The following is a 144,179-nucleotide window of genomic DNA, read 5'->3' on the forward strand; positions in this document are numbered from 1 at the left end:
GAAATGATGTCATATTGTAGCCAGAATAGGAAAAAAAAGTCAGAAACAGAGCCTGAGGTTTTTGCTGGCAGAGATTATTTTTACACACATTTAACTCATTATTTGAAACTTTGGCCATGTTTGATATGAACCTATGAATGTTTACATGCACACTAATATTCCACTATTTTTCAAAATATGCCAATATTCTGATTTAATGCGGGTCATGTAAACAACACATTCTGTTTGGATTTCCCACATTAGGCCTTTTTCCAAATGTAGCATTTTTCCAATTAGGACGTGGCGTATATCGATATTTGCTGGGTTGTACGAGAATTCTTTAAACATGTTTACAGCGCATTCAGAATATGTGCCTCACTTGGGGTTTTTACTGCAGTTTGCGACACAGAGCCTCTTATCTGTTTATGTCTGTCGGCTCTGTGCTTTGTCATGGATACGTTGTACACAAACTCCCCAACAGTTTGCAGAGCTGTGGGTTAGAGATGCGTGCCCAAAAGAAAAGCATTTTTGGTCTTAAGGTGAAACACACAAAAGACTTGGATATGAACAGATTTTTTGATATATGCAAATATTGTAACACCAACATTTTCAAGAAGGTGGGTGACAGAATGAAAAAGGGAGGCTGTGTTTGCATGGTCAACCAAGTCTGCCACCGGTAGGAAACTTTGAAAATATCCTGTTTTATTTTCAGTAGCAAACAACTTAGCACAATTATTGTCTTTTTTCAGAATAAGGGCAAAAAAAGAGTATTTTGTGCATGTACACGTGACCACTGTGACATTACATATATGACACAAAATATGGAAATGCATAAGAGGTCCTCTTTAATACAAAGACTTTAACACACAGTATTGAGGGCAGTAATATACAGGGCAATTGTTAGGCAACTTGGATGAGCGGCAATGAGTTGGCTCAGAGTTGTCGCTTTAATCCCAGAGGAACATCCTGTTACCAGGAAACAAGTGAACAAACCCTGTGGCTCATTTTCGCTTGTCATTATTGCCCAAGTGACTTTATTTAACTAAAAGATTTAAAATTGTTTACATGTGAAAATGTTATTTCCATCACAGGGCTGTTGAATAATAACTGCTGCAGGTCTCACTGCCTGAATTCATACTGTGTTTACAGTGAGACCTTCACACTGTGCCAATGTGTGACCTTCACTGTGAGCTAACAGTGCAGCTTAGTGAGGACAACAAAAACACAAAAAACACACTGTACACAGCATCCTTTATGGTGCAATCCTTTTGGCTAATAAGTGACACAATCACATTGCTAATTTAATCAGACTGTAGATCATCTTGTGTCCAGGAAACAGTCAAATACATTTTTGACCCCACGTCTCACTGTGATTCCCGCTGCCAGGAGCATTGCCCAACTGTGTTTCCCAAAGCTCTGCTGAGTGTATCATCATTTTAAGAGTGTGGGAGGGGGTTGAGGGTGGTCTCGCTGTCACAAACCCACACATTTTTGTCGTCTGCCATCCCGTATGTGGCCACTGCCAAACTTAGTGAACGCTCTGCCCGGTATGACGTGGTTTGGCCACGGCGAGGTGGAAAAGACCTCAACTCGCTTTTCTTTCCACAGTTCTAACCCTCAGAATCCAGTGCCTGGCTTTATTTGTGTCTGAACAAAAACACGACGGAACATTGGACAGCGTTGTAAGTTATTCATAAACTAAGAAACAACCCAAAATGCTGGCTTTCCTACTGCTGAATCACCTGTTTGTTTTGGAAAAATGAATTGGAAGGAAACTGAAAAAATTATTACTGTACTTCTTTGTGTTTCGGAGCCTGCTTGCACACCCCCCCTTCACCATATGTGCTCTCATAACTGCTGTTTTATAAAGTGTTTCTTGATGTAGAATAATAAAACGTTATAAATAGTCTCTATGACCATGAGTTCAGACTGTGCCCAGAAAACTGGTTTCAGGGGACTTAAGTAATCTGCAACCTCTATTGCTGACCAAAAAAAGGTGCATAAGCCTCAAAGCATCTTTGGCACAGTGTCCAGTGACCTGAAAAGACAGGAGAGATGAAAAGAAAGGTAGTTAGAGCTGAGATCAAACAGAAAAGTGAAGTATTACGTATCGCAGTGCAAAAAAGTACATGAAAGCTGCTTTTGTCGCTGCTTTGGACGCCAGAAATCTCACCACCTGGTGATGTAATCATTGAGTCGCTGGTATTTATTAACCTTGTATTTATGTTCTGGTCAGTTTGAGCCATTAGGGAGTGAATGACTTTCTTTTTGCACTTTTAAAAATGCCAGTGTTTCTCTCTGTTTGGGTACTCTGGATATTTTGGTAATATTTGGCCTGTCAGAGGAGTTGTGACCCCTCACCACACCACACCCCACCACTATCCCCGCTCTTTCTTACAGTCAGACTTCCTGTCTCCCATCAATGTTCTCCTTTTTTTCTCAGCCGCTGTGACGGAATCCCCTGCTCTGTTTCCTGTTGTGAAGGCCCGTTGCTTGGTTACAGCCGAGGGAGGAGTTTTCATAGCTGAGGGAGCGTTTGCAGAAGGCCGGGAGGTTAATTTTCTCTCCCTAACAGGCCCAACGCCAGCGTTAACTTGGGCACAACACAGAGCAACAGCCCCGCGAGACACACAGCACTTTACTATCTCTCAGCTGTGGGTCGTGGCTGCACTGGCTCCACATGCCCGAGGTCGTTTACATAAATCAAGAATGGAGCTAGTGTAACTGCAGGGAAGTGTGGTTACCATAAACCAGTTTGTAACTGTGGTACACACTGACTCTGTTGACATGGGGAAGTTTGTACCAACACATAATCTGGTCTTTTATTGATTGTAATAAGCATAATAAGTGTTAAAACACATGTAGGTTTAACATGGCTCTTCTGCAGTCTTAGTGGAACTGACAAAATTATGGAAGCCCATTTCTACCAGTGTAATAAAAACTCTTTTTTCATTATTTTGAGATATTAAGTCATAAATTTGACCTAAGTAAGACATTATTTTGGGAAAGTTTCTCAACTGAAGATACAAACACATAGTTTTAAGATATTAACCTCTGATTTTGAGAGTTCCTCACTATTTTTGAGATACTTTGTCATTATTTTGAGAAAGTTTCTTAACTGAAATACAAACTCATTGTTTTAAGAAAGTTTCTTATTATTTTGAGATACTAATTTAATATTTTGAGATAAGTGAGTCATTATTTTGAGATTTTTTTCTTTCAACTTGAGACACTAACTCATTACTATGAGAAGTTGCTCATTACTTTGAGATATTAAATCAATATTTTAAGTTAAGTAGGTCATGGTTTTTTAATAGAATCTCACTATTTTTGAGGTATTAACCCAAAATTTTAAGAAAGTTTGACGTACTAATTTAATATTTTCAGAAAAGGCGGTCATTATTTTAATAAAGTTTTTTTTTTTTCCATTTTGAGCTACTAACTCATCATTATGAAAACATTTCTTATTATTTTGAGATAGTAATTCAAGATTTTGAGAAAAGTAAGTCATTGTTTTGAGAATGTTTTTTTTATTTTGAGATACCAATAAATTTTTTGAGACCCTAACTTATTTTTTTGAGAAAGCGTTTTATTGTATTTGAGATACTAACTCATTATTTTGAAGAAGTTTCTCATTATATTGAGATACTAATTCAGTATTTAAGTATTATTTATTTAGTATTTAATTACTAACTCTTTCTTTTGCGTTACTAAAGCTTTACTTTGCTAAAAAGTAAAAATCAGTTAAAAAAATATCGGGTAACACTTTACAATAAGGTACACAAAATTCAAGTAGTTACTGAGGAACTAATGAGGAACTAATGAGTAACTAATGAGGAACTAATGAGGAACTAATGAGTAGTTACTGAGGAACTATGGTACGCAAAATTAGAGTAGTTACTGATGAACTAATGAGGAACTAATGAGTAGTTACTGAGGAACTAATGAGGAACGAATGAGTAACTAATGAGGAACTAATGAGGAACAAATGAGTAGTTACTGAGGAACTATGGTACGCAAAATTAGAGTAGTTACTGATGAACTAATGAGGAACTAATGAGTAACTAATGAAGAACGAATGAGTAACTAATGAGGAACTAATGAGGAACTAATGAGTAGTTACTGAGGAACTACGGAACACAAAATTAGAGTAGTTACTGATGAACTAATGATGAACTAATGAGTAGTTACTGAGGAACTAATGAGGAACTAATGAGTAGTTACTGAGGAACTATGGTACGCAAAATTAGAGTAGTTACTGATGAACTAATGAGGAACTAATGAGTAGTTACTGAGGAACTAATGAGGAACAAATGAGTAACTAATGAGGAACTAATGAGGAACAAATGAGTAGTTACTGAAGAACTAAGCTACACAAAATTAGAGTAGTTACTAGGGAACTAGTGAGGAACGAATGAGGAACGAAAGAGTAGTTACTGAGGAACTAAGCTACACAAAATAAGAGTTGTTACTGAGGAACTAATGATGAACTAACTATTAGTTAATGGTCAGTTCTTCATTAACTCATGATCAAATTTCACAGAGGGGTTAATCACGACTTAATAATTAGTGAACTAGTTACTAACCCGTCCATTAGTTAACCTTTTTATGTCGTAAAGTAAAGTGACACATAATAAGTAGTCTTTCATTACTTCATCATCATCTTTACAATTAGTTCCTTAACAAATAAAATCACAGACAGCAGGATTCTTGAGAAGAGTTTAATTCATTATTTTCAGACCACATACACATTAATATGACCATCCATGTTATTCTGTAGAAGGTGCTGACACACCAAACCGACATCAAAGAACTAGCGGCAACGAAAGCCAACTGTTGCATCATCTACGTCGCCTCACGTCACCCTGTGTCAGTTGCATTTGAACACACCACAAAGACTACACCCAACGCTTGAAACTGTTACTCATTTATTTTGGGACTGCCCCATTGTCAAAAGACTCTGGAGTGATATTTGTAATTTTACTGTGCTGTGTTTCTTGTAAACTCTTATTCCCCCTGGCATATGTGATATATGACATATATGTATAATGTTGAAGATCTGCATTCTGTAAACTTCCTGTCTTAAATAAAGTTGTGGGGGAAAAAAAGAAGACTACATCCGACGGCCAAGTAGCACGTACGTTCTGCGCCTGCGTGAAAGGAAATAACGCAAAAAGGGAAACCAGAAGTCCGTTGAATGCATGAGATCAACAAAGTAGCGCGGAGTGACAGAGTGATACATCCTGTCAGCCGAGGGGTTTCCTATCTGTGCAGCCGAGCACCGCAGCACCTCCACGGACTATTACATCCAGACGGTCCCGGTGTTTCTTCCCACGTTAACCTGAATAACAGGTTGGATCCAAACGGAGAGCCGGGGCTAACGTTAGCTGGGAAGCTAGCGGAGGCTAACTGGCTGCTTCCCTCTGGTCATGCTGCGGTTAACGCTTCGCTAGCTGCTCCCAGCTAGCTCCGGTTTGTTATTCAGGTTAAAGTGGGAAGAAGCAGCGGATCTGTCGGGCAGCTGAGTGAAGTGGAGCCTGAGGAGGAAGCACCGGTTAGCTCCGGTTTCACTACAGGCAGATTCACTCGCTACAGGGAAGAGGATATAACACCTGAACAGCCAATCAGAGTGATCTCTCTCACCGACAAGCTCCGCTGCCGACTCAACGTGCTCAATCAGCCGAAAATTTGGAATGACTGATGAACTAACTATTAGTTCTTCAGTAAGCCCTGATCAAATTTCAGAGGAGTAGTTACTGAGGAACTAATGAGGAACTAACTGTTACTTAATCATTACCTACCTTTTTTGTGTACCCCAAAGTAAAGTGAGACATCAAAATGATTAGGCAATGATTCAGTAATCATTACCTAATCATTTTGATGTCTCACTTTACTTTAGGATACACAAAAAGAGTAACTAATGATTAGGTAATGATTAAGTAATAGTTAGTTCCTCATTAGTTCCTCAGTAACAACTCTAATTTTGTGTAGCTTAGTTCCTCAGTAACTACTCATTAGTTCCTCATTAGTTCCTCAGTAACTACTCTAATTTTGTGTACCTTATTGTAAAGTGTTACCAAATATCGGCTGAAGTGTGAGGGCTGAAAGCAAGGAAGAAATGAAAGCTTTATTTCTTGTGAGTAGTGTCACTGAACTCTTCGCTGTTTCACCGTCGACTCCTCAAACTCATCATCACAAAAGAATGAAAAGTTGTCTTGAGTGTTTTTCTGTCAAAGATTCAGTGCTGTTTGCAGTTTGGAAACTACAGTAGCTGATATTCTATGTATTTTTGTGTATGTATAAATAATTGAATATTTTCCCAACTGGACCCCTGGAATGAGGAATAGCCTGGTCTTCCTCAATATATCCTAACTCTTCTCCCCCATCAAGCCAGTCAGGGAATATCATTACCAGTAACTTTATCTCTACTGGTTGTTGATTCCTAATTCAAACAGGGTGCTGTGGAATTTTATAACAACCTCAGTCAGATGGAATATGGCTACAGAAGCCACTTAGCCGCTTAGTAACAAGATAGCATAATGGCATAATGGCAGGTCTCCCTCCAGAGCATAAAAAAGCAGCAAAAATGTAAAAAAAATAAATAAATACTAATTTACGAATGTTCCTGCATCTGAATTTTCTGCTGCGTAAGTGTTTTGTATCCGGGGTTGGATAAAATCTAGTTTATGCTGAGATGGGTTTTTCAAAGAGGCCTCATCCTGTAGGGCTTTAAATTAAGTTATGGACAGCAATTTGTTGTACAGGAGATGAAACACTAGATTATAAACTTCCATTTGACATGGCAAGAGCCCCACTGTTGTGTTTCTGCACTTAATCAGAGCGTGCAGTCTCTTCTATAGAATAAAGGCTCAGAGCTGTTGGCTTTGCAGTCGCTCTCATCTGTGTAGGTTTTACATAGTATGCACTGAATGTATGTAAACACATTTGTCAAAGTGCTGCAAAAGAAGAAAACCTGACTGAGATATAAGAGCTCTGGCAAATTAAACCTAAAGCTAAGGAATACACATAAATTTGTACTTTTATGGTGAAAGAGAGGCTTTATAATATAAACTCAAAATAATGCTACAACCAAATGTCTCGCATTGTCTGTCCGTTATTACAATCTAGTAAAGCTTGTTTGTAATCATGTGATTATTATGACTCTCAAAGTTCAGATGGAGGGCAGGAAGTGATAAATCCATATATGTGAATCATGGCGTGAGTTGGATATAGAGCAAAGTGACTACATAAAAGGGTTGGATGAATGTGCAGGCAGGAGGTATCCTCAGAAAACTGAAACTCATGTTGGATGTGATCCATTCAAAACAACGAAAAGTGATTTTTCCCACAACTCAAATGATTTGCCTGGTGTCTACATGATCATGGTTACAAATGACCTCATCCTCCAGGCCTCCTAACATTATCAGCGTTACACAGCAAGGCAAAGACTTTTTTTTGGCTGGGAGAGTAAATGTGCTTGAGTACAACTGACTTACATTTCAACTCTATACTCAGATACTTTAGCTACTTTCTACCTACTGGGTCAACCGTTTCCATAGCTCTGGTGAAAAGCTATTAAAAATGTGGGTCATGACTAATACATGGAGAAGTTGTAACAGCACAACCTCATCCTCCAGGCCTCCTAACGTTATCAACATTACGCAGCGAGGCAAAAACTTGTTTTGACCGGGAGAGTATATGTGCTTGAGTGCAACTGTCTTTTATATTTCAGCTCTCTACATGGATACGACGCTGTCAGGCTAACAATACTAGCTAACGTTAGCAAACTTTAGCTACTTTCTACCTACTGGGTCAACCGTTTCTGGTCTGGTGAAACGCCATTAAAAATGTGGGTCATGGCTAATGGGGACAGCCCTCCATTCCGAAACACCGCCGTTCCGAAACACCTCCACTCCGAAACTGATTTTCAAGTCTATATCGAGTTTCTTGCATCGAACACTGCCGCCCGCTCTCTGGCCGCACTCGCACAATTCTGAAATTCACTGTAACAAAAGCTTGAAATGAATGTTCAACTCATTGTTTTTTATTGAAAATATGTCACTGTCTTCATTTATTATGTATAATTTCGCTAGCAGCAGACACATTTAAAAGGAGACGCTTGTCAAGTCTTTTTATGTGCGCTGTCCATGGTGCTGAAATACCCATTCCCGGCCACACTCCCAGCTGCACTCGCACAACACGTATGCCTGGGCGGGATACGTGTTGTCCCCCCCCCCCCTCTGGTCAGACAGACTAGTGATAATCTGGCTTCTGGTCAGAGTAAATATATTAAATGCAATATTCGGAATAGTGGGGCCTTTAGAAAAAATGGGAAACCCCGCCATTATGAAGAATGGAGGTCTATTTAGGAAAGGCGGGGTTTCGGAAAGGCGAGGTGTAACCGTGGCTATTGCATGGAGAAGTTGTGCCAGCACAACCTCATCCTCCAGGCCTCCTAACGTTATCAACGTTACACAGCGAGGCAAAGACAGCTGGGAGAGTAAATGTGGCTGCGTACTGTCTTTTATATTTCAACTCTGTACATGGATGCACCGCTGTCAGGCTAATGTTACTAGCTAACGTTAGCTAACTTTAGCTACTTTCTACCTACTGGGTCAACCGTTTCCATAGGTCTGGTGAAACGCTATTGTGTGCCGTGGATAATACATGGAGAAGTTGTCACAGCATAACCTCATCCTACAGGCCTCCTAACGTTATCAACATCACGCAGCGAGGCAAAGACTTGTTTAGACCAGGAGAGTAAAAGTGCTTGAGTGCAACTGTCTTTTATATTTCAACTCTGTACATGGATACACCACTGTCAAGCTAATGTTACAAGATAATGTTAGCTAACTTAAGCTACATTCTATCTACTGGGTCAATCGTTTCCATGTAGAGTGTGCCAGGGCTGACGTCAAAACCCGGAAGTTTAGCATCCTGCTGGTTCCCGGAAGAGAAAGTGAATGTGATTTTTGCATTGCGTTTTGGATTATGTCAGAAAATAAGCTCTGTGGCTAACACAAGTTTATGATACTTACAGGTTTTGTTCAGCAAGACAAAAACATAGAATGGGAGATTTGGTGGTTCTCCGCCAGAATATTTTGAGCATTAACGTTACATACTCATTTCCTGCGTTCTGGTGAATTTTTATGGACTAATTTGTGCCCTTTCTGCATCAATGCTTTTGTTATTGTGTGGTTGGGTAGAAACACAAAAACCACTTGGTTAGGAAAAGGTTGTTTTGGCCTAAAATACCCTGTTTAGGGGACACAATCCTGGCAGGAAAAGCATTAATGTCTCTGTAAAAAAATAAATTAAAAAAATTAAAAAAAAAAAAAAAAAAAAACCCACTCAACTGCTTTTCAGGACACTATCCTGAGAGGAATATGTCAGTAGGAAACAGCTACTTTCTGGGCCTAATAAGCCACTGGTAAAACAGTGACAGGTTGCAACAAAACACCCACATTTGGTGCTTAAAAGTTGCTGGGAACACAGAGATGGTTCTCTAAATCATAGCTTCAAGCAGTTGTCTGCAGCTTGACAGGCCATCCACCATCCCCTCCACCTCCTGATGACAAAGTCACATTATATCTTACGTCATTTACCAACGTTGATATAATATGTATAAAACAAAATATTCTTGGTTTGCAGGAACGTACAATGCCAACCACAGAAATAAAATGACAGTGGAACAGACATTCCTATTCGAATCAATGGCAGGGTGGTCAGACCTGTGACCATTTCTATACGCTGTTGCCACTGCAGTCGTCGTAGGGGGCTAACTTCTGTATAAACTTCCCTAAACAATCTGACCTGCGACAAGTCACTAACTCACTGTCTGTTACTTTTAAAACACCACTGTAACTTTTTGACTCACTTCAACTTGATGAATGAAAGATTTATTTTGACCATACCAGAGCTGGTGATTGTTGGAACAATGAGCAAACTAACAGCTAACAAGACTAACTAAGACAGTTTTGATGAGATTTATTTTGTTTCTAACAGTGGTGCAGTGGTTGATATTGTTACCTCACAGCAAGAAGGTTCCTTGGGGAGGGGGGTTCTCCCCTTGTCACCATGGGTTTTGTCTGGGTACTCCAGCTTCCTCCCACAGTCCAAAGACATCCAGGTTAATTGGGGACTCTAAATTGCCCGTAGGTGTGAATGTGAGTGTGAATGGTTGTCTGTCTCTATGTGTCAACCCTGTGATAGTCTGGTGACCTTTCCAGGGTGTACCCTGCCTCTTCCCAATGTCAGCTGGGATAGGCTCCAGCCCCCCTGTGAATCTCAAGAGGATAAGCAATAATGGAAAATGAATGGAAGAATAAATCTGACTGACATGTGTTTTACGATGAGTTAACAAGGCAGTGAAACTAAAATTAGTCTCAGCTCGGTGAAAGAGAGAAACTTTGATATGTGCATGGTTGTATTTTTCTGTGTAATAAGAGAATCAGTTGTAAGTAGGCCAAAACAGATTTCTTTAACTAGTGAGTGTGCTACACTTACAGCCTCACTAACGTGTGTTGTCACCATAACAACTAGCAACATCCGACTTTTTTTTTGTACTAGTGAAATGACCAAAACAAACAGTTCAATGTCCTTTCTATTCATTATGATGCCAACAGTTTCTACTGGTGACTGGGGTTTAAAAGTACATTTCTGGAGTTTCTCTGACTCATAAACATTTATCTTTTTACGCTCGACTCTATGAGCAACTTCAGGTCATCAGAGCAGTCTAATCCAGATGTTCCTGTAGGCTTAACTAAATGATCAGGAAATGCCAATTAGTGCCTATGTGCTAAATTATGGACTAGAGAGCTCAAATGTGTTAAATCTGTTTTACATTTTAAATGTTGTTTGTTATTTTAGAGGCTTTTAATGAGAGTCGTATTCATTAATCTTCTTGGCTGTAGTATTGAGAGTATTTTACATATTTTATAAACCACTTTGAAAGAGTTTGTTTCTAATTATCCTTTTTTTTCCTTTAAATTTTACAATATATATAAAGAGGAGACCCAGCCTGATCTCAGCACTTTACCATTTAATGAAAAAAACATAACTTGACACACAAAAACTGCACAAAAAGAACATCGCTCCAACAAAGACAAACTGTTCTCTGTTAGTACAATAAATCATTAGTCACATGAACATTATCCGGTCCATCAAAGCTCCTCATGCAGCACATTAGCTGCAGCTGCTTTGGAAAACACACCACAATGATCTTCCATAGACGCACACACTGTAGGAACAGTTAAATACAACCTATGGTGCGGCACTTCTCTCCCATGGATGCACAGCTACAAAGTTAACATGAGGAGATGAAAGAGAACATTTCTTAACATGTTAAAGCCAGCAGACCATCACATTCATCACTGGGTCACTCCTCCATCCACAAAGTACTTCCTGCTCTGCGGGGAGAAATTGATAACACATTGTCTCTTTGCTCCACGACTGCCTTAGATTACATAGTAAAACATATCTTTTCTTTGAGTGTATACATTAAATCTTCCTCCATAGTTTTTGCATTTAAAAGCACAATCTGTAATTACTATATAGGCATGTCTGTTTTTAAGCTCTCTTCACATACAGTAAGGTTCCATTATTTAAAGATCCCCTACAGATAGGTATTAGGACACAAACTCTACTTTGACTTGTGTTTCTCATGTTTTTTTGTTTTTTTTACATAAATATGTTGTTTTTTTATTAGACCTACTCCTTCTCCCTTACATTTGTTTTATAGAGCCCATTCAGATATTCTTTATTTAAACATATCAAAATATTTTGAGTTGAATAAAATGTTAAAATTAGCTTGTTTTTTTTAATGATGTGAATATTATGCCGTGATACTGAGGGCAGAAAGTGATCAATCCAGAGTGGTGCCAGAATGTGTCGTGAAACTCAGAAATGAGTAGTTCCCAATTATTCAAAATGACAATGGAAAAATCCCACTGGCTTTTTGAAGAGGAGACCAGGGTGACACTAACTTCCAGGTTGGTTTACAAAAAGTGCTCTACTGGAAATAGAGGAAAGTGATTGAATAAAATGGTTGGATGAATCTAAAGATAGCAGGTATCGTCAGATAATTTTAAACTCATGTTGGATGTGATTTATCAAAAATGTACAAAAGCATTTTTTCCCACAACTTGACCGATTAACCTGACGTGGACACAACCGATCGATGTCCTCCAGACCTCCTACTGCTCGGCAAGCCATATGATAGCGCACAGTCTAGAAGACTAGGACCATCTTGTGTGCAGCTGGGTCAAAGAACTCCGAGCAAAAGTAACACTGAACTACTGCCATTTTGTTTTTGGCTGGGTGAGTAAATGTGCTGGAGAGTAATTGTCTTTCTACATTTCAGTTCAAATATATACATGGATGCACTGCTGGCATCAGGTCAGCTAGCTAACTTTAGCTACTACTTTTAGCTGTTCCTAGAGGTCTTGTGAAATGCCGTTAAAACCTGGGTTGTCACTAAAAAACACAAAGTTGTCACAGCATGTTGTAACTGCAGGGCAATATCAAGTCAAAACATGTTTGATGCAACACTTAAACTTAACATGAGTTGACTCCACTCCTCCAGACTTAAGATAGAGGTTTTTGATCCACATTTGCTTTAACTGTTGTTTTTTTGTTGTTGTCTTTTAACACTTCACCCTGTTATGTACTAATGTTTTCAAGTGGCTTTTATTTTTCCCAATTTATTCAATTGGAGCAGCTGTATATAGCACAAATAATAGGCATCTGTGCAGCATTGGTCATCTTTACCTCAAAAGCTGCCTCCAGTCGCGTGCCCTTCAGCTGTAAAGTGCACCAATGTGTGCCGTCACATGTCGACACCTACTCCTTATCCTTCTTTGACAAATCCACAAATCTAGAATCTATCAATTTGCAAATATTTTCTGTGTTAAAAGTTTAACTGCCAGACACAAGATGTCTCAGGTTTCAAGTTTCAATCATACCTGTGCAAGTTGCAGACTGGCTCATGATTGGCTTCCAATCTTATGATGTCACAGAAGTCAGCTGGTGCTTCCAGGTGTTAACTGAAGATTTAAGGTGAGCATGGAGAAAGTGAAAACAGCCTTCTAATGTCAAACTCTGCACATACATCATTCTGCACAGTGAAGCTCAAACATCCAAGGGACGTAACAATAAGAACAACAGATTTTTGAGCAGAGGCAGGACTTTAAGGTATCACTCAGATAACCGACAGTTGGCTATGTAACAGTTGTGACTGTGTGTAACAAGTAGAGCTGTGTGTTGGCAAGAATCTGGCAATAGGATACGCATCACAATACAGGGGTTACAGGTCTGTACAATATATTGCAATACTGTAAGATGATACATTGCCCTTTTTAAAATCTAATTTTAGAGAATAAAAAAGTGTATGAAAAACACAACACCATGGGCGTATTATTTATGCAATAAGAACAGTGAAATCTGCATTTGTAGCTGTCACTCAATAATATCCAACATCTTAGAACTACTTTTTGTGCAATCTCAGCAAAGGATTACCATTTGTTATCAGTAATAAAATAAAATAAAAGCGCTTGAAGGTTTCTTTGGGTAACAAATAAGGAAAACCAAAAAAAAGTAAACATTTAAAAATCAATACAATGTTTTTGAGAATCAATACAGTATCACAAAACATAATGCAATACTCTAGTGTATCAATATTATTTTGCACAAGTACTTTGAGGGCTTAAAATGTGCTAAAAGCAGTATTTGATAAAACTGAATACATAATGTTTTTTTCTGGGTAAAAAATGTTGCATCTACAAAGTACCCAAACTATTTCTTGTTAAATTGCCTTAGAAACATGTTAATTTAGAGTGTTGAGAACTTGGGTCACAGCGATTTGTTGAGTTTATTAATGTACATTTGTTAAATCATATTACTGCACTGAAAAGCACTGGTCATTGTGGATGTTAAAATCTCATATTCCATATGAGCCCCTTATATGTGGTATTTATATTCTCAGCAGAGCAGCATTTTCATGAGTAAACTGAGTTATATCTCTAAATGGTCAATAATATTACAGTGATCCTTTACCTTCAACCACATCTTCCTCAGTCAAGTTTAATCTCTATCCCCATCTAGTGGCCACATAATGAGCTTCATGCTGAATAAAAGCAACTGTCTTGAGTTTCTGATTGTTTCAACATTATGAGAAGAGAAAAAAAAAAGCACTTTTGGCATCTGTCGTCTCTTTATTATTTATTAATCAATAACAATATTATAAATAACAAGACATACTGTTAGAAATCGCAGTGTAGGACATGGAAAGCAAGTTGCTGAGACAGAAAAAGTTTTTACAACATCACATAGAGCACAGAGCAAAGATCTCAACATAAAACACGGGAATCAACATTTGGAACTGCTCTTCACAAGAATGTAAATCAGAAATTTAAAACCTAAATGCAATTTGCATCAAAGTGTCACAGTCGCACCCAAATAGCTATTTCCTGTATTTGCCTTTTTTCCTGTAGTGTAGCTACATTTTATAGTGCGGTTGCCGACAGCTATATTAAGTCGACCTGAGTTAAACTCAATTTAGTAAGAAATGACAACCTGACTAATAAACATAGCTAGACTACACCCTGTTTAATGAACTGTACATTTAAAGGATCAGTTTCACTTTCTTCGACTGTGCTCAAAACATACTCAGCACTAGGAGTACATGGAGTGAATGATAAAACTCATTCCTCCTTAAAAAGAGCTGAATGTCAACGTCCACTACAGGCCAAAGTCACACTGAAGCCCAGGGGATTCATATTGTCAATAAAGGCCTAAAAATAAATACAGCCGTCAGTGTTTCAGGGTCCTTCATTGTGACTTTTAAAGTAGTTTTACCATCAGAAAAATGTTCTCCATGTAGAGCAGCAGGATTCAGGCTCCTGGAAGTTCAGATCAAACATCCAATGCTATGAGACGCAGCTTCGGTACATTGACATACATGATAATGAGGCACAAAGCGAGCTGCCATGTCCCGACAAGAGGACTGGTGGCCACTGACAGACATCATAAATGTTAAGTTATGCAGTATAATCAAGGCCAAATATGCTGATGATGCAACATTTACTGATGCTATGGAGTGCTGGTTTTATACTACGAAGATGATGATTGATGATGTCATTCACTGTCTTGTATAATGGACAGGACGTAAAGCAGCAAACACATGGAAATTCAGTTTGAAGCAAGTCCCAGCATTCTTTTCGTGAATGTCATCGTAAATGTTATTTGAAGAGTAAAAAGGACAGTTCACTTCAAAATCAAAATATTTCTCCTCTTACTTGTAGTTCTATTTGTAAGACTGTTTAGTTGTGAGTTGCAGAGCGTTGGGAGATATCTGCCCTAGGAACTACTGTCTTTCATTACCCACCAACCGTAACCTCACACAGAAGGAAGCATGCATCTACTGCTAGCTCACCTAGCATCACTAAGCCAGCTAATGCTACAGCTCAACCAAAGAGGATGCCAATAGTACCCCCCTTTACACTGCCTGTTCAAGGTGGAAATCTTGCGCCTCAACATTCTGTATAAACGGTATGATTGTGGAATGGGGGGGACAGAGCTGTCTTGCTTTTAAGCCAGCAGCGTAGGCAGTAACAGCGCTCAATTGACATCCGTGTAAAAGGGACAGCTGACAAGACGGAACCATGGAAGAGACAAGTGTGATGTTTTGGATAACAGCTAACTTGAAAAAGAAGTACAGCAGTTGCAAATATCAGCAAACTGGGAATTCAGTGAGGTCTGGGAGCTCCTTCCGCTCTGAGCACAGGATGAGGTCAACCTCCATATTAGCAACAGAGGATGATTGTTATTGCCATGTTAATGCCATTCTTATTGTTTATAAATTTGCTGCCCATGTGTGTCATACATCACACTAGAGACTGATGCTGTTAATTTACATGTCACGCCTCTCATACTGTTTAAAATCACACACTATGCCGCCATAGTTTTCCATGAGTAGATGCACACTTCCTTCTGTGCAGTGATTCAGTAGGTCGGTGTAGTTTGGTAGAAAGAAAATAGTTCCTACAAGAAACTGCTCACAACAAGGTCTGTGGATTATCTTGAGTAACCAGGTCATTATTTCTGGAAAGAGACATCACTGTTGAGTTTTTTTATATGTATTGTTTTGACACTAAGAGCACCACAAGCTGAGTGCCATCTAGTTCTATTATTTTGGAGAGAAGGCAGACATCTCTACGGCTGATATCTGCAACACTCTGCAGTCCTCACCAATACAATATGGATTAATAAAGAGCAGGTGACAGGTAAGAGGGGAAAACGTGCATTTTTTAAAAAATGTATTTTGGGGTGAACTGTCTCTTTAAATGCAGTGAGGTTTCACATTGACAGCAGCAGTGATCAAAGCTGCATGTAAAGGCTTTATTTACAGTAACGTACAAAAACATTAAAATAAAAGATCTTTTTTTTAATTTTTTAAATCCCTTACAGCAACTCAACACTGTTGAAAGATGCAGGCCAGCGACTGTAATTAATACCTGGAATAAAAAATAACACTTAAAAAAATTCTGAACTCCACATATAAAAATTTAAACATTTAAAGAAACGCATCAGAACTGTATAAAATGACATTTGAAGCTGATTTGTTGTAAATGCTTAAAAACAAAAGAAGGCATATTGACCCTTTTTGAGTCAAGTTTGAAGTGCAGTCACTTACACCATTTTGCCCTTCTTTTGGTGACTCTGTCCTTTTAGTCTTTTTTTTTATGTGCTCCGTTTTTTTTTCAAGTAATCCAAAATCTCAGTGACATAATCCAAAGAACAGTTTCGATTGTTCCAGTGGTTTCTTACCTGTCCGTCACTGAGGATCAGTGAGTAAGGAAAAAGTGCTGAAAAAAGAAAGCTCAGAGAAGCACGAAAACTACGAAACAAACACGAGTAATCCAAGTTTGGCTCATGAGGATAGTTTGGAGTAGCTCGGTGGGGAAAACTTGCGCTTCAGGTATTTGATTATGTAGAGAGGAAGACAGCTGACCAGCGTGATGGCAGACACCTTCCACAGGAAAGGCCAAGTCGTGATGAACGACAAGTCTGAGAGAAGAAGCAGAAGAAAAACAGCTTTAATACACATCTTAACGTTGGAAAATTGGCATTAAATCAAGTGATGAAAGAGTCACTTGAAGAGATAAAAGCAGCATGAACAGTTGAGAAACAGCTTAGAAAGTCATCATCAGATGTTGGTCTTGATGTGCTGGATCCAATCACAACATGTTGGAGTTTGTGTATTTGTCACAGCACTAATAATGAAAACATAACAGTGGAATGACACAAAAAACAAAAGATAACAAACATCTGCAGTGCACATGACGTAAAGAAACCTTGATTCAAATCAAACAAAAAGATGACAGAGTACAACATCACTGGAACATACAGACATAAATGTAGAGAGGCGGATGAGGGAGATGAGGAGATGAGTTCACAGGCTGCACACCTACCAAGGAAAGCTCCAAAGGACACCCTGCCTATGCCTGTTGCCAACATACAGAAGCAAAAGAAACGCAGCAGAAATAAAGTGAGTGCAGGACAAAGGTTAGCAGTGAACAGAGAAACAGAGAGAGACAAAGTGAGAGAGGAGAGGGGGAGCAGTTACAGCACAGAGCTGAGGGCTGAACTACTGCACAACACTTGGGTGTCAGGTAGTGTTACATCAAAATCAGCACAAAGCATGTGCAGTAAAGAAGACTGTGGCCCCTACAAGTGCTAAGTCCACTCAATACTGGACTTACCAAACCAGAAAGTAAAGTTATTCTTCTCCTGTACAGACAGCTCACTGGAAGTGAGTCATAGATGTGTTCTTTACAGAATAATATCTGAAACGATTAGTCTTTAAAGTCGATTAAGTATTTTGGCTTTTCAAATGTGAGAATTTGCTTCTTTTCTTTGTCACATGATAGGAAACTCCACTTTTTGGGGTTTTTAGATGGCTTGTTAGACAGAACAAGAAATCTGACTGCTGCAGCTTGGGTCCTGGGACATTAAAATGAGTATTTCACTCTATTTTGTGACATTTCAGACAAAAAAACAACACAGAATTGATTATTTCAGAAAATAATCAGGAGATTTAACAGTAACAAAACATAGGTTAACTGCTGTTGTGCCAAATACCTCATATTTATTTCTGATTTAAAGGTATACTATGGAGAATTTTCCTTAAAGAGCAATGTATAGACAGTAGCTCACTCACTTGGGGGAGTGAGTGACTGCTTTTTCAAGTTTTTGTTCACAAGTAAGGGTAAAATGGAGTGTCAGAATGGATAGGCAGTTTGGCATGGCATCTACAGTGATGCGGGCACTGCACTGAAAGAAGGTAAGGAGCGAGACGGAAGCAAAGATCTCATATTATCGGTCAATCTACGTTCTGACTCTCACCTATGGTCATGGGCTTTGGGTAGTGACCAAAACAATGATATTGCAGATACAAGCAACCGAAAGAGTTTCCTCCTGAGGGTGTCTGGGCCTTAGAGATAGGGTGAGGAGCTCAGACATACGGAGGGAGCTCGCAGTAGAGCCGCTGCTCCTTCATTATGAAAGGGGCCAATTGAGGTGGTTCTGGCATCTGATCAGGATGCCTCCTGGGTACCTCCTGTCAGAGGATTTTACAGGCTCATCTAACTGGTAGGAGAACACCCTACAGGGATAATATATCTAATCTGGCCTTGGAACGCCTCCGGAGAAGGAGCTGGAAAATGCGCTAGGCAAAGAGACGTCTGAAATAATTTGCTTGGCCTGCTGCCCCACGACCCGGCCCCAAATAAGTGGATGAAAATGGATGGACAATGAATATATTCTTACAAAGCTAATGCCTCTTCATCAACACTTATGACCTATGGTGTATTTATCTGCCCTCTGTCTGTATTTTCTGCCTGTGTTTGGGACATTTGTGGGCACAGCACTCTGGTGAGGTCAGGACTTTATCAAAAGGTAGTGACCATAAAAAGGGTGTATTCAACAGGAAACCACAAAAATCATGGACGCAGCACAAAAAATGCAAATATAGCAAAGAGAGATGCCAAATACAGTTAATCTGGGGTAGGCTTTCACTTTTGCTGGCAATACTGTAACTGGCAATTCCTGCATAGTATACCTTTAAGTTTTCATCAAACTTGGGCACATAAAACTTTGCTAAACTAATTTCATAAAAGCATCTTTGCATCAAAAAATTAAGCTTTTCTTTTAATTTCTGAAGTTTCCAAAGACACAAGCTCAATATAAAATAACCAGATAAATGGATACCTACCAAAGTATTCGTTGAGGAAGGCGAGCGAGGCCAGGTAGCAGCCCAGGCTGAAGAACTCGGCCACCACCATGAGCCAGTGCCAGGTGCGAATCGTCAGCGCCACCATCAGCAGCTCGGTCAGGATGAGCGCTGTGAAGGAGATGGCGACCACGTGCACAAACTCCGACTCAAACAGCACCAGCGCGCCGTACATGAGGATGCCACCTGGTGGCACCAAAGGAAACAAATCAACTGCATGACATCACAGTTGTTTAAAGAGATGATAAAAAGTGGGTTGTATACTTGTTTGAATTCTTTCCTGCAGGACCATTTTTCTTCATGCATTCTTTCTTTCTTAACATTTTTTCAAAGGTCTGCTCCACAATCATCTGACTGGGACACCAAGTTAAGGATTAATGTGTCTGGAGATGAGGACTGATTTGATATTGTTATTTAAGAGAGTAAAATGTGCTCCAGTGTGTCTCCGTCTGATTAACATCTTTATGTGTCCAGACACTCACTCATCTTAGGGCGCCTACTGTATCTTGATAGCCCTTCATTTTATCATAACACAACACAAATTGAACTTAATAGCCTATAACTGCACACCTAATTGCTTTTTCATGCAGTCTTTATACAGCACACATTCCAGCGAGTCAAACTCTGTAATAAATTAAGAAAGATTGGTGCCGAATATTTTCCCCCTCTGCTGTCATGCTCTCATATCGTCTTCACGTTTCTTTTCTTTTCTTTTTTTTTTCTCCACAGACCTGCTATTGGCCTTTAATTAAAAACCTCGAGCTGTCAGGAAGTCACGCTCGAGCAGGAACATAGATCTTTCTCACACGCTGCATGGCTTAGCGATTACAGAAATATCGATTTACTGGACAGACAAAAGCCTGCATGTAAAAGCGGATGGCGGTTGGAAACCTAAGATACTGAGAAACTGACTGTCCGAGAGTTTGAAGGGGCCCAGAGATCCTGGTATTAAGACACAGTAGCAAAGATGAAATGGTGGTTTAAGAGTTGCTTTGACAGTCTACAATACCAGTCTGGTCAATCTTTAGAGACACTGTCATGTCTCAGGTAGTTCTGTTAAACGTCTTTTTTTTTTTTTTTTTATGAAGCTAATGTATTCATCTGCCAGATTGTGAGTGATAGTAGAATGTAACTTTAAGAATGAGCCTGGGCACCTTACCCTGATACACACTGATCAAAACCCAGATGAGGAAAGTCTTGAAAGATAATGAACGCCCCTGAAAGAAATAAACATCACCCATGAGTGCAACTGTATGTTCACATGATACTGACATCCTAATAAAAGTTCTTAAGGGAAGGAAATGCAGATAAAGTTAATTTATTTTGTCAAATTTGTACATTTTCAAAATGGGCACCGTACCTTGGTGAGGTCTTTATACAGCTCTGGGTAGAGAAGAGCCATCTCTGGCTTCACATCTTGGTCCAGAACCAAAGAGAACACTGGGAACATGGTGTAGATGGTGGCATAGCTGCACAGAACAAAGTGGTGTTTTAATGGAGTGGATGGGCACCAAACTACATGTTCACTTTATCAAATAAACCCTCAATTCTGTGCTATGTTGCTGCTGCTAGCCTTTTTTTAAATATCTCAGTTGTCCAAAGGATCTTGTAGTGGCGATCTCAAAGATTTTGTTTCTGGTTGAATTGGGGTACCCAGGAGCTACTGGCAGTAATAAATGCAGTTTAATACTACAGGTGACAGAGTTCTGGAGGCAGCAAAACAAACTATTGTTTGAATAAAGAAGTCAGACAATGATTGGCCTTGTTCCATCATTCTGTGAGCAAAGTGAGGTGGTGGATACAATTAGAACAATAAATCATTTTTTAACCACATAAACACATTTGGAACAGGTACTTACCCAACCATGAGGAAACCCTGATACAATGGCACAGAGGCAAAGTAAAATACAGAAGAGAAGACAGCCTGAGGACAGAAAACAAACAAAAAACAAACATATTAAAAACAAAACTATTCATTTTAAACAGACATTAAGAACAAAGCATTAACAAACATGACAATGAAAGCCATAAAAAGTCATTTAAAATTCCCCAATCTTGAGGTGACACACAGGCCACAGCAGAACTACATGCATTTCTATATTCTTATTTTTGTTTGGTTGTTTTATCCCCACTATTTTTTTTCTCCTTTTTTCATTTCCCCTAATTCTTAGCCCTTTTTCCACTTCTCCTTTTCCCTGCCTTCACAAAGCTGCCTCCAGACCTGTAGGAGGAAGGCCTGTTGCGGATCACACTTCCTTCAGGACAGTCCCCAGCCATTCAGGAGGGGTCTGCTCAACTGCAACTAAGGAGCAGCTTTCTACTAGGAGATGGGCCTAACAGGGACTAGGCCTTCTGTGTCCACGCTGTCTCACACTAGTCAAATCTCCCCGAGCCCCTCCCGTCCTGAGGGCCCAGTATTCTGTCAGTGATTTAATGATTTTTATACCTGCATGGTGGAGATGATCATGCCTCTGTGCATGACAAACTGACCCAACGCTGCAGAGCGCTTGTAGCTGTTCCTGCCGTGAACCATGAGCAGACGACCGATGTGCTTAAACTGAGTGATGGAGAAGTCTGCAGCCAGAGACGCCTGCTTCCCCTCCTGTTTACACACAACAATGAAGATGCCATTGCTGAGTTGAATTTAAGTACATCAGTAACGTCTTCTTCTACAAAACCTGATACAATCCACAAAACTGAAAATAAAGGCAGATACAGTATGTAGAAGCATGAGCGCTGTAAGTTATCACAAGACACTTCTCTTAATGCTGTGAACTGTTGTTTGTGTGCCGCTAAAGTTCTAGAGTTTAGTAAGAGGTACGGCCTTCAGGGAAAGATATCACCACTGAAAATGTAGACCTATGAATACTGATAGTTTTACTACTTAACAGAATACTTCATCACGCCTAATGACCATTATCAATTATTCATCCCAGGCTATGTTGAATTCATCATGTGTTATTATGGTTTTTTAAAGGGTTAGTTTGGATTCACCAAAGTCACACAATAACACAAACAAACTACTGATCGGACAGTAGTAGACCAGTTTAGGTTAACCTGCTGTTTTTGTCAGTGGCTTTGAAGGGACCATAGATACATTTAATTTCATTGTACCTCACAGCACCCAGGAGTTGCTAGTCTACCGCTGACTCCAAATTGGAACCAAATTAACGTGGCATCTGTAGCAGCACATACTGTAGGTTTATATGTAACAACTTCACTGTGCAGAAACCAATGTTGGATTATGTGCAAAAAAGTTTTAAGAAGGGCTTGGGAAAATAGTATTTTGAGGCTGTAACACATTGTTTGACCAAATTTTGAAGTTTCGGATTTGAATACATCAGGAACACTACTGGAACGCTACAGAGTGATTTAAAACTTCAAAAAAGAGCTTTTAACATGTTTATTCAAGATTATCAGAAAAATCTCTCACTGAATTCTAAAAGTCTTTATGAAATGTTCTGTTGTTACTGTTAATGTAATATATGGAGGACATTACCTTTCCTTCAATCCCAATACCACAGTCTGCAGCCTGGATCATACTGACATCATTTCCTCCATCACCTGACACAAAATAGAAAGATATACACATTCTAAAATAAGCTTTACATTTTTTACATTGTATGATTGGGGTTAGAAACATAGCAGACTTTGCTGGGTGCCTCTCTAGGTGAGCTTTGCCTGCCATCTGGTGGATAAAAAGAGCAATATTTAATATTACTGTCTATCTATCTATCTACAATATCTATCTACAATCCACTGGCCTGCTAGCGTAATTCATCTTTCCAACAGATTGCTTTACACACTGTTTAACATTTTTCTCCCCTTAAATGTAGCTAAATCTACACAGACACCCCTCCCCTGTCTGTCAGCACTCACCTATGGCACAGGTTCTGTTGGCTGTGTGCTGCTGGAGGAGCGTGACTATCTGGGCCTTCTGAGTTGGGGAGCAGCGACAACAGACCACCGCTGGACACTGACATGCCAGCTCTACAAACTCATGCTCGTAATACCGCAAGCACACCTGCAACACAACAGAAATGGAGATACACAAGTTTACTAGACACTAAAAGCTCCAGATCTATTTACATGATTTCTTTCATTACATTAATCAAATTATCTTGTATGCCATGCAGGTGAAAACACTGATGTGTTTCTCTTCCAACAAGCTGTTAGTTGTTACAAATTTTCAGTAAAAGTTTCAATTGTTTTGCCTCCTAAAAAAAGTGACCAATATGTTTTAGTGTTTTGTTTTCCTCTTCAAATCCTCAAGGCTTTGTTTGAACTCCAAAGTATTAGTCTTGGCTGAGAAGTACTTTTTATTCTCTCATCGCCTGTTTTGGCTGCATCCTAAGCATCATCTGCTGCGCAATGAAATGTCACTGTGTGCTGCACTGTGCTGTAGTACCTCTAAGGAGTCTCCAGAGATGACCAGAGCACAGTCATGTTTCCTTCTGAAGGCGTTGAGCTCCAGATGGGCCTCTCCTCTGCTTGAGACCTGCTCGAGAGCCACACAATACAATTAGCTTTGAGGCAGTTAGGCTCCCATTACGTAGGCACATTATGATTGTTGCAAAGCACGGGAAAGAGGGTAAGGTAAAACAGCATACCGGTCTAAAAACATGAATGTCCTGGTTTCTGGACACTAAGTGGGAGCTTTTCGCGATGCATGTAGCTGTCTCAAGCTTGTCCCCTGTCAGCATCCAGATCTGAGGAGAGAATATGATCACTGTAAGTGTGGAGTGAAGATGTCTAATTAAAAGGCAAAACATCATCACTATGAAGTACATGATACTCCGTCAAATTAATTTTAATTTACTCAAGAAAATGTACAAATTATGCCTAATATATACAAGAAGACTTTGAAACAACTTGAAAACTCTCACACACTTTCTAACATCTAATATCAATGTGAGTTTTTAGTCACACTCTGTAAGACTTTACAAAGACTGGAGATCTCACAGTCTGGTTTAAATGGATGCATAGAAGATAGTAGATAGTAGCTTTTTGTGTATCTTATTACAACCCTGACAGACTGCTGAGGTGAGTACTTTATCAGCATTAACCTGGCAGTAATGCTTTTTTTCCTTGCTCACCTTGATGCCAGCGTTCCTGAGCAGCTCCAGTGTGGGCCTGACATCTGCTTGTAGCTGGTCTTCTACACCAGTCAGGCACAGAAGCTCCATCTCCCTCTCTAAGCTCTCTACCACTGCTGCAACCTTCAGGCCTCGGTCATGGATGCTCAGCTTCGCCTGGTTGTAGCGGCTCTGCACATACAGGGAGGTGGCAGGGGGAGACAAAAGGAGGAGGAAATATTAGGGTAAACGGGCTGCAACAGACCAGGCAAGTGAGATGTAAACCAGTCAAAGAGTAAATACTGAATAGAGTTGTTCAACCTTTAAAAGACAGTAGTGTCCATCCATACCTCAAAGTCCTGATACTGCTCCTCAGACAGAGACTTCTTGGCCACCACCAGTGTCCTCAGGCCTTCTCTGGCCATGTTCCCACACTGACAGGAAGGAGAGGAGGATGTTAATCAACAGATATACACACAGTTTTTCCACTGCGGCTCTAAAGATTTATTTCTATGGTTGAATTTAGAGATTGTGGTTATTCAAAATAAATGTTTGTGAATGTTCAGTTATGTCATTTCTTGAAGATAAGTATATATCAAACATAGGGCAGATCATCTGTTCTATCAGAACAGCTGCTGTATAAGTACACCATGTACAGTACCGTCAATAGCAGCATATTGTTACCAACACCAAAGAAATCAATAGTGAATAACATAGCCTCTGGTGAAGTTCAGAGGACACAGTAAAACAAAGGGATGGATGGCGGTTTATTTTTGATATGAAACACCAATGGGGCAAATCTGTCCTGTTGATTGGTTATTGACAAGCAGAGTAACCGCAGCGCCGGCTGCTTTGACAGCGGGATATTACAGCCAACAGGACATCATTAGCACCATTGTTCAAGAATATGACATACTGTAATTACTTCAACTTTATGTAGGTCACTAATTAAATCAAACGCTGCCCCCAGTGCTAAATGACTCAATAATGCCAATATAATTATGAACATATGCACACAAGACCTTCGACCACCACACTGGTGTAGGCACGGCCCGTTGGTCTCTCCATGAATGTCCTGATTATGAGAGGGTGCTGGACATTAACAGCACACACAGAAATCTGGGTTTTTAATATGCACATTGTCTGGTTTGAGTATACTTTATTTTGTCACATTTCCTACCTCGTTTACGTCACATCATAATTACGCTACATGATTACAAGTGACCGAGTGACCAATATTGGCATTGTAATTCAGTCTGAGATAAAGAATTTCTGACAGTAACAATCAGCGTTGCCAGATGCAAATTGTCAAACATCAGGTTTAAAATGATCATATTTTGAGAAAAATGAGTGTATGCACATCATTTTTTGTTTTCTTTTTAAAGCAAGCTGATGTAGATATCATGTGGAAGGGGGTATGTGTCCGTAAGTCCTGTCATGCTCATCACACTCTATATGAAGCGTCATTGTCTTGAAATGGGTCACAGGGGAAGAGATGCTTAAAAACAGACATAGGATCCATATTTTGCTCTCTTGATCATTTCAGGAACTGACTTAAAATGAGACAGTGTAGTCCGAAACCAGGTAATAACTACTGTTACTGTTGCTGCTGTGCATCTCTGTGTCTCTGTCCCCTCTCTCACTTTGAACCAAACTGGCCACCCGCTTAGAATCTGGTTCTGTTTGAGGTTTCTGCATCTTAAAAGAAAGTTTTTCTTTGCCACTGTAGCCAGTGTGCTTGCTCTTGGTGACAATTTTTGGGGTCTCTATAAATCAAGAGTACAGTCCAGAATTGCTCTATATGAAAGGTATCCTGAGATAACTTTTGTAATAATTCGCCACTCTCTATATATAAAACTGACGTGACAAACTTTAAGTGTCAAAAATGGTCGAGTTTCTATCTGTGTCCCTTTTAAACAAACCACTCCACATATGTAACGCAGCATAGGTAGCTAATTTAGGCTTTTTAAATGATGTGACTTCAGTGCTAGTTGTGAAAATAACCAATGTTCAAACACTTCCAAGTGAGTACAACCTAAAGTCTTGAGAAGAATGCACCATTAGTATGAAGTATGGATTTGCATCATTGCTAAAGCCTTTACCTCTTCTTCCAACCAGTCATTATACTGGACGATGCTCGCCATGGCAACATCAGCACCCTTCATGTAGAAAGTTATGTCACCTGTGGACTCCTCCTGAATCAAATTACAAATGACAATTAGTACACTCTCAGTGTACAACTAAAACAGCAGAACTATATCTCTATCCCAATTCAGCTGCAAGTTTCTGTGCAGTTCAAAAGATGCAAGAGGACACACAAAAAAACAAAAGACCTACAATATAGAAGTCTGGTTTCTCTAAGGCATTTAAGGTAAAACCTCGAATGTGAACAACATGTAAGTCCTGTAAATCTAATGTCTGAAGATACAGACACAAACAGACGTAAAACACATGATTTAGAAACAAAAACACCCCACAGGAAGGAGCATCCACACATCATATTGTTATGAGTCCCACACCCTCACGATGATGCCCATCCTTTTGCTCTCGGAGGTGAAGGGGAAGATCTGCAGGATGTGGAAGGAGAGAATCTGTCCAGAAGGAGTCTTCAGCTGCAGTGAGTTCAGGTCTCTGTTCACCAGGGTCAGGCCAACACTCTCTGTCCACCGCACCAGCTCAACCTTGGGAAAACATATGAAAATAACTGCTCAGACCATACAGCTCGACATTTTGCCCCCCTGAAGAATTACATTTATACTCCAACTTTAATACAAACTAGCAGGGTGATGAATTTTGCCAATTTTACACTGACTAGATTGGTGAAGAGCATGTACATGTAACAACAACAAAACTCTGTCACAACTTCAATTTACAAACTTTCACATAACTTGTGCAGTATAGTCCAAGTTTCATTTATCCAGCTGCAAGAGTCTGTAAACTGATGTTTTGATATAGTTTTAATGTTAAAGGCAATTGCTTATGACTTCAATTCATCAAAAAGTTTCCCAGTTTTTGAATTCTTTGCTCACCATGGAGGCATGGGAAAGTTTTCTTTATGCATTAAACATAACATGGTGTGAGTAACTGATATTCAAATGATTATTTGGGGTGTTGAGTATTCCTTTAAGGTCCCAGTGAAACTTCAAAGGCCTGAGTACTACAATACAAGCATATAGGAGGGAGGTGTAGTGCATTTAACCCACAGATTGCACAGTATTCTGGCATTTACTCAATTACTTTATACTGAAAAAATGAACAAGCAAGAAATGTGGGAGGATTTCGGAAAAATACATTAATGAATTACAAGTGAATATAAATTTTATATCTATATTTATGTTAATGTTTAGGAAAATCACTCTCTCTACCAAGTATAAATCAAGAAAATGACCTTTTATATATAAATAAAAATCCAAACCGAATGTAGACCCTAAAGCTGACCAAATGTAATTTCACTTGAGGTTGAGAGATTGAGAGGCATGAGAGAGTTACGGTATCTCCAGAGCTGCTGAGCTCTTCTCATTCAGCTCCAGATAAGTGTTTTTCTGTTTCTCTTTCCTCTTTTTCTCCTCAGCAGGAACTGCGGCCCCCGAGTGAGTGTTCAGCTGCACACGACTCAATTCTCAATGGGTTCATTTTCAATTTGCTCACTCAAAGGTTGTTATTATACTCTGACCTGCAAATTGGAACTTCCTGTTAATACCCCATCATTTCTCCTGCTCCCCCTTTGAGCTCCGTAAAAAGGAGCTGCCTATATTTACTTAACACACATCTGTGCGTCATTATCCTAGTGTGTGTGTGTGTGTGTGTATGTATGTGTAGTTACACACACACACACACACACACACACACACACAAATGGACACATACACTATGTGTTGAGGATGCTAAACGGAGCCCTTCAATCTACCTTATCAGCTCTACAGACACTATTTAAAGCTTTGTCAACTTTGATAAAAAACTTCACGTCAATCACGTGTTACAACAGTAATAGATAAGACTACTTTATGACAGCGGCGGACTGGCTTAAACAACCCGATCAATCACTTCAACTGTGTTCACAATGTTCTAGTGATCATGTAAATCAAGCATGTCAGGATGAAAACAGACCAGCAACAGTTAAATTCTTCTCCTGTAATGTCACTGGTAATATAAAGGGTGCACATTCAAGAACTGAATTCATAAAGGGATAGTTCGACACAGTCTTATTATAGATTTTGAAGGAGTAATACTATGAATCTCCAATACATCTCTATATAGTATTTCTACTGTGAAGTTCAGGGCTCAACAGGCAGCACATAAATGGGTGAGTATCACCCGCTCTGTGTGGTGTAACTGCTGCTACTCATGCCTTGTGTTAGTGTTGTCTAAAGTATCGATTTATCAATACATAACAACTCTGGATATTTAAAATGGTTACCACGCTTTTTTTCCCCACACTATCAATACACTGGTCCCAGCTGTGCGTTCTTGCTCTCTTTGAGTTAGCATCACAAATAACCTACGTGACAATACTTAAAAGAGGAGTTTTTGAAAGACAAACCATGTTCAATACACAGTACTTTCATCTGTGACAAACACATTTACTTATTCTTAGGAGTACATTATATAGTGTACGCTACATCTACCTGTGGTTTTATTGTATGGGTATTCATTTTGTCAGTAAGTAGTGCTGGTTAATTAAGATAGAAGCCTTGTAATTCAGTGCTTTTATCAGGGTTCCCACACCTTCTTAAGTATCAAATTCAAGGACTTTTCACGGTTTTTCCAGGCCCAATTCTCTCAAGTTCAAGGACCCAACATGCCATAGTTTGAGAACAGGCTTTACAAAAACTCACTGAAAACTATTTATAAGAGAGAGATGCTTAAATGTGTGAACACGAAACATCGCCTTTACGAGCGTTAGCAAAAAAATATATGAACTTCACACTCTATTTCTGTATGAAGTATATAAATTCAAGCACTCTCAATGACCCATGTCTATTTATGCCTATTTTTGAAAACTTGAAGGCCTTGTTTTTTTTTAAAAACCAAATTCACAAACCTTTACGGATTTCAAGGACCCGTAGGAACCCTCTTTCATAGATAAATAAACAGAGCCTTTGATCTGTTTTAGGATTTAGCTCATGGGCTGCATCTCAAGATCACAAATGACTCATATTTGGGACAACTGACAAAATTGTCATTATTTCCTCTACTGTGATTATCCATGTTAAATATGTTTATTACACATTTATATCTTTAAAGGGGCTCTGTGCAAATTCAGAGAGTGTGAGTTGTCTGCACACAGTTCTCAACATGTAGATTGTGGAGCCGGTAGCTAGCAGCTAACAATGCAAACTCCATAAATAGTGCTTAACAACAGCAGCAGGGCTGACAGAGCTAATGGTGTTAACCCAGGGGGAACAGGAGGGCAACACCATCCCAGCATCATTGGTAAACCCCATATGACCACACTGCGAAGTGGTGGCGGTGAGCTAGGCAGTAGGATACACACATGCACTAACATCCATGTGCAGCTGGACCGGCTTGCCACAACAAACCACAGAGAAGCTTAGATTAATACACAGAGGTAACGTGACTTCATTCTCTGCTCAGGACACCATCACTCTACTATATCTTTACATAGCAAATAGTGATTTATTGCTGTATTAATGCTCTGAATGTCCCACACAGGACCTTAAAATGTAAATGTTTAAAACATGGCACTGATCATTTGCTGATGCCTGGCTGCTAGCCTTGCAAGCACTTTGAAAAGTAATTGCCTGGCCTGAAGAACTTATACTTTATTGGCATATTTAAGATGCTGTCTTCCTCCCTTACGGTACATTTGCCTCCATACACTCACTGAAACTGACAGTTACATCCAATTGGAAATGATAAAGCACCCACTTCCTGGACACAGCAGTCATTAAAGGCTACAGTCAAATGCTCTTGTCCGTTATTACAAGGGTCAAAGGTCCAAGAGGACTCTGTTCACAGCATGGCTGACCAGCAGGTCAGATGACCCCTGTTTTGACCTTGGTGGCCGGCCCACTTCATCTCCTTAATGATGGCTCATTACATTAGAGAGGCTGAGCAGAGAGCGAGGGCCAAACAAACTATCACTGACAGAGGAGCGGAGGCCAAGATCTGATGCTGCAGTCAATGAGAGTGAGGAGACAAGGAGGGAGAGAGGGGTGGAAATGAAAGGACAGAGAAAGAACAAAGAATGTAGTAGAAGGGGAAGGGAGAGCTCCACCAACAATCACAGACCTCCACCTCTCATCGTCTCTGGGAGAAAATTAAATATTGATCAATCCAAGCAGTGTGAGACAATGGAGAGAGGGGAGATAGAGCAGAGTGGGCAGGGATATAAATAAATATATACATCAACTCAGTGGGGGAGCACAGATGGGCAAAATGGAAAACTGAGATTTATCTTTCACCACCTTTTTATCTTCATTTTGATTACTAGACTTCTAGACTGGGGGTTTGACGCAAAGTATGCAAGCCTTACAAAGGCTTTACAAAGCCTCACATCATGGGTGATAAACATGCCAACAGTCTTGAAAAGGGTGTGTATGGGAAGATTAACTACCCTTCAATATGCATTAAACATCTCTTTAAATAAATACTGACTATAACTTTTCCTGATCAAAAATCTTGCCCTGTCTTCCCAGTATTCAATTACCATCAGCATTCAATTTCTCTATTGATAAAGTCTTAAGTATGATTAGGAGAGGCTGTATATAAAAAGGCTTAGTAGCACCGTCAGCAATAAAAGCTCAGACTCTTAGGTTACACGGAGAGACAGCCAGAGGAAAGAACCTATAGGGATGCCTTTGGGGATCGTTTTTGCGCTGCATTCTTCTTCAGTTGGAGCAGTAAATTCTCAGGGAGCAAATACAGACGATTAAATAGCTTAACCTCTACGAGGAGTTCATGACCTCTGACTTTAGGTTCATGAGATGACGATTATGACAAACAAGGGTTATTTAGGATCACCAATAAAACAAAGACAGAGAGGAAACTGTGGAGAGGGACTTAAAGGGTTTGCTCCTGATAATGCCCTCTGTTTGTTCTTAACAGAAATGTGTATAAAACACAACTGCATTTAATCCAGATATGAGACACTTTAAATGATAAGTGTAAATATGGCCTTAGAAAGCAAAACCATTTGCAAAGAAGCTACACATTCTAAAACATGGATGCTTCATACACATCTCCTGGCAGCTCAGAAGATCTGAACAATCAACAGTTTCAAGATGGACAAGATTAGTGTCACTAATTCAGTATCTGACCCAATTTCCCCCCTTCTGTTCCTGAGTAGACACAGAGTAGGCATTTTCAGACCAAATAGTTGTGGGGACTCCCTGAGAGGCACTGCCCACTGGGGAGCTCCCCCAAGAACTACATACCCTCTTGGGTCCAGTTTGCATTTGCATCGCTAATGGAAACCCTGAAATCATAGTGTAAGCTGTCTAGCGGTTGTTAAAGCGACTTCACTTTGACTTTGACAATTCAAAATCAATTGTATTTCCATTACATTTATGCTCAGTAAAGCCTGGACTTCACTATCAGTCTATTTGTCTGTGTTTTCTTCCTTTTGTTTTCATTACGAGCAGCTATTATTTGTGTTTTGGGTTGTCTGTTGTTCACATGGCAAACAGGTTTTTACAAATGCCATGAAAGAGAGGGGATGACATGCAGCAACGGGCCACAGGCTGGAATTGAACCCACAGCTGCTGTGGACAAAGCCTTTGTACATGGGATGCCCTCTCTACCCAATGAGCTATTGCGTGCCCCTTTATGTGTATATCTATATATATCTATATATCTATATGTATATGCACTTACATGTTGCCCTAAAAATATTTTAAAACAGATTTGATTAAGTGCAACACAAGGGCAGTGAACCCATTAAACTCACTAAACCCATTGGACACCATTCAACCCGTTAATTTTGAGTTGCAAGTTCAATGATAGTCTAATATCTCTCAATCATTAGCGACTCCCTCTATGTCTAAACCAACATCACCACTTTTTAGTTAGTCCATTTTTCTTTCTTTCTATTCAAGCTGGAGGTGGTAAAACTCTTCACTGCATCTTGTCCTTACCTCATCAGGGCTGGAGGCCTGGTAGATGCGATTGTCATCACTGAAGTCCTGGTCAGCTTCAGCAGACTCCGTCTCTCCATTCACAATGGCATGTGATTCGTAGACGGGCGTGACATTGTGGCACAAGGCAATTGCCTTCACAGCCTCGTGGATGCGACTGCTGACGCTCTTACGGACTTTCGGGCCAGACGGCTGGGTCTTCCGCGATGGAGTGGAGCCACTGGCGCTGCCGGTGGAGGGCTGGGAGGTCACCTGATATCACGATAAATAACGTGAACCATGGAGTCAATAAATGAATGACTTACTGAAATCATACCATTTCACTGACATCTATGGATGACACATGTAGCTGAATAGTAGTAAAATAGTTGACCTTAGATCGCCCAAATAGACAAATGTTGCAATGTTTGCAATCATTTTCATTTGAAGTGGTAGTTTTAGCATGATATTAAAGCTAGAATATGTGGGTTTTGTACCAACATTTGGAAGCATCTAATTACATTTAATTGTTGGCTCATGACTAATTTTGATAGTCTATTACTACAAAAGCTATGCAGAGAAACTACTATAAAACCAAATTTTATGAAATAAGCTGCCTAATGATTAATAATGATTACCAAATAATACACACATCAGATGAAAAACTGCATTTTCTCAGACCTGTAAGTTGTACTTCAACTGTTACAACTCTGAATTTATTTCCTAACTGCAGGATCCCTGCACATGGCGGCCAGATCTAATCCAACACTCGCAGCCAATTCACTCTGACATCTCTTTTCAGGCTAAATGACACAGCGAGGGGAAGTGGTGTATCACCGTCTTTATCGTGTCATATCTGATTTGACGACCTTTTATGTGTTCCGTTGTTTTGACATCAGCCATCAGTTTAACTGGGTGGTGACTAGCGAGCAGACAGACAGCCCGCTGTGCCAGCTGCATTTGACGGGTGCGATGCACTCTACTGAAGCATTTGATTTTGGCTTATTATTAACCTTCAATCCTGCCAGGCAGGAAAGGAGGGGTGATGGGGAGTACAGTAGGGATGCAAGATGACAACCTTCATCATGAGTGACTAAAAGATCAATGGAGAGATCATTAGATCATGTTGTCAGACAGGTTTAGTGTCTGAGCTACATGCAGAGGATGCTACTGAAAGCACAGCAGTTATTCAACAGCAAATCTGTGTACAACAAGCTTGGTTAATAATGCTTGCTGGATTTGGTAATATTAGTTAATCAACAAGTTCAGCAACACTCGCAACACCCTTGTTTTATTATAAAACTAGAATTACTGTCTCACAGGTGCATGTTTCCATGAACCAGTCAAGATGCAGTTACAGTTTACAGTCATATCCGTCCAGACTCATATGTAATCATGACAGTGACAATGCTTGAAATATGGATGCTGCTGCTAAGTTGCTATCAATCCTAAAAGTGGATCCTTCACACAAGCAGCACAGAAGATCCATACAATCAGCACAGTTTCAAGGTGGACGACCAAAAATAGCATCATTAATTCATTCTCCTCTTCTTTTCCTGAATTACGGCAGCAAATAATGGCCAGATTAAAGTTTTTAATAGAATAATAAAGATTAATAAAGAATAGGATGGACAGAAACCCAAAAACATAATGTCTCTGGCCACAGCTGTCACCAGCGCAGAGGCATAACAAGAAGTTAAACTTTTAAAATAGTTCTTACGGAATTTCCATTACAATGTGTATGTAGAAAACGTGTACAAAAAGCATGATTAAATGGGGCTACTGTTGCTATTTGGTTGTAACTTTATCACAAAAATTACAGCTGATTCCTATTCCAATTGTAACATATCCTAGAAAGTTGATCGATGATTAAAGATGCCCTCAAGTAGCATAGATCTGAAACAATTCATCAATTAGTTTACTCACAGAAAATTAATCTGCAACTGTCAATTACTTACTTGCATCACTTAATACAAATTTGCTGGTTCCAGCTTCTTAAACGAAAGGAGCTGCTTCTTTTGTCATATGTGATAGTAACTAAAAATTATGATGAGTATTTCTGATTTATAGAGCAAACAGTAAATTAATTTGTTGAGGAAATTATATAAATGACAATAACTGTAAGTTGCTGCCCTAGTCTGGATCCAATATTGTTTAAAATGACAACAGTTTTTAAAACCATGCTTGTGTCTTGTAAGTGTGTCACTGTGACAGTAAAGAAAAAGCAGCATAGTAAAAATCAGCTGGACTGAGGCATCGCTGCTCTGCTCTGCGCTGCTTCAGCTGCGCAGCTCTAAAAAGACTAGTCATTTTTCATTAGCTGAGATTACACATAAGGGTGTGGGGCAGATGGTTTTAGTGTCGACCAGCTGTTTGGAGCTGGCTGAGAACGAACAATATCATTCTGTCAAGACTGCAGCCAGATCTGAGCCACCCAGTGAGGAAAACACTTGCTTACAGTATGCGGAGTCGCTCAGGGACACTGAGTGATGAATGAACAATATGGGCTTATTTCCTGGAAAACATATCCTTAGCTAAATATAAAAATTGATTAAACTGATCTACAGGGAGAGGCGGGAATAAGAAGGAAAAACATGGATGGAGTGGACATATTTATATTTCAGTGTATCCTCTCCCAAACTGGAAACACATTTTAATATTGGAAGTGACAAATTTTGCTTTCTTTTGGTTGGTTTTGTCTGGTGTTACATATGGGATCATGTAGATCTAACATCATTTAATGGGAATTAAAAACTTTGCATTGTTAAAGGGAACAAAAAGGAGCAGGATGTGCCACTCCCAAATTAGCGCTGAAACCTTACGCTATGACACAATGCAACAGCAGCGGGGACTACAGCATCATAAAGTGCTCATAAATTTGAATTAACACCTCTTTAAAACAATTTTAACAAAACCAGAGCCTTATGACCTTCGTGTAGGTAGGATTTATTGCAAGACTGCATTCGTTTTAGCAAAGTATACCAAATAAAACTGGCAATGGATCATATATGTTACACTACATCATTGTAAACTGAATGTTTACAGTTCGATTTTGGACCATTGGTCATGAGAAAACAGGACATTTTGAGACATCATCTTAACATCTGGGAAATATAAATGGACTTTTATTCGTTATTCCCTTGCATTTCATTATCATAACAATTAAGTGAGGACATGTTCGATAGATTAATCAATAACGGGTAGTAATAAATCTTACCTGTGCATATGACTGGATTATGTGGCTCTGTATCTCATCCATGGTGTCAGTGCCATAAGATACTGTTCCCAGGTGCAGCCGCTTGAAGACCATTTCGTTCTGTGTCAGAGTCCCTGCAGTTCAGAGGACCAGTTTAGATGTTACAAGCCAACCGGAAATGAAGAAATGACACAACACTACTCCTCCATTACTGTTTTTCACCCAATGATCGCTGCTATTTCGGTTATTATTTCAGAGCTTAAAAGTCCAGTATGTAAGATCAGAAATGGTGTATAATATTCATGACTATGTTTTCATTAGTTTATAATCTCTTGAACTAGAAATTATCGTGTTTTCGTTACCGTATAACGAGCCTTTTATAATGGAGTCCGCCATGTTTTTCAACACTAGCCCAGAGCAGGAAAAATCAAACACTAGCTCTAGATAGGGCAGTTGTGTTTTCACATTGGCTGCAGTAGTTCTTCTACATGCTTGACACACAGGAAAAGTTTCTGTTTTGTAAGCTCATTGCTAGATGCAATTAAAGCCTAAAAATTCTAATTGCAGAAGCAAAAGTATAGTCACACTTATACTGGATTTTTTAAGCCGAAACTGGTATCAATGTTTTTTAAAAAAAATCTTATTACTGTTTTGTACACAAACACAATGTAAAAAATTTGGGAGGAACCACTTTTTTTATATATATATAGCATTGTGATGGGATACATACTAAATGAGAAACTTACTCAGTGTTATCTGGTGGACAAACTAGGTCAGCATCTCTGTACTGCTATTTCTTATTACTTATCATCCAACATATACATGATATGGTATCTGCAGTAAGCTAGTTTCAATATGTACAGTATATAGGCAGTCTACCACACTTTAATTCTCATACAATAACATCTGAATTCCCAATTCAGCTATTTTTGTTTGCCTTGAAGCTCTTTCTGACAATAAAAAAATAAAATCAAAGTAAAAACAAACATAGCATCTTCTGTTCTGTAAACACAAAGCTTGTGGAATAAGATAAAGTAGTTATATAAGAAATGTCAGCTGCTTACTGACTGTCAGAGGTAAAAATAAATCAGGTGTCTTATCACACCACCTCTCTTTCATAGAAAAAATAAAACATATTCCAGATACTCAACACCACTTAACACACACACACACACACACACACACACACACACACACACACACACACACACACACAGAAAGCACAGCATTTGTTCCCAGAGGACTGCCTACAATGCATCATGGGACCTGCAGGGTGGTGTGACTGCCTTCTCACTGACCTAATCTCATTACCAATATGGACTGCATGTCCTCTCTGACTAACAGACAAGACACAACACTGCATACAAAAAGACTGAGTGAATGTTCAGACACTAAAAGAAAAAAAGAAAAACTTTGAAAACGAGGGCAATGGCCTTGTTTAATGGATGTCGGTTGCCAGAATGTGTGCCGATAGAGCATAAAGCTGATTAGAGGGCATCTAACTTCCAAAAACATTAGAGCCACGGGGTTAACCAATTCTGTTGGATTGATTGTTTGTTCTTCTTTCCATGTGCTTTAACTATCAACCTGGATAAATAGGCTCTACAGCTAATCTATTCCTACCTAGATCAGCGTGGTAAGACAAAGAAGCATGTTAGGGTCCCAGCAGGAGTTTATCACTCTGGCACACTGTCTAGCATTAGTAAAGAGCAGCTATTTGTTATTAGAGGATCAGGCCATGATTGTAAAATGAGAGAAACTGAATGAGGCTTAAATAACTCCAATTCAGAAGATTTGTTGAAACTTTTGTCCTCAGCTATTTTTTTTATCTTGCATAAGCTGCTATTATGTCAACAATTTCTTCAATCTGATTGAAATTATTCTAAATTAGAGATTCCAACGTAACTGTTTACATGGACACAAAATAAAGTAAGGTAAAGTTTGCATGGCCCAAAGCATTTCATCAGAATATGACTTTTTGGACTGGCGCACTGTGGTTCTGCATGCAGTTAAACGTCTATCTGTCAGAAATATAACAAAATAAGTCATTTATTTAATGAAATTTTGGGAGAATATTAAATTAATTCATATATAAATAAATATATAAAGTATAGAAGGAGAAGAAGTGGATCCACCTGTTACTATAATTTAGTTGTAAGAAATCTAAATTTAACCCAGATAACTTCCTTTAGCTGCAAATTACGGCTGTCCCCTACACAGCTTACATGCAGACTATCAGTATACTCTACATTTAACCAGTGTTCCCTTACTTCTAATATGCAGGTTGCCACTACTAATAATAGACAACTGTTAGGGCCAATGACTCCACAATTCAGCCTGAAACAACAATGTAACATAAGGCTACTGTTTCAAAATCAGAGAATACATGTATTAATCAGAGTACTCACATATGAACATAGATCTAACGGTGCACTAAATAACTATAAAAACAATAAACAGTTCTGTCAAAATCAGCAGAGGGAGGCACACAGAAATAGCTCCTGTAAATGTAATCTTCAGTACTTTTGGACACTCACCCGTCTTATCGGTCAGCAGATAGACTAGCCGGCCCAGTTCTTCTGGAATGGTGCTGGTTCTCACAACAGTGCCAGGGATGTTTTCATCTTTCATGATCATCCAGCCATAGGCTGACTTCCCCATGTCCAGGTTTACACGCAAACTACACATGGGAAAAACAAAGCTGTAATCTATCACAGAACAAATAATAAAACAACAGCAACAGAAACTGAATTAAAAGATCTGGTATGTTCTGAAAAATGTCTTCTGAAAAAGAAGCAGATGGGCAGCCTGGGTTTCAAAGCAGGGATACAAGATTTTCAAATTTAATTTATGCATTAATTTTTCCCATTTTGAGACCAAATGTTCTGCTTGGAAAAAAACATATTACTGTTAAGCCATGTTTATTTGGCTGTGGTCCCAAAATGACAAACACATAACAACAGCAGTTCAAAGAATGGAGAGAATCACAAAGTACCTGATGGGGATGATGTAAGAGAAAAGCACGACAAAACGGAAAAGGTTGCGGAACCAAGGACCCACAAACCCCTGAAGCGCTACCATGACAACGGACAGAACCACCTGGGCCAGGAACAGGGCCTTTGTGAGGCGGTTCAGCTCTAGGTCCAGTAAGCCAACCTTTGGGGATAAGAGGTCAGAGGTCAAAACAGCAAATATTACAGATTCACTATTGTAACTATTTCTTCTAAGCAGGTTGGAGCATGGAAATAATTATAAAGATAATCTTGTGTGTATTAGGTTTGGTCCTCTCTACACTCCATCGCTTAAGGACAGTGATGTTTTCCTTCAGTGGGAGTTTTAGAGTAAACATCTTATTTGTTTTTTGACAACTTATACTGAGACCCTTTGGAACTTTCCCATCTGCTCCTAAAGCCTTACAATATGCTACACAGGGAGAAAAAACAAAGCCGATGAAAGACATTCTTAGCTGCAGGCTTTTATCATGCAAACCATGTGTACAACATAAATAAGTTTATTGGTGGCACTATTTTGTGGTAATCTACAAGCTGCATTATTGTCACACTGAAGTATTGTCCTTGAATGCAACGGAAGGTTAAAAGGGCTCAAAAATAGATAAAGTTCCCATATTGAGATGGCTTTCTGAAGGAAAAAACACAACAAAAAAGGGGTCAGAGTTGTCTTTTATTTTTCGAGTGTATCTCCCAGCCAATGGAGCATGTGGGAAAAAGATGTCAAATAAAGAAGTGCCCTTCCCCTTTCTGGCAGAGCTCACAGCAAAGCCCTGTACACAGAGGGCTTTCTTCTGACGCACCACGCTTACAAAAACAGCAGAACATAACATCTCTCCTCCCTCAAATAAAGGAACTGCTCTGAAAAGGAGGGGAGGGGGCAAGCACATATAAAAAGCAGCAAAATTCCTCCACTGGCGAAACCCCCACCAAGCCCATTCCCCTGAGGACTGGGAGAGCTGGGAGACCAGTGTGACTGATTTATCAGTTGCTGTTAAACTCCCAGTAGCAGAGTGCGGAGGAAGGGAAGGGTAAGGGGAGCGAGCGGGCGGGTGGGTATCTCCCCACCCCACTGCCTCACTACATGGTTCATGGTTGAGCTATTGAGAAAAATAGGGGGTTTGGGTGGATTAAAATGAAGAAAAATTAAGACAGAGAGCACAGTGCATGCCTGAAAAGCAAAGGATCCCCTTCTGCTTGAACAATGGCTAGTCTAAATTTTCCAAGCCTTGCCGGGGATCAGATGAAGTCATTATTCATTCAGTCAAGGGGGGAAAAAGGACTCAATTACCTCAACCTAAAGATGCTATCAATGAATAAAAAAAAGTGCATATTTTACTCCATTCATCTCCAAGCCATTAAAAGTGAAAGGAATGATTCGATCTGCCTGTGTGGCTTGTATTTTAGCATGTGTGTGAAATGTGATGAAGAATTGCAGCCCCAGGACATGAATATTCATTGAGTTAAAACTAAAGAATATCAGGACTTCAGTCACTAAGTAGTGCATTGTTTGGTGCTTGTGACACCGACAAATTAAGGAAGTCAGGAAAATAAACTGAAATTGATTCTTGGGATCTTAGTAAACAACTTTAAGTGTAATTATTTGCGGAGTAACACAGTTTGAGGCACACGTAGAGTATTGGGACTTACGTATTTCAAATAGAACAATCTTTATTGAAGAGCAGCCTCTTGTCAAATGACATTGTTCTGCCTCTTTACTCAGACAGAGGTCTGTCTAACAATACTGAGACAAAGAGTGAATCTATGTTTGATGTCCTGTCAGATTGATCAAGTGCCGGCATTGTCCTGGCCCGTGTCACAACAGATTATATGAGGCCAAAACGTTCTTGTGACTTTAGCCACACTGTATCGACTTTCTCCCCCAATCTCCAGTCTCCATATTGGCACTTCTGACATCATCTCCTTGAAATATTGAATTCCTCTCAACTGTCGAGCTCACACAAAACAGTGGCCCCCGCCGTTCGACCGGCCACATCAGCGTTCTCAATAAAAGACACTGGTATCAAAACTGTGCTGCAGTAGGAAGAGGCTATGCTGTGCCACAGAGAGCTTCAGTGGTGCGAACTGCTGTAGGTGATAACTTTGTGTGTAAAAGTCATTGCATGGTGTATGCGCTGTAGCCAAAACACCGCCTCTTGAGATCCCACTGATGCCCGCCTCTATCAGTCGACCCGTGTCTATCTAGCTCAACTATCTTCCAGGTAAAATCTTATATTTAGAATCAGATTTTCATTAATCTCCTCAATCTGGGGACAAAACACTCGATGGGGATTCTGTGGGATTAACTTTCTGCTGAAAATGTCATTTAAATCCTCGGTTAGTTAATTTCCCTTTTGGTTAATTAGCAACTGGCGCTGACCTTTCGCATTGACAGGTCCAACTTTATCTAGAAAGTCAAGGTTAAAAAACCACCTCGACATAGTGATTGATTAGTGATTAGAGGCAGGGGAAAAAACAATGGCATGAGGGGAACTTGGAACAGATGTTACTTTGTGTGAGGCATTTCACCCTCTGCAGCTTTAATAAACTGTTTATGTATTTACTGGCATCACCTGGCAGGATCTTTATATTTTTGAGTTTCTTAAAGCTTTGGGGAAATGCCTGGAAAATACCTGAATGTCTCAGGCATGCCGGAATATAAACCCAAGATATACTCATTAACATTTTTAATCAATCTCTTTCCCAAAATCAGTAAGTGTATTTTAGTGTTGTCAGCAATGTAATTTAGTGATTTAGTTATGATTACCACATTTTATGTTACATATTTATATATTCTTTATATGGTCTTCTGCTTCAGGCACACTACTGCAAGTGTTAACATTACGTAGCATACACTGCTACATGTAGCTACATGCTAACATCAGAGAAGCATTCAAACTACATTGCAAATGCAGACTGCTGCTGAATGTGTTTGGTTGTGTTTAGAAACTTTTATTGATGATGCTTTTTAATGGTTAATGTGTTGCTACCCACATTACAGTCATTCCCTGGCTTTAAGTACACAGCTAACGTACATATAGCTACATGCTAACATCAGGGAAACATGTAACCTTGGTTGGTGATGTTGTCAATTCCTCTATGGATCATATTCCTGCTGGAACATGCCCGGTCGTGTTTAGATGCTATAATTGGTGAATTTTCACGCTAAAAAATGCTGTTATCCTACGTTACAGTCATTCCCTGGTTGCAATGACAATGCAGAGACGCCGAGGTACAGAAGACTTGGAAACGCTGACCAATCAAAGCAGACTGGGCTTTTTCGGGACAGGGGGCTTAAAGAGACAGGTGCTCCACGGAGTGTTTTAGACCGAGGGTGAGTACCGTTGTTCAAGCACAGACAGATTGAGGAAAATAAACAGTTTTTAACCATTAAAGCATGTAAACATGTTCTAGCAGAGACCTTAAATACAAGTATGAAACTGAAAATGAGCGTAATAGGTCCTTTTTACATATAGCCAAAATGATTAGGGTATTTGAAATTATCAACACCACTTATCAATTAATGTGTGTATATATACAAAAAATACCTTGTACCAGCTTCTAAACTATATAATTTGGTGATTTCCTTTGTCTAAGGTGATAGTAAATAGAATATAATTGGATTTTTAGACTGTTGAAGAAAAAATACATTTGCATGTCATCTTGGGATTTAGTGAATCGTCGTGGGCTTTTTCTGCAACTTTCTGACAGTGTATACACCAAACTACTTATTACATCATTTGTTATTTAAAAACAAAAGGGGGAAAATACTATTACAATTAAAGCATCTACGTCCCAAAACTGTCAAACAAATCACAGGACTTGCCTTCCCTGCACAAATACTAAAAAAACTAAAAAAGTATTCACCTTGTTCTTGGCGTAGGACGTGTTCAGTACACTTCTGGTCTCTTTGCCTGTGTAGATCACCACCCCTATCACTGTGCCTGCCAAGGAGAAAGACAAGGAAAGTAATGCTGCTCATTAACTGCACCCCACCCCCACCATCTCCCACACCACACACATACACACACAAACATACATGCACACACTCGTCTTGGTCAAGTAAGATGAACAGCATGAGAGGAAACACAATAAGGCTGAGCTGAGGCAGTTTTGTCTCATTGCCACTCAGGCCAACAGACAGGAGTTTAATACGCTTAGACTCTCAGGGCCTTCAGCCACCCTATGGAAGCTCATAAAACCTGATCAATACACTGCCATCTTTATTTGCCAATTCATTACGGTGGCCTTATTACAAAGGATTAATGAGTCATTAATATTAAATGAGCTTAATGGGTGAGCAAAGGCAATAATAAACCTAAATACAGCCCCTGAAATCCCCAACCATAAAAATGGCAAGAAAGTTAAAAATGGGCAGAAAACAAAATGTGGAAAGTGAAGTGCAGGCAGGGAGAGGAAGAGAAAAGAGACAGAGAGCTGCAGGAGCTGTGGAGAAAGGTGATGAATTGCTCTCGTTGACTTCTAACTTCAGAAATATTGAGGGATGTGACAAATGGTTTGAGGCTCAGCATGCACAGGGGCTTCAATTTGAATATGCGAACAACTAATTCTCTTGTCACAGCTGGACTGGGGCCTATGAGGGAGTGAATACATGGTGATCCGGGCCAGTTCAAGTGCCCAGAATGCCACTGTAGAGGCAATGAAGTGCCTGTCAAGGAGAGCCTTGTGAGGGAGAATGACATTCCCAAGCCGAGATGATGTAAGGGGTCTAAGTCAGGCTTTTTTGTGCGAGAGTGTGTGTGTGTGTTTGTTCTTCTGGTCAAGGTCAGGCCAGAGGGGAGAGCAACACCGCAAATCAATGGTGTGGCCATCGCTGGGAGCGCCGCAAACACTCTCAACTGACACAACCGTTTCTGTGGGGAATCGCTAAGTTGGAGTGAGGGAGGATTACCTCAACTGTGGGTATTCTCATAGTTCTTCAAACAAGCACACTGCAGTATCAAATCAAACGCCTTCAAGGTTTAATGCCACAAATCCTTTGTGTAACACAACTCAGACAGAATCACTTAAATTCCCCATGAAATGAAAAAATACATTTTCCCAGTTTTAATCCTGTGTCCCTGTCTTAATTGATCATTTATCTTGTTATATACCACCTATATCTCAGACAATCAGCATGAAAATATATTTACATTACATCCTGTGTCTTTTCTCTTCCTGTAAATCCAGCTGAAATGATTTCACATGTTTGATGACTCATCCTGCACTCAGGGACGTTTTCTAAAATTCATCCAATCAATGAGACTTTGGGCAGCTAGCTAACACAGCAATGTGGAGAGAAATGTGTGCTTAGATATCATCAGGCAAAACCTTTGTTTTCAAGTCCAAAACAACATGGTGGAGCTCTAATAAATTCATCTCTCCTTTGTCTTCGTCCTGATCTCAGGGCGACGAAGGTGAGTATGGAGAAAACAGTCAATCAGCTGTGACTCCACTATAGCGCTGTATTGCACTAAACTCTAAGCCTGCCCACTTTTTAGCAGTCCAACCAAATGCAACGGATTTGATTTAAATCTCTCTTATAACTGTGCACTGCTCAAATATTTAGTTTCAATGGGAAATATGTCACACTACAGAAGCTAAAGGCCCTCCAACTTTCATTTCATGGGAAGTTTAAATCATTAACTACAATGATGAGCAGGGGTTAGAACTGGTGACTGGTTTTGGTTCTATTAAAATGTCAGAGAAGTATAAAGCAAATGTCTAAAACCTCAGAAAAACTGAATCACTGTCATCAACAATTTTTATGTGAATATAAATGTGTCTCTTCTGATCCACGTTTCCCTGCTGTGTGCCACTATAGTGGGTGGAAGGGGGGGTGAAATTCAACAAGGGCCTCTGTCTGGACTTGAAACAGGGTCGTTGAGGTTGCATACACTCCCAGCACCCAGACTCATTTTATGTCTTTTTTGGTGGAGTAGTTGAATGCAATGGTGAGTCCCAGAATGACATGAAGCAGAGTACCGTGAAGTCAAGGTGTTCGATGTACCAACATTTTCACTTAAGTACATAAAATGTTTTGTGATACTGTTTTAAGATTTTAATGTGTAAGTTAAAAATGCTTATAAAAACACTGCCCCACAAAAGCTTACTGCAGTAACCATGGCAACACTAAAACTGAGAAAAGTGGCTTTTAAGTTTTTTAACCATCCAGTCAAATGCTTTATATGTAGAGAAGTGGTAATACAGTAATTAAAACGGTATTTGTAAAAGCACATTTTAAGCTTAAAAACCATGACCAGTGATTTGACCTATGACCACAAAAATGCACTAAAACTGTAGTTCCTGTACACTGCCTTTGTATTACCTTTAACAGCTATATAGTTAATGCAACGACAAATCGCAGTAACTACAATTTTAGCGTCTTATCTTTTTCAGTATTAGGGAAATTGTTATGTCTTACAAAATTCTATACATATTTGTTTCATGAACTTTTTTTAAAGTAACCCTCAAGTATCATTTTGTTGTAACTATCAAGTTTGACCTCACTGATGTTGCTGTGGTCATTAATTATTTCGACTTCGGCATCATCCTCATTCTCAAGTTCAACATTAGGTAATACGCATACTGCAAGTTTTCTTGGCCTGAAAGAATCTCAAACCTCAGGGAACCCAAGACAGAGTGCAGCGACTACATTTACTGTGGTTTGCCTTGGGTGTTTGGGTTGGATTGTGTTGTTACTGCAACTTGTACACCCTATTTTCTCTGACCAAAATTGTAGTAACCCAGATTAGCCTATGTAGGGCAGAACTGGTTGAAGGTAATGTACTATTTTGGTGCAGATATACAGTATTTTTCAATGTAATGTCAAGGTTTTAAAATTGCTTCCTGACAAACATGGAGATTCAACAGGCAGCAGACTGTACATAAAACTCTACATAAACAGTCAATGTTACTGAGAACCAACACACTGTGGCTGCAAGGCATCATCTGGAAAAATCTTTTTTCTCATTTCAAGATAAAAACGGACTTGAAATAAAAGTTGTCATTCACTTACCAGATGCAACGACTGTGCTGGCCCACAGAGTGTTTTCAATAGACAGACTCTCATGGATCTGTGGATCTGTGTCTTCCTACAGGAGAAACAAAATACTGCTTTACAATTTGTGTATGTGTGTGAGCCTGTTAATTGGCAGTATGGTACATAGTAAAGAGGAGCTGCTATGTTTCAAAAATTATCTTTATATTGAATCTATGCTGTTGTGTTGTCATACAATACCTTGAAAAACAGAGATATTAATACCATTCCCAATCAATAACACAGGGGAATTTGAAATTGAAAGGCATACAATTTAACCTTTTAACCTTTAACGTGCCCTTGACTGCCTGCATTTCTCATTTGCTTACTGCTGGCATGTTAATATTTTCATCTTATAGCTGTTTTAACCTCTCCCAAAACTAAGGCCTTTGAAATGGTTTTCCATAAAGATAATGAGCAATTACCAATGTTGGTGAGGTTGATGTCCTGAACCAGAAATATTTAAATCTGTTATTAAAAGATGAACATGACAAGGCCAAACCATGACTGTGAGTCTTGAAACTGTTATAAATATTCAGAGTTGATAAGTAGGGATAAAACAATATTTTTGACAGTAGTACCATGTTGGCACAGTGTCTCCATGTAACTGTCTAACTAACACGACAGCCAATGAATACAGGCATTGTAGTTCAATAACGGTTAACAAGGAATGTCAAATTTGTTTGCACATCCTTTAGTAGAACACCCAAATATAATTAGAAAATAAATGTCACAGGTTTGGTTGAAAGTGACAGTGTTAATTAGAATTTAACTCGTAAATGTCCCTTATTAAAACACTTTAGTGGGTAAACAAGGAAGTCAAAAGAGAGAAAACACCTACTTGAAAGAAATACCTTAACTGTGTAAATTTATTTCTGCAATTAGCAACCTCTAATCAGTTCTGTTCAGTGTGTGCGTGAGCCATGAATTTTGCCTGCAGATAGTTCATTTATGTGTTTAAGCAATAAATACTCTTCAAAAATTAAAAGAAAATTAAAGCTTAAACTGATTTACATCAAGTAAATATTGTAAAGTAGTGTGTAGTGTGATTTCTTAGGCCACATTCAAGAACACTTGTTTTTAGTGATGGACCTGTTTTACAGTATTTGTCATGATGTCTAAAAACAATTTGGCAATGGCTCACTGACTAACATTTGTAGTACAACTAACCAGTTTTATGTGTTTTATTGGAGGACAAATAGAGTCAACGCTGTTGTGGTAGTTTTGGTAGTTCTAAATCCTATTTGAAAACCAGAATTACCACAAAAATAGTACAATTGCACAGTTCTTTTTATTCTCTGTTTGGGGAAAACACTGTGTCAAGGCTAACAAATTTCCCCTGAAAATAAAAATTTCAGCTGTACAGACATGAGGAAAACAACCTCAGTTAAGCATACAGCCTGACCGGAATGACCGGGCTCTGCTGTGCCATTAATTTTCACAAGCACCTGACACAGTTGTGCAGACTGTAGCAATACAGTGGTCCCTTTATCAATACTACTAGATTTGGCATGGCGATAGAGGCTCCTTTTAAAAACAGTATAGAGAGTGCACGTAGATGAGATTTCAGTGATAAATAAGCCCCTGGAGAGCCTCTTGTTTCACGCTCCCCCACTCCCCGTTTTACCCCTCAATCTTAAATAAAGACGAAAGCTGAAAATGGCTTGAGTCAGGAGTGCAGAGTCAAGGCTCCAGTTTCGGCTCAAATTGCCTGCCTGATATGATAATTATGATACCTAAGCACCCACATCCTGTCAAACCACTCAAACATGGGAAGAGGTGCATGAAAAATAAATGGCAGGTTGCAGAGTGCTTGACCGCTCTGACATTGGCATCATACTACGGTGGTCATAACTGCGGAGGATCTCAATAAAGACCACAGAAACAAAGCCACCATATCCGTCTCGAGGAGAAAAAAAAAAAGGAAAAAAGAAAGCCTCATAAATAGGTAAGTTCATTTGCTGCGGATCTGTGGGAACCCATTTTTTTCCCATCCTGCTCAGACTAAAAGCACACGCTATGCAAAGGAAGGCCGCGGAGGATGAATGAGCGGAGGAAGTGCTCGCTCACTAAGCCTGGTGTGTGGCCAAGAGTGAAGACGGGCCACAAAGCCTCCCTTTGTACTGGAGCTCTCCTCTCTGTGGGGGCTGCGCTAATCTGCTATTAATAAAAAAAAAAAAGGGAAAAAAAAAAAAGGGAAAAAAAAAAATCACTGAGCAACAAGCAAGACGGGATGGATGGAGCTGGAGCTGCGAGAACCTGTCTGTGATGTAAGAGGTACGCCTGCTGGAGATAACAACAGGCCCGGATGGACACACAAGATGTCATTGTTGCTGCTTGTCAACACACTGCAGTGATACACATCTTCTATGTCAATCCAGTTTGTAAAGAAAAACTCTGCGTGTGTTTAACAGGTAATAAATATGTCAATGAGTTACTGTACCCTTGTGAAGTTCCCCTCGAAACTGTGGATGTCCAGCTGAGGCTTCTGGGCGTAGACATAGGCGCTGATGGAAAAGAGATCCTGAGGAAAGGAGTCACAACAGAAAGGGAGGCGATAAAAGATTCAGCATTAATAAATTAATATAAAACTCAGACACAGTCTTATTTAACTCAATTACCACAGTTAGTAATTCTTTTACTGCACAAGATGTTTTGTTCTTTTTTGACTGGGTGCTGTGTTTGATCTTTACCACTTTTAGTATGCTTTAATGTTTGCAGTCTATACATTTATACTTGTTCTAATGCTGCAATCTCTCTCACGCTAGAAGACATGTTTTATTCTCTTTAAGGGGATACTCTTGACTCTCTGAAGTGTGGTTGTATGAGGTACTTATCCAAAGTCAGTGTATCACATACAGTAGATGTCAATCAGCATGCCACCAGTTTGGAGAACCAGGCAGAAGTTACGACACAAAAGCTAAGTAATGTACTGCTGTGGATGGGGCACAGCAAAAACTATTTAAGTCGCTACTCACTACTAAAAAATTAGCATTATCGGGGCGTCGGTGGCTTAGTGGTAGAGCAGGCGCCCCATCTACAAGGCTGTTGCTGCAGCGGCCCGGGTTTGACTCCAGCCTGTGGCCCTTTGCTGCATGTCTCTCCCTCTCTCTCTCGCCCTTTCACACTTCACTATCTTATCAATTAAAGGCAAAAAATGCCCAAAAAAAATCTTAAAAAAAAAAAAAAAAAGCATTATTATGATTATATTTTTGTGTTACTGTGAGACTTTTATAAATCCCAACTAACCCATTTAAATGCCAAAGTCACATAATAACACAAACTGACTGATTGAGATAGTGGAGAACCAGTAGCTCCTGTGTTCAGCATTATTGAATAACTTTTTTTTTTTCTCAGTGGAGCCTGGCTTTGAATACAGGAATATAACCCTTCGGAAATCCCTTTATGACACTGAGGTAAAGCAGTGAAAATATTCTAAATATAGCACACACTTGAACTGATATTAATTTTTTTCTGGTGGCTAACATAGGTTTTGTTGCTGCCCCCTCCAAAGTAGTAAATTGTTCACCTTCTGTGTTGGACTCCAGCCTACTTCTCCAAACTAGGGGTGTGCTGACTGACATCTACTCTATGTAACACACTGACTATGGATCAGTACCTTATACAACTCCACTTAAAAAGGTTTAAACTATCCCTTTATAAAAAAAAAAGAAAAGAAACTGAGCCTCAAACGAAGACACAATAGTAAACAACTTACTAGTCTTCAGTCATCTGTTTGTCTGAGTCATCCCAACAAGTAAGACTGCAGCCTTTGGCCTGTCAAGCACCTAACAGCAGCCTTTTTTTTTTGCTCCGAGTGGAACCAAATTGATTGTAAATATTAAATTATTCAAGCGGGCAGGCAGGCAGGCAGGCAGGCAGGCAGCCTCTGCAGCGGCTCGGCAAGCCTCAGTCATGCTCAGATAGTGTTCTCCTGGTGAGAACATGGGCAGAGTGGTTAAAAAGGAGCAGGGAAGATTATTTTACTGAACCCCCAATGGAGAGTAGTGTTGCTTCAGCATTTTACAGAAGGCGGCTCAGAGACTCAGTGGCATCTTGATGCATTCAGAGAGATCAATGTGGCTGCTGAGCAAACTGGACTTATTTAGTGATTGAGAGTGGACACAGAGGAATAACAACACTCAAATCTGACTGCAGTCAGTACTCTCAAGTTTTTGGTTTTTAAAGTTTACATTAATACAAAATATAATCTACTGATCTTAAGAAGACTGTCCAGCTTTATGGACATCTCAAAGTACTATCACTATCCAGCACATAGCATGACCTGATACATTAGTGCACAGGAACAGCAAACTTTGACAAATAAACTGAGGTAACACTACTGAATGTGTGCTCACTTTTTACCACTAGTACAATTAACAGCCATTTCAACCTGAAAACAATCACATCAACAACATCACACTGATCTGTCTTGACTCCCGACAAAATTCAAAAAAGGCAATACTCCTACTAAGCTGTTTACATGGCTAATGAAAATAAATATACCAATAGTATTGTTGATTACATGCAATGTGCACTAACATGTCATTTATCATGTCAAAATATAGAAAAGTGGAATGGCTGTAGCCGCCTGTGCCATTTTGCATCTTTGCCCAAAAGTAGGATTTTCTCAAAGACTTGTTCTATGGTGTCAACACAGCCTCAACCACACTGCTGAAAAGGTTGACATTGTGATATTTGCACATATCCTGGCCAAGTCTTTCATAATGTTTAAAAGTAAGTGTGTTCCTCCTTCCAACCTGAAATGTGGGCTTTTCTTTTTGGCATACATCTCTACCACACAGCCTTGCAAACTGTTGGTGAGTCGGTTTGTGTGCTACATATCCAACAATCATAAACAGGCAAGAGGCCATGTGTCACAAACTGCAGTTAAGACACAACTGATTCTTTTTTTCTGAATGCACTGTATACATGTCCACAGAATACTCCTAAAACCTGAATAATATCGGTATTCCAGAGGTCTTACTCAGAAAATGATACATTCAAAATATCAAAATGAAATATGCTGTTTGCATTACTCCTACCACAATCGTCATATTCAGAATAACAGTGTGCATGTAAACATAGTCAGTCTAAAATACTCAGAATAAGTCTTTCCAAAGTGAGGGATAATGTTGTAACAAGGTTGAATAGCGGCTAAAGTAGAAGACAACTCTCGGTTTCTTGAAACCTAATATAGATGCCACGGCTCAATCATCAAATTACTTGCTGAAACTTTAATTCTCTGATCACACTAAGTGGCAACAAAAAAACACCATCAACTCAACTTAAATCTTAACTGTTGAATATCACCTCCAGTTAAAGGAAGCTGCTGCCAGGTCCAGACTGCTCCTGCTGTCTGTCACCAGTGACTAGGTTTCCATCACGGCCAGACAACTTCATTTTATGAGCAATGCTTTTAGTGATAACACAACACTCATTTGCAATTGGTTTGTCTGTTACGAGAAAGTCACTACCATCGTAATGTATCCGTACCCCCACTGCTGGTAGTCGCTGTGTGCATCCTACAGCAACCTTCAGTTTCCAGTCTGTTTCTCCATCCAGCTGGTCTGTTCTGATGAAACAGGCACCTGAAAAAAGACAGAAATGCTATTAAGACTGTTGCATGGTTGGTGACAATTTTGGCCACAAATTGGAATTACAGGACAAGGGTAAATGCTACAAATAAGAAGTCTAGTAGCATCACAAGTACAGAAAAGTTAGTGAATGGATTTTAGTTACACAGGATTATCTATCTAAAGTTTGCCAGCATTAGCAACTATAAGCTACCAGTCATACCAAACAAAGTACGGCTGTGGCAAGGGGCAACATCCGGGGCTGAAATTGAGGGCAAAGCAAAAGTGCAAAAAAAAAAAACCCTGCAGTTTCTGTACTGGCCACTTAAGGGCTGGCTCCAAAACCAAGTCAATCCCTAAGCACCCCCATGTTACAATGTACAATTTCACAGTGGAAATAAACATGTGTACAGCCTGGTAAAAAAAATTTCTAATTTCTCCCTCCATGATGCTGAACAGGGGTGATTTTTTTATATAACTCACCTGTTTACATGTTAATAAGGCTTAAAGTTACAAATAATTGAGGGCATGGCTGCTTTGAGTGACAGACTGTCTGCTAGGCGTCGCTATGGTCTATAGCTATTCAGTTTTACACAGCCTGTTCCTGTTCAACACAGGAGTGTTGTGCTGTTATTCTGCCTAGCCGTTCTCTATAAAAAAGTATTATTGTGGAATGGAGAGACAGAGTTGTCTTGCCTTTAAGCCTTGCAGCGGAGGGAGTAAGAGCGCCATATTGACCTTTGTATATAACGGACAGCTAGTAGGAAGGGACCATGGACGGGTGTGACTTTTTGATGGCGTGTTATGTGTGTGGCCCATTGCCAGGAAGGTTAAAGGCAGCTGATAGTAGTTAGCAGCTAGCACAAAGAAAAAATACAGAAACCGAAAATGTTTGCAAACTGGGGAGACAATGAGGTACAGGAGCTGCTTAGCCTCCAAGCAGAGGATGAGATCAGCCATCATGGACAGTAAATGATTGTTATGGTCATGTTATGACATTATTTTTTAAAAGCGCTGCCCAATGTGTAAGTTACGTTATATGTTATATATACTGAGAAATGTTCCACAATCTCACACAGAAAATTTACGATTTGTATGATTTTATACATGATCCAATGTAATTCAGCAAGAAATATTTGCATTATTGGAAATCCTGTGAGGTTAAACTGAAGTTCTGATGTTGTTCAGCCAAAAAATATATAATGCTTAAATGTCACATCTTTGTGAGACATTTAACATTCAAAAATTCTAACACACGTGGCTTGTAAAAATGATGTGACTATAATAAACTAGCATGCGTCAATCGCCAACAGCAAAGTACATTATAGCCTGCAGCACAACCCAGAGCATCCGTAGCTGCTGTGAGCACCGCAAGGTCTGATAAACATTGAGCAGTCGTGACCTGTATTGATCTGAGGTAATATTACATATGAAACTGATGGATGGGAGCAACTATTTGACAGAGAGGGTAAAGGGCAGCCATAAACCATCCCTGTAGGGTTAACTATGATGGAAAACATTAACACAAGGAGGATGATTCATGCTTTCCTTCTGCTGCAATGGCACTCCAGCACCTCACGTAACATCACTTAGCTGTGTATGTGCGTGCATGTATGTGTGTGCATGTGTGCGTGTGTGTGTGTGTGGCTTAAGTGTGTGAGAGCATGTGAAAGACAAAGTATAGGAGTCTGCATGTGTGAAAGATAAAGATGTGCTTATGTTTGTGAATGTGTGTGTTAGAAGCATAAAGACATCAACAACTCCCTGCCAAGCATATTGGCACATCAGAGATTGATGGAAATGATGTCCTCAGAACATTTCCTCCTGATACCCCTTAGAAAAGAGGTAGGATCTGACGCAGCTCATTGATTAATTGGAATTTGCATCCAGTCACTAGAGGAATGTGACATAAATCATATGAATCACAGGCTGCCTCGGAGAGATGATGTCAAAGGACTGGAAGTGCGGGAAAAGTCAGATCTTTTACCAAAATGATCTTGACACAGTTTGTTAAAGTGCCACAGGGCACACAAGGTTCAGCTGTAAGCCATTCTGTCTATTGTATTTTGTATTATTGCATTACTATTCCACCTATTGCAATGATTTATTATTGCTTATCAAGAGATTTTTATCCATTTTAAAACCTTATTCAATCCAGGAGGAGTTTTGCTGATCATAATTATGTCTTTTCAGCACTGTCCTGCTTCACATTGATACAGTTACACCAACACTTTGCCTGCTCACCATTTTTCTCTGACGTTCTCAGGAATATCATGTCTGCAGGAATCCTTTGGTTCTACAAAAAGAAAGAAAAAGGTGGTGTGTTACTGAGCACTGTGGCAACAGCCCCTTTGAATCTTCCTGAATAATTAAACAAGGTCAATACCTTGACCGGAGGGTGAAGGAGAAACCGTTTTTTAAAGTCTGTCTAACACACAGTAATGGGAATTAAACTTGTCTACTTTCTAGCAGCAGCTACATTTCATGTTGGCTGAGCTGAAACCCAAGATCACATGTTTAACAGTTAAGTGGGGGTTTTATAGTATCAGAAGTGTATTATTGGTTTCTGTTAAAGTAAAACAAAACTCTGATTAACACTGTACACGGTCCCTTTTCAAAATCAGGTAAATTATTCTATCAACTTTAAAATGGTAGCTCATTCAAAATCCTCTTAGTCTTGTTTTTAGAGGTGGGGAGTTTAGTAATGCATGAAATCATTCATTTGAATGAAGACCACAGTAAAATTATTAGCCATAAGACATTACGAAAATTTCACATCAGGATTATCCAATATCCAAAATAATTGCATTTCACAATACTCATCAAAATATGCTTAAGACTCTTTAAAAGGCACTGAAACTGGAATCACACTATCTTGCATTTTGTTAAGAAACAAGTATTTTTACTGCATCACAAAGAGGATATACATCTTTTTTTTAGTGGGCATCCTTTTCAATGAAAAACTTCATAATCTTAGAAAATATTTTTCAACTATTTGAAATGGCATCATATTTTTTTATATGAAAAATGCTGATGGCTAATTTAGATTTTTTGCATTTTTTTAAAGTTGGTGTGTATGCAGCCTGTATTTGCAGAGTCTCTTTAACAGCTGGCTGCTCAGCAGTCTCTTTGGGTGTTGCTGGACACGATATTTACGACTATCCTGAAAATGGAAATTCACAAATATCTTCTTTTTTATTGCAATCAATGATGAAAAAGTATCATCCTATCCTTAAAAATTCAATTAACTCAAACATGAGAATCTATTTCAGTATTAATTCTTAAGTGACAAAAGTCGGTAAAACATTCATTAACTTTTTTGTGCTGGGTAACTTGCATTAGAATGTGGTAGTGTCATCACATTTCAATATCAGAAATGCGAAAGCTAAAAGCAAAACCTGATTTTTATGTAGTAAAACTGCTACCTCGAAAGCAACTGTCACCAGCCTTGTCTAAACCACACTGCATTAGAAACATTGTGATTAAGGTTCAGCAAAATGTAGACACTATGTATGTACATTGAGAGCAACAAAACTGAGTCTAATTTCTTGTATATGCACCAGGGCTGCAACTACCAATTATTTTCATTATCAATTAATCTGCAGATTGTTTTCACAATAAATCGTATAGTACATAAAATGTCAAAAAATTGTGAAAAATGTTCCACACAATTTCCTGGAGCCTAAAGTAACGTATTCAGCTTGCCTCAATTGTCAAGAGCAACAGTCCAAAACCCTCAGATTCTTAATTTACTATCATAATTGACAAAGTAGAGCAAATTTTCGCATTTAAGAAGCTAGAACCAGCAAATGCTTGACTTTCTGCTTGAAAAATGAAATGAAAATGATTAATAAATAATTAAAATAGGCGATTAACTTTTTTTCAATCAAATAGGTTCAAGGTTTCTCAATTAACTGGAGATGGGAATTTTAGCATTACAAAACAGGACATCATAGCAATACAGAGATTTAAAGAACATTAAAACAAAATACTTAAGTATCATTTAGTATCAAAGTATAAGAAGTCCTTTGAATGTCATGACAAAGTGCTTCTACATACACTAAGTGATTAATCGGCTAATTGTTGCAGCTCTAATGTGCACACATACGAAGGAGATAAAGCTGATTCTGATATACTCTGAATTAAACTGAACTCTTGTTATCAATAATTTAAACTGGGTGCACACAACAGCTATTCATACATAAACCTATTAGAGATAGTAAAATTTGTAGCAGAAAACTGCCCAAAACTGATCCTTTGAAATGTGTGCATGCAGATAAATATTAAGGAAGCACTAAAGATTTACCTTGTCAACGATGATCAAGTCCCCAACTTGTATGTCTGAGCTCTTCACTTGAATTTTACCTGAGGATAAAGACAGGTTGAATGAAGAAACTACTGAAAGACAACAGATGTCACTTCACATGAAAATGAGTCTCTTAATTCTGAGATATGCTGTGAATTTTTAAATAGCTTTATGAAATAAAATGCAGATATTGATTTCTGGCACTTTACAATGACGCTGACTCTTAAAACCACAACCCACTTTCTGCTACTGCTTTCTCCTTTCTCTCTCACCGTCTCAGAGATTGATTACCTCCAGCTTGATAATTTAACACCCCTCTGTTTTCATCTCTGGTCAGAGGCATAGACAAAAACAATGGCACATAGGGTCACTCTAAATTATACTGCCTCAATATCCGCCCGGACCCTTCTTCTTCTGCGCTCACAAGCACACATAACTGTGTACATGCACATGGGCGCACGGAGAGTGTGAAAGCTACATCCTCAGCCATGGTCACAGATACCACACAAGGGATTTTACCACACATTCAACATAGGGACATATCTTAGATCATACGGTCTTGGGAAACTGAGAGAAAAAAAAAAATCAATGCAATTACAGCAAGAAGAATGACTTCTGTTACAAGTGTAGATCCAGTGGAGTGCCGTCTCTTAATTGCATGGGGAGAGCTTGACTATACGCTGGAATATCCGTTATCATAATGTCAGCAAACAGTTACAGGCATGAGGAGTACGGATAGATTACTCTCGGTCCTCTCACTAACCTCTCACTGTGAGCTTGCTGTAGAGTTGAGAGTTCATCTCTTTGTCCCGTTGGAATCGTCGCACTTCGTCCACAGCCTCTCGCACCATTGTAACGGCTAAGACAAAACCCTGAGTGACAAAAGACACAGATCAATCTCAACATGATAATTTAACAAAGCTTCATTATTACCAGAATGCATAAACATAACATAAAAAGCTGACTTTTACACATATGACAGGTTTAAGTCTTAGTTTATAAACTCTTACTAAAAATCAAATCAAACTGAGAACAGAATTGACACTGAAAACTCTGTGAGATGTTAGGATGATATGAAAGATGTTAGGATGAAAGCTTACTCGTTAGGATAACAAAGCCAGAATCTGTAAATTTAATTCAAACTGTACGGGTAAAAACATAAGTGATCTATTTTTATCTATCTTTAGGGTCTGCAGGTAACGATTTTTATTCATAATCTTATTACTGATAAATCTGCAGATTTTTTTCTTTATCAATCAATGAATTCTTTAGCCTACAAAGTGCAACAAAAGTAGTGACAAAAAGGCATGTCACAGTTACTCTAAGTCAAAGGTTATGTCTTCAAATTACTTGTACTGTCTGACCAACAGTTCAAAACTCAACAATATTCAATTTACAAATAAATAAAAAAGACAAAAGCACCAAATACTTACATTTAAATGCTGCAACCTGAACACATAGATTGTGAAAATGCTTGGCAATTAATCTAACACTATCTGGCTTTTGTTTCATGTTGATGACTGTTACTCACAACAAAGACTGTCTGAAAGAACAATTACGGATGTAACCCTGCTTAGACAAATGTAAAAGGGGTGAGGTGTCCCTTAGCAACATCTTGGATGTATCCTGTAAAAATACTGGAGAAACATTTTCCAAACTCTATAGCCACTCCTAAAGTTGACCTAGAACCCAACCCTCTGGTTGTTCTTTTTTTGGCACCACTGGAGAGACCTTTACCTGACTCCAATGAAACACTGCACACTGTCCTTCGCCCCTCTTTTGGCCAGACATGCAGTATTACTAAGATGGAGAGATGCTGCCTTGCCCAACCACGCTCAATCGCTGAGGGACATTGTGTTCTGTCTAAACCTTGACGAAATCTGGTACTCAGTCTATAACTGAAACGGTCTGGGGACATTTCCTGGTATACTTTCAGAACCTTCAGTCAAACTAATTTTTCACTCTCCTTTTGTCTTTCTGTGAAATTCTGTTGATAATACAATCTGTATAAATTTAGCAATGTGTAAACCTTTTCATATTTATTCATTTATTTATTAATTTTCCTTTCTTCCTTTTCTTAATATAAAACCCAACTTCCAGCACTTCCTGATTCACTTCATTCTTGCCTGAACTTGGGGCCTCCCCCATTGCGTGAGTTTACACTCTTATTTTTTATTAAACCTTCATTTAACCAGGAAGTCCCATTGAGACTGAAAATCTCTTTTACAAGAGAGACCTGGCCAAGGTAGCAGCCAATAAAACACATTTCAAATGCAACAAATACAACATATAATACAAAATCCACAATAAAACAAAAACTATTCAAACATAGTGGCCTCTGAAGAAAAACAAGCGTATGTCTCTGTCACCACATTCTTTATGATGCCCTTAAATTCATTCATCAATGGTCAGTCAAGTAAGTAGCCATGTTGATTCCCAAAATGTGATCACTTTATCCAAACATTAATTTTGAAAGTTTTGGGAGCTGCTGGCTGCATGAGACTAGCCGGTCAGCATATAAAAGCACATGTCAACAGTGATTATGTAATTATTCTCACTATCAGCAAAAAACATGTTAATGTTTAACACTAATACAGATGATGATGATGATGATGCTCTATAGCTAGCTACTATAATTAACATGAAAGCAGTAACAGTAGTCTATACTCATCTTGAAACCGCGGATTTCGATGACAAAGAAATCAGGATTCTGTACATGACACAGAACAACTAATGCCTGGAAATCAGATGGTTAGCTTGATCCGTTAACAGTTAAGCCTGTCAAATCCCTTTAGCTGTCATTTTTTAGAAGATACTGCATTTGGGATCTCATAGAAGAGCCCACTTTCAGGCCATTTTCTGATGTACTCCTTCCTGTCACTGAGGGCTGATGGGTGTGGTACTGTAAAACAGCTGCTGCATGTTCCCATATTCATTCATTGTTTACAATGCCAACTAGTGAAGCTATCGCTAAACCAGAAGAATGACAACAATTGCGCTGGAAATGGAAGATAAAGAATGGGCAGGATAGCATAAGGTAATTATTACTCAAGGGACAATGTACCCTTTAACATACGGAACTCCAGCTTGTAGATGAGGCTGTTAGGGATGAGGGATGATTGGGCCAAGATGTCGTGTTGTGCTCCTATATTACAATGTGCTGTGTTTATCTGAAATATCTGTTGTGCACTCTACAATTTCCTGTGTATATATTGTACACTTCAAAAATTCAATAGAAATATTCTTGAGAACAGAACAGTGTAAAAACTGAAATGCATTTACCAGAGGTGCCCAGTACGTGTACAAATATCCGATCTTCAGTGATGGCACAAACTGGGAACAGGCCACCACCAGAAAGTAGAGATTGAGGAAGAACTTGAACTGCTGGTAGAGAACCTGAGAGGGAAGCAGAGGACAGGGATTGAGCGAGGTGAGCGAACATGTCAGCAAGGTGAGTCAAAGACGACAACACCTGCCAAAAGAAGACAAAGTGGATGTAGCAACAACAAAGCAGGCGGGATGGGTTACTGTACGTGTTCCAAGGTGGAATAAGATACGTGTTAATGCTGTTAACTTTACATTAACCTAATGGAAACTCTGACACTTTGAGAACTTCTGTTTCAAATGGAACACAGGGAAAGGATTTCATGTTGGTTGATGCCTACGCTTTGCAGAACAAACACACAGCACAAGACAAACAGGACAGATAACCACAATAATGAATGAACAAGGAAAACAGGCCAACTTTCTTAAATCACACATACCAAAGTGCCACCTGTGACTTACTGAGAGCTCTTTGCTAATGGGCTATCCATCAACAGGGATCCCTTAGTATTCTATTCATCTAAGGTCAAATTTTGAATAATGTTTGCAATAATGAGAGTCTTGCGTCTCATCACAGATTATCAGAGACAATGGAATCAATGGACGGTGCTCGACAGTTAATGAACCCCCTGACCTTTAGGGAAAAATGCACACTGCTAAACTCAATTTGTGTGTATTTAATAATTCAACGCACAGGGAGAAAAACAGAGCCGTTTTGTTCACCATCGATGAGAATATCTGCGTCTCCAACAGACAGTTGACATTTTATGGCCCGGGCCAAAGGCGCTCCACTTAATCATGGAGTCATTTGGTTTTTAATAAGTAAGTCTGATGGATCTGTAATGTCCCCTACAGTGTAAACCCTTAACTTAATGACAGAACAGTTAACAATTAGACCCAGAGCATGCTACTGTGCTTTAAATACTGATAATCTGTGGAAAAAATCTACATATTTCAACAGGAAGGAAGACTTGCCACTGTGGGGACTATAAAAGTTAATAACAGTGGAAACGCTGACTTAAAAAAAGGCCATAACTTCTCTGTTTGGAGCAAAGATCAGAGCATGAAATGTGAATCGTGTTACATAAGGAACGACAGTTAACTTAACACAGGATGTAGATCTCGTTTTTTTCTCTGAAATCCAACTCACCCCAGGCACAAAGGTGAAGATGTTGTACTTCTGGTTTTTGATGGCATTTTTGGGGTACTTCTCTTCACATTTCTCCGGACAGCCAAGCCAAACCGTCCTGGCCTTCAGCTCCTTCTTCCTCCGACATATATGGGCCAGGCAATCACAGCAGCTGAGGAGGGAAGCCGTTGAAATGATTCAGTGTAAACACACTGCACCAAACACATGCTACTATGGCCACATCCACATAAGTACAATTTCATTAAAAAAGGGAAGAAGAGGCCCACTGCACAAATTAGAATGCTATCAAGTGTTTTGTTGAAATTCTAATAAAAATGGGAAAATACAGATCTTTTTAATAAGGGGGAAATTGCTTGAAACTTATTTTCACCTGGATTTTATGTTTAAATATTAAAAAGTTGTTTTGTTTCTTCAACAGACTTTCCATCTCATTTTGACAGTAAACAGAGTCTTGTCACAGCTTCTGGCTTCTGGATTGTGAAATATTGAAAAGAGGGAGAAAGACTAATGAACAATTGATTATGCAGCACAGCCAGGGGTCAAATTAGGTTAACAAAAAATTATTTGGCAGCTAATTAGATCTTCAGAATCATGCTCTAGATTTTACATTTGTGGGGGTTTTTTCAGGTGTTAGTATTAATTAGGTCTTCAAGGCTTCTTTTGACACAATCTTATGAGGGAGTTCTTTTCTTTCAGCGCTTTCAATCATCGAAAAGATTAGTATCTCTCTAAGAGGAAGTTCTCTTGCCAGTGCTGTGGGAGTCAAGCACTATAAGAGCAAAACACCTGGTAAACCTTAAGAACCAGAGAGGCTGTATGTGCAGACAAATATACTGTGTGACAGAATATGATACACATTTGTTTTACCTCATTTTGACTCTTTGAGACATGCAAAGACCAGCTATTTCATATGTACCTATGTTATTATTATGATATCATCAAAGTTCTAAGAGGAGATTAGAGAGAAGAGATGGATGATAGATTGACGTTTACTTTTTAAATAGTATTTGACTTTCTATCAACCTGCTAATGACTACACTGGGGCTTATCTAGCATATCTGATATCAAATGCAAACAGAGGTGTAGTGTGGGGGTAAATTACAATGAGAGCAGCATGACCTAAACTGGCACCTGGGGGGGAAAGAGGGGAGTGTCAGTGTATACCGTCATGCTGATCGACTTGGCTTTTCCACTTTTTAAGCAAGTTGGCAAAACATTAAACTAAATAAATCAACTTTGGTAAAAAGTCTTGTTTGTATTGGCCTCCATGTTCCCAGTCTCTGTGCACTCTGAGTCCAGTTTCATAAAAGCGATTATTTGAGCAAATGAATGCTATTCAAATAATATGCCATTTGAACAGTCAGAGCTTATTCAGTGTGAATTATTTGTGTTTTATAATCCCACACTAAGCACACATAAAATTACTGGAAAGCATCAAACTGGTCAGCTGTGAAAAATCCGATTTGTTCATTAGTGGGGGGATGGGGAGGGGGGATCAATATGCAGCTTCAACTGGAGATGCACCACTGACAGCAAAACGGCACAGAAAACAGAATATTCTATGAAATTCCTCCATCGGTAAATGTTACTTTTTTGGGCACTGAAGTGCTGCACAAACATTTGTTTAGAAATGTTACACTTTATTGTTCTGGCATAAACAAACACTCCTCTCTAAAGGAGCATCTTTAGAGGGCAAAACCTGTCAAATTAATCATTAGCTGGATAAACCGTGCCGTTCTGTTTGACCTGAAAATCTTTTTGGACTGATGGTGCGCATCGAGGAACTCGACCAAAAACATGCCCTTATCCTCTCTTTGCACTTCATGCACAACTACCGGTGCGTTTGAAATCCAAACTGATCATCACGAGCATACCTACTGACATTATACACTACACATACATTTACAGAATGACAAAACACTGCCAACTTTCAGAGTGGTTAAAGGTCCAAACAGTACAATAACCCTAATCACAGATCAAAAATGATGTGGTTTTGCAGCACGGCAGAGGAATTAATGAGGTTTTAAGGCAGCATATATATGTGTACTTTTCTTGGAAGGTACCTGAACTCACAACCATTCTTGGACAATGATTAACATCAATTCTACAATAAAATTTTTACTGACAGCCTGCTGTCTTTATGTTTAAAGATCTGTTACAGACTAGACTCAGAAGTCAGTCTTTAGACGCCTTGCTTAACTAAAGACTGATGACTTTCTCCCTGATTTTGTGTTTAGATGGGCGGATACAATTTCAGAGTTTAAAAAAACTCCCTGCGTTGCAGAACCAATAGTAAATCTGCAGGGCGGTCCTTCAGTGGCTCACTGAACTCTTGTGCTTATAAACATAGTCTGACTAGAAACACGTGCAGCGGTACAAAATGGCTCAAGTCGCTGTAAGTCTTTCATTTCCACAATCTTGTGGACTGAGCACACATTTGATAAAACGGAGTTAAAACTCTCGGCATCCATTTTTAAGCTCTCTGTGTGTTTGTGTCCTTGCAGACAAGAAAAGGGGGAGCGCACATTCCCGGGAGGGCGTGTCCTTTTCAAAAATGCAAGAGGCGTTGCTTTGTTGCCGGCCGTTTTTGCCGGTGTGTTAAACACACTTTAGAAAGGAGTGTCCCCAGACTATCAGAAGGTAGAGATCTCTGATTGTCTGGTGGCGAGACTAGTTACAGACAGGTTCTTAATTAAATCTTGTACAAGTAGTTTAAAATTTACAGCTGTCAATCTTCCTCTATAATTCCATTGAAACTTTATTTGTTCTCATTTTTAATATTCAAATCATATTTGACTTTTTAATGCTCAAACACAGCCTAATATTACTGCAAACCCAAATAATTCCTTTGGGCATATAATCACACGTTTCATCATGATCATGATTATTCTGATCAATTAAACAGAGTCCACTAACACACATGAAACATGGCTTTGGCATTAACATAGCACTCAAATTTGGCTGAGCAATGAGTGTCAAGATTCATAGGCAAAACTATTGTTTTGTGCTAGTAACCATTATTAGCTTAAGCCTATGGCATTTGCTTTTATTGCATGTAACATAACAAGTTCACATTCGCTTCACCTGTCTCTTCTCTCCTGTGCTCTGCAGCTCGGTATGTGGACATATCACGCAAATCATTGACTACCAAATAAATGGATATTTTGTTGTTCATGTACATACTAATTTCACTACAAAAACCTAAATAAGGTAGCAGCTATCTACAGAGATATTGCCCCAGTGTTGAAAGTTACTGGTTATTTTAAGTAGCCTTATCAAGGTAAATGATCATTGCTAATAACAATTTATTCACTGCTGGCTATACTGTATGTCATTCCCAGTAAATCTCACAATATAAAACCTGTGTTTTCTGTTTAAAAACAACAAATGCAGGAAGACAGTAAGTAGCCTACTCACCCTTCTTAAAATGGTTACCTTGAGCACACAGCTAATAAGTATGTGGTTTGTTTACATACAAAAGTGCATGTTCAGTGTGTGGACAGAGAGCTTTGATGTGAGGCGACACATAAGGCCCGTTTCCACCGCAGGAACTTCGGGGTAATTTTACGGGGCCGGGGCCGTTGGTGCGTGTCTCCACCGCAGGAACCACCCACAAAGGACAGAGTTCCGGAACTTTTACAGGGGCTAAACAAGTCCCTGCCTCGGAGTAGGTACTCAGAACGGCCCTGAAAGACTCCTGGCTGGGGCTTGGGGATTACTTGGTGCTGACTGGATATACTCAAGGCAGGATGTGACGACAGAAAGCAACAAAATAGCCGGCATTTTAAAACTCAGCAGACGAGGGTTAGCTCGTTCACATAGCTTCCGCCGCCATGTAAAAAAACACTCACTAAATGGCCCGTGAAAAAATATTTTTTCCAGCGGATATCTTAGTTACAACATGATTGAGCTAGCAAAGCAGTTTTGTGTTGATGTGTGGTATTTATTCAGTTTTGGGAAATGACGATGTCTAGAAAGCATCAGCTGACAGGGAAAGCTAAAAGCAGCAGCAAAGCTAACATCAGGATGTCATCTGTTAAAAGCCTCCCGTTGTCGGATACAACATGAAACTGCTCCAGTTAGCTCAATCATGTTGTAACTAAGACATTCGCTGGAAAAAAATATTTTTTTCACGGGCCATTTAGTGAGTTATTACAGACACCGTTATCGGCTAACGGCGTCCCTACGTCGCCCCGGTCAAAATGGTCGCGTAACGATTACGTCACATCCAGAGGCAGCCCGTAACTTTACAGGAACCTTCGTCGTACTCCGCTCTCTCAGTGGAGACACGGTGGTTGAGAGGGCCGAGCGAGAGGACGTTCCTGTAGTAGTTCCTGTCCCTTAAATAGTACCAGGAACGTCTTCAGTGGAAACGAGCCTATACAGTATCCGTACCGCATTACTTTGAGTCATAACCATAGCCAACATAAGTCATTATGTCGTAATAAAAACACATAAACAACAACAATGCAATGCTGTACAAATACCTGCCACAGAGAACTTTCCACCCTCCAAGGAGGAACCAGCCGAGGCCTCTCTGTCTCTGGTTGACCCTGGCCCGGGGCAGCGTCTGGTAGTCGCTCTCATCGTTCTCAAAGCCTTCTTCCGACATCATGAGAGGCATTTCATCCAGGTTGGAGGGCTCATCTTCTAAAGAGTATCTGTGAGAAGGACATATTACAGTCAGATATAAAGAAACTGAACATGGATATGTGACACACTGTTCCCAAAAGGGACCTGCTATTGTGAATCAAGGATGATAACATTTTGTGTCACAGTGCAATTGCAGGCTTGTACTTTTTAGATGTCACAATATTTCACTTGGGGTGAAAATAACATTTAGATATATATCTGCTACTCATCACAATAAGCTCCTCTTTTAATCCACATAGATGCTGAATTATCCACGATCTATGTACAGGCTATGTGGCCAAACTTTGGACATTTTGTTGTCAGCGGACTGTCAGTACTGAAGAATGACAGACTGCTCCATACAGCAGCAGATGTGCAAAAGACTAAAGAAAAGCCAAGATTAAAGCTAGTTAGCCCAGTTGGCTCCGTTCCTCCATCACTAAGTACTGTAGAGTTCGTCGCCCATTCACATTATAAAGAAACACTGGAAACACTCTTGAGAAGCACATAATGTCTTATTCATGAGGCCTCTTTACAGAATTAAGGCAGTCTGAGACCTGACAGGAAAAACCTAGAGGAACTCACAATACTGGCTAAGTCACTATAAACCAACTCTAGCTGCACACTGACAGCACACACCACAATACTATAGAGACGATGCAAACTACACACAAACCACAATAAATTCAGAATGAAAAATATAGATGCACCTAAACTGAGCATAAAATCTTAAATGAAAATATTTCGTAATATGTTAATATTTGAGTCAGTAATAAGTAAAGGTCTATCTATTGACACACAGCTTAATGTGACGGATAGCCTGCTGTAGTATCGGGTAGCAAAGGGGATATCAGGTTTACTATAAGAAGAGCGTCTTTCGTGGTTACTATAAAGTCAGGCCATTTTCCATTCTGCTGGCATGTAGCTGAGGCTATGCTATTTTTACCTGCTTTCAAAACACCAATAACCGTATTTACACCTGGTGTACTTCTGCACGCACAACCACACATCAAACGCTCACTCAACAAATGCCAAGCAGGTCTTCATACTGGAATTGGAATAGTGTGCCCTCAAGCTTATCAATTCGTTTGACCAATGCCAGCATGTTTTTCTGACAGTTACACATTGCAAAACAATGATTCAAACTCATGCGTACATGCTGCTAGAGACTTGCAAGAAGGTGTCATGAAAGAGAGCAGGAAACGGTCCAAAGTGTGGCTTCATTTCACAGAGAAAGATGACAACAGCATTGCTTGTAATGTCCGTAAAGTGATATTTTCAAGTAAGAGTGATAACAGCAGCAATATGCTGAAACACCTCTCTATACCATTTCAGCAATACTGTGAAGTTCAAACTCTACAAGAGAGCCACTTCTTCCCAACTGAGCAGTGCATCCTTTACCTAGGGTTAATGCCATGCAGGCAGGCTTAGCACATTTTTTCTTTGACTAAGAAAACCTAAATGAAAATGTATACTTTACAAATATTCACTCATGTCATTCAAAAGCACATGTCCCATGCACAACTTGGATGACAGGAAACATCAGAATGATAGTAAATAGGCAGATAGTGTTGCTGCCTCTTTACTATCATTCTCTCAATTCATCTAAGCAGATTCATAACGGCAATGGTATCAATAAAACCTTACCAATTCCAAATCCCTAAAGGTGTTAATAGGATGTGATAGAAGCTGCCTATCACTGCTGTCAAAACTGATTACACTGATCCAGCACAATACAACATTTCAGACACCAAAACTTCAACATTCATACCTGATACATATTAAATAGACAACATTAGAAGACCTTCAGAACCAAAACAGTACCAAGTATTTCAAATCTAGTATCTGTATACAGTGGCTGATCACTTTCATTACCAGCAATCACTTGTTGAAAGGAAAAACCCACTCCAACACACAGAAATAAAATCATGCGCAACTGGGGAACATTTATTTCGAAACCACATCATTTCTCTTGCTTTTGCTGGGCCTGGTGTGAGAGTCAAAAAAGGTGGTGACTGCAGGTGTTGAGACTCACTGAATATTTGCTGATGAAAGTTTCTGTGTTTTCAGCACACAGAGTGTGAATATGACAAAAGCCAGAGACTGATGATAAAAGTAACACCCCAGCTGTGAATGAAGCATAATTAACTAAACAACAGCGGTGCACATATATACATTGTAGATTTTGTACTTAAGTGTTTTACTGCCCTGTGAATACAGAGTTTCTCACAGGTTAGTTATTTATGGCTGGGAGCTTTAACATCCAACACTTGAAAGCTGACTGCAGAACATACGTACATTCAAGCTGATTTGTGATTTTAACTTACTTTTCCATTTTATTCAACTGCATGAAAATGAACAATTCTGGGAAGGTTTCAATCAGTACTATATGCACATTAAATTTCATTTTTCAGACTTCTTAAAGGGCCAGTGTGTAATATTTGGCATGGTTTATTGTCAATCTGAATCTGAATCTGAATATTCTACCCATTAATATGTTTATATAAGTGTATAATTGCTATAAAATAAAATTTGTTTGGTTTTTGTAGCCTTATAATTATGCTTTTATATATATATATATATACATATATATATAGCAAGGGCCTTGCTTTAGAGAGGTCGCCATCTTGCACCGCCATGTATGTACAGCAGACAGAGCGGACAATCCAGCCAGCCAGAGAACACGTTTCGCGTGTATAAATGAACCAACGAAGACAGCGGAAGGAAGGAAGGAAGAAGGAGGAGGAAACAGCAGAGAGAGTTAGTAGTTCGTCGATAGAGAGTAGTGAAAAGTTTTTTTAGTTATAAAGTTTGCAAATGGACCACTCTTACCACGCAACAGGAGAGAATGAACCCGAACCGTCATCTACGAGGAAAAGAAGACGCAACTTCAGTTCTTGTGATGCACTCCCTGCGGTGCTTTTCCTCCTGATGATATATCTCCCCAACGATGGTAGCACCGAATCCCATTCTGTGCATTCAGCCTCTCTTCTCGCCCGCTCAGCATCAAACACATGGAGTTCCTCATCTGTATGCTCCGGCTCAAACAGGTATGGCTCTGGGTCTGTGTCCGCTACAAGAAACTCTTCAAAATCGCGTTCAAAGTCATCCATTGCAGCTACTATAGTCCGGAGATATTGCTAGGCTAAATAAACAGCTGAGCTCTGTTGACAGGCTACGCTGTCAGTCAGTGTGCGGGCTGGAGGTTGGTGGAGTAGAGAGGGGAGGGGTGCCCACTCAGCATGGTAAACAAGTATGTGTGTATGATGTGTGTCTGTTACGCTAGAAGAGTCAGAGTTTGGGACGGAGTCTTTTACCCCCTGGAGTGTTACCAGAGTTTTTGGAGTGCTAAAATAAACTGGCCTTTTTCCCGAACGCTCCTCTGGTCTCCTGCTCATGAGGGATTCATTACAATATCGTAACATGGTTTAGATTTCTAAATAAACATTCACCTCGTGGCTAGATAGACCTACTCCTGAAAAACTCGTGCGCAAGGCTTTTTGTCCCCACGAGGCCGCCGTCATTTACCCGATGGGAGGGGTGAGTGAGTGAGCCCTGCAATCTAGAATTTGACCACTGTCACTGTTTTCAACCCATTTTACACACTGGCCCTTTAAAGGAAAATATAATAAATACAGAAAATATGTTTGGGTGGTGGCAGATCTATTGGGTATCTACTGGGTAGGCTGCCCAAAAGAAAATCTAAATTTCGAAAACTCGGGTATATCAGCAGGCTGAAAAGTCACTCTGCTGTACATGAATGGATGTCTTGTATTTAAAAAAAGAAAATGAACATGTGAACAAACATAAAACTAACATCAGCGGCATTCTGATCTTAGTTCTCAGTGACACGGCCCTCCAGAGCTGCTCAACATGCCAAAGCAAAACTTACAGAAACTGGTGCAACCTGATTTTCTTTTACAGCTGACAACTCCTGCAATTTAAGTTCAAGAACCAGAGATAATGATACCCCAGTAATCAAGAGGACTTTCAGTCTTAAAACAACGTGTTATCTATCCTTGCAACATGTTATCCAGTGTGGACTGTGAGAAACACCTTCAGTAAGGCTCTGCACCACGATTACTCGGGACACATACTGGATAGTTTGAGGATTCCCAGCTCTTACTTTATTAACACATTTCATTATCTCACTACATCATGTGGGTTAGCCTGAAAGATGAAAGTTTGACCCCAGTCAAACAAAAGCCTAATAACCTTTCACAACAATCCCAGAAAGCAGGCAATACTCGGTCTGTAGTGCTATTTATAATGCAGATCCCAGCGGTACAACTGTAATATTTATACAGTGCATTTTGTTGAGTAATTCTGAATCTGTGCCCAGATCTCTAATCTTGTCAGCAATGCAAACATTAAAATAAGTAATGAAGTCTGATTATCTTACAATATTTATATTGGACTAACCACAGATTAATCTTATTATTAACTGTAATAACGCTGTTGAATTCAAGCATTTCCTCTCCCCAGATGTTTGGTCTCTCCAAGTCCATCTTTCAAAAGTTTATTACAGATACTGTTTTTTAGTTTGATTATCATAAAATTCTGTAAAAGCACCAACAAAATTATTAGCAAATTATTATTTCCTCCGCTGTTGTCTGAGTGAAAGGAGATCAACATTTTGTTTAAAACATTCCATGTGCATGAAAGATTCTGCATTGCTCGGCACAGAATTGTTTTGAAAACATTTGCAGGCAATAACTTTTTTTTCTTTTAAATAAAATATTTGGGTGATGAGATGATTTAATTCTAAATTTGGAGCATTTAATTCTCCATCTGATTTGAGAAACAGTCTGTGAAACTTTTATTTCAAATCCTATCAGTTTTATTTGCCCATATAAATATATCTGTAATAACAGAGTGCTTTTTTTTTTTTTTTTTTTTTTTTTGGCCATTTTGCCTTTATTGGACAGGACAGGTAAGCGTGAAGGGGGAGAGAGAGAGAGGGGGATGACATGCAGCAAAGGGCCACAGGCTGGATTCGAACCCGGGCCGCTGCGGCAACAGCCTTGTACATGGGGCGCCTGCTCTGCCAGTAAGCCACCAGCGCCCCAACAGAGTGCTTTTTAAAAACATATTTTGGCGGAGTAACTTTTACAGCAGAGAATATAGCTGAAAACTCTGAAAGTCACGCAGCTCTGACGGTATGAATTCCATGTGGGAGGGTGTGAGTTTGCTGAGAATGGGAGGATCAAGTGATTTAATCTAGCACATGACATCACACACAACACAATATACATTCATAGAGTCTTACAGTACAGTACGTACATGCACAAAGAACATTAACACACTCAATGCAAGGCAACTTACAGTGACAAATTCTGCTAAACTAGACAAACAAGATGTGAACAGTGAAAACATGAGTATAAGGTGGTCGTGAAGGTCAACGTTAATGTTATTTCCACCATAAAGATGCAGATAATGGTTATTTTTAACTGAATCTAAATTTGCTAAAAGTGTATCTGCCACAAAATGATGGATCACAGCATGTAAAACTGGCTCCATTCCAAGCCCTATTTCAGCTAGTGCAGAACCAAGAAGTAGATGATGTTGAGAGTGGGTTTATGTTGTCACCATATAAACTGAAAAGCGAAAAGCACTGCAATTCGAAAGATAGTGAGCAGAAAGGAGAGAGGAAAATGGCTTACGATTAGAGCAAAACCATAAGACTAACTATTCTAATCAGACTGCCTGCTGGAGGGCCTGTGGAAGCACAGTGGCAAACCATTTCCACATTTTCTGGAATTGCCCCTCTGTGTCTCCATTTTTAGGAGTGTACACAGTGACCTGGAAGCAGTTTTTAAATTCAAATTGAAAATAATGTACCTCAATGATCTAGAGGAGCATCACGTTGCAAAGCAAGATACATACTTGTTAAGGGTGTTCTTAGTAGCATGTAAAAATGCTTTGACAAGAAAATAGCTAAAATAAGTGGATCGACTTAGTCTATAATATGTACACGATGGGGAGAATTACATTTAAACTAAAAATCCAAATTGATATTTTTAATGAAAATAGGTAAAAATGACTTACCCACGTGTCAACTATAAGGCCTGACTTTTGTATAGTAGCAATGTATTATGGGCATATTTCCAAAGCTAAAATAATTTCCCTTTCCTCTAAGTGCAGAATCAGTATAGGTTGATTAGAATGTGTACATATACAGAAGTGCGTGTTTATACACACGTGTGTATATATGTATGTGTGTATGCGTATACATGTGTGTATATGTAGATTAGCTTAAGTGTGTTTTTATGTCCGCTTGGCACTTATGCCTGTTCTTTAAAAGACAACCTAACAAAAAGTAATGGAAAAAAAAGGTTAGAGCAAAACTATTCTGTATGAGAGAAAACAGGATAGTTTTACTTAGCAGGTATCAAGACAGAAGAAAGATCAACCGATAGTTTGCAAAGAAAAGCTAAGAGCTATACCTAAATATGAGGAGAGTCTCTACAACAAGTGGAATTTTTAAAAAGACAAGCCCTGTAGACTGAAGGGATTACACATATTGAATACTTAGAATGGGTGTTAGATAGAGCAGGAACCTGCTGGATTTGGCTCAAAACCTGCAAATCAACTCTTGAATCTCTGACTTCAGCAACCACTGTGCTTGAGGCAACCACCAACTTCTCATCACTGTTTTGTGTTGTGTTTACACACTGCTGGGGCTTGCCAACAAGGTACATTAATAGCCATAGTGTTCCTTGCTATAGAACTCCCACACCTGATTACATAATAATTCAACTCTAAATCTAGTAGAGACGTGGGCTGGTTTGTAAAAAGGTTTGCTGGCTCTCCGGTGCAGCACAGGCATCATTGCCAACAATTGCTTCCTGTGTCGGTGGAAAAGCTTTAGTAGTGTGGCTTTACCAGCTTCAGGATCACTGCTCTGTAGCTGACCCAGCAGTGTGATCTGCACTGTGAGGTCAGACATATTACTCACATGGCCCAATAAACTGTCACATGAATTTTATTACTGAAACCAAGAGAAGGGAAAACAGAAAGGCAGGTGTTTCTCTTGTGATCTAAATTTGAATGTGAGGTAAATAAACACCATCGCAACTCAACAGGAACTGCTTATATGCAGAGCCAATTTCGGTATGTACATTGTAATGGGCTACCAATTACACATACTCAAACTGTGTAAACATTCAGTAACATCCTACCACTTGGTCTAAAGGTACCTGGTCATGCGACTAGTTCACTTCCTGTCCATTCCTGACCCTGAGGGCTTTTATAGCTCAGCCTCGTCCAGTCTGAAAAATGAACAAGCTGGTAAATGAATGCTACAGTAACCAACAACACTTTAATAACATGTGACGAACTTGTTTAACGCAGAGGAGCTATCATGTGACTTTAAATTAAATGCCAGGAGGGGACTGAGCGATGCAGTGGTCAACAGATAACTATCACTACATAACGCACACTAGGACGTTATAGAGTTTGTGGTATTGGCCTAGTAAAGGCAGAATGAATATGAGATGGTTTTTTAGCTTTATGAATGATGGTGTGAGCAAACGAAGCAGCTGTCAAACGGAGAAAATGTCAAAAGGGGCTGTCAGAAGCGGTGCTAGCTGTACAAGCTAACAGCCACGACCAGAACACAAACACGGACCCCGGGAGCGGGCGAGACAGCTAAATGTGAACATGTCAGACAAACAGCTCTTTCTTTAGTACGCGACTGAAACAATAGGCCCACTAGCCTCTCCATACCTTGAAAGTCTGGCTGAGTTGTAATACGGGATTCTCTTCGAGTTCTTCCGCACCGGATTTAACGGGATGCTGTCAGCCATCTTGGCTGGGCAGTACACATTCTGACGTCACGTTAAAAAAACGCTTGGGATGTATGCTGCGTTCACTTACTGTGCGGAAAAGTAGGAGCACTGAAATGCGAGATATAAGACTGGAGAGATTCGTATTTTTCGCGTATTTTCCATTTTTACGTTATTCTGTTGGTGCAGCACAACGTAGTGCGTGGGCATTGAATTTTTTAAACTAATTTAAACTAACAAAGAATGTGTCTACTTACGAAAAGCGGGCCTTATTGAATGTAACTATAGGGAATTTCCGCTTTCCGAGGGTCCGGAACGAAACATGAGTGATCCGAAGAGCATGAATTTAGGGCAAATGATGATAAGGACCGTGAGATGCGGTTGAAAGCTCCGCAAAAGCTCATAAGTGACCCTTGACTGATTTTCCATATAGTTAGAAAAGTTAAATCCTCCCTAAAAAGTTTAAGTCCTCCCTAAACCCACCCTTATTCTTATCAACAAGCCCAAAGCTAACCACTTGTTTATTTTTCATTGAAGTGCCAGATAATATTTCAGATATATCAGCTTAATAAGTTTTAAATTGGTGTGTTTTTCCCAAAATAATTTGCAACGCCCATTTCCGAGGAAATCTGGATCTGAAAAACTTCCACTTCATGATGGTGCTCCCAATAAAGGATGAGGTAGTCTTTGAAAAGTACCTGTCTGTATTCATAGTGGCTCATAGTGCCGATATGCAGCAGGATGTGCATCAGTTATATCATGAAGTTTATTAATATCAGAAAGCGATGATTAAAAAAGATGAATTAAAAAAAACACACAAATTTAATCAGAACTAGGCTAATTTATGCTTGTGCAAACTGAAAAGTGATTGCACCATATATACACCCTGGACATATATATTCTTAAGTTATTATTATTATTATTATTATTATTATTATTATTATTATTATTATTATTACTGAGAAGGGTGCAGTTTTGCTGCAGGCCTACAAGAAAAACCAAAAAAAGATAAAGAAGACACAAAAACGTGTTGACATATGCATTTTGTGTATGAATGCACATCTGCACACGCTTGACCCGTCATGTTTACCGTTATCCAGAAATTGTTTGTTTGCAGGGGAAAAAAATGCTTACTTACGTACTTAATGCATGAATTCAAAAGAGAGGTAAAGCTGGCAAAAGAAGTTATGGAGAAGCATGAATTGAAGCATGAAATGAAAGAGCACAGTCTATGTGTAACTTTTTACTTTGATGTAATTTCTATCAAGCACTGTGTGAAATTAGTAAGCTCTTCTCCGTTTTTATACAGTGAGGTTGTGAAGTGAACATACAGACTGTTTGTTCTAGTTTTTATTCAGTCCAACTGTTGTTTAAGAATGACAATTTCTCATCATAACATTGACAATAGCTCACTGCAATTGGTAATTGTGGGTATGTACGGGCATGGTTTGTGCTTTGCACCAGCTAGCAGCACTGGGCAGCTGTCCAGAGGAGATAACAGACTCTTTGCATTATTGATTTGAACATATCGTTCCCTTCTTCAGAGCAACCATATGTCTGAGCACCTTATGAATTCTCTCAGGTACAAGTTAAACTTCTTTAATGTATAGAAAAAAAAAACATTCACAAATGACGGCAAAGTAAAATAGCAAAATGTGAATTCCCTACTATTCTCTCTCAATTGATAAAAAGTTCTTTTTCAAGTCTATATATAATACATAAGAACAAACAAGATGTTTTACAAATATTTTAATGTCCATAATAGATTGCATAAGTATTACGTCTCCATTCATCTTTTTTATTTTCAGTTGATTCCAATTTCTTTGCTGTCATCAATCAGCATTGAAAAATGCCTATTATTTCCCAGGTCCATGCCTGCCTTGGTTAGACTGGTTATTGGACTTCCTGCAGTGCTCACTCTGTCCATGCCTGCAGTCAGAGGGTGAAGCTGAGAGATGCCCCTGTTCTGAATCACTGAGATCTCGTTGTTCTTCGTGGCCAGGCTGTTGGCGATAGCTGTCGCATAGCGGTTCCAAAATCCAGGGTCTACATTCATCGCTCGAGCTGCCAGGTCCTTCTGAAACATCTCCCCAAACTTCGCTGCCTCTCCACCCAGCAGCGCCATGGGGTTCTCTACTGACAGCCGCCGGCCTCTCCTGGCTGGTGCGTTGTTCCACATGTGAGTTCCCATATGAACCTGAAAATGACATACAAGATATTAGATTTGGTGACTGATCTTATTTCGAAATGTAAACGTGTGTAACATGAGTGGTCTCAGTGAACACTAAGCCCACTACATTCAACTGGGGCTTTATCCTCCCTATTCTTCTTTGTCTTATATGACATTAAATTGAAATATCCTCGGGTTGGGGCTTATGACTCGACAAAAAAAATCAATTTGAAGATGTCGCTTTGGGAAACTGTGATGCACATTTTAAATTATTTCTGACATTTTGTGAACAAAATAATCAACTGATTGATGAGAGAATAATCAGCAGACTAATCAGTTGGGAAAATAATTGTAAGTTGCAGCTTGGGTCGTCATGATATACCGGTATTGACGATAACTGTGATATTTAAAAATTAAGTATTGATATCTTGTTAATAAAACACACCTGATAATGTGTAAATGATCCCGTGCCTTTTAAATCATTTGCGTTTCTTTCCACACTCGCTTTGTCTCCCTCGCCCAGCAACATCTGGTAGCCTTTTCACTATCCATTAAACATAATTGCTTTTTTTGTACACTTTTGTACAGTTATGGTTACAGACTCTCTCTTGACCTCCCTACACTTGTATTTTGATTGCAGGTAATTTGCCAAAAAAAGAGACAAAATGTACAATAAACCATTTTAAAGATGAAGTCAGATGACTGATGGCGTTATCATTATTTCAAATTTTCTATAGATATTGCAACTAGCAGAGACTTGTGGTCAAGAGCAGACATGTTATAGACATTCAAAAAAGCAAACAAGCAAAAAAAAAAAAAAAAAACATTAAACAATTTTTTTGGTGTTGGCGGATGGGGGGTATTCATCTATTTTAGTGGAGAGGAAAAGACCGAGAAAAAACATCATAGGACAGATGGGGCACTTAATTATTATAATTCTTATTAGAAATGACTGACTATTGAATGCTATTGAATCTTATGTGGATTAAGCATAGACTGCTTTTATTTTGAAAGGTGCCCATTAACACTGCAAGTGTTGCTAATTTTCTTACTTTTGCTAAAGTATACTTGTATTATTATGAGTAAATATGTTGTAATGTAAAGTTTGTACACATTTTGATAAAAGCAGAATGACCTGTGTTTTAACAGGAAGTTTAACAACACTTACAATTTACAAACTGGCTTTGCTTTCTATGTTTCTATGTTTGTTAGTGAAGACACAGAGAATATTGATGTAAGTGAACATGGGAGGTTATCTTGTTGCCATATGCTGCCTGCATTAACATACTGTAAGACAGACCCAGGAAGTGGATCATCTAATACTTTACAAAAGGCAGATATTTATCATTAAATATGGCAACAAAGCTTGAATCTAAAGAGAGAAAGAGAAAAACATCCTGGAGAAAAACCTCCTTTATCTACCTTAAGATTCCCTTTCGTGGTGAAAGCTCTGCCGCAGATGGTGCAGACAAACGGTTTCTCTCCGGTGTGTGTGCGCTCATGGATCTGCAAGGCGCTGGCCGATGAGAAGTTCTTCCCACAGACGTTGCAGTTGTGCTGCTTCGGTGTCCGACGAGGAGGAGCAGGGCCGAGCAGGGAAGTCATTCCTGGGCTGCCAACGGATGCATAAGCCGGGGGGATGTGAATGCTGAATGGTGGGTGCTGTCCTTCGGAAGGGTTGTGGGGTTGACTGTGACCATTCACCTCGGTTTTTATCAGGCCTGATGACGTGCTGGTAACCAGGCTGGGAATGCTTTGACCTGCAGCTGAAATGAGAATGCAGAAATAAGGTTTTCCCCATCATACTGAAACATTATTCAAACAACTTTAGTAGGCTATGAGCATTTTCATTTTAACACTAAATGTACCTCTTTCTCTGCTCAGTTGGAATGACATACTATAAGGAGTCTCCTCTTTCACGCACAGCTTGCTGGCCTGTATCCCTCTCAGCTCTTGGGCCACTGCAGCTGCTGATGCAGAGTTAGGGGACTCAGATTGCTCTCTCTTCACTGATGCTGCCAAAGGCTCTTGGGATTCTGGCCTGTTGCTGCTCACTGTGGGTGATTTGATCGTCATGCCTTCTGAGTTGCTTTGAATGGGAGACACTGATACACGAGGTGAACTGGAGGATTCTGACACATTCGGGCTATTTAGGCTGCAATGCTCCACCTTTTTCTCTGATAAAGAGCATTTAACGTTGTGATGGCTGCTGTCATTACAACCATTTGTTAGGGACTTTATACTGAAGGAGTTGGTCAGGCTTACAGTCGAGTCAATCATCCTCATTTGGTTCTCCAGTGCAGCTATACTTGAAACAACGGAGGACTTAGGAGGAGAGTTACATTCAGAGATTAAGGGTTTAGATGGGTTTACAACTTCCTCCATATTTTCTACCTCCTCTTCCTCTTCATCATTATCATCCTCCATTGAAATATCATCAGTGAGGTCATTGTCATTGCTACTGAGACTGTCAAAGTTCCTCTCATTGAAGGAGACATCGCCATCTGTCTCCTGCAGCCCGTCCACCAGGGTCGAGTCTGGAATCTGTCCGACCATGTGCATGCGGATGTGCTGCTGAAGCACGACAGCGTTGGTGAACTTCTTCTGGCAAATGGGACACGAGTGTTGCACCTGAACTGGGGGATTTTCTCTGTGAACACCAATGTGAGTCTTCAGGTTGCCTTTGGTGGTGAAAGCCCTGCCGCACACTTTACATTTGAAGGGCCTCTCCCCGGTGTGAATGCGGTAGTGCATCTTCAGCGCACTCTGACAGCTGAGGACGCGGTGACAGAGGACACACTGGTTGGGGTCTGTAATCTTTTTGTCAATGTTCTCCACCAGCTGCTGAAGCTTTGAGGTTTCAGATGTTTGCATAGAGTCCAGGAAACCACTGGTTGGGAATTTAGTTTCGTCCGAGTTGAACGAGAGAGGTGGAGAGTTGGAGACAGGGGACGCTGAGGTGACGGGTTCAGGCGTGGTGGTCACAGATGGGATCATAGTGCTGCTTGCATCTATTACCGGGTTGGCTCTCAGTCTCAGGGAGCAGTTCTGGGGCAGGTGTACCCCCTCTGTTTTCAGTATATTGGACGCTTCTGTCTCACGGTTTGACTGCGGAGACTCTGAAACAGGAGAGAAATGAGCCTCACTGCCTCTGTGGTTAGGTGACAAAGATACACATTCACCAGGAGCTGGCTGGTAGGGAGATTTAACGGATGGTGTTACACTTACAGGGTCATTTGAGCCTCCGATACTGGTAATAGTGGAGGAAAGAGGAAGACCCATAGTGGCTGGCAGAGTTGCTACAACAGGTTTGCTGTCCAGCCATGAGGAGACAGGTTTTTCTGGAGGGATGGACATTCCATAGGGAATCCCAGAACTTGTTGGCACATTGTCTAGATATTCTGGCACCGGGTACGGGTTCATCTGAACATGAGGATATTTCTCTTTGTGCCTCTGGAAGTGCACCTTTAAGTTCCCTTTTGTGGAAAAGCGGTTGCCGCAGATGTTGCATTTGAAGGGCCGCTCTCCTGTATGGGAGCGCAGGTGGATCTGCAGAGCGCTGTCACTGCCAAACACTTTGGCACAGAACCTGCATTTATGCTTGAAGAAGGGCTCCTCCGGGCTGGGCTTCGTCTCGAACAAGGGCACGTTAGGCAGTTTCCCTTTCCTGTGCTTCATGAGGGCTGAGAGAGGGTCAAGTGCATTAGCTGTGGCGGCTATGCTCGCCAAGGGGTTGGGGAAAATGACGCTGCTGGGGGGGCTCTGAGGTAGAAATGGCAGGCTGGAGGATGAGCTGAGGAGGCTGCTCTGCGCCAGGGGGAGCTGGCTGGAGGAGCTCAGTGTCTGAGTACAGCTAATGCTGTTGGTGTGTGGCAGTAAAGTGGAGATCCTGCTGCTGCAGCTGGAGAGCGATGGGGTTGAATTTTCCGAGGAAGCTGAGGTACATGTTACATCTCTACAGTTGGACTGCCCACATACAGTTTGTGAGGGGAGACTTTGTGACTTGTCAAGCACAGAGGACAAGGAAACAGCAGCCTGTCCATTGATGGCTGAGGGCATCGTTCCTGACAGTGGCAGGATGGGAGGAGCGATGATGCTTTGAGAGGGGAAAGGGTTAGGTGCCAGAGACAGAGATCTGGAGACTGGGTTTAACGCTGCCTGTGTTGGCTGTCTGTTCATGATGGCTACCTGGCTGCAGATCTGCTCAATAAGCTGCAGCTGGTGGACTTGTTGTTGCTGCAGAGCCAGAAGATGCTCCAGGATCACCGGGATGGCTGCTGAAGCTGCCTTCCCTCCAGTACCGCTGTTGCTGATCCCCTGGGAGAACTGAGCGACAGCCACCCTGGTGCTGTGAAGGATCTCCAGCGTCACGTTTGTACTCGGCATGCCATAGCTGCCAGCAGCTGGCATCTGAGGGGAAATGGACTCAGCTGAATCTTGATGCTGAGGGCTTGAGGTTGTAGTGTCCTGTGGGCGATGCTCAAGCTCCATGGCTTCATCATGCTCCAAGCCTTCCTCTAAATTGTCCAGACTGTCATTGTCATTAAGCTCAAAGCCAGCGTCTGTGGACTCCACTGCAGACGAGTCACTGGACGCCACACTAGGAACTGGAGAAGGTCCGACAGGAGATTCCTCAGGAGCTGGCATCCCCTCGTTGTCCTTCACTATCAGCACCAAGGGATCCTCAGTGCAGACTTTCTGATGTTCCCTCAGTTCAGTCCAAGTGAAGAACTCAGCACAGCATTTGTCACAGACGTGTGTTTCCTCACTGCTGTGGCAGCCTCCATTGCTCTCCACCCTGTCCATGCCCTCCACGATGCCTGAAAACATGAAAAAAAAAAGACAGATTAAGAATGCATAATTGACAATTTATCGTCCTGATATTTCACCAGAGGGGCAAATTTTCCTCTATCACATTGTAATTAATCTCTACACACACACAGCAGTGAGTCCATCTTTCCAAACTCGTGTTGTGTGGACAAGCATTGTTCAAACTCACTGAACTTGAAATTCCACAAGCGATCTCAAAGTGTCCAGAGATAACAAACATGTCGAGGTGAATTACAAGGTTTTTATAAAAAGATGTAAAACATATATTTACAGATCATTTGATGTAAAGGAAACATTTTATATTCCTATATGTCACCCAATCCAAACACTGTAGAAACATACTGCATATATTTATATATTGATACACAGTGTGGAAATGCTTTTTCTAACTATCAAGCTGCTTAAGAGGAAACTTGAAGGGAAGTTTTAACTACAAATAACGGCCACTTATTTTTCTTTATTAATATTTTAAATGATATTATATCTAAGTCAAAGTTTTTGTTACTATTTAAATGTTAACAGCAGATGAATAATTTGTTTCTGTGATACCACTTGCAATCGTAAAAATGCAGCAGGCCCCAGTGACATTGCTTTAAAGTGTTGACAAAAACTCACACCCCCTGTTTTCAGATGTTAATAATCTTCCCCAAAAATCAATAAGGTTCAATAAAGTTATCTGACCTCTCGATTGTGCATTCACACAGATAATGAAATTCCATACAGAATATTGATTTTTTTTTTTGGTGAGCATTTTCACTTTTCAGTACCGTGTCTCATCTTTATGCAAAAAAAGTGCATTTTCTATATTTTGTTCACAGCAACGTGTTTGTAGTTGTCTAAACTTTTCATAAAACATGAAGTTTAGTCAGATGCTGTGAGGTCAGCTGGCAGTTAAACTGTAAAATACTTCCCTGTTCTAGTGGTGTGTTTTTATGCAGAACATCGCAGCCATTTGATATTATAAGCAGTGTGAAACATGCTATAAAGAGATTATTATTACTGTATCATTAATTGTGCTCAGACTGATAAACTTGTGTTTTTGCTCCAGACGAACACAACTGGGATTCTGCATCAACAACACAATGCAATCGATGTCATGTCATTTTTAATTATATCATCTTTAATGTCAATATGTTGTACTGTAAATTGTCAGTTTCATGAGTGTTTGAATTGCTGCTTGCACCTTTTTCAATAATTTTGTCTTATTTTACTTTTTTTGTTTTGTTCTTTTACTTTTAGGGAGTCTATTTTAAATCTGTGTATGGGTCAGAGATAAAAACTAGTGTTTTGGCTAATTCTGGGGTATTTAAAGCAGTGTCCATTAATATGCACTGTCCCTGTCAAATCAAATAATAAAATAAACTTAACTAATGTATTCATCCACATGATAGAGCTCAACGTAGTGAATAATAGCTTTAATTGACACCTAATTTGCCACTTTTATATGTCATCAAGCTCCAAATCTACAAGAAAACACAAGCAGGGGAAAACAATAAAAGATCCAAAATACCATGATGTGAATGTGAACAGGATATAAGATCTGAATTTGCTGTTTTAATCCCTAACGCACTGCAAAGTCAACCCACTGTTACTTTTTAAATCCAATGTTAAAAATGCCGTATGCAGCACATATCACATGTCTAACACATTTCAATAAAACTCTCTTTTCCGTCTGTTTGATGATTATCTTTAAGATTTCACACTTTAGAATCACTGTTGCATCTGTTCAGGCTTTGGCCCATTAAGAAACAGACAGCAATACCAGATGGAAACATATGAGGAAATCAATAGTAAATTGTTGTTACATACACTCGGGCTTCCCTGCACCAGTTTAACAATAACTATTTAAAAAGGACCAAAAGCTGAAGACGAGATATTGTGAGGTTTAGATTTTTTTTCATTTAATATTTTCGCAAACATTTCTGTTTACAATGTGACAATAAATGACTTACTTTTTGAAAAAATAATTTTATTTCTGCCACACTGTCATTAATCAAAAAATAAAACAGCAAACTGCGTGTGTGTGTGTGGCCGACATATGTGCTGCACCTTTGTTCCTAAATGCAGTAAAAGTGGACAATTAAGCGTGCACGTGTTTGTGCTGAATTTACCATGAATGTGTGTGTAAGTGCTCCCGTATGTTCACATAGTTTACGTGTTTGTGTGCATGTGTGTGTGTGTGTGTGTGTGTATTGTGTCTCCAAGTGTAGTCAATACACTCCGATTATCACTATGTTTCACCACCTGAAAGAATGAGTCCCAGTGTGCTCAAGCTAAACACAGACTGGTGTATTTACAATTACAACCAGTACACTCAACAAATCCTCACACAAACACACACAGTGTGTGTATGTATTAATTAGCAATAAGTTTGTTGATACATTACAGGTTTTAGCTTCCACCTGTCTCCCATGTGAGATAATGAAAACTGATTTTAATTTTTTTTGTTAGTGTCTGAAAGCAGAGTGTAACCACAGCTGAGTGGGTAAAATCTATTTGAAAGTCAAACTGGTCAGAGGTAAATAATCAGAGTCGCTGGCTCACCATGTGGGTGGTCTGAAGATCACCAAGGCGATTCAGCAAACACAGGAGCGAAAACACTTTCACTGTTTTAGCTCAGGATTTTGCCTGCACTTTGTGAGATTTATCTCCAGGAAAAACAAAGAAAAGATCAGCTCTGATTTAAAGCTCTGAATATATTTCCAAGTATAATAACACCGATAGAAATGTCTTTCAAAATGTCATCCTTGCTCCATCCATAACGGCAGGAGCAGAAAACAGATTTATGTCTGTTTCTTGCTGTGTGGTTTGTTTGGCGATGAGAGGAGAAAAAGAGAAATCGTGAAGCTGCAGCTGAAAAGCAAACAGACTCTCAGCCTCAGTGTTAATGCCTCTTTGCCTCTCTGCGTGACCTCCAGGCTGCAGAGGTCAACGGTTCAGATGTACTAATTGTATTATGATCCAGACATGGAGCACTTGGCCCTCGCAGGGTGAGGCTGACAAAGGTTAAGTCAGCAGGCTCAATCAAAGCCCATCTCCGAGTGGCGGAGCCCCCCGCCTGGCTGCAGGGTGGTGGGAGGGCCTGAGTGAGGAAGGCCTGTCCCACACTCGACACCTTTTCACAGCCACAAATAAAACTAAATAAATCAAACATGGACCAAGAACTGAGATGATAATGATTGGAATTAATGTGTGAAACTGGCTTTGTGTTGCAGGCCTTTTGCTTTAGAGAAATGCGCCTGTGACTGAAGTGATATAAATAAATACACAAACATGAAATGAATCATATTACATGAGATTAATTCAGACTAATTTAGATTTATGAGCTGTCAGTTCAAACCAGGTGAGCCCTTTTTCTTCAAAGACTTTGCACCAAATTCAAAGAACGCAGGCCAAAGTCTGTTTAAAATTCAGTCAATTTTTGGATAAACACACATCCAACAGTTTAAAAGTGAATTTATTGTTAAAATATTGGTGCTGGTGTGACTGAGTGCTCACTGGTTCATGTTGATTAACGGTTCAAATAACAGTCAGGCTTCCCTGCACATATATGAGGAGAACATTTAATTGTTTAATTAAATATTAAAATATTAGAAATTATATTATGGTGTACCATAACATAGGCCGGCAATATGATGAATATCTAGTTACAAGTCGTGTACAAGGATGATTTAATTATTATTTTACACACACCGGGTAAAACATTGAGATAAAATAAGCTGAGACCAATTAAATCTGATCTACTTTTTTTTCTACTTTTTCATCCTATTTATGAAATAACTTGTACAGAAAATATGGGATGCTAATCAAGTATACGAGTAAAACACATGAGTCCTCGTGCATGTAAATACACTGTTAGGATCATAAAAGTAATTTCTTTGAGGCCACATTTTTCCCCAGATTATTTTCTCCTGGTTTATGATGTAAATGTCATTGAAATGTGAAAGTTTTTGACAGGAAGGCCTCAAACCAAAACACACAATAACCTCAAATATAATCTGTAGAAAAAAAAACCCCTTAACATACATTTCCTCGTGGCTGTTTCCATTTGTTTACTCTGTAGTTTGGTGAATTTTACAGTCACAGGCCTTGTTGGTAATCATCTCCCTAAAACTGTTATACATAAATTAAATTAAATATGAAAATGATTTAATTCATGAGATGTTCCATCGTTTTGTTTGCATCTACAGTCCGAAGGGTGCCTTCAGTTTTCAGTCAATCAATCTGAATGTTTTTTTTTTTTTTTTTCAAATAAAATATGAAAAGTATTGAATATGTGCGCAATTAAATTTCCTTTTCGTGACCAGGAGATCAACTCTTGGGGACTTTTGAATACTAACAAGGTTTCATTCGGCTTCAAAATAAGGTGTGAAAAGTAAATAATGTTAAAATGTAAAAAATAAATAATTAAGAGTCAGACAGAAACAGGAAGTAAACTAACCCAAATCCGTTTGTTTAATTTGCCGAATAGAGTTCGTCCACCTTTTCATACATTTCCAAAGACACCATCTTTGTTAATTTTGTCATATTCCTTTACTTAAACACGCTTTTTAAAAATGCTTTAGATGAAGCTGTTCTAAAATGATAGTTGTTGTTTATTCCCAGCAGCTGAAGTAAAGCCAGTAAAAGTGTTTGAAAGCCTCCCGGACACCTACCATTTCTGCAGAGGAGTCCGCTCCGTGTCGCCTCCTCCTCTGACCTGAGATGCTGCGGTTTGGCTTGCTTGCGGCGGGACATGTTGATCTCTCTCTGCTGCCTTTCGCCGACTCATCTACAAGCAGCGAATGGGACCCTTCAGAGGGAGCGGGGTCGGTGAAATAAGCGAGCGGTGGCTGGTGCTGATGCCCGCGTGCAGATTGCGCATGTCAGTGTAATTGTGATGGAGGAAGGATAATGCTTTTACGACTCTTGCTGCCCTTCGCTGGGTGATTGGCTGCGGTCCAGCCAACTCACGCTAGATATGGAAATGAGGGATGGGGTTTAATAATAATTAGTTCACTTCCTGTCCGGTGTACGGCTGCTTTTACGCACAACTCCGAGCACCTCCGACATGGTTCAGTCCGACCTGAGTGGCTCATGCGTTTTGGAGTAGCCTTGGCTTTAAGTTTGTCAAATGCTGCATCTCGGTGTCTGTTTAGGTTTAAGAGCGAGTTGTTTCTGAGCTCTTTGACGAGTTCGTGTCAAAAGAGACGCTCCAGTTTGAGCTGATTCTCAGGTAGATGGATGGGTGTCCCGGTTGAATCTGTCGCCTCACACACACACACACACACACACACTTAAGACAACACAGCAACACTAGCAGGAGCAGTTATCCTTCCACAGGAGGAAAGGCTTTATGTTCAGAGTCCAAAAACACTGCGTTAAGTCCACAATCGACACGTTAGAAGAGGTCATTCTTGCGTAAAAGTTGAAAGCCGGATTAAATAGGTGCGTAAAATCAAACTTTGTGCGTAAAAACCTCGCTCAGGTCGCAGATAGGTCCGATCTTAAACTGGTGGCTGTCGGAAGTGAGACTCCCTGGTTTATCCGAAGCACCGGCGCTCTCCGTGTTGCCTCCGCCTCCGGTCCATCATTAGATGCCCTTCAGCCGGCTGCGATAGGCTACTGCCAGGATACCACAGGAGGTGTTGGAGCCCTTGCTTCATTTGTTACGACCTCCCACAATTTGGCGCCACAATAGACTGAAAAATGTCTCTAAGTTGGAAAAGAACTCTTCCTCTGAGTGATGATCAGGGATGTGTGGAGGGTAAACCAACCTGGGCTCAGATCTGTTATCTGGAGTTTATTGAGAACAGGGTGCTGAAAGAAAAATTAGGCCTACTAGCATAGGCGTCTCCCTCAATATTTAGATCGTGCATTTGTCACGACCAATAAAGACATAAAAGTTTAGCAGAGGTTTTTGTTTAAATAAAATTAAAGACATTTACACCATAAATTGATAAGGCACATATTCTCTGGTGGAGGACCCCGAAACTCTTGTTTCAAACGTCCTCACCAGTGTTGAAACAAAACCTACTCCTTTGCCCACTAGCAGAGGTGGGATCAAGTCATTGTTTTGCAAGTTACATGTAAGTCTCAAGTCTTTGCACTCAAGTCCTGGGGCAAGTCCTAAATCAAGACAGACAAGTCCCAAGGCAAGAGTGACAAGTGCCGAGTCAAGTCCTAAGTTAAGACACGCAAGACCCCAGTCAAGTCTACAGTCAAGACTGACAAGTCCTGAGTCAAGTCTCTAGTCTAGACAGGCAACAGACAGGAAACAGGAAGTAAAACAACCTAAATCAGTTTCTTTAATTTGCCGAATAGAGTTTGTCCACCTTTTCATACATTTTCAAAGCCACCAATTCCCAAGTCAAAACTGGGTGTCGGTGGATTAGTGGATCGAGCAGGCGCCCCATGTAGGCTACAAGGGCTGGGTTCGACTCCAGCCTGTGGCCCTTTGCTGGATGTCTCTCTCTCTCTCTCTCTCTCTCTCTCTCTCTCCCCCTTTCACACTTCACTGTCCTATCAATTAAAGGCAAAAATGCCCTAAAAATATCTTACCAAAAACAAAACAAAACTGACAAGTCCTTAGTTAAGGTCCAAGTCCTAAACTTTAAGTTTGAAAGTCTACACAAGTCATGATGCACTTTTCACAAAATGTAACACCATTTTAACAACAAAGCAATATTATAATATATTAACAAATATCATAAATACTTTTTAAAATTTGTGTTTATAAAAAGTTGCTTACTTGTTAAGCTAATGTTAGCTAAGTATTAGCTTTCTTACTTTGTTAATATTAGCGTTACCATTACCGTTCTTTGTGCAACGGTAAATGTTGTACACAGTTGGAAGTTGTTGCACCTCTGACTGTAATTTTTGACCCGTGTGTTTTGCATACTGCAATTTGTTTTCTAATGACCTCGTAGTCATTAGTTTTTATATCTTCACTCGATGCTGTCTGATTGGTTCAAACAAAGTGGATCTGGGGAACTGATGTCTTGGCAAACTTTTAAAATAACATACTTTTTAATCTTTGCTCTTGCAAGTCAAATGGCTCAAGTCCAAGTGAAGTCACAGGTCATTGGTGTTTAAGTCCAAAACGAGTTGCAAGTGTTTTTTGAGTTTGTCAAGTGGAGTCTAAAGTCACCAAAGTTGTGACTTGACTCTGACTTGAGTCTAAGTCATGTGACTCGAGTCCACACCTCTGCCTACTAGCCCTTAATTTTGTAGGTTTTAATTAACTTTCGTGGCTGACATATGCTCACCAACTACGGGTAAAAGTTTTCACTTGAAACTCTTTTATGTCACAATGGTAACTGAAGCTAAATATCAGAATATGAATTGTACAAGAAAAAAAAATCTTTTTGATGTTATTGTTTGATCCTCCTCTTTCACAGAGTGTAGCTATTTCAAAGCTGAGAGAAGAATGAAGCATACTTCACCAGAGCTGTAATCCCTTTTCACCAGGCATTGTCCCAAAACTTGTAATTATGTGGTATTAAAAGATGCAGCTGGGGGAGGACAGAATCAGCTGTTGATAATTGCAAGTACTACACAACAGCCTGGTATTGATCGGCATGTCTCCTATTCCCCTGCTATAGAGAGATAAGGAGGCCCCACTCCTGCTGGAATATAATTTCTTCTGACCTATCAGGTTTCTACAGACTTATGATGAATAGCCAGAGTGGCCAAGAGGGCTTATCTGGAAACTCAACCCTCCTTGATTTGATATTGATTCTTTGTAACCAGCGTCGGCACACAAAATCAAACTAGCAACTACTTGACCATGATCTCTTCCAGATTCGGACTTGGCCTACAATAAGGCAGACTCCACTCATGGCCTCGAGCACCACTTGAATTTGATGATTGCGTACATCTGTTAGAGGAACAAATGTATCTGTTTGTTTTGTTTCATATGATGAGCAGCAGAGATGTATCTGAACAAGGCCACTACAAGTTCCGTAAATAATATTTAATAATGAATCAATATGACTTTTCGGTTTATCAAAGAGCTGCAGGAAGTGAATGAAATTGCATCAAATACAGACGTTTATAATAGTAATATCAGACAAAAAGGCATACTGGAGTTGCACAATAACATAAGGACAACAGAAATTACTGTGAAGCTGAAACTGCTGTCAACATGTGCTGTAGATGTGCTGGTTCAACTCTCAGGTTAATTATGAGGCAGAGGTTAGCCGAGCTGTTGCACTAGATTACATTATCTCACACTGTTACTATTATTCTCCATAATGAAAAAAAAACAAGCAGCTATTTTCCCACAAATACCAGAGGGTAATTATAGACCATTTGGTACCTTGGAGAGACCACGTTGCACTGGATCTGTCTGCAAAAGGACAAAACAAAGATTTAATTTCCTCCACCACCTTAGGTCTTTTGGGGTGAGTAGAAAAATTTTACTTTTGTTTTTTACTTCTGTGATGAGTGTTTTACGGTATAGTAACACAACATGGTACACTTTAAAGTAAAAAAAAAAGCTCAACTAAATGACAATCGGATCAAAGATTGCAGGTCAAACCCTGGAGATTCTATGAATGATCCTACAATAACAACATATTAAAGCTGGTCAACAACATTGTCTCTGACCCCAATCATGTCCTGAACAGTGAATATGAACAACTGTAATCAAATCAAGGATACAGGTGTGGGGTTTTTTTTGTTTCTTTTTTGGTTTGTTTTCCCTTGTTTGGTTAAAATATGACTTACAAGTAGCCTCATAGTTGTACTTCATAATAAGTCTTAAAATGTGACCAAATGTGTTTTTTTCCACCAGTAAATGCGGTAAAATATATTTTATTGTACAAGTTAAATATGTGACTGATTTCTTTAATCTACACCCTCTCAAAATTACCTATATGCCGTGGGATCTGATATAATGAACAAGGACACCTAAATTTAAAAATATGATGTTGATGTAGTCTGTGATCATCATCCTGGCAAACAATTTTCTGACTAGATTTTTACTAAAAATTGTAATTTGCACATCATTACAGATTGTGAAATACCCCACATCTCCCAAAATACAGACAGTGTGACCTCAGTGGTAGCTATGGACCTGGATATGAGGTAAAATGTGTGTCTTGTCATTTGTCCTGGAGATGGACTGAACAATACAAACACCCAGATCATAATGCACTGAACTTCTAGTTGTTTCTGTTCCTTTGTCCACCATCTGGACATCAATCAACACCTCTGAAAAAGTCTCAGAAATAGAAAACTTAAAACATCCCAACATTGCAGTAATTACAGCATTAGATCATATAAATGTTCATGGCATTTTGTCCACTGCACTGGACTGTAACACATTAAGTACACATGAAGGATCAAAAAATAAATGTGAATTGTACAGCAAACTACACTAAATGGTAGCAATTAATAAGCAATCATTTTGAATTGATTGTTGACTTTAATTCAGATCTAGTACGTGTTTAAAAAAAAAAGCAAAAACTCCCTTTACAAAGCTCCACTCTGTGTGTGGAAGCTTGACACATTGTCTAAAGTAGTGAAATACTGTCCATATAAACTTAAAAATTGAGTCCTTAGAATTGAGAAAATTTCCTGTGACCAGTTTAAGTCCACATGAAAATTACAGTAGAAGTCTGTGATTTACAAGCAGCTAAATGCAGGAGCTTATACAGCAGTGTCCCGTCAGCCACTGCCAGCTGAGGAATGTGAGAGCTGTTGTACAAAGCACGAGGCCTCAGATGCAGATATGACAAGCTAATGGCCACTGAGACAGACAGCGATCAACTACGAGAAAAATGCAAATCTCTGCTGAGAAGCCAGGAGACATGACAAGATTCTTGGGAAGACTTTGGAGCTACTGAGGTGTTTACTGAGCGAGAACCTAATTCCATTGGAGGTCTATTTTGTCAGTATCTGCATGGCATATAGGGGAAATCTGGTCCAAGATTTTACATTTCAAGAGTCATTTCAGCTACACTGTTTGCTCTTAAACCTCACTGACCAGCCGGCTGATCAATACAAACTCATGCTGTGCAGCCAAACATTGTTCAAACCCCAAGAACCTCATTTTAAATTCTAGTGGAGATCACAAAGTCTCCAAAGACAACAAATAGTAAGAACTGAGGAGGATTGTGTGTAAGACATCTAGACATGTCCAGAAATCACTGGGATGATACAGAATATATATGACATTGTTAGGCAGTGTGGCCGAACATGATTTTTCAAGTCATTATTAATAAGTCATTATGTATTAATAAAGCCCATTTAGAAATAACAGCTGAATAAACATGATAAAAAAAAACTTAAGGGGGAATAAAAGGGGACAGCTACATTACGTGTACATTACATTAAGTGTCAATGATTATTGTCCACAGTGAGGTCAATTATACCAACTAACCAACAAACAACAAGTCCTGAGACCTAAATGTCAAAATAGGTGTTATTACACTATGTCCACATTTGCTTCTTAAAAAAAAACATTCACTTTTTGCACAACCACAAACAGGTCAGTTGTCAGAAAAACAGTTGTTCATTCAATTCAGTATCCCTAGAAATTATGTTCATATTGGACGAATCTGCAACACACAGTTTACGTGCCAGTGCCAAGGTACAGTAGGAAGTGGTGTGTCCTCTATATGGGAGCAGAATGTGTGAGTGTGGTTGTCAAAGTGGTGAATGGGCACATGGCACATCTTACTTTCACGAGGGTGACCAGAGTTTGCATTCTATCAATCTGACAACGGATGTTTGGTTTGGCTTTGGGACTTTTAAAAAAAAGTGTTTTAATCAAATTTACAAGGTCCCTTCACATTTTTAGTACAAAATTTTCAAACCTTTCCAAAATGTTTAAGGACCCATAATAATATTTCCATGACCATTCACAACATGAACAGGAATGTATCATATACTTTACTCCAAATGTTAATTATTGTATGAAAGTTTAACTTTTTTTGAGTCTGTAAAAGTTTGTTATGTTCATATTCACTTCAAATACTTCAAATCACAGGTTCAGTCAATACACTGGCCTTCATTTAAAAAAAATATCTCAAGGTACTTGCATTGGCTTTCAAGCATGAGGGAAAACTGAACCGATTGTACTTTCAGTGTATTCTTAATGCATTTGAATGAATGCACCCTACATCAACAAAGAAACAGAGGAATTATTCACCGTTGCAATGTTTTATTAAATAATTGCCTTCTGAGAAACAAGAAAAAAGCTAACGCACAGTGCACAGGCAATGCATGGATTGTGTTAGCAAAAAAACAAAACAAATGAAGAAATGTAAGTGATGGTAAACAAAACATCACATTATTAGGGCTATGACATGCCAAAAGCAACAGAAAATACATTCACTATTATGTGACATTGCATCAAAAGTTGTCCATGAAAGATGAGTGGAACAATTAATTTCAATAAACACAACAAAATTAAATGACCTTTCCAAAAATTTCAGGGATTTTATTAATGCCAACACAGGTCTGGTAAATTAGATTTAGGAATTTCATGGCGTTTCAGGTTTTTCATGACCATGGGAACCCTGAGTTTGATTCAGGCTTTTGCAAAATCATCCATTATTAATGTTCTTTGTAGCAACAGAATTAAAAAGAGATCTATCCATGTTGGCACAACTTTATAAGGTATTGTAGTCTTACATATGAATGGGTTGATGCCACCGTTATAATGAATAAAATACGCTTGACCCTCAAACTAAATTCTGAGAATTTAGTCATCCTAAGATCAGCAGTATCCAACAGTAAGAAGTGCAGAGGCTGAAAGCCACAGGCTTCAGCCTCAGTGCGAGTCAGTGGAGCCTGCTGCTTCAATTGATTTACTTTTCAAAGAAACCAACTGGATCATAACAATTTTTTGTTGAAAATATTTCTCCTCTGGGGGGCTTCAGGGTGGCAGTCTGTTAGCCCTCCACCAGCGGCACCGCGCTGCAGAATAGATCTAAAAGAATTACACTCACTCAGGCTCTGTTTCCTCATATAATCACACAAAAGGATTTTTCCTGAAAATGATCATAAATCACAGGCCGGATCAATACACGGGGCCCAGGCTGCACTAGCCTGATAACACAATCAATACAGGGTATTTGGATTTTAATTAATACATGACGGCGCCTCAGCCCTGAAACAGTGAAATATGACCTCAACCCCTTTTGAAATACGTCCTGCAGAGCATCACATGCAGCCCTGGTATCTGCTGCAGCTCGTCAGATGTCGATGAGATCTGGTACCTGAGGAGCTGACGGAGCTGAGAGACAGAGGGGATGAGCATGGACATATATTTGTACAAGAAGCAGGTAAAACAAGATGGAGAGCTGGCAGCTCTGTGAGGCTGTTCTCAGGCACAGCAGTGCTTTAAACTACATGCTAACATTAGCGAGATAACATACTCACAATGTCAATAATAACACACTGATGGTAAGTTATGATTACTTCAATAATTAATGTCCTCTTTTATAGATTTGCATACATATAATTCAGTTAAAAGCATTGTACTATATGTGACAACACTACAATATTTAAAAAGTGGTAGGACAGGAATTTCAGACACCCTCTTCCAGTCAGATTTGTTGAGTAATGAAGACTTATTTTAATTAATTTCGTGTGCTGTTTCGCTGTAAACTCAAAATTCAGCTTAGGCTGATGAGAATGTCATTCGTTTTTCCAGGTATTAGGTCATAAACCCGAGTAGTGGACCAGTTCTTATTTTGACCTGATGATGGTTCAAAGACAAAAGTTAGGGGATTACTAAAGTTTTGAGACTCCTCTATTCCAAAAAAACGACAGCAAAGGTCATTTATACAAGCAGCTTATTAAGGCCCATATTTAGCTTTGCTGTTATGCGCCAGCCTCTAGTGGCCGTAGTATTTATGACAGGAGCAAAGGAGGAAGTCAGGTGACAAAGCATAAAGAGAGACAAAGATATAGAGGGGTGAACAGATAGATCAAACAAAGACAGGACTTTCACCCAGGAGACACTTATTCATTTCCATTCACTTCAATAAGCCTTGTGACTTGAGTAAGTGAGATGAGAGACAACAGTTAGAGAAATAAGCAAGTCAGAGAAAAGTAATTTAACATGATGTGCATGGAAAGAGAAAGGTAGACAGCAAAAAAGAGCTTTTAAGGCCCAGACATACCAAACTGACATTAAAGAACTAGTGGCGATGAAGGTTGACTGATGCGTTGCTTTGCTATGTTTGTGTTTCGGCCAAAAAGTTGCACTTGAACACACTGCAACGACTACAGACAACAGCAAACTGGTACGTACATTCTACACCTGCATGAGAGGAAATAACTCCATATTAGCGGATGGTGGTAGTCTGTATTTGAAGAGCCAATCAGAGTGATTTTACTCACCAACAGGTTCCACATCTGAGATGGTGATTCAACATGCTGAATCATTCAAAAAACAGCCAGCAAGGGCTGAGAACTAGGGGACAGACGCTCATGGAGGCCTGATACTGACCATCAGCCAACCGTCGGCTTGGTGTGTCAAGGCCATTAATCAAGAATGGACAGACTCTTACAGTTATTCTCTCTAATGGGGGGTTGGGTCAAAGAGTGATAAAAATCTAGGAGCCCAGTAGCTCAGTGCGTAGAGTGGGCGTCCTATGTACAAAGGCAATCTCCTTGCTGCAGCGGCTGCAGGTTCGATTCTAACCCATGCCTTTTGCTAAATGTCATCCCCTCTCTGGGGCTGGGGCAAACGTTTGCCCCTGCTCAAAATTAACAAATTGCCTACAGTTTGTGACCTATTCTGTTGTTAGGTTAGACAGATTCATCCTCTGGGGACCATGAACATCTGTTAAAAATTTCATAGCATTCCATCCAATAGTTATATTTAACTGTGTACCAAAGTGGTAAACTGACCAACTGACACTGCCGTCCCCTCGAGCCTCGCCGCTACCACAGCTAAAAACAAGAGACTGATCACTCCAGTCCATCCTCACGTCTCTCTAGAGAGACCAGCAATTGTCAAAGCTGATATGGAAGCTCAGACAGGCTCCCCGGCAATATCCAAAACCTTCACTCAGCAGTTATTGCAGCTGAATGGGAGCAGGTCCTTCATCCCAAAACACAAAGCAAACGGGGAATAGACCAAAAAGAAATCAAAAGTGAACAAAGAGGGATTGAACAGAGAGCAGAGAGTGATAGACAGCACCAAGACAGGGCTGTTAGGTTATGTAGACTGAGGGCTGAGTGGCCGGGAAATTTCTGATCACCCAACTTGGCCCGGCTCTCTCTCCCTCTCTGCTTTTATCTAACACTGTGTTTCTGTATTGATTTTTTTTTTCTTTATCTTCAAGGCTGGATAAGAGGACAGAGAACTACGGGAGTGAGAGTGAATGGAGAACTTTCCTGAAGATTGCTGCTATTCTCCGACTTATTGCCTCCTGTCCTTCATGGTTTCACATGACGTCCCGGGTGTCAGGATTGCCTTCATGCTGTAAATGAGGAAGCTGATGATACCAGTGGACTGGGATCAAAAAGGAGGAAATTGGCTGAGGCAGAAAGAAATGGACGAAAATTAAATAAATCTCTAAAAGTGCGGGATAATATCACATCGGTGTAAATATTTGTTGGAGCACAGGCAACCAAAAAGAGAATATTTCCTTCAGGGAAGTTTTTGTTGTTTAGGGAAACTTGTGAAGTTTTTGAGATAATCTTTCCATTTAAAGCAGCATGGGGGAAACAGGGACGCAGATTAAAACACCTCCTCATCTGCTGTTTTCTTACACATTAAAGCCTTATAATGATGTGTTGGGACTTTGTTGACGTGCAGGCTTACATGACAACAAACCTAACGGCAAAAAAAGCTGCAAATTTCAGGAAAATAAAGGAAATTATTCCCTCTCACAAACTTGCGTGCCAATTACAACAATGGCTGCAATAAAACAGTAGTTAATTACAACCTTTGAGCAGTAACATCTGAGGCTGGTGGAGGAAAACTACAATATAATGTAGTCACCTCCTTTACATGAAATACACCAGAGCCTGTTGTGACAGAAGTGCAGTATTTACTGGAAGTATCTCAGCCAGGAGTGCCACATTTCAAATGAAGAGAAACTTTCCGGGCGATAGATTTCTTAAGACAAAGAGGAGGTGGTCTTGAATGTACCAGCAGGAAGCCTCTTTCTTATCCCCAAAACAATTAGAAAGCACAATTGTTTCGAATGAGAAAAGATGTTTCCAGATCAAAGTGAAAGTAAGAGGTCTTTTCAGAGCTGACTAACAAAGCCACAGTTAGCCCTTTGTTTCAATTCAGCATGAACAGAAACAGCATTTAATATCAGCTCTGACAAATAATCTGGTTGGCAGTCACATGTAGAAACCTAAATGTGATTTATTGCAGCAACAACAAGTGGTGGAGGGTATATTAATACATTGACCTAAGTGCTGTAATTAAAGGAGCAGCGTGACAGATTTAGTGGAATGTAGCCATGAGGATTGTAGATTGCAACCAGTTGAAACTTCTCCCATGTGCCAAGTGTGTACTCCCGGTTAGAATTCCTTCAGCATTCATTGTTAAGGAGTTTTTTGCTGGGAGCTGAACTGTCCACAGAGGTCTCTTCCTCTCTAAAACAAACAGACCAAGTGATTGAAGAGACAAAAGTCTATCTAAAATTCCTTTAAAGAAAAACCCCTTAAGTCTCTCAAAAGTCAAAATAAACTGAAAACATTTTAAAGCCTCAGTGTGTAAAATTCAGGGGTGTCTTTTGGCAGAAATGGAATATAATATTTCTAACTACATTTTGATTAATATACAATCAACTGAAAATTTGAATTATTGTGTTTTCCCTTAGAATGAGCTGTTTATATCTACAAACAGAGCGGATCCTCTTCCACAGAGCTTGCTATGTTGTTCTACAGTAACCCAAAACAGACAAATCAAACATTGGCTCTAGACTGAGCTATTAGTGTTTACACTTCAGCCACCATAGTTCTACTTGCTTGGCACACAAGAGATGTTTCAGTTCTGCAATGTAATGCTAGCTGCCACTAAATCCTATACACTGAACCTTTAAAGATTTAACATTAGAGACAAATATTAATTTTAAATTCCTTTAAAAAAAATCTCCAAAAGTCCCTATAAGTCCTTCACAAATTCTATATTAAACAGAAAAATTCTGAATATCCTAAAAATCTGTTTCAAAAAAGACCCTTAAAAAATCCCTTAAGTAGTATTTTTAAAAAAAAAAAAAAAAAAAAAACCCTGAAAAATCCTGAAAATCTTAAAAAAAAAAAAAAAAATTAAAATACATTAAAGTCCATTTAAAAAAAAATAGAATTGCTATTTAGCATTTCCATTTTCTTCTACTGAACTACATTGCGGGCTAACTGTTCTACTTTTTATTTATGTAACAGTCATAGTTACTTGTTACTTTGTAGATGAACACCTTTAAAAGCTTAGTATCAACCTGTAACTCAGTAATGTATTGTTATAGATAAAAATGCCCAAAAGTGCACAAAATGGCTGAAATAAGCTACACCTCCACCAGCGACATCTTAACACCATTCTTCACATTAAAACTAATGCTATGCTGATAAGTAGAATTCTGAAGGCAGGATGTTAACTTGTCACAGAGTACTGTGGTGTCGCTACTAATATCCGAATACTTCTTCCACCAGTGGCACCAACACACACAGTGCAGCAGTGAGAGGAGACCTGCATGCCTCTTAAACACGTTGCAGTAACATATGTGAAGATGTTTCAGCCTCCAGGTCCAGCGTGGCTCTCAACAGGAGACAGACAGCAGACAGAAAAACAATTAGGACAAACACACACAGACTGTCCTGATGACGTCGATCAAAAGGCCAATAACTGCTGGTAACCAACCACAGACTAAACTTTGTCCTGCCGCATTACCAGAGCACAAAACTGAAGAAAGTGAATCCCGTCGTCTAAATGATCTTAAAGAACTGTAACTCCCAGACGAGATTAAACTCTTTTGCCCTATGTGAAAACATGAATGACAAGGTTGAGCTTACTCGTGTTTGTGTGAAGTTGCAGATCCTCGTGAAATGTGAAGTTAAAGCTCTCAAACAAATAAAGGTGTCGTCCCTGGCCCAGTAAAACAGCAAAGCTCCGCCACTGTCTACACACAATGAAAGAGAGGCGAGAAAAAAAAGAAGAAGAAGTAAAAAAAAAAAGTCCCAGACTGATTTTTATGTGAATGTTGACTAAGAATGGTCTCCATCTGTGTAAACCAGCTCAAACAGTGACTTCCTGTGAGTAACAGTCTGAAGCCTGGAGCAAATCACTGATATTTATCATGCAAGATGGCACACATTCCCAGGGTTACAGTTTGACTGCTCCTGCTGCTCTACCATTCTGACACGGGCCTGCTGAAAGAGGCTATTTTTAATAGTTTTCACTTCAAAATACCAGGACCTGATTGTCAAAACTGTGGGTAAGACTGTTTTCTGTTTTACTTGTCGTAGCCACGACAGACTGCCGGTCTTCATGTAGGCATGATGGACGTTACAAAGATGTTTGGATAATTCGTATTGCACATAGGCGTGGATTTAACATGCAGGTTACTCAGTGGTTTAAACAGCTGCTGGTCCTCATCACACTTACAACTGAGATAACTCAGTCACTTGTTTGTTGGCTAAAGCTGAAGATGGAGCTGTTCTAAGGAGTCTTTGGATTCTCTAGATTCTGTAAAACCTGTTAGCAACATGCCACTTAAATAGGGAAAATGTAAATGCAGACTTGGGTTAAGCGTTCATTTTTGGATTAAAATAAGTGGATGTAAACAGCGCAAGAGATTAGGTTTGCCTTTAACACTGGGGTGGACACATATGAAACAGAGGGAGGATCGTAAACCAAAACATTTTGATCGTCAAACATTTAATTTCCTCATTCCCAGTTTGTGCCTTTTCAGCATTGATTTAAGGTAGAAATGTCAGGGAGGGGGGGTTAATGTGTGGTAAATACTGAGTGGGACATCTGAATATGGTGAATGAGTTATGTCGTAGTTATTTTGGAGTTTGTGTTCTGCATCTCTTTTTACCGGTATTTGTTCTTGAGTTTTGCGTATTTTAAAGGTCCATCTCGGGACGGGCATTGCAAATTAGCTCAGGCTGTAGGCCCAAATGTTGTAGTGTGTGGCATCTGCTTATGCTACATAGTACAGTATAGTATAGTATAGTATAGTATAGTATAGTATAGTATGGTATAGTTTCATATTTATTTCAGTCCTTGTTAACAATTTTCCAAAAGGAATTCACATAATAAAATAAGGCAAAACAAAGGTAACCTACCCTTTCAACTTAGCATATTCTCATGAGAAACACATTTACTACTAGGTTTAAGGAAAAAAAAAAAGATGAAAACAAAAACAAAACCATGCCTGTCCCCATACAAATAAACGTTAAATTAATTAAATAACAATAATGGTAATGATAAAATTCAGCCTCCATAAGTTTGTTTTTGTCTCCTTTTCTGTTGCCTTTGTTTCATAGAGTTAAACGTTATGACATCCTCTGAAGGCAGCAGACATAAACAGCATGACAGCTGCGCTCCATGCTCCCCATTGTCCTTTCAGTGATATTAACATCTTTTATTGATGCTTTTGTAAATGTTACAGCATCCACATCCGTCACAGCAGGTGATGTGTTTGTCCATCTCCTTGTAAATAAATATCTTTGCATTAAAGTCACAGTCAAGAATGGAGTGAAGACAGACAGTAAACTTGTCATTTGTTGGCATTATATTGATTTTCCTCTGTTAAAGCTTTGAGATGTTCATGTTCTCAGATTTTACACATTTCCCCCTGTAAGTTAATGCAGCTAAACACACCCAGGACTGTTTTTTAGAGTTGCCATCTCCCTTAGCTGTCACCCTGGCTTCCCACGTATTAATGATGCAATAAAAGGCAGCACAGGAGGAGCAAGTTACGGATAATTGCAAAGTCATGCTCCATAGGGCTGGCGTGGTTTATTTGATTAACCTCTAGTGACAGGTCAGATGTTGGGAATATGTTTTTCAGCCAGATGATCATGGGTCATTTATGACCTCCTGCTGAAAGATAATCAATAGCTGGATGGACAGACAGTCAGACAGCTGACAAGATCTGTCGTCAGGGTTATGTTTGTATTATGTCTGGTCCTGAGGCGTACGAACTGGCAAATATCATGATACTGCCGAGGCTCGCTGACACTCTCTGACTGGTGTTTACAGAGAAATGTGAAGGAGAGAAAAAGACAGATTTTCTCACAAACTCTGGCCTCAGTTAAACCCAGTAAATGTTTCTGTTTCTACCTGCCTCACACTGTTGTTCCTTCACAGTGGACTGCGCCACAAAATGGCAGCATGTGCGTCAAACAGTCCATTCAGAGAGAGACGAGGGGAGGGGACAGGAGGAGGGGTGGAGAGAGAGAGAAAAACAAATGTCATGCGATGCAAACAGTAAAAAGAGTCCAATCTGCTTTACAACAGTTTTACAGCACATCCTGGGCCGAGCCTCACTGGCTGCCTGCAGACAAGCCCTCTCTCATATCCGGCCTGCTCGCTGCAGCCTCTCCAGCTCTCTGCCATCCTCGCTGGCTGCTGCACTTTAAACCACCACCCGCTTTGAGCTCCGCAAGGCTGTAAACAAATGCAATTTTGCATTTCCTGTAGTCTAGACACAGCTGACGCAGAGCTGCAGCAGTGCTCACTCATCGTCTGCGGAGAGAAAAAAACGTTTTACATCTGTAAAACAACTGAAATAATCTAGTGATTTAGTCAAGATGCTAACAAGGTCTGATTGTACAAAGTGTGGGGATATTTAAGTCTTTCCACAAAATCCATTTAAGAGAAAGATATTGGTAAAATGCATTAAATCATACAGAGAGTTATTAGAGACTGATATCATTCACAAAGGAGGAGATATAGATAAAAAGTAGACAAGTTGGACAAGACATTTTACATTGGAGACAAATGAAGTAAAAAAAAACAACTTAAAAATCAAATTAAAAGTCCTTTACAAATTTGTGAAAAAGCCATTAAAGTCGCTATTGATCTCTAAAAAATGAATAATACCTAAATATAAAACCAAAAATCCCTTGGCAATCAAAAATCATAAAAATGCCCAAAAAAAAGTATGACCTTTAAACCTTTAAAAAAAAAAAGCCATTAACTCCTTAAACATCCTAAAAATACCCTGAAAAACTAAACATTTCTCCAAAAATCTTAATCAAAAACCAAAAAAATTCCAAATAAAAACTTTAAAAACATAAACAACACACAATAATAAACAAAAAATCCTGAAAATCTTAAAATCCATTACCTTTAAACCCTTTTAAAAAATCCTTTAAAAAAAACATAAAAAAAATAATTAAACATCCTAAAAATATCCTGGAAACTAAAACATTTTCCAAAAAAAAAAAAAATCGAAACATTTTAAAATGCATTATAAAATACTTAAATTCTTACAAACCCATTACCTTAAACCCCTCAAACCTATAAAAAAAAAGTCCCCCAAAAAGCCTTACAAGTACAAGTACAAATAACAAATACTAAAACCCCTTAAAATATCCTAAAACTTCTAAAAATCCATGTACTGATGAAGACCAGGAGGTGAATCTGAAAGACTCAAAAACTAAGCAGGTGGACCTTGAATTTCAAATTTTCAATCACACACATTAAGTGTGTTTATAACATCAAGAATGAACGGCTAAGATCTCTAAAAATACAGACTGTTTTACATGTTGTACCACTCTTGCTTTCTGCATGATGTACTGTTTACAGTCTTTTAAAAATAAAACATTTTCCAGCCATTTATAAAAAAGAATATCAAGACAGTGAGCGTGCCTTTGAAGTGCAACCTGTGTAATTTGTCCCTGTGCTGCTGAGACAGTCAGCTCTGTTCTGCTGCGCAGCCAAACGAGAACGAATCAAAGAGCCTTCGGAGAGATGATCATTGATTTAATCACATCATCAACTGCAGCCACTTCAGGGCCAAAGTAGCTAATCCATAACCAGCCAAACAGATTCACGCCAACGCCTGCAATCATAGCTAAATGGGGATCAGGAGGTGTCGCGCAGGATATCAGCTTCTATCACGCTCAGATGTGTTATGAAGTGTCTCAGTATCGATCAGGGATAACAACTACATGTCCATCGACCACATAAGACATAACTGTATCGACAAGAGAATTAGACGGATAATTGTTCCTCTGTCATCTAACTCTAACATGACCGTCCTTCTCTCTCTCCAAATGAGTGTGAGACTAAGTGTGTGTTTTCTCTGTTGTCTGTACAAAGTCTGACATTAGGACTTTCTGAAGTTAATAGAGTCTTTTGTTTACAGAGAGCTCATTGGTTGCATTTAAACTGAACAAAAATAATCTTTTATTGGCATATTCCAGAGAGAAAAATGGAAACGTATGTGTATAATTAGATTTTCTGCAAATTGTGTGCATAATTACGTGTCATTTGATGTTAAGTTTCCAGTGGTAGGAGACATACTCATTCTTCAGCTAAGTAAAAATACCAACACATTACCGCAAATATATCCCATGCAAGTTCTGTTTTCAAAATTCTAGTAAAAGTACAAAAGTATTACCAGTAAAATGTTCTTGTTCTGCAGAAAAGTGGCACGTGACTGATGTATTATCATGTAATACATTATCATATTGTCAATACTGATTCACCAATGCATATGTAACAGTTGCAGTTGGTTGAGGTGAACTACTTTATATACAGTTGGGGATTTTAGTTCAGTCTGTCCCAACCTGGGGGTCAGGCCCCTCCAAAAAGAAACAAGACACCTTTTTAGCAGGATCATATGCAGTGATGTTGCCGGGGGGTGGCCAGGGGGGCCACAGCTACCCTCATGCCCCTGTCACAAAAAATACTCAACAATAATTGGATGCCTGTATGTGGTGTTTTTAACTAGGCTTGTTCCCAGGAAATGTTTTGCTCCTTACAAGCAATATACACTGTAAAAAGGAAGTATTTGTTTTAACTTTTAAAGCAAGTGTCCAGGTTGCCTTAAAAGTTTACGCTGACTTCATTTGAGAAGACAAGGTGAAGTAATTTAGTAATGATTCAACTCGTCTTCTTGAATTCAATCAGTTTAAAATTTCAAGGCAGCCTGAACACTAACTTAAAACAGGTCTTAAAACAAGCACTTTCTTTTTACAGTGTACTCTGTGAAATTAAAGCTGTAGGCCTATATTTGTCCTTTAAAGGAGAAGAACAACCAGTCTATTTGAAGAACAATGAACCAATGAAACATGTACAAATACATCACACATTAAAACAGGATTGTTGTGAAATTAAAAATGTTAACTGTACCACTATTAATCTATGCACACCAGATAATTGGTAATATGAACTGTATGTCAGTATGTGATTCCTTAACTCTCATACTGACATAGTTTTCAATTAGCCTTAATACTTCAGCAGCATCATTCCTATAATTCCTGAAATTCAGTTACGGCTTTCTTTTTGGTGGTCACCCCTTTGGAAAGTGGGCGCCACTGATCATGAGATGATTATTTGAGTACGAAAGAAGAGAAAACAAAGTTCTGTGACACAAATTTGAATTTATTTTTTGGACATTTCTTTAATATTTGCTTTTCTTTCCATATCTTGAATGCTTTTAGCTCGTTGGGCCTTAAACAGTAATGGAATGAAACCGTTTGGAGGTTAAATGTCTCCTTGGTGGAACTGCTAAAGACTCATAGACACTTGAAATTCTGGCACACAGATTTTTTAAGAGGTCACAAGCCAAACAGATTTGAATATAAGATTATCTTTTCTTTTATGTAAAATCTCCTACTATCAGTGTAGTTGAATCATAGGTGTGGATTTTGGGGGGGGGGCCACTGGGGACACATCCCCCTCAATATTTAGAACATGTGCATTTGTCTCCCCAGATAAAAGCATGAATGTGGCAGAGGACTTTTATTTTGACCAAATTAAATACATTTACACCGTAAACTGATGCAGATTCAACAGAATGCAGGAAATTAATTGTTTGATGCTGAACATTTTCTGTCAGAGGCCCCCAACACCACGGTTAATGTTTTATTAATGTAAAATCTTGATATGTAGTTAATACAACTGTCAGGCAAATGTAGACAAGTATAAAAGTATAATATGTAAGAAGAAAATCTAAATACCTAAAGTACATACCTCAGAATTGTACTTAAATACAGCAATTGAGTAGATGTACGTTCCTTCACTGCAAATGGCAAATATTTTTGCAATATTCTGAGGAAATAAGCAAAAACACAAACTATCTGAAATCAGCACATCATCTTGTATTGTTAAAGTTTAAAGTGCCAAATATTATTGCTGTCATCTGACTGAAAGAGCTCAAAGTCTCATTAGTTTCTCAGGATGTTTTATAAAAGCGAAATCACGAGGAAAGACTGAAAAAAAGGACATTTAAAAGAAAAAAAAAGCAGGCTACTTCCTTTTTATCTGATATCTAGGCAGAAAGGACTTCTTTCGTTCCTCCTCTTGGGTGAAAAATTCAGCCCTGGGAAAGCTTTGGGTTATTATTGGATGTCCACTCTAAAAGTATTCCCAAACAATCCAATGTTGTGCTCTAATAGAAATCTATGAATGCTTCTCAGGGGCAGAGGACAAAGCTACGGCGGGGCTGTACATCTGTGAGTTTAGAAACAAAGCTTTGTTTGTGAGCCTCAATCACTTGTGCTCATGAAAGCAGACACTTACTTGAAAAACTTTCTTTTTCTTTCAGTGGAGGTGGTGGGGGTGGAGGGGAGAACACTCTAAACCTACATCCTGGTATAAATTTGCAAAACGCAATACAGGCCTGATTGTGTGTGGAGCAGACGCAGGATGCATACAAATAGAATCCCTTCTGAAATGTCCCCTTCCTTGCATGGCTCAGTGGCTAATGTACAATAAATCAACAAAAGGGGGCTTTAATACCAGCAACGGGCAGGCCCAGGATACTGTTATTTTATCTTTTTACAGTATTTAATTGGAAGTTTTCCCTGAAACATTACACCACGCTTTCAAATGACTTTGCCCAAATCTAAGAGGAGATTGATAAGAATTTCTCTCCCTCCCTCCCCCTCTCTTAAAGTTTTTTTTTTTCCAACCCCTTCGCCTTTCAGGAGAGAGCAAGATTTTGCCGAAGGGAGACTAAAGTTACAAGTGTGTGGCATTTTGTGGAGGGAGAATGAAATTGGAGGCTCGGAGGGACGGATAAGGACAGGCTGGGAAAAAGGGAAGTTGGCAGTGGTAGCGGGTCAACAGCGCGCCTCAGAGCCTTACCCACTGCACCAGGTGTCCACTTAATTCAAATGATACTATTATTCATAGACAGAGGAAGAGTATTGAAACGACTCCCCCTCCCCCTCTCGCCCCCCTCCAAATCATTTGCAACTGAATACAGATATAATCCTGGAAATATAAGTCTCCATTAAGGCTATCCCATTTAACAAACAAGGCTCCCATTGTGCAACATGTTGTGTGTATAAATCAGTCCTAGGGAGAGAGAGAAAAAAAAAGGACGAGGGAGAAAGTAAAACATTCAGTCCAAGACGAGATTTGAGAATGTCACTCAGTCACACATGACAATTAGGAGTGTGTTTAACTTTCTGATTTTACGGTGCCGTTTGTCCTCTTTTCAGTCTCGATTTTATTCATTATTTTATTCTTTTTCTGGAAAAAGGAAAGAAAGAAAGAAAATAAACAGAAGAAAAAGGAAAATTTCACATAAAAGGACAGAATAATGTTAACATTACTCACATCTGTGCTTCCTATGTGTTAAAACAGATGAAAATATAAGTTTGGTATCTGTCCTGTCTTCACTGTCTGTGATTTATACACTTCCAAGTAAGTCAACTTCCTTTGTTATCAGTGCCGGGCCTAGCACAATTGGTGGCCATGACAGGCTCCCCCTCAACCCCTACAAATAATATATAATTATTATCATCTTTCATATTAATTGTGTTTATCACTTTCTACTGCGCCCTGGATGGCGTTTCCCTTTTTATTTTCTCTTGCTCTAATTGTCTCCACATATACTCCACTGCACCATTTCCCTAATGTTCATTGGTTTTGAATGTCACTCCAATGAGCGGAGAATCTAAACATGAGAAACCACCTAATAAACATAATAACAATAGTCTTCACAGACCTTCATTCAACAAAAAACAACCAAAAGAAAGAAAGGTTCTTTTTGCGTCATCTCCTATGTTGCCTAGAGTAAGATCCACCACCATTGTCTGTCTCAAACACAGTATTAACTCCACAATTATCCACATGCTTGTATTGTATACTGATGTTTATGTATGTCACTGTTCTCAGGACGAAAACCTTACATCCTGAAAAATATAAACACTCCAGGAGTCAAGAAAACTTCGTCTGTATACTGACAGCAACATGCAAAACATGATATGTGCTTTCAAAAGGCCCTGCAGGCCCAAAACGCCCCCAGGAACCTCCATCAAACCAAAAACAGGTGATGATGACACCTTATTTGAAATTTTTAAAAAATGATTTCAGCCTGCAGAATATTGCAGTATTGTGAGTTGGAACATAAATTAAAACAATCAGTGTGGAAAAGACACACTGACTAGCAAGAAAATTTGTATTTCATTTCATTATATTACGTTAGAAAAAGTACCAAGTTTTGAGCTGAAGGAACATTTTCTCATGAAGTTTGAATTTAAATCAAATTCAAACTTTAAAGGGAGCATCTGACAGTGTTCCGGGGAAGCAGAGACATACTGTAAATAATACTCTTAGTTGACAAGGTGTATATTAATAGTGTGTTGGGGCCTTATATCCACAAAGAAATGCTATGCTAAATGTTCAGGACTCAGCCAACTTGGTTTAATGTAAAATCTTAACCTGAATGATGTTAATATTGTGGTTATTTGATGAAAAATACAATTCTGTGGTAACCTGAAGACAAACTGGTAGATTTTAAAGGAGATTTTAATCTTTTCTTGCATCATATATAGAAAAAACAAACAGGTTTTGTTCAGAATTCCCTCATAAATTCTTTCTTAGGGCCTGAGTGTCTGTGGACACTAATCACTTTCTTCACTCTTGCACCTTGGCTCCTGTTATCAGCAGACTTATATCACCTCACTGCTGCAGGCACCCGCTTAACAACACAAAAAATACATCACCACACTAGGAACTGATTCCCAGTTGCCAAAAACTGGTAATTAATTTCAGTTCCCAGTAAAAGAAAAGAACAAAGAGCGTGAGGACCACAAACTGCTGCTGGTTCCTGTGTTGCTGGGTACAGTATAGACACCAGGACTTCCTCTTCCGTCAGTGGATCAATATAATCCTTCAGAGAAACGTGTGATGGACCGCTGCAATCATACCAAACAATGGCCATACAGAGGTCTATCCCCCCTCACACAGGAACTCAAAGGTGAAGAGAGCAGCTACTTTATAAAAGCAGACAATATCAAGCTCCTGATAACTTTTCTCTGCCGATTTCAGCCACCACAGAAGAAGAGTTTTTACTGAGGGTCAATTACAGTTCAATCCCCTGACTTGTTTGTCTTAGTATCCAAAGAACAGGGCTTATTTTGACACACACACACCTCAAAGACACACACACACGTGGAGGATGAAGCCACAATAATACTTCACCCCAAGTGTCACTCAAACACCTCCTTTTTAAATCTCTGCTGGTAATGAGATAAACTTGATCTAGTTGTGCTTTAATCTTTGGACCTCTCAGCCATTTTTACAGTCACTGCCATCAGAGGGTTGATTCTGAAGGATTTATAAACCAGCTGAGGATTTGGTTTTTAATGTTAACTGTTTTTTCTTTGTTTGTTTTTAAATTAAAATAAGCTGTCAGTCACTTCATATGCCTTACAATTTGACTGATAACCATCAGAATTAGGGGTGGGAATCACCAGAGGCCTCTATCACAATACTTGAGTAACAATACAATATGAGCCGATATGCTTTGCTATTACATCTGTGACATTTATTGTGATATATTGTGGCCTAACCCTAACCCAACCCGACCTATTTTTCAACTGCAAAATCCAAACCAAAAGAAAAACTTTGTCTGTGTTACCTAAAAAAATAAAGTTTTCAGTCCGTTTATCGAATTTAAATCATTTTTATTGCAGTGGAATAAAAAAAGCAGTTGAGTTAGTTTAGTTCAGGATTTCTGTATGTAGTCTTTTTAATCATTTATAGTCGGCCCTGTTTTCTTGTTTTTTCATGGTTCACTTATAGTATTTGTAAATGAACTTTTTAGTTTTACTTTGCATTACTTTCAGCTTTTGTTTTTGTGTTTTATATTGTTTGCTTTTGTGTTGCATATTTGAGTATTTTTTTGTTTTGTGTTGTCAGTCTGTAACTTATGTTGCTGCCATCTGTCTTGGCGAGGAGATTTTTAATCTCAAGAAGTTTCCTGGTTAAATAAAGGTTAAATAAAAGATTAAAAGCTAAAAAATGTGAATTATGTGAATTTATGTAATACAAAAAAATCAGTACTTGATGTCTTTGTATATTTACAATATTGGATGGAAAAATATCTCTATACTATGCAGTATAATTTTTTTCTCCACACTCCTAACCAGAATATGCAGAGACATATACTCATGTTGCCAAGATAAACAGTCCTGAAACATTGCGCTCACTGGAATTTTGATTTGTAGCAGTCATCTTTAAATTGGCAATTTTGATTACTGTCTTAACTTTAACCTACTTAAATCATTTATCAAATGTCAGAAATTCTTAAATGTTTGTGCTGAATGTTGAATCAAAACTTTATTCTCTTCAAGTCAGTTTGCAGCCTTCTATTTCATTTATATTTCTTTGTGTTTTTTGTGTTTAAATGTTATGCACCAAATCATCACCAGGTCAAATTCCTAGTTCGCAAGTGCAAATTTGCTTGGCAATAAAACATTTCTGATTCAGCTTGTGATTAATAATATCAACACGCAACAGTGCAGCTGGAGCTGAAACGATAAGCTGATTAATCGATCAGTTGATTGGCAGAAAACTAATTACCTAATTTCAGTCACGTTTTGAAGCGAAAATGTCAAACATTGTCTGTTTCCAGCTGGAGACATGTTAAGAGCAGGGCTGCAACTAACAGTTACTTTCATTGTTGTTAAATCTGTTCATTATTTTCTTGATTAATCAATCTGTTATTTGGTCAATACATTGTCAGAAAAAGGGTGAAAAAATGTTAATCAAAGAAGAGATTACATCCTCAAATGTCTTGTTTTGTCCACAACCTAAAAATATTCAGTTTACTGTTATAAAGGAGTGAAGAAACCAGAAAATAATCACATTTTAGAGAATGTTTAATATTTCTTTCCTTAAAAATGACTCAAGCCAACTATCATATTAGTTGGTGATTAATTTAAAAGTTTACAACTGATCAGTTAATTGATAAATCATTGCAGCTGTGGTAATTTGCTACTTTTTTCTGTCATTTAGCGTAAACTGAATATCGTTGGGTTTTGTTGGTTGGACAAAGCAAAGAATTTAAAGACGTCAGCATAGCCTTTGGCAAAGTGTGACACACAAAACAGACTAAACAGGAAGTCTTTATAAATGACAGTTTGTTCTCAGTGAGTTTGTCTTGTATAAATAATGGTTTAAATCAGTCAATCAATCACTTCAGCTCAGATACAGGACCTTTACAAGTAGCTCTTTGCAAACATTTCAAAATTATGACTATTTCAGGCTAACATAAAAACTCTCTTATGTCTACATTATCTCCACAGCGTCGACATAAACCATCATAGATACTTCATTCAGTTTGGTCTTTTCATTATCACATCTCTAGACCTCTCAGTGTCTCTGTCTCTGTCTCTAAGCTGAAGTTCCCATGACCCGTCACAATACAGTGATGATGTATTCAAGCAGTGATGTATGAAATTCGGGCAAATAAAAACCTTTGTCCTCCCACACTGGCTAATTATTTGACAGATTGGAGCCCTGTTGTGTGTGGATACTGTGAAGGAGCCCTCCGCCGCCCATCCCCCACCCAATAAAGAGGCCACTTGCAGAAAAAAATTCCTCTATAGCCACCCTTTTCTATTCTTTGTTAGAAGATTACATTTTTTCACCACATTTTGGAATGACAAAATGGGGGAGAACTGTGGGTTTTTTGGAGGGGGACCCTGTGTGCTCAGGCAGTGACAGAGGGGGCCAGGACAGCAGTCAGTGGCCGTTTAAAAAGATTTTCTCAAGCAGAAATATTTAATCTTCTCAGGGAAAATAAAGCAGAGAAAAAACAGAGGACAAAAAGAAGCTAATCATCCACAGGTCTCCCCCCTCTGTCTCCCCCCCACTCCCTCCCTCCTCACAGTTATCTGTAAAAAACAAAAAACAAGGGAGAAAAAGATTATGTAAGATTGATAGAATAAATCTGCATGTATAATTATAAATTATACATGTTCCCACATTTGCGAGACAGCTTTTCTGACGACTGTTAATTCTTTTATGTCAGTTTTACACCGAGACAGACGCAGAGCCAAAAGAAACATTGGTTCACATAAAACTGCCACGGAAGGAAAAAAGTTCAAGCGGCCAGGCTTTACTTCATCTTTACACAATATCCTGTTTTTGCTGTTTTAAACTGACATTTTTTCCTCACAGCAACAACTCCCTGGACAGACTTCTGTAAATGGCTAATTAGCAAAGCTGGAAGCCTCCAATCGCTCCCTTAACCGAGTTCTGTTTGTTGCATTTGTGTGTGTAGACGGCGCATAATTCACATGCAGGTGCAAGGCTACTGGAAAACAGCGCTGATGAGAGGAGTGACACCTGCACACTGACTCCAGACCACAAATACATTTGAATAGATGTTTCGATCCAAGGCCGATCTTCATCTGATCAAAAGGTTTATAAATAATACGTCCATAAACTGTGTGGTGAACTTTAACCTGTCACTAAAGTCTTTCAGTCTCTCTTCCTATTAGCCTAAATAAGTTTTTGTAAATTTCTAATCAATTTGTAGATTTTAAGCTTAAGTGCAGGGCTGTTGCATTCAAGCCGTCGCCAAGCAAGCTCACACAATGTTGATTGAGCCTATTGCCAGGGAAAGCTCTCTGTATTTTGCAGTATACTAGAGTTGTCATGTCTCTGGCAACTTTCCCACACTGGCGCACCGGAAGTGATACGTTTTAAGGCCTTGACACACCAAGCCGACAGTCCGCCATTGGTGAGTGTCAGTAGCTCTAGTTTTTGTAGTGTGTCCCGCACCATTAGCCCTTGTCTGCTGCTTGTTTGGCCGATTCAGCATGTTGAATCTGTGAATCTGATGGAACCCATGGGTGAATGAAATCTCTCTGATTGGCTATTCAGTTCGGTTCGGTTTGGTGTGTCTGGGCCTTTACGCCAACCAGCCGGATCTAAAGGGGGCAGGAAGAGGGGAGACTATAGCGACAAAGCAGATAGTATAGTGGAAGCTTTGGCAGAAAATCCCGTGTGTCCAAAAAAAAATTTCTGGAGTGAATGCTTAACCCTCAAGAAAATAGTTGGCATCGTATGTTTCCGAAAATCTCGGATATGTACGTTATTTTCTATTTTCAAGCTATCCACCATCTCCTTGCACACACTGATGACAAAGTGAGCTCATATACATGTATTCCAAACTATGTCACTTCACTAACATCGATATGATATGTATGAAACATACATATCTAATAGTTTTTTGCCAGAATGTACAACGCCACCATTTTCCTTTGATGACCGGGCTGGGATGGTCTAGGTGAGGAAACTTGGCGTTTGACAGAGAGCGCCGAAAGAAGAGCAAGGACAATAAAGGCAAACACTGATGTTGTGTTACTGCTCTTGAATAGGTTGGTATTTGTATTTATACGAGAAGACTTGCAGACAGCGCACCCTTGGAGTGGAAGAGATGTGGCAAGCTCACCTGCAGGCAGTCTAAGTCAGCATCAACAGTGTTTGTGTGAGTACTCTCACTGCCAGACAAAAAAGTTTCCCACTGTAGGTTTAAGTAAAATCCCTCTAAACTCACCTGCATTAACTTTATTGCTAGCTACATTAGCCAAACTAACATGCTAACATATGGGTTGAGTTAATGTCCATGTGGCAATACCGTTTCTACCACTAGAGCCATTCAGGGCGTAATATTTTTTTCTCTTCTATGCTGATGACCTGCCCTTCTCTCTCCTACTCTGTCTCTGATTGGCTTACCCTGATATCCTCATCCTAACTCTAACCAGCCTCACACTTTATGACCAAACCAATCCAACCAACAAGGGCAACAAGTAGGCTAATAACCAGTCAGAGTGAGAGTAGGGTGATCGTGCCTTTGTTATGAAAAAAAAACAATATGAAAAAAAAACAATATTTAGGGCAGTGACAAAAGATTTTGGCCACATCTCCCACCGCTAATTGCAGGCTATATGTTGTTGTTTTTTTTATGTTTTGGTTTGTGCTTGGTTTATTTGGATCTTGCTGGCTAGTTGGCTATTTAAAGGCTAACTTTTAATTACTGCTAATTATTATCATTATTTAGGAGTTTTATTAAGTAAAGTGACTAACTGTGAGTACATAAAGTCAGTGTTTAGGCCAATATTCATACCTCTATGTGAGTAAAAGTTTAGTCAGCCATTTTGGCCCTCTCCCCATCTTCGCTTTCGTTAATTGCTTCACACTATATTATCTTCTATTCTTTTGTGTTGTGTTGTATTGTCTTGTGATTTCAGATGCTGTTGAGCCAGAACACAAACTGGCATCATACATCACGCCCTCTCCATGACTAATATCACAGGCTCCAGTTTTGGACACAACCTTGATGTTGTGGTCCTGAAGCTACCAGAGTTTATCCTCTTGGCATCTGGCTGCGAGGTAGAGGGGACCGAGAGAAAGCATCTGTGGGGTCTCGTCCTCCTCCCCCCTCTCATAGAGCCGGGGCTGGAAGAGCACTTGGCAGCGGCCCAGTGAAGAGGTGGCTGGAGTATTAACCGCACAACTTCCCCCACGTAGAAGGTTAAAACCCTTTCACTGTTTCCTCCCTCCCTCCCTCAGCAGCATTAGCACAGAACATATGCTCTTTAAAAACATATGGTCAGCAACAAAACTTCAGCTCTGCAAACAATGAAAACGCTCACTTTGAAGCAAAAGTGGTGAATGTAAACGTACTTTTTAAGAAAAAACAAAAGCGATTAAAGGATTTGATGCCATGCCGTGGTGATTTATCATGCACATATTGTCCCAATTAGCACAATTATGGCGATGGCGCAGGCTGCTTGACCTTCTAGTACCATCCTCATTTGTATCATGTCAACGAAGAAACAGCTCCTAAATCACTGCTCCTCACTCCCTGGTCAAATTACCGCACACTATTTAAATCTGTGATCCCAAAGACACAGAAAAGAGACACAGTTAAGAGGAAACTTTCTAAAAAGTGATTTTGTCCTACAGCAGAACAAGTGAAAAATACTTTGGAACATAAATAACAGTACTGATAAATAAGAGAAAAAAGTATCAATAAGATATCTCAGTATACATCATAGCAACTAAAATACCACTAAATGGGCTATTCCAAAATTTTCACTGTAATCATTTTAGCTGTAATTATCACTTTTTAAATATCTTATTTCAAAAACAACAGTAAAACAGAGACAAAAAATGCCTTAGATTGTCAGTAACTATCTCGCTTAAGTCAACATGAAAAATTAGTTGATCAATTTCAATATTTGTTCCATGAATCTACTCCAGTATCTGTTAGCTACCTAACACAGATCACAGTAAAGTGAGATGCAACTTAACTCAAGTTTTTACATGATTTTTTTGTTTTAAATCTCACAAGGACTATACTAGAAATTGGCAGAAAGATAGATATAAATATAAAATAGATATAAATTAGACCAAGTAGATAAAGAAGTACAAAATAGATATAGAAGTGGGAAGTAGACACAAAGCTGATACAATGCAGCAGGTAGACAAAACTGTACAAAAGAGGAAGTAAATACCAAATGTGTGCCAAGGGTAAAGTAACAATACAAAGTAGAAAGTAGATACAAAACTAAAAGCTGAAATAAAATCAAAACAAAATATAAAGATACACAAATTGATACAGAACATTAAGTATATGAAAAAATAGACACAAAGTAAATACAAAACCGATAAAGAAACGTAGATACAAAGTAGAAAGTATGTTCAAAACATACACAGAAGAGGAAGTAGATACAACATTTGTTTATTTATAAGTTAACACAATACAGACACAAAATAGAAAATAGATCCAAACAAGATAAAGTAGAAACTACAAAGTAAATTACTGGAAAGTAAATAAAACAGACACAAAACTGATGCAGAATCAAAAGTAGATAAAGTATATTAACAAAATTGGCACAAATTAGATACAATTAGGAAGTAAATACAAAACGACATGAAGGAAGAGGTGTACAAAATTAATGCTGAGTAGGAGGTAGATACAAAACAGATACAAAGTAGAATATAGATAGAAAAAGTATGTTCAAAAACACAGCAAACAGGAAGCATACAACATGTAGAATGGATACAATATTGGAAAAAACTTAATACAAAAAAGAAAATAAACTATAAATTAATGCAAAGTTAAAAATAAGTTAAATACAAAGTAGACAAAAAGTTTTCAGAGGAAAGATGAATCAAACTTGTGATTTGTGTCTTGATGAGACATTGAGTAACAGCAGATGATGTGTGTGAAAGTGATAGTGTGTGTCCAGTGTGTCGCTCTGATGACTCTGTCCACTGCAGGAAGAGAGAGATCAGCAGAGACAATGCCGCTCCTCCGGCCCGCCCGTGTATTGAAATGAATCTCTGGATGTTTTGTTTTGGCTAATGGCTGATGTGTCAGCTCGTATGTCTGTGTCACACCACTGGCCAAGGCAGCCTCCCGACAGGGCTTTTTGGGTGTGAGTGTGTGTGTGGTTGTAACAGAGAGTTTGGAGTCGGGCGTTTTTTGGTTTTTTTGTTTTTTTTTGGTGGGGGGGGTCAGGCTTCGAAGGGAGCACATGGAAATGAGACCCATTCATCCCTCTACCCATAACCCCCCCGATTGGCATATGGCATGGCATTGTCCTTGGCCGCTGAGCCAGAAGTGATGCAATTTGTTGGCATGTCCTGTCATTTCACAAACTACCCATCCCATTGAGGCCTCCAGAAAACAACAACAGAAGACATGGAAGGGCAGCCAACAGCTCAGCTCCTGCGAAAGCCCTGCCAAACTCGCTCAAGAGGGAAATTAAAAATAAGTCGGGTTCAAACACTCAAACATTTACCAATATTCATTTAGGTTTTACATGATAACGGGGAAAAAGTCTTTAAAATTTTGCTAAAATTTTGCAGCTTGAAACAGCATGTGTTGTAGGCTGATGTAAAAGTGGTGGTCAAATTGTAAACACTGAAAGAAGTTGAAATAGCTTTTAAAATGGAAGTGCTTAATAGAGTTTCAGTTTTCAGTGTCAAACAAAGTGTACATATTGACTGAAGTTGACACATCATTTGAAATGAAAGTGCAGAACATAGTTTGAGATTCAGTGTCGGTGATCAATTGGGCAGGAAGGGTGAAAGTCCTGAAATTATTAAGTGCCAGTTCAAGTGTATAAACTAAAGGATGATGTCAGTTAAAGTGTCAGCTGAAGAGTCACTGAAAGCAGTTAAAGTGTGCTGCGCTGTATACTGTTAAACAGAGAACACTGTGGGAGTGGGAGGAGTGTTTCTTGATCAAAGGGGAACCCCTGATAATTGAAAGGGTTGAAGTGTAAGAATTAAAAGAAGCTGAAATGTCAGCTGAAGAGAAACAGATTGATGTGGTCAAAGTTTCAGTTGCAGAAGAAGAAAATGCTGAAAGCCGCTGAATTATCAGCTGAAGTATAAGTGGTAAAACTAATTGGAAATTCAGGAGTTAAAACACTCAAACATTTGCCAATATTAAATTAGGTTTTTATGAGAACAAATAAGAGAATTTTATTAAAAATAAAAATTTACAGTTGAAATATTGAAACAATTTTAGTTAAAATGGGAGTCAAAATATAAATATTTTAAGTATAAAAAATAATGCAGAAAGTACATATAGATTCAGTTGTTTCAGTATTCAAGTTCATAAACTAAAAAGAGTTGAAATGTTAAATACAGTGTAGGTGATAAATCAACACATTCTCACTGCTGTATCATCAAATAGTGACACATGGTCACTGGCCCTACAACTCAAACTGACACTCTAAGCACTCCTCTAGCGTCAGTTTTGAACACTCAGGGATGGTGTGTCAATTTACACTCATTCTATGCATTGTGTCCTTTTTAAAATAAACTTTCATTATCACAGGAAATGTAGTTTTTGCTCATTAAATGCCAACAGTGTATTTTCAAATAAACTTAACATATAGATAAAAATCTTACTTAGGTTTCAGCAACAAAAATATATGGCTGGGTTTGAAAAAAAACATCAAGGTTTGGCTTAAAATAAGTATGTTTGTTATTAACATGATGTCACATCATGTCATGTGACATATGTCACTCCTGTCATATGCTACACATACTACCACACTATGTTATCACTAAATATCTCAACTGACTTTTGGTTTCACAGTGGACACAAACAGTGGTCTCCTGGGTGAAAGTCGAAGTTTGTTTGACGAGCCCGGTCTCACTCCGAAGTCGTCGAAATGCGGTGCTTAGGCAGTGATTGCGGCAGCAGACACTGACCAAAAATTTTTTCCCTTTAACGTTAATAGTTTACCAGCACTTGGTGGCATCAGGAGGAAACGCGCTGGGACAAGAACCAGAGTTGTGGCGATGAAAGTCTGAGTGTGGTGGGACAGGGGGGTGGTGCATGGGTCCAACAAACACTGACTTTCACCTGAGAGAGTGATGTTGGTGTCCCGTAAGATTATAAAGCCAAACCCTGTTCTTTTTTCCTAAACCTAACCATGTGCGTTAGTTGCTGAAGGAAAAAAAAAAGTCATTTCGCAGTGTTGTACCAATGTAGTGTGTGTTTTTTTAAAAGTGTATTGCTAAAGAAGACAATGCATGTAACAGACCAACGCACCCAGGGTACCTTTCACGTCATATCTGGACGTAGAAGGTCCATGACCGAACACTGATATGTGAAGAGGTCAGAATGAGAATGTGTTGGTTTGACTCATCCAACTGCCCTCCCACCCATCCTCTGTGGACTTCCTCCCTCTTTATACTACGGCTTTTGCACTGAACATCAAAACCGCCTGGTGCATCTCATACCGACACTAAAGTGCGTCTGTGAGTTGGTGTCTGTAGCGATGGAGTCAAATGTTCAGCTGATGTGAAGGCAGTTGCACTGTAATTTCACGAGTGATTAAAGCAGTTGTTTTGTTCTTTGAAGAGTAACAGCTGAAAGCAGTTGATGTGTAAGTGGCAAAGTCGTTGAAATTTAAGAAAAAGGAATCTGGTTCAGACACTTGACTTTACCAATATGCATTTAGGTTTTCATATTAAAACTAAAACATGTTTGTAGCACTTCACCAGAATCTGATGACAATGCGCTTCCACTTCATAACAACGAGTAATTCATGCAACATTCTGTCAAGATGACGAGATGATAAAACAAAGTCTCTTTCTTTCTCACTTTGAGCCGAGGCTTGACCCCAAGCTGTCCAATGTTTAATTAACTTTCACAGACTTGACGGGGGGAGGAGGCAAAATCTTCAAAGAATATGACCACTGCTTTGTGAAACATCAAATCCAGCTCCAGATCCTATTGTGCAGAGTTTGCTCATAGTTGACCTCACCTTCTGTTGGGATATCCTGTTGAAAGACACGGCCGGCCCGGACCGCCCAGACAAAGAGGATTTCCCTCCAGGGAAACTCTGAGCCGTCAGTGGGAGATGCTGCTGCTGCTGCTGATGCTGTTGTCATGTGTCTGATCTGTTACTTATAAAGACCCCAGTCTGAAAAGGTTCTACGGAGAGATTAGTTGTTGTTTTTTCTTTTTGTATATTTGGCTAAAAATCTGTCAGTGCCATGGAGAGTCTCCTATTGTTGCTTCTGAGGTGACATACATCCTTTCATTTGATACACAAACTTCAATTTGTCCTTTTCTCTGTCAGTTAATGTTTTCCAGACTCTGCACAGTCCCTTAAAACCTGCAGTTGGATGGTGTTTATTTCTCTTATGTGGAGTTTTCTGCTGCTGCCTCTGGCGCTGATGACACATTCTGACTGTTGGCAGGTTTAATGCTGGTATGTGGTAATTGCATAACTGCCCTTCATCTCAGTTTACTGCAGGATCATCTCACATGTACAGTAAATTCTTTTCTAATTATGTGATGTCTGAGAGGGTCATGGAAAACAGACAGCAGCTGTGTTAGTAGGATATTAGCTGGTAGATTGTCAGTGGTAAACATATCCTTCTCAAGTACCTGCACTGCTACTTTACTATTGATTTATTTGCTGTAGATGAAAGTCCAATTATCCGCTTTAAAGGTCCATCGTGTAGGATTTCATGGTGTCTAACAGTGACGTTGCAGATTGCAACTAAAACTTGTGCGAAGCATGTAGGAGAAGACCAATGCAAATACACAAAAATGTGATTGGCCCTATCCAGAGCCAGTGTTTGTTTTGCTCATTCTGAACTACTGTAGAAACAAAATGGCAGACTCCATGGAAGTCGACCTCCTCCCGATGTAGATATAAACAACTCATTCTAAGGTAACAAAAGCATTATTTTATTTTCAAGTGATTATAAACTAATTAAAAGTAGTGAAGAAGATTACATTCAATCTCTGCCAATATACTGTATTGCCCTACGATCAAATATTTTAAGGTGCATGCAATCTCCGCATGTGGGCTTCGAACCCTCACAGGGCTTGAAGTGATGACCCTGGGTTCAATTAATCCTGGCTGTTTGTCACAGACACCTCCATTTACCCAAGTGGACACAACCAAATGAACAAAATAGAAAACAATATTTAATTTTAAAACTGTTGAATTCTTTATTTAGACAACTGGACAGAAGGTTTAAGCTCAGGCACTGTCCATAATTTGAAGTGAAGTTGATGTAAAGGTGTCTCTGTTGGAGACGGACCGTGAGGGGGTGTTCAGGGTAAATCCAGAGAGCTGTTGACCTGACAACTGGGTCACACCTCGACCATCAGGGTGTCATTTTTCAGAGTCAGTGAATATGTGTGTGATTTTTCCTCTCCCATCTTGTCCTTCCAGTTCCTTTCCTTTCTTTGTCTTTCTACCAATTTCTTTCTTTCCTCTCCCTCCCCTCTCCCCAAACTGGCCACATGCAGTTTCCATCATTTCCTTCTATTTTTATGCCTTTGTGCCGGCATGTTTTTGGGTTGTCCATGCCATTCTTGTGAGCATGATATCTCCAGAACGCCTTGAGGGAATTTCTTCACATTTGGCACAAATGTCCCCTTGGAACCAACGATGAACTGGTTGGATTTCGGTGGTCAAAAGTCAATGGTCAAGGTCACTCTGACCTCATCTTTCTCATTCTTGTGAATGTGTTATCTCAAGAACACCTTTAGAAAATTTCTTTAAATCTGACACAAACGCCTAGCCTGGAAATCCAGACTCAAATCTAGACAGATTTTGAGTCTGGCCCTCACCGATACACCCTTCCTACCCAAGGGGCGGCACTAACTGAGGCATTTCAAATGCTGCCGCACACAACTGGATAGCACGATGGCAAATCAGAGCAAAAAACAAGGTGACGTATTCATTGCACTAAGCCCCATTTGTTTGCCTAACAGTGGGGCTAACTGATACGGCTTTTGCCGTATCCTGTCAGCAAAACAGCAAAAACTTCCTTCCTGGAAACGAAGGCTTCTAGGGCAGTCTTCTGCTCCTCTCTCAAGGAAAAAGAGAAGTGTAGTTGGCTTAGCGTTTCTTCCAAAGCTAAATTGAATGGACACAGTCCTTCGGCAACTGCCATCTTGGCTGTTTACTTTTTGACTCCTACAGCGCAGCTCTGTTGTCATCATATTACGCCTGCCCAGAGCCCGCCTCTGTCAGATAGACTGATCGGATTGGGACAATCTGCGATTCAGCGGGCTCGGCTCGTCGGGGCCAGATTCCTGTGCAATGCAAATTCAAATTCCTGTTGCGGTCCGGGAGGCAGACACCATCTCCACATTTAAGACTAGACTTAAGACTTTCCTCTTTGATAAAGCTTATAGTTAGGGCTGGCTCAGGCTTGCCCTGTACCAGCCCCTAGTTAGGCTGACTTAGGCCTAGTCTGCCGGAGGACCCCCCTATAATACACCAGGCACCTTCTCTCTCTCTCTCTCTCTCTCTCTCTCTCTCACGTATCCCATTACTGCATCTTACTAACTCGGCCATTCTGGATGTCACTAACTCGGCTTCTTCTCCGGAGCCTTTGTGCTCCACTGTCTCTCAGATTAACTCATGTTGCAGCGGTGCCTGGATAGTGTGACGTGTGTGGTTGTGCTGCTGCCGTGGTCCTGCCAGATGCCTCCTGCTGCTGCTGCCATCATTAGTCATTAGTCATACTTCTACTGTTATTATACACATATGACTATTGTCACACTTGTATACTGCCAGATATTAATACATACTTTCAACATATTGTACCGCAGGAGCCAGAACTAAAACTATAATATTATTACTTTCAATAATGTTGTTGTAAGCTACTGTCATTACCTGCATCTCTCCCTCTCTGTCTCTCTTTCTCTGTCTCATTGTGTCATGTGGATTACTGTTAATTTGTTATGCTGATCTGTTCTGTACGACATCTATCGCACGTCTGTCCGTCCTGGGAGAGAGATCCCTCCTCAGTTGCTCTTCCTGAGGTTTCTACCCTTTTTTTTCCCTGTTAAAGGGTTTTTTTGGGGAGTTTTTCCTTATCCGCTGCGAGGGTCATAATGACAGAGGGATGTTGTATGCTGTAAAGCCCTGTGAGGCAAATAGTGATTTGTGATATTGGGCTTTATAAATAAAATTGAATTGAATTGAAATTTCCTAGGGGCGGGGCATCTGGATTTCCAGGTTAACCCTATGGGCCCAAATGACGCATAGTGCGTCCAAATTCACACCTGTATTGATTTTCTCCGCGACGTGAAACAGCGGAATTGTAGCTTTCCGACAAGGACACGCACTTGTCGGTAGTCCAATGTTTTCACAACGAAAAACAATGATAAAGTTACACTAAAATGATGTATAACAGAGCTTTCATACAGCTTTGCACACACATTACTCTTGGATGGATTACTCGTGAATGCAGGCTCGCACAGAAATGCCACACATATCACATGAAAGCGCAGGACTAGAGCTTTCCAATGATACCACACACATATCATTGTGCTGTCATCCCATCACGCTATAAATCCAGATTAATTGTCTACAAAATAAAAACCTGATGAATTTCTTTACAATCCATTATACAGATCTTGTTATCAGTCACTTCATATAGTGAGGAATATCATATCTTATCAAGTCTTAGGCTTGTGTGTGTTTCTCCCTGTCTATCCACATTTGTAGTCCGGCTTTCAAGATGCAAATATCTCCATATTGTCCAGTTGACACTCCATCAAACTTTGTGTGACAAGACCAGCCACTTCACCTTTGCGCACCCAGACAACTGAGGCCTAATTATGCATGCTGACAGGGCCGTAGTCACCATAAACATTGAGGGGGACACGTGCCCCCCCACCAATGCCCAAAATGCCCCCCAGTATGTAACTGAAACTGAAAAACAAATATTATCTTGGAGGACATCATTGCACTTGGTTGACTATTTTGCTATTATCTTAGATGTAAATATTGCATGTTTCTTTCAGATAAAACACATTTTTGACTTGTGAATGTGTCAATGGAATTTCTTGCAATAATGAAAAAATACTGGCAGTTATGTCCGCCTGGCACAAACCACATGTTTTGGACAGCTGTGAAGTGACAGAATGTCCCACCATCATGGTTCTTATATTGCCAGATTCCAGAGAGTCTCCCCTCTTCATATATGGCAGAATATGTCAACTTCCAAATTGCTATGGTGAGATACATGTAAAAATGTAAGAATTTAGTAATGCGGATTTGTTTTTTTCATTGATATAAAAATTAATATAAAATACAGGCACATAGAAGGACATGAAATGATGGAAAATCTGGTTAGCCCGGATTGTCCTGAAAAAACAAGATATAGCATGTGTATGTAGCCTTTATAATGACTGTGATATGAGCCTAAAAGTAAAGGCAGTAAAAATACCCCAAAAACGCCTAGGGCCCATAGGGTTAACAAACGTCCTCTTAGACTGAAGAATGAGCTGATTTAAATTTTGTGGTTGACGGTCAAAGGTCAAGGTCAGTGTGACCTCACAAAATATGCTTTTTGCCATAACTCATTCAACGTCATACCTCAGGAACTGAAGAGGAGACATTTGGTCAGATACTGAATTAGTGACACTAATCTTGGGTGTCCATCTTGAAACTGTGCTGATTGTATAGCTCCTCTGTGCTGCTGGGGGAAGATGCGTGTGAAGCATCCAAAACTGTCAGAGAAACTTGACTGGTTTGCTGAGGACTAATAATTCTAGTTTACTATCTTTGCTGTTGTATTTCCCTTTCTATTCTGTCCTTCCTTCCTTCCCTGCCATTTTCCCTACCTTTTGTTTTTCTCTTTCCTCTTCATTTGCTTTGTATCTTTTTTTTATTTCATTTCTTTTCTCTAGTTTCTTTCTTTTCCTTCCCTTTCCTTTACTTTATCGCCTTCCCTTCTCTGTTAATGAACTACATACACATGTAGCTTTCCTTTTCTCTCCTGCCAGTTTCCTATCTAATCTGTTCTTCTCTTTCATTCTCATTTGCTTTATTTATCCCCTTTCTTAGCTTTCTATTCTCTCCTGCTTGACAACATGAATGATAAACATATGCTAAAACATGATTAATTTAATCTATTTCTGCTTAATTGTATCTCTTGTTAACTGTTAAACAGAATTACAGTAACTACACTTTGTCTAAGGGACTGGAATTATTTTAAATCATGTTTTTCTTTTAAAAATAAAACAAACCTACTAAAAAAAAAATATCATATTCCTGTCTATAGCACAGTAATGTGTATTTTTTCGTCTCATGTGCTGTAATCTCTGCACTCTGCAGGTCGTCTTTCTCCATCAATTAGGAAATGTGTTGGCATCACAGGCAAAGAGTTGAGTAATGCTGATGATGTCATTGATGCAACCCACAGCTTACAAATCACAACAAAATCATAAATCATCACGCAGATGTCTCCCTCATTCGATTAACACAGTGTCCATATGGCTCACTGTAGTATATCAATCAGCACAATATGCCAGCGGCTCGCTGGCCTCTCCTCCACTGAGACAGGCCTTAATGGAGAACACGCAGTAATACATAAACTCCTCAGGTTTTACACTTTGGAAACGTCTCCTGATATTGCCAGAGCTGTTATTTTCATCACCACAGACTGTCATCTTTTATTTGTTTATCCTGTCGATGTGTCTGCCAGGTTTGTTTTTGACACTTCTCCTGTTTGCCTCCATTTTTTATTTTTTATGGGAATCCAATTTGCAGACACAGCCATTTGCATTTCCTGTCAAGTGAAGCTCTTAGCAACTGCTCAAAGCCTGATCTTGCAGGACTCTGAAGGTAGCAGGAGGTTATGATAATTCACCACACAATGAGGCTGCTGCTGTGAGCCTTATAACACGAGCAGGCCTCAATGGTCCCTCTCTGCATATCAAAAACACAACCGTTTATACACCGCGCAACTGAACTCATCTCATCTCTCATCTGAAGACTCATCCGACCATTATAGTTTTGAAAAGATCTCAGAAATCATGCAAAAAATAATTAAGGTATTCCACGCTGCAAATATGAGCCCTATGCACTAATTATCGCACTGTTGCAAATGTATTCCATCGTGTTTCAAGTTCACTCTATTGATTTCAGTGTTGCACCCTCTTAATGACATTTCTTTTATGTCTGTGTGACCTCATGCATCAGCCCGTCGGTCTCATTTACATTCAGGTCTAAAGCTCCACAAATAACGCAATAAAACCTTTGAAGTAGGTGAATATGATTTATTCATTTGAGTTTACCTTTTTGTCCCAACCAGGTATTGAATATCTTTATCTTTAATATCTGTTTTTAAGGAAAATCTGGCCAAAGAGGCACAACACAAACACACAATTCATAAACAGACAACAAGGGTCAGTACAAGACTATAAGGGTTTTCTGTATAAGGGTTCAAATAGGTAGAAATATCATATTACTGTGAAGCAGCAGTAGTAAGTTTATTTGTAAAGTACTTTTCAAAATAGAAGTAACAAACTTGTAGAGTGTATCTAAGTATGTTTATTTTCCCAGTTACTGTAGTTCTATTTTAAAGGGAACTTTACTATTTACCACTTCCTTCTACTTTATACGTCTACACTACATTTCAGAGTGAAATATTGTACTTTTTACTTTATTTAATACCTCTGGTTACTGTGCAGATTCCGATTATTTATACAAAATATTATCAATAAATAAATTATTATGTATTATTATAGGCTGATATAAGACTTCTAAGAAATCCTGGGGGAATAATTAACAAGCTACCAGCAGTATATATAGTAATAAAAAATTAGTTCCAACTTTACCCATTGCAACTTTAAAGTCATAAACACATTAATGCATCTTATTTTCAAAAGGGTCATTCTGCACAATGAGCACTTTTACTTTTGGTACTTAAGTATATTGTGATGCTAATACTTTTGTATTTTATGTAAGTAAAATTCTAAATGCAGGACCTTTACTTTCTGCACCGTATTGCTGCTTTTACTGAAGGGGTAAGTTCAGTATTTTTCAACCTCAACCTTATTTTCCAATGTTTTTATGTTTAAGTGACTGATGGGAACATCAGTTTTTGAAACTGGTCCAGTATGGAGCGAGAGTGCTGCAGCAGGCAGCTGCAAAATAGGCTGCAATGTAGCTACATGGTGCGTGTTTGCAAAGTCAATTTATGTTCAATAAAAGTGCTTGTTTTTGCCAGGCTTGGATTATTAGTCTGAATGTTTGACTACAGTGTGAAAATGATCCCTACAGAGACAGACCATTTTGTTAGAGTAAGATCCTTTTTGTTTAACCAGAGACAGCCCTGAAATCGCCAATCACCAAACCCACCAGACTCTGTTTAAATTTATCAGTGTACAACACACTTCATTCAGAGTCAACAGAAAGAAAATGAAACTTACAAAAGTGGTCTTGGTTCATCTGTCCACTGTTCAAAACAACTTGGGGTTTAGTGTCTTGCTCAAGGTCAAATCTGTTAGTAGACAGAGGTAGACAGAGGGGATCAAACCACTAACCCTAATTACCAGCTAACTCTCTAACTAAACTAACCTACAACCACCCTCTTGTTAACTTAACGTTTTGCAACTCGTATACAACCCTTGATGAGGAGTTTTTAGTTTATGATCACAGTTTATTTCAGTACCGTATATATGTAATTTTATTTTTTTTAAATCTTGGATTTTTGCGACTCCCAGTGGTCAAAAAAGATGCACCTGCAAAAAGGAATGCCAGCTGCTAAACCCCAACCACAAACACTAAGCCCGCACAAATTTTCACCAAGTTCGTCATTTTGTTTTTTCCTACAAAAATTTTAAAAAAGCGCAAATTCGCAATAGCTGCAATCACGCATGTCCCCACATCCATGCGCTGCCTTTTTTTGCCAACTGGCAGAAACAGTTAATCAGCTTTCCTCTGGCCAATAACCAATCTTGCTACCTGATCTTAGGCAAGTCTATAAATCCATTTGGAATTTGCACACCTTTTGCAATAGGCCCCGCCTACTGCCAAGCCCCCTTTTAGCCAAATGGCGTTAATTTTAAGACTTACCTTCACTCTCACACATACACACACACACACACACACACACACACACATACTTGACCTCAATGCCAAATTTCAGTCTCCTAGGGCAAAAAAAGAAGCTATGGAGCTGATGGCCACAGCTGAAAACATTCAGCAGAATAATGTTAAAGATTCTGTAATCACATACAAGAGCTACATGTTGCAGCTTTGGGTCACAAGCCAAAGAGGTTGGGAACGAATGATTTAAAATATATAAATGATAGAGTGGTATGTTTTCCATATTTACAGAAAGGTAATCATGTATACGTTTTATCCGTGACTCTTTAATTGGTTTGCACATCTGCAGATACAGAATTAATAACTCAATACCAAAACAAAAGCTGCCATTCACTTTCCATGTGAATTCACTGGTGGATCCTCACTTATTCTGGATTGAATGGCTGATGTATACGCCTCATTGTCAATTGAGTGTTGTCTGGTGGGTACTTGAAAATGCATTAACCTACAAACCAGGGGGAATAAGCCAGAGAGGTTCCATGTAAAACCAGTGAACCCATTAAAAGGCCTGATCAGAGCGCTCTGTTTATGAGTGTCTCCACTTCATCCTAATGTAGCTTTTAGATGATGCTAATAGATCACAGGCCGTTGTGATCAGACAAGGTAATGGACCTTTGTCACAGCTTGCTGAGTATGGCTTCAGGGCTACACACACACACACACACACACACACACACACACACACACACACACACACAAACACTCACACACACACTCACATATACACGTGCACAGACAGACGCTCAAGTGCAAACACAAAAACGCATCTGCATACAAAAGAAACACACACATCCACCCACACACACACACGCACACACACACACACACACACACTAGAACAATGACCCTAATTAATAACGATTAGTCCTCTCTCAAACACACTCACAAAATGTGCAAATGGAACAATAAATATAGCTCTTAAACATGGCTTTTACAAGTGAGCTGAAACAATCTCTACTAATCATTAGTAAACATCAGCCCGATTTGTCATTATTACTCTGTGATGCGTGGAAAGGCAGATAAACCGGGGTCAGGTCTGGCACAGCAAGCAGCTCGTCAAAGTTTAAAGTGAGAATCAAACAGCTGAAAAAGTCCAAAAACAAACTCAGACCAGACAGACAGAAAATCTGTTTCATTTTACCCGGTGGTGGAAAATAACTACATACATTTACTCAACTACTGTACTGCTCTTAAGTACAGGTTTGAACATCTGCCTTTACTGCACTATATTACTATATTATCATATAAAATAACACGTCACCCATGTAATGATCATCTTCATATCAGTTACTCAGTGCATGTTACCTTGAATTCCTGAGAAAAAAACACAAAAAAGCAAACATTCTCCAAGAGTTGAAGTCATTTGGGACCATGTTTAACTGCAACACCATATAATTCATTCAATTCCTGTAACTGCGTATCCTGGTATAGGGTTGTGGGAAGGCTGGAGCCTACCCCAGCTGACATTGGGCGAGGTACACCTTCTCCAGGTCACCAGACTATCACAAGGCTTACACATAGAGACAACCTTTCACACTCACTTTCTCACATATGGGCAATTAAGAGTCACAAATTGACCCACACTGTGTATTGGGACTGGAGAACTACTAGAAAAAACACAAGAACATGCAAACTCCATACGGAAAGGCCCCGAAAACAGGTTTGAACCCGGCATCCTCTCGCTTTGAGGCAACATCTCTAACTGCTGCACCACCATGAACCCAACGATCTCAGGCATGTTCAGAGCATGCTACATAAATGTTTTATATTGTAATATTTTAGCAAAAATGCATGTGTTTGGGAATTACTGAGCATACCATTGGATAAATGAGACTTGGATTATACTGCACGAGTTGTGTGAGAGTTTGTAAACTGATGTATTGATATAGTTTTTATAAACCGTGGCCCCCATTTACTTTAATCTGTGAAGAATGTTTGCATTGTTTGTTTCTACAGCCAATGTGGAGGCATGCTTGAAAAAACATTTTCTTCACAAATTCACAGTGAGTAATTGTGATATACAAATGGTCACTTTGCAGGTGAAGTATTCCTACAGTATAAGGTCAAATAAGACAAGAAGTCAGGATTGTTTCTGTAATGAGGCCCCTGGAGATGCTGTTTGAAAGCTCCAGAAAAAAAGACAAAAAAAAAAAAAAATACAGAAGTGTGGAGCTTGAGTCTTTTTCTTGTTTGGTGATGAAATTATTTTTTCAAAGGTCAAGAATGAAGATTTTGGTTTAGTCTGGATTTAAACAAGATTTGTCAGAATCAGAATCTGGAGTTCCTTGTGCCTGCGGCTGTTCACAAGATACTTTTTAAAAGGGAATGTACCATGAATTAGGGTGTGTAAAAAAATATTTCTATTTGTCATGTTTAATGTCATCCCCATTAGTCCTAAATGTCCCTTTTGAGAGTACTTTTATCCTCTTTTATGAAACATTGAATGGTTTTCAGCCTTCAGGCCTCCTCTGATCTCTTATCAATGACACAAGCTGAAAAAGTAAAAGTCATCTGAACTCCACATGATGCAGCCTGAGACAAGCGGCTGCACATCAGACACTGACATGGTGTGCGTAGAATTAAAAGAATTAGCAGTTAATCGAGTACTTCATTAATAATTTAAGTTATTTGTCAACCAAAACTGCATTTTGTTTTGCTTCTCAGCTTCTCAAACATAGAAATGTATTGCTTTATGTTTTGTATCACTATAAAGTGAATTTCTTTTGGTTTTTAACACAACAGCCAAATTGGAGATATCACCGTGGGCACAATTTTAAAGACATTTTACTTAATCAAGCTGAAAAATAATCTATGGACTAATTAAAAATGCTATTGTTATTTAAGGTCGTAGCTGGAAGTCAACAGAAACATTGTGAGGTAGTGGGACAACATTAGATGTTATTGAAATTAAAATGAAAACAAAATATACCTAAATATCACCAAAGGAGATCAATGGGTGTGAAAGTGCAGCTGTGGTGATTATATGATTATGATTATATATTTTTAAAAAACTTTTAACACATTATGTCTGTTGTTTGTTTCTTGTATGTGAAATTTTTATGTGGTTTCTTTTAACTTCTGTTGTATTTTCAGTCTGTTTCTTCTTTCATTTGAAACTCTTTATGCTGCTGGTTTGGCCAGGACACCTTTGCAGAAGAAACTTGGAATCTCAGCTGAAGTATTTCCTGGTAAAATTAAAGTTAAACAAAATAAATTAAATGAAAAATCACAAAGAAAATTATTTTTTCACCTTCTCTGATTGGTAAAAATGCAGCTTTTATTCAAACAGTAGCTGCAGTGACTCTGTATGTCTGTCCCTAAAATCGTCCCCCATCAGTGAGCCGACCATCAGAGCATCACTTCTGACAAACAGCTTATTGTTTTAGCCCAGAGAGACGGAGAGAGGGAGCACACAGTGGTGATAGTGGTGATAGTGGGTAATAGGGGACATAAAAAAAATAATGATTAGCCTACTATGTAAATGGCAATTAAAGGACACTAAGTGCTGGAGGCGTTGTCCTTGCATTTCACGGTTGGTTTTGATAGGAACACACCCAGCTGCTGAAAGCCTCTGGCCTCTGACACTCATTTGTCAAAATGAGGCAGAGGGGGGAAAAATCTGGCACTATGCATTAGATCAATTAAATTTAACGGGAAAAATAAGTGATCAGAGCAATTAGGTCACAAGCCAAACTGTATGTATACATGACCAAATAAATGACTTTCTTTGCTAAACTTTTGAGCCCACTCCACACATCCTGGACAAAACACTGATAAATGATGGAGATGGTCGACAGAGTGCTGCGGTGTGCTGCTGAAAATGAGCATCATTTGTTTTACTTTAACTCAAAGGGCTCTCAGAGTAATTGAAGAGGGAGCTATGTGAACTCGGAGATGACGAAGGCAAGGGAGAAGAGGAAGAAGAAGAGAGAAAAGGACAACACACAGCTGTGGATGCACAGCAGTTGTCTAAACTCTTACTGATTTATCTCCTCAGACAGTTAAACACAGGCAGAGGAGGGAAATTGGAGATGATTTGCATAGAAGCGCACTGCCACCTAGTGAGAGCTCATATGCAAAACCACAGAAATACGAGCAGAAAAGACAGGCTTAATCTTACTCCTTACTCACTGCTGGATGATAAAAGTTATAATGATAGAAAAAACATCTTTTATAAAACAAAACCACAAATTGCTTTACAGATGAACAAAAATTAAGTGAAATTATTAAGAGAAAGTTTTGGTTTGATCCAAAAAGATGGGCCAAAATGATCAGTTAACAACCTATTTTCTTGGAATGAAATGTTTAAAAGCACAGAATGGATAAATTAAAGGTCAGTCAGTTTCTTGGGGATCACTTTTTATATGGAGATCAAAAAATCAAGCCTGTTGAATTTTCGAGGAACTGTGATTGATTTATAATTTTGCATTCGGTGTAATGTGGTACTTTTGGTTTTTTTCTGTTCCCTTATGTTCTGTTCCCCAATGAGATGAGCTTGTTTGTTTGTTGCATTTATGTGTTATATTGTGTATAAGTATGTATGACTGCATGCACGTGGACCCCAGGAAGAATAGCTGATGGGGATGCGTATGAAGACAGACAGACCAGTTAATGCAGAAATGCATTAATAAAAAATGAGCCTTTAGTATAGATTTAATGGAAGTCTCCAACATTGAAAGACTAATTTCAGAAACTGTGGAGGCCTTGAGAGCAAATATCCCTCAGTTTTTAGTCTCAGCCAGAGACTGGCTGAGACCCTCGGCGTCAGACATCAACACACTGAGGCACCCTTTCATGGTGGTACAAGATGCACCGGGCAGCGGCACTTTTTGACGCTACAACTGCTGTATTATAAAAAGTGAGGCAGTCTGTAGAGGAGACAGTAGGGGAGGTGCGTGAGTCAAAAAACCTCCAGACTTTCACCAGCTGTCCGTTTCCTGTGTGAAACAAAAAGTCAATACGTCAATACATGTAGCACACTACACTAGTGAAATAAGTTGCATAAATCTAGAGTATATTACTAAAAAAAGTATTTATTTTAAGACCACAATGTTTTTTTCTAAACCTGACCATGTGATTTTTGTAAAGACACTGTATATATTTAACAACCAGAAACTGTACATTTCCAGTGTAAACAGAAGTCTACTTTGAAAAGAAAATGCATGAAACGAGCGGAAATTGACACACTGTCCCTGAGCGTCCAAAACTGATGCTAGAGGGGCACCAAGAGCCTCAGAGTCTGACCTGTAGGACCACTGACCAAGCGTCTGTATTTCAGTCGTTATAGTCGACACATCCAGGACAAAGCTGCGAAAATTGTGGACGCAGTGCCAAAAAAACACAGATAAAGCGTGGCGAAACGTCAAGGAGACAAAGCTGGGGTTAACTTTCACGTTTGCTAGTGATACAATTTACAAACAGTAGCTGACAATTCCCTCATATTGTACCTTTTAAGCACTGAAAAACCTTTAAATCATTCAACAGTGACATGTCTTTCCAGAAACAACAGACAAATGTGACTCTGGACGGTCCACAGAACACACTGTCAGTAGTTTTCGGTTGTTGGCCAAAATTGTCTTAGGGTTCACCTCTGAACTTTAAAAATAATTAAAGATAAATTAAGAACAACCTGAGCAAACAAAACTAAACCTATGTGGCTAGATATCACTATAAGTCTGACTATTTTTGTTTTGTGATTTGGGCGAACTGTCCCTTTAAGCTGTCAGCACCTCATCACACTGGCCCTGAGACTTGACCTCTAGGTGAGACAGGAAAGAGGTCTTTGTTCCCACCAGTGGGGACCCGTAATGAAGTGGACTGAGTTCTACCAGCAGCTCCTCTCTGGTGATCTCAGTGTGGACAAGAGCAGCGATCTGGACGTGAAGTCGCACTTCATTTCATTTTTCCGCGGCGATGAGATCTAGGGCTGTTATCTGATGAAACTGAACAACCATTACTAAGCGAATAAAGCTCTTTTGAGCGCTCCCTAACAGAAATCCAGCACGTTCCCCCCTCTTTGTCCACCGTTTTGAATTCATTGGCCCCCACTCGACAAGATGATAGGAATAATCTCGCCAAGTGAGATTGACAGTTCATTTCAGAAATCAATATTTACAATTTACTTCTTTCAAAGTTCATTCTGGGAGAGGGCTCCATATTATCCACCTCCCAAATAAGCTGATCATATCTCCGCCGGCCCTGGAATGAGTTTCCTACCCAAAATGTGTCGGGTTTTTTTCCCTCCTCCTCCCTCTCTCTCCCTCTCAGAAATCAATGTCTGCGTTTGTGCGCTTTAATCTGGCCTCTGATGACAGTAAATCTTTATCTGTTTCTGGGCGAGCAGCAGTGAGCGGCTGACACCATTTCCCATCAGAACAAAGAGCCAGGCCTGTGTGGACTCTGGGAGATACATGGGGCTCTAATGTGGCTGGACATGTTTCAGCAGGGCCATTAATCAGAGAGGGTGACAGCCAGACCTGCTGTGGCTGTCGTCAGCCCAGAGAGCCGCACCGTACACTCAGAAAACTGAGGAGTCCAGGGCAGGTGGATAGAGATCAAACCTCAGGTCCCCTGTCACAACGTGGGCCAAGATAATTCTATCTCAAAGCCTGTGCAAAGTTTTTACTCGATGAAATATCTCTCATACACCAGGATTACAAATATATGGAGAAGGAACTTGAGGTTCAGTCGGAAAAAAGGGAATTCGAAGCTTATAATAACCTCAGAGAGAGCAAAGAGCACTCCTGTGCTTTTCATGCAAGTGCACATGGGAAATGACATTCACAATAGCTCAAAAGCTCTAAAAACATAAAAGCTCTGCAGATTCAGCACATCACAAGACCAATTAAGAAATCAAAATATGGAAATATACGTATATAAAAAGTTATAATGTTGCACATTGGCCATATTAAAGCTATAGTGCGTAACTTCTACAGGTCCGTAAATGTCCGTTTCACCACTACTAGAGGAGATGACACAATGCTGATTAAGCTGATGGGCTCCTCTAACATCTCGCGGTATTTTTCAATATATATCATTTTTAGTATGTGTGTCGACCGGCAACATTCCCGCGCTGGCACACAGGAAATGCTTCCTCACAACAAGAAGGGAGGGGGAGGAAGAGCGGAGAGTGTCATAGCAAGAGGTAGAGCGCAGGTAGAAAGAGAAAGCAACATGGCGGAAAAGCGGCCAAGACACGGTTCAGAAGTGGATCCTACCACAAAGGCAAGTGTTACTCTGTGTACAGTGTGGGGAGACTGGCAAGTGTTACTCTGTGTACACGGTGTGTGGTGAGTGTTACTCTGTGTACATGGAAGTGCTGCCGGCTTATTAGTTGTAATAACGCATTATCTGCTGGGAGGCGACAGAAGTTACGCACTATAGCTTTAAAGCCCCTGAAAATCTGGCTTCAAATCTTAAGTACTTCTCAGTAATTTTAAAGTGGCTCTCTGCAAAATTCAGAGCAGAAAAGTTGCCTGCAGACTGTTCTCAACATGGAGGTAGCAGAGCCAGCGGCTAGCAGCTAACGTTAAAATTAACATTTATCAGCAGCAACAGTGCAGAAAGAGTTAAATACCAAACAGCGGTTTGCTGCTATATTAATGCTCTAAATGTTGCAGAACCTTTAAATATTCACAACTAAATAAGGAACAACTGATGTTTAAACAAGCCTTAGAGAGGCCCTGAGGCTTTACTTAGACACAGCTGAATGCTAATATCAGCATGCTATATTCCCACAGTCAAAATGCTAACATGCTGATGTCTAGCAGGTAATGCTTACCATGTTAGCCACCTTAGATTAGCGTGTTAGCATGCAAACCTGTGGTACTTAGCACTAAACACAAGGCTACAGCTGAGGCCAATTAAGATTTTTTGGTCATAAACCAAAGTATTGGACAAATTAAAATTTCGTGGCAATCCATCCAACAGTTAGTCGTATTGTTAGCATGGCTACAAAATGAGCGTAGTACAGAAAAAATCAGGGACTGAAATTTTGCATATTCTCCCTGTGTGAGCGTGGGTCTTCTCCGGGTACTCTGGTTTCCTCCCACAGTCCAGAGAGATGCAGGTTAATTGGTGATTCTGAACTGCCCATAGGTGTGAATGTGAGTGTGAATGGTTGTCTGTCTCTATGTGTCATCTCTGTAATAGTCTGGTGACCTGTCCAGGGTGTACCCTGCCGCTCACCCAATGTCAGCTGTGATAGAGCCCCCCCGCACCCCCACGGCTCACAAGAGGATGGATGCATGTTATAAGTAATAAAGGGGAAGGAGCCAGCCTCAAATCCACACAGAGAATCTCTCCAGTGTTTCGGACTCTGAAGATCACAGAAAGTAGTTTGACCTTGGCTCTGTGGGAAACGCCTCCAGGGCCAGCATCCAGATCATCCCTACAGCAACCCTTTAACTTAGAGATAAAGTCAAGTGCTCAGCTGCGCTATCCAATAATCCTTGGCTTAGCCTGCCAGTAGACGATTTGGAAATCTCTTACACGGTTACCATCACGCAGCTTCCAACACCCCAAAAGATAGACCTTACTGGGAAACTGTCACCAAGACAGTAGTAGTATCATGCTCATATCAAAATCCAAATCAAACCCTGAGAATGAAGGCTAGTGTATTTTGTGAGTATTCAGACGAGCTCACAGGTTTTTCTCCATATACAGAGCAACTTGATCTCTGTGTACATGGCACTAAAAATGTAAATTGTGACTGCTGAGGCTTAACGAGTAGGGATGGACATTATGGAGTAAATCAAATATTACAATATTTTTTATACTACAGAAAAGGCCTACCTTACTGCTACAATATTGTGGGGTTGACTATTGGTGCGTCCACAAAATGTTTAGACAATGAGATTTTTGATAAATAATCATCAGTAATGTGGTTCGGACTTTTCTGGTATCAATGTACATTTGCTGCTGTAAAATAAGATCTTTAGTTGATGCTGACATTTATATCATACCATTAACATTATCATTACAAATATCTTCAAAAACATAGTTAAAGGAGGAAGCCATATTTATTTTGGGGAAAAGTCTTGAGCCACAAAAACATCACATAATCCACACAAACCATCACTGAGAACCCTCCAGTGAAGTCCTGTGATGATTCATAACCTCCTCTGTATTATTAACACCACCTCCAGCACTGAAAGAATGGACTGCAGTAATATTTATTATTCAGCAGATTTATGACGCCCCCCCCCCCCCGTACCAAACAAGGCTGAAGTAGCCCACTGCTCCATTCACTGTGGCTCCACGGGGAATTATTGGGTGGTAATCTATTGTTAAACAGCTTTTAGAGTGATGGATGAAAACAGCCGCAACCTACACACAATCAATTCATATCTAATTAGCCCGTATTATTTATGACACTCTCAATAGGCGGGGTGGGAGTCTCAGGGGAGGGATAGAGACCTCAGCTGCCACAGAGGGAAATGAGAAATGGGAGAGGTTATCAGGCTGTGGTATTGATTAGCATAGAAGATCTAGAAATTAATTTCCCACCCGTGGGGGGAGAAATCAAGGCTGATTTAGACGACACAGACAGGGAAACCCTAGTTCGACCAAAATCACACAAGAAGACAAAGTAGCTGGATATCGTTTCTGGAAGGACATGTTGCAGTTTATTGTTGTTGTTGTTGTTTGTTATTTTTTAAGCTTTGAGTACCAGAAATCAACTGACTTTGGACTTCATTTACACAAACACACAATTTTTTGTATAGAAACTGATTTAAAGACATGACACCTATAAGTATTTTTTAAAAATGTGTCGGAAAGAGAGACAAAAACCCAGAGCAAGGAAGCTCGAACGAATAAGAAAAGAAAGAAAGAAAGAAAGAAAGAAAGAAAGAAAGAAAGAAAGAAATGGAAAAAAGGTGCAAAAAGATATAAAGAGAAAGAAATAAATGATGTTCAATACTTGTCTAAGCCTGACATCTACTGTTCAACTGAGGTTATAACAGCTTTGATTAAAAAAAAAAAAATCTATCAAATGTCTTTGTGTCTTTACATCATCCAGACTCAGAGTATCATACCCAAGTAAAGACACTGTTATTTTAAATACATTTTACTCAAGTAAAAGTAGCCTACTGTTACTCTTTTAGAAAGACATTTCACTCTAGTAAAAGTATTGTTACTTTAAGGACATTGTACTCAAGTAAAAGTGAGAGGCCCATTTATTGGGCATAAATGTTGTTGAGTTAAGGGGAACCCATTTTCATTATATATCTCTATATAAGTAACCAGTTACTTTACTGCGTTACTCCCTGAGTAAAGTAACTCAAGTACTTTTGAAGTACTTCCAACATTACTCCCCGAGAAAAGTAACTCAAGCACTTTTAAAGTACTTTTGAGTATTCTACATTTCCTATTGGGCAATGGACCACAGGGCGCTAAGCCTACATTTTTTTGTCTCCAAAATTAAAGTTATGGACCACTTGCCCTTCACTGAGATCCAATTCTCCCATCACAGCCGTCACTTTGACCAGTAGAAACACAGAACGATCTGCTGCCGTAGACAACTGTATGACAACAACACCCCAGCATTTTAATATTTCCTCTAGGGATGTTACCACACAGAGTAAAAGGGGGAAATGATGGTGTGAAACAGCAGAGGCACTTTGTCAACCCGCTGAGTTAACGTTACTGTCATTAGCATCAAGCTAGCAAACAATGGTACATCCTCACGGTCCGACATAAAGTAATAACATTAACAAATAGCGGCGGGGCTTTTACTCACCACAACTGCAGAGGCTCCCAGCTTCATTTGAAACAAACTACATTATAGACGGTCCGTTATTTATTAATCCCTCTGTGTGTTTATAGATTTACTTTTTATCCGCTCCCATTGTCCTCATAAAGTTAACACATTGCATCGTCATTTCAAACTCAACACTTCCTAATTGTCCTTCAAATTAATAGCCCCTTATAACCTCGGCTAGAGAATCCCTCAATTTTCTAAATGGGCTTTTATTGTGAAACATTTGTAGGAACTTGGTTGTGGAGGATACAGTAGCCTGGATGTTTTACGTACACTTCAAAATAGCTCCTGCCATCTGCTGAGGCTTTTAGGTGACTACAACAACATGTCGGCTGGCACATAAACAGACACAGTGACTCAAATAATTGTAAAAGTGATAAAAATAGGACAAAAATAACCTGATGACATCACACACGCCGTGAAAGACGGCCGGGGATAATTGGTGAGTACCATCATGTAGTGTGTCATGTCTGACTGATTGTATGACTCCACAATGATGTAATTTGACATAGTGACTTTCAGAACGGGCAGAAAAGTCGTGTAGTGTGTACCAGGCATAATGCTGAGTCTGACCTGTCTGTCTGAGAGTCCTTCTCCACCTGTTTTTTAGACTCCACCATAGACAACTGCAGCATTAGAATCGACAGACAGGTGTACAGATATATAGACAGACAGGTGAACAGAGAGACAGGTGAACAAGCTTCTTCTCTGTTGCAGCTGCTGAGTCATCTCCTTTCTTTTGTTCCACTCAGACAGTTAATTCTGACATTTCCAGTCACCTTTTTTTAGAAATAAAATCATGCAACCTAACACAAAAATGTTACAGTAACAACGTGAGTGGGTGTAATTTCACCCCTTATAGTCTCAGGGACCAAAATGAACTAAGTTTCAAGGAATAAAAGAAAAATAATTCCCTTCAAAAAAGCAGCACAGTAATGAACATGACCTTTAATATAAAATCATCTCGGAGTGACCAAAAGCCAAACTACCTTTTCATCATTTCCCCCTGTGGTGCTGCCTCACAGAAAATGACATTTTATATTATTATATAACAGAGTTCTTTATGCAGACATGAGTGAAATATAATGAGGAATCAGACTTGTTGCTTTAGACTTACCTACACTGATAGAATCATAACTGACAAATGCAAAATGTTTTTAAAATCACAAAAAAGAGAAATCATCATCATCGTCTGCTTCATCTCACTGTGCTAAAAGATTCCACAAAGTAAATAAAGGTTCTGTATCTCAGATATTGTGACTCACACCATTTAATAGTTTCTCCCATGGTGCTGTGAAACTAACAGACTGAACTGAACAAATTAATACATGAACACAGCAGAAATGAAAAACAGAGTTTGAAACACATTTTGTCATGCGTATACACTATTTTTCTTCTGTAGTGAGTGATAGAAGAGGCAGGTTTTTACATGAATTATCTGTCAGAGTAATTTCTTGTGACTGAGAGTAAGGTGAGTGAGGTTATTTAAACCATAAACCTGCTCAAAATTATGGAAAATATGGAGCCATGCAGGCTTGCCCTGTTAACTGTGAAACACAGGACATTTAGGTGGTTCCAATTTTAATTTCCAAAATCTACATTTTCAGTCACATTAAATTAAAATAGTAAATGTAAGGCCTGATTAAAATGTCCTATTGGAGGCCTCATTCACTAATTTCTCTATAATTACAAGCTCACCACTAACTAGGGGACAGTAAGGCCTGTTGGGACAGGGGGACAGCTGGGACAGTCTATCAAGTTGGAAAGTAGCTATGTCTGTGCCACCATGCTCACACTGAGCTACACACTTTTCACTTTCAACCACAAAGTGGACACCATACTGTTTTGTAGTGATGCCACATACAAAAAAACACATTGTTGGACAGCTGTCTGAGTTTCCTATACTTGTCACAAATCAACAAAAAGGACACAAAAACAAAACAAAGGTGTTTCCTATGTGAGTTATTTTATTGACTTCATTTGACATGTAGTCCACGAGTCATGTTTAGCCTGGGATTTAGACTGCTAAAATAAATGATATGTTAAATGCTAAAAAATGAAAAAATGCTAATCTAAATTAAGCAATTTAAAAAAAAAAAAAAAAAAAAAAAAAAAGCTTGAACTTCATGTAGGACTTGACCTCAACCCCTCAGAATATTTTGAAAGTGCAGAGTTCAACTCTTTAACGTTGCTAACTCTCAGGTTGTTACTTTTTTCTTCAAAATGAAATGAACCCCCAAAAAATATAGTACTTTGTTTTAACTCAGAGAAGTATGTAAACATGTAAACAAGTGACATTGGTGTTCAAATTTAGACTGTTTTTTGTTTTTTTTTTTCAATTAAAATTATTTTTGTTTGTTTTGTTTTCATTGATTTTCTTTGGGGGTTTTGTTTATTTTTTACTTTTGTTTTAAGAATCTGTGAGTAATGAAAGATTATTTTGTGTCAATAAAAAAGTGTTTCAACCTACCAAGCTCTCCCGAGAATGTAAAGTAGTGCCAATTGTACTAGAGGAAAAGGTAAATATCATCTCATATTGTAATAAAGTTATTTTGTTCCGTTATTTTTTATGTTTTTAAATGTAGTTTTTCAAACCGGCTTTGTGAGCTAAATTCATCAGAGGAACTAGGAAAAGAACCATAACAAGAACAACATCAATTTTGCTTCATATATTGTTAAAATCCAAGTTTTGTCACTTACATGTTTAATATCTTTATTTAGACGTATTAAAGAGAAACACATTTGAATTTCTAACACAAAAATTCAAGAAAACATCACATCAAAAATCCAACAGAGACATGTTTGTGTCATGATTCTGCTGCTTGTGTGAACATTTTACTGTAAACAGAAACATGACAGCTCCTCTTCAGTATTTACAAGTCCTTTTGAGTGTCTGTTTGCTTTAAATAACAGCAGGATGTCTCATGCAACACAGAATATTAAACCTATGTTCTCTACCTGCATTAAAGACACACCTCTCCAGACATCCTGTACACTGTTTCTTTACAGTAAATCTCATTTTCATACATGAAATCCTCTCGTGCTTTGCATAAATGCTAATTTTTACATACAAATCCCTTCCTCTCTTTTCTGAGAGAGTATAAAAGGCTATGCTGCTCCGCTTTCCATTGTAACATACAGTATATAGTATAATGGCTGCAGGGGGTGGAGAGGAACATGCAGCATTACCTTTTTGCAAAAGTCATCTTGATTAAATTCAGCCTCGGGGATAAACAGGAAACATTATGTGATATGTGCTGATCAGAGAGACAGGTAAACCAGCTCTGGTAAAACTGATTACATCCGAACAAACTGTACCATATCATGGATTACAGCTGTGGCTCATGCATGAAGAGTAAATAATTGATTTGTTTGCAAATGTATGTATTCATCTCTTTGTATAATTCATTCATGGTATATTTAGAAGACTAACAGCACAAGTGAAACGTTTTATAGTTCAGACACTAAATCAGAGCGTCCCATCAACAGAAATGGGAAAAACCAAAAGCATACAGTAGTTTTGAAATATGCATCTGTGTGTGTGACTGTGGTTTGGGTTGTAGTAAAGAGACATAGGACAAAACTGCTGCCATGTTATAAACCTTTCCCAGCAGACATGGGAGAGAATCTGCTGAAAACCACTAATGAAGATCAGATGATATTGACTTTACAGACTAATTTTCCCCTTTGTGAACAGTCTCTGGTAGCTCAGGTGTGAGGAGCTTTATTTATCCTTCACCTTTTGTCTTTGAGTTATCTGCAACACTATTTAAGTGCTGTATTATCATCTACATGTACATGATGCTCTCTGGTATAGAGCCAACATACAGTATGTACATAGTAACTCAACCTACAGATAGAACAAACAATCAGACTCTGGTCTCCTGATGATCTCTACATGAGAAGAGAATAATGCCTTTGTGTTCCAGTAGACCTGAATAAAAGAGAAAGTAATTGCATGTATCAGCTTGAAACTGGAGGTGATGAATTCCTTGTAATCTGGCTGTATACAGAACAAAGAGGTTGAGTACATCATGGGCAGCTTAACTGTAGCTACCTCTGCTACTTTTCCATGCTTGACCATGGCCTATAGCTCAGTGGTGCTAGATGAGCGAGCAGTAGATGCACACGTCCTTCTGCGTGGTGATAGTTCCATTATATTGGAGAGAAGGCAGTTGATATCTCCAACCATAGGTGTTTCTAGCCCATTTTTGGGGGCACTGAAGCACCCCTAAATTGAATCCCAGCACCCCTAAAATTTGAGAGATTTTTTTAAATTATTTTTCTTACTGTATGTCCTTTTTGAACAAGCTAGAAAAGTGTCAAAACCATACAGTACTTCGTTGAAACGTAATGTTTTAACAACAAAAATACATCTCCCCCTCCACCCCCCACCCCCGATTACAGAGTAATGCACTGCCTTCCAGAGTGGGTGATAATGGTGTAAGTACCTGGCTGAAACCAGGATATGTGGCACATTTCTTAACTTCTACCACTCAGTACCAACACATTATTATCATTACCAGTCCTCATTTTTGCTGCATTTAATCGTAGGTCACTGTTTATGTTGTTAGGTAGGAGTTAGCTGACGTTTTTTCTAGCTAGGAAACGTTACAGGTGGTCAGTACCACTGTCCTCTGTTTGAATTGGAATGAGAGAAGCTAGCTGTTGTGTCATGTGCATGTGTTAATATTAAAGCCAAGGTGCTACTGACTAGCTAACTGACTGGATGCCCATTAACATTATAACTCCTACTGTGACAAGAAGGGAAAAGGCAGAGACAAACATTGAAAAAGTCTATTACTGTTAATGTGTTAATGTTACATGTTGTGCATTTCATTTCAAATAAAAGTCCAAAAAATAAGTTCAAGGTCCATTTTTGGTATTTTTGGTACTCAATATAGGGGGTTAGTTTACTCCAGAAATATACATACTGTTTATGTGTATGTTGAGGAGCAGCTGTATCAAAATGAGTTGTCTTCCCCCAGAAATTAGGGTTACGATATGTTTCTTTTATGATTCCAATCCATTCCTCTTTTGCTGTGGCTCAGCATTTAAATAACCTTTATCAGATTTGAAGGGTTAGGCAGAGACTTTCCCAAAAAGTGCTTTTCTTTCACACATGTGGGAATGAAATTGAGTTAAAATGTACAAAACAGTGAAATTTATCTTGCCTGGCCGGGCAGCTCTCTGGGTGCTCAGCACCCCTAAACCCCTGGTCCTAGAATCGCCCCTGTCTCCAACACTCAGCAACTAACATCAAAACAATCTAGAATGATAGATAGCACTACAAGTAAAAGAAAAAAATATGTACTCATGTTTTTGGAGTGAAATGTCCCTTTAACCATATGGTATATACCATATTGTAGAAAACAATGATTTTATAAATATTGGCACTGAACATAATGTTTGAAAGATCGATATGTTTTTGTCTGCCAATAGGAATGAAGTTTCGGTACAGTTTGCCCACTAGAGGGACACTGAGAAGTTCCTTTTTTTTAATTAAGAAAAAGTGTTAAACTTAAGTAACATTTTCGGTGGTGTAGTGGTTAGCACTGTTGCCTCACAGCAAAAAGGTTCCTGGTTCGAACTCAGGGTGGGGGAGCCCTTCTGTGCGGAGTCTGAATGTTCTACCCATGTCAGCGTGGGTTTTCTAGGGGTACTCTGGCTTTCTCCCACAGTCCAAAGACATGCAGGTTAATTGGTGACTCTAAATTGTCCGTAGGTGTGAATGTGAGTGTGAATGGTTGTCTGCCTCTATGTGTCATCCCTGTGATAGTCTGGTGACCTGTCCAGGGTGTACCCTGCCTCTCACCCAATGTCAGCTGGGATAGGCTCCAGCCCCCCGCAACCGTCAACTGGATAAGCGGTTATGGAAAATAAAGGAACTTTGGGAAATATTCTACTGGCTTTCTTGCTGAGAGTGAAATGGCAAACCTACCTTTTAGACCCCAAAAAGTGTGTTTATGGACAGCACCCCCAGGATGTTGTGATGTCACAGTCGCAACATCCATCCGAGAAGAAGAATGCCCAACAATCCGCACAGGGCTCCCTACAGTCACAACAATTAACTCAAATTCAACCCATTCCTGTGAATTGTGTGTGACCTTGCAATTTTGTCTGATCACCAGAATCTTAACCATAGTTGCCATAGTCACCAAACTCACTCTCTTGTTTTTGCTTGTAAAGATGTAGACATATTTGGCACGAATGCCCTAAATTTATCAGTGACAATTACTGGTAAACACCATGCAAGGCAATTCCCTGATGTTCTGCACAGAAGGAGGGGAAACTGTTTTGCATCAGGTGTAACTTTGTGGTGGATAAAAACAAATGCAACTAATTTTTTACAGTTTTCACCTGCTTCCACAACCACAGTGCAAAAAAAAGACATTGCAACGTGCATTGCATTTTTTGAGAAAAGCTGCCATGACATCACACATTTTAGGCCCTACAAAATCCTTAAGGGACTGTTTCTTTCTAATTTATAGCACTTTTTGTACCTCACACAGCTGCCAAGTTTTTCCTCCTCTTGTGGTTTGTTGGAGCAGGAAACAGGCCTCACACTTACCATATATACATCTGGACTACCTTATTAATAAAATGTTTAAAATGCTTCATAAAAATGAGTAATCAGTAACATTGATGAGTTTTACAGAGCTCCCTTCAAACACAGCTGTTCACAGTATGTTAAAAAAAGAAATAGATATATATAATGTATTTTTTAAATCTTAAACAGATCAATATATGTATTGGCCTCGAAGATCCACTATCTGTATACAGAACAAAAAGAGCAAGAAAAAAGCAGCAACATCAAAGCATTTTACTGATCTGAGACTCATGACCTTTATAAGCCACACTGATGTTAGTGGACGGTGCCGTCTCCATCCTGCTGCGGAGCTCCCTGGTGTCGTTCACAGGACACTTGCTGGGCAGCCGGCACCAGAAAACCTGCTTGTAGGACTTCCTGAAGTTCTCCGACAAGAAGGCGTAGATGATGGGGTTGACAGAGGAGTTGCTGTAGGCCAAGCAGTGAGCCAGCATCCTGAAGACAAAGGAGGCCTGGTTCAGGGGGAAAGTGCCAAACTCCACCCACAGGTGGACGATATGGTGAGGCAACCACGACAGACAGAAGACCACGACCACCACCAGGACGGTCTGAGCAGTCTGTGGAGATAATATCATGATATGTGATCAAATATAACTGTCTGTGAAGGATGGGTAACATCAGATAATAATGAGTAACATCATGTGTAAAAAGTAAAATAACTATTATTTTATGGATAGTTTAGTGTTGATCCTAAAAAGATGACAAAACATGCATTTCTACTGATTGCATTTTTTCCAATGTTTCACACATAATCATTTCTCACTGTTTCTGCAAATCACAGATACGTCACATTGGCACATTATTATGTAGCAGATATGTTGAAGCTTTATGTTTCAGCAATGTTGTGGTTAACATGTGGTTAGGGTTAGGTACCATACCACTTTTTTATGGTAAGAAAAAGGTCATGTTTTGGCTTAAAATACCCAATTTTGGGGGCACAATCCCTGCTGGAAAAGAGAAAAAAGCATTGGCCTTTCATGCCACTATCCCTGCTGAAAAAAACAGCGATGTCTTTGTAAGAAATAACCCCTGTTTGTGGTACTATTCTGGCAGGCAACACAGATATGTCTTGGTAAAATACCAAACGCTTTTCATGGCACTACCTCGGCAGTAAACACAGTGACGTCTCTGCAGAAGAAAACACAACTGCATTTTGTGAGAATATCCCAAAACACACATAAGTGGTGTCTCAAAAGCTGCTGGAAACACAGCAGACTCGCTAAATCACACCCGTTTTCACTGTTTGTTGGCCTCCAGCAGTGGTCTGTAACTTGGCAAGTGTCTGACATGCCATCCAACATCCCCTCCACCTCCATCAGCTCGAATACTACGTCACTTTTTAAAGGTTGATGTGATATATCTGAAACGTGCAGATGTAGCGTATTCGTGGTTTGCAGAAACATTCAATATCAGCATTTTCTTCTTGGCTACTGGGCTGGCAAGTAACATTTTTTCATTATAGTTAATTGTTTAGTCTATGAAATGTCAAAAAGTGATGAAAGCACTCATCCCAGTTTCTCAGAACTAAAGTTAACATCTTCAGATGTAATAAATATCGAAAACCTGAATATATTTCATTTACTTTCAGCAAATCTTCATATTAGAGAAGCTGGACTTACCAAATTTCTGGCATTTTTGCCTGAAAATGACTGAGAGATCATCAAAAGAGTTGCAGGCTATTTTTTTTAAACTAATCAATGATGAATCAGTCTTTTCAGCTCTTCGCAAGACTACAGTGTACAGCCATTTTTTCAATGAGCATTGTGCACACTTACCTCTCCAGCACCGCAGACCTGGTCCATTATGAACCAATCAGTCATTACAGGAGAAATAGGGGGACATTTTCACATTATCCCTATATCTTCAGGTAATTTCAGAACTGCAACGATTAATCCAATAGTTTTCACAAATTAATTTCAAATGAATTTCCAACTAACTTGATAACTAATTGGTCTAAGTACGTTTTTTTAAGGACAGTCAAAATTGTCTGATTACAGCTTCTTTTCTGGTTTCTTTACTCCTTTATGACCATAAACTGAATATGTTTGGGTTGTAGACAAAATAAGAGATTTGATGATGTCTGCTTGGGCTTTGGAATACTGATCAACTTTTTTTTTAATCATTTTCTGACATTTTATAGACCAAACAACTAATTGGTTAATCAATAAAATAATAAACAGATTAATCAACATATAAATAATCATTGCAGTCCTACTCCAGTTATATGATTATTCTATAACGTGATGAACAGAGAGACAGGAATTATCTTCTACCAACCTTCCTTTTGGAGAGCTCTGATTTTTTGGAGACATTCTTCAGCTTTTTGCGCAGATGGTTTAAAACCTACAACAATAAAAGTGTGATATAGTGAATGACTGCTGTGCCTTTTTGCTCCATTTTCTAAAGACCTATTTCTTCCAGTAACATATTAAATCAATGTGGCACCTGCTATTAGAAGTTATTTTGACACTTTCGCATATCATCACACCTACAGTAAGCACAGAATCATGTCAGCTACTTTGACAGATAATGTTTCATTTATCGATTACAAACCACTGTTGCTGAAAAGTCAA

General features: G+C 39.3%; 3 protein-coding genes across 4 annotated transcripts in view; all 3 read right to left on the bottom strand.

Moving 5' to 3' along the window:
- Positions 1 to 14,175: 14,175 nt before the first annotated feature.
- atp9b (ATPase phospholipid transporting 9B) lies at positions 14,176 to 72,477 on the bottom strand. 2 transcript variants are annotated; one of them, XM_049602205.1, is made up of 30 exons: positions 72,377 to 72,469; positions 71,848 to 71,919; positions 64,504 to 64,677; positions 60,017 to 60,167; positions 58,825 to 58,938; positions 56,306 to 56,414; positions 55,543 to 55,601; positions 53,481 to 53,532; positions 51,157 to 51,251; positions 48,104 to 48,184; positions 45,640 to 45,715; positions 42,489 to 42,565; positions 38,609 to 38,769; positions 38,151 to 38,293; positions 35,635 to 35,747; positions 32,439 to 32,690; positions 26,862 to 27,023; positions 26,445 to 26,537; positions 24,693 to 24,776; positions 24,364 to 24,534; positions 23,878 to 23,976; positions 23,676 to 23,765; positions 23,147 to 23,291; positions 22,767 to 22,831; positions 21,714 to 21,869; positions 21,127 to 21,191; positions 20,628 to 20,736; positions 20,427 to 20,484; positions 19,250 to 19,453; positions 14,176 to 17,043 (listed from the first exon to the last, which is right to left on the bottom strand). In XM_049602205.1, exons 2-30 carry the CDS (start codon positions 71,853 to 71,855, stop codon positions 16,907 to 16,909), a joined length of 3,303 nt encoding a protein of 1,100 aa, XP_049458162.1. In that variant the 5' UTR covers positions 71,856 to 71,919; positions 72,377 to 72,469; the 3' UTR covers positions 14,176 to 16,906. The 2 variants fall into 2 exon arrangements, with proteins under 2 accessions (XP_049458162.1, XP_049458161.1); XM_049602204.1 differs by lacking the exon at positions 71,848 to 71,919 and having other exon boundaries at positions 72,377 to 72,477.
- A 1,300-nt stretch (positions 72,478 to 73,777) lies between these two features.
- Positions 73,778 to 84,926, bottom strand: sall3b (spalt-like transcription factor 3b). The gene is made up of 4 exons (XM_049603235.1): positions 84,091 to 84,926; positions 76,474 to 79,425; positions 76,028 to 76,371; positions 73,778 to 74,632 (listed from the first exon to the last, which is right to left on the bottom strand). The coding sequence occupies exons 1-4, from the start codon at positions 84,170 to 84,172 to the stop codon at positions 74,240 to 74,242; spliced, it is 3,771 nt and encodes a 1,256-aa protein (XP_049459192.1). The 5' UTR covers positions 84,173 to 84,926; the 3' UTR covers positions 73,778 to 74,239.
- A 56,883-nt stretch (positions 84,927 to 141,809) lies between these two features.
- The window catches only part of galr1a (galanin receptor 1a), a 3,180-nt gene continuing 810 nt past the window's right edge, over positions 141,810 to 144,179 (bottom strand). Inside the window, exons 2-3 of the mRNA XM_049602387.1 lie at positions 143,884 to 143,949; positions 141,810 to 142,163 (exon numbers count right to left, since the gene is read on the bottom strand). Of these exons, the coding sequence (XP_049458344.1) occupies positions 141,810 to 142,163; positions 143,884 to 143,949 (420 nt within the window). The remainder of the gene's footprint in view (positions 142,164 to 143,883; positions 143,950 to 144,179) is intronic.

The sequence above is a fragment of the Epinephelus fuscoguttatus genome, linkage group LG17 (assembly GCF_011397635.1).
Source record: "Epinephelus fuscoguttatus linkage group LG17, E.fuscoguttatus.final_Chr_v1".
NCBI lineage: Eukaryota > Metazoa > Chordata > Actinopteri > Perciformes > Serranidae > Epinephelus > Epinephelus fuscoguttatus.

Excerpts from the sequence above, each read along its gene's own strand:
- atp9b (XM_049602204.1), bottom strand. The coding sequence starts at position 72,456 with ATGGCTGACAGCATCCCGTTAAATCCGGTGCGGAAGAACTCGAAGAGA. Across the intron at positions 48,185-51,156 it reads AGCGACTACCAGCAGTGGGG|GATCTCTTTTCCATCAGCGC; the intron begins GTACGGATACAT and ends TCCTTTCCTCAG. Across the intron at positions 24,535-24,692 it reads AGCAGTATCAGGACTTTGAG|AGCCGCTACAACCAGGCGAA; the intron begins GTATGGATGGAC and ends CTGTATGTGCAG.
- sall3b (XM_049603235.1), bottom strand. The coding sequence starts at position 84,172 with ATGTCCCGCCGCAAGCAAGCCAAACCGCAGCATCTCAGGTCAGAGGAG. Across the intron at positions 79,426-84,090 it reads CGGACTCCTCTGCAGAAATG|GCATCGTGGAGGGCATGGAC; the intron begins GTAGGTGTCCGG and ends TCATGTTTTCAG. Across the intron at positions 74,633-76,027 it reads CCACGAAAGGGAATCTTAAG|GTTCATATGGGAACTCACAT; the intron begins GTAGATAAAGGA and ends TGTCATTTTCAG.